Consider the following 144,179-nt stretch of genomic DNA (forward strand, 5'->3'; position numbering starts at 1 on the left):
AGATTTGAGAGGTGAAAGGTTAACTATTGTACAAATTGTATTTTTCTGGATAGTCTCCTATTGTCTAGCCAACACCTTTAGAAAAGTAGAGAATTCAATAAATTACAGTGAGATATGAGATATGAGATATGTTGACATGGTTTATAGTAGAATACAAGACTTCATTGTATGTCCGTCACCTTCACGTGATTGAAAGTGATGTGGTCCGTCACGGAAAAGGGACCATGTTTGGATAATTTCATAGATTCCTAGTGGTAGTTCATTTGCGTTTTCCTTAATCTGGACATTTCTGTAATACGCGGTTTCGCATCGTCTTGAACAAAACCTTTTCATGCCGTAAAGCAGCAGAACTTGTTTTTACTAAACAGCAAGAGAGCAGTAAAGCTGGAGTGGACCTTGTCTCCAGAGGAGCAATTACCGCTAATAGCTTTCCTGATCAGCTCGTTAATGGCCTGTTTCCGTCTGAAGGCAGCAGTGGACCAGGCAATGATTTGATAGCGGGGACTCCTGATTGGATTAGAGGCCCATTTGCTCCTGGTTGGCAGGGGATAATGTGCCTGTTGCCAGAGCAGTTTGATCCAGGATTGATGGAATAGCAAATCGTGCCTCGCTTGTTTTTTAGGGTATTTTTTTTATACACAGACCACTGAGGGCTTCCGTGCCTTACAAACTGTGATCCTTGATCATCGATGAGGAAGTCACTCAGTTCCCTTGGTCTACGAACATGGGGCGTTAGTAGTTCGAAGTGTTTGAAACGCATTAGAAGTTCACATAACGTATTTAAATAAATATATACTGTACTTTCCAGTTAATTGCCCAAATACAACCCAAAAGTCTGCGAACTTTGCAACCTACTGATTGCCGCAAAGAAAACATATTTCAATTATTATTCAAGACAGCTGTGCAAATTCTTCAATCTATTTAATATACAGTATGTAACCCACTTACTGCCTAAAGTAGTTTGACCAGTGTTGACCGTGCCGGTACTGTCGTTAAGCCCAGATATATGTGCAACTTGGAGTTTTACATTCTCAATGCACCACACACGAAGGACTTCATTGAATGATAACATTATTAACATCTTAAGCCGCTAGCACTTCCTTAGTTTTGATCATTATTAATCTTGGATTTCTATGCACAGACTGCCATTCGATTGTATGAAAGGAGCTTTTTGATAAATCGGCACTTGCAGCAAGGAGAAATTATAGAGCGGTTTAAACAAAATGTAAATGTTCACTCTGTATTGGGGTATTTTTGCTCGCTGCTTCTGAAGAACTCGAGTGTTTGTGACATGCAATCACTTTAACAGTCGTTCCCCGGCCACACCTATTCCACTGGCTTTGGACAAACAACGCGCTGAATGTATCATCACATGATGAGCAACGCCAGGTTTGTTTTCGGAGCAGCTCATCCTTACAGCTGATTTGTACCATTAAAAGTGGTGTTGGCGTAGAGTTGAAGCTTTACGTGTTGGGGGAGAAATTAAAACACGTATTTCCTCAAGGCAGACACTGAGAAAGGTAAGCACTTCTTAACACTTCGCATAGTGAATTCCTGGAATGATTTTCCAGGGAGGCAGAAACTCTTGACTCGTTGAAGAATCAGCTGGGTGCAGTGATTGTAGACTTATCTTTAATTTTCCAAGGATTTTAAAGGTTTTACAGAAACTATGAATGTGGTTGTATTTACGTGTACCGCATTCGACTTATTGGAAGTTTTTCAGTCAGAAGCTGTGGAACCCTCATCGAAATTGAGTCTCTGAAGCAGACATTTGTAATGAATAATTTTCGTACGGTCTACACCAGAGATAGGGAAGGCGACTATGTTAGGCATTTGACTGCGTGACTGCATTGCTGTCAGAATACATTTCAAAATAAAAATGAGCATATGATGAACAAAACGGGCTTTTCAATATAGTTAACATTAGAAAACGATGTAGTGGATAAGATCTAATATTGCCAAAGTAACCCCTGATATTATCAATGATGAAACTGTTTTGGGGACATGCTGTAAGTTGATACTGACTTGTCTAAATCTGCTTTATACGCACACCTAGTAATCGACCTGTTGCAAGTTTGCTTACTGAAAAAACAGCCCAGTTCTATCAAAATATGTTTAGTAAAGTGCCAAATACAGTTTTATTTTGTCAATTAAACTTTTTAAAGAAAATTGTAATAGTTACAGCGATTCACTGGACAATACGAGGATCAAGCAAAACAAGGTTCGATGTGTGTCTGCCCTTTCTAAATTGTTAATGATCATTGTAGATTTTATTTTCATTCCATTTTCTCGTATTTATCTCGTTCACTTTTTTGAGAATTGCAAGACAGCAAGTGTCGCCCCTTCTATCCACCACACCGTCGATATGACTACTATCTATCTGTACAAGGTATTGGCGAAAATCGATGTAAACAGGCGTTGCAATCTCCGAATTCCTACTGCTTTTACGGCACCGTTGCTCTGTATTGTCTTTTACACAGCTCGAAACTCAGACTAAAACATAAAGCTCAATTGAAAGCCAAGCAGTCTAATGTGAAGGAAGCATTTACAGTATTAAATATTTATGTTAAAACATCCCCGCACCAGTTACAGAACATTGACTGTTTATTAATGTGCGCCAATGGAAGAAATAAGATTGTACAGTAGTCGTCTTATCTAGTTTCGGTACTTAAATTAAAGCCGGTTTGAATGTGACTGTTATGATCTCACTAGTATAAGTCGCATGTTTTGTTACAGTTTCAAAAGAACTTGGTCCGGTCTGGGTTTTAATGTACTGGCACTATCCAATGACTTTGCCTTCAGTAATATGTAATCGTCAGGTTTATTCACCTCGCACTCCACCTAACCTGTTTCCATGCTTGTTTCTGTACAGAGTGGGCTTACCGATTGAACCTGCAAGAGTGGTGTGCTGGGGCCTGGTTTTCTCCAGCTAGCAATAACATCCATTTTCTCAAAGTCCAATTCCAACCATGGCTGGGCGGAAAGCGCTGGTGGAGCCGTTCGCTGTCCACTACCTGCGAGTGCTGAAAGAACTCCTCGCCTTCGTCCTCTTCAGTTACACGGTCTTGCTGGGAGCTTTGGTGATAGCTGGATGGACAACTTACTTACTGGTCGTTAAGTGAAAGGCTTCTGGTTTATAAGACGGAGGAAATACTTCGAATAAGACATATGCAACGCTTTTAACTAATGAGCTTAATGCCCAAGAAATAGAAGATGTTTTTTGCACTATCGCTAGATCGTAATATAATCAGGTACAAGCAGTGTATGTATTTAATTCTCCTTTTGGTAAGTTTATGGAAAAAAAGTGTTAATTTTGCTGTTATATCATGTAGACGCTATATTCACATGAGGTATACAAAAACGAATAAAAGCAAATAACCACAGCAAACACACGGCTATGTAATGTGTATTTGTGGCATAGAATGATGTCTATTTGCACCTATTGTTACACAGTTTAAAATACCCAAAGGCGAGCTGGCTTCAGTGATCTCCCCCTCGGCATTTTCTCAGATGGGTTTGATAAGGAACATGTGTCCAGGAAAAGAAAACTGTTTGCCGGGAAAATTAAAAAGGGAGCAAATAATAGATCAGTGCATAAAATAAGAGGAAAAATATTAAAATGTCAAAATCCAGACAAAAAGGTTTAATGCGAAAGTGACGTCAGCAGGAGGCTAATAATTTAACAATAACAAGAAACTCCAAGAAATGTTACACTTGATGGACAGACAAGAACAAAACATATTTAACAATTGTGTTAAAATTCGTATTTCATTCTCGTTAAACTTTAAAAATCACTTAACCAAACTCACTGCGGTCAGATTCATACCATCAGAATCCTGGGATTATTTATATCACATTTATCTTAAATATTACACCTTTTGAGGACCAAATATTTAAAAAAGCAGACTTATTGGCTTGCAATTGTCGGCCTTTAAACAATAAATCCAGCAAAAGAGAAGCTGGTTGAAAATTAATCTTTTGACGAAAAGTAGAATACCTTTGTTTTAATGTCCTGAATCAATGATTACAGAAAGGAAGAATGGGCATCCTCCAATTTTTCTTGAATAATTTTGCCTACACACGTTACAGATATCGTGTACGAAGCTTTCTATTCTTTGCGATCAGGTGTTCGTGTGGAGATTCATTTTAATAACCTTCCTCTGCTATAGAATGGAATCTGATTCTGTGATTCTTCTCCAACTATGCGGAGCCTGGAATTTTATTTTAAACGGTAGAGTTTTAAAAAAAGTATACAGATACTGTGTAATACAATTATTAATCGGTATTATACAGCATGCTAATGCAAATATTGTTTGTGTTATTGGTTGCCATATTTTTCCTTTTTCCGAAGTGTTTTCTCTGTAAAGTGAAATTCTTTGGAAAGCTGACTAACAAATCTACAGACTTTACAGGACGTCCCATTCCGCAACTGTAAACGGCCCACTTGCTTTCCAACTTTGTCTAGGCTGAAGGAAATATAACTGGCCAGGTTACAACGATCCTCACTGATTTTTAAATGGGTATTTGTTTTCTGCAATTGACTTATGATATTTTGCTGTTGAGCACACAACCGGATATGGAATTTTTCACTAAATTCGTGAAGCGTTTTATATTTTAGTGTCAGCTGTGGCACAGTGGGTAGCACTCTCCCTCTGAGTCACAAGGTTGTGGGTTCAAGTCCCACTCCAAGAACTTGAGCACATAAATCTAGGCTGACAATCCAGTGCAGTGCTGAGGGAGTGCTGCACTGTCGGAGGTGCCGTCTTTCTGATGAGACGTTAAACCTAAGCCTGTCTGCTTTCTCAGGTGGATGTAAAATATCCCATGGCACTATTTCGAAGAAATGCAGGGGAGTTATCCCCGGTGTGCTGGCCAATATTTATCCCTCAATCAACATAAAAAGAGATTATCTGGTCATTATCACATTGCTGTTTGTGGGAGCTTGCTGTGTGCAAAATTGGCTGGCACGTTTCCCACAGTGACTACACTCCATAATACTCCATTGGTTGCAAAGCGTTTTGAGACATCCAGTGGTCGTGAAAGGCGCTACATAAATGCAAATGTTTCGTTTATATAGTGCATGTATCAGCATGAAGAAGTTCGTATATAAAGATATTTTAAAATTTGTTCCGGGATGTGGTCATCGCTGGCAAAGGCCAGCAATTATTGCCCATCCCTAATTGCCCTTGTGAAGATGGTGGTGAGCCACTACCTTGAAATGCTGCAGTCCGTGTGGTGCAGGTACTCCCACAATGCTGTTGGGGAGGGAGTTCCAGGACTTTGACTCAGTGATGATGAAGGAAAAGCGATACACTTCCAAATCAGGATGGTGTGTAACTTGGAGGGGAACTTGCAGGTGATGGTGTTCCCATTACTGGCTGTCAGTGAGCCTCACCGTTTGCACTAGTCTCTGGTGTTTGCAGGTGTTTTGTTGTTTGCTATCCAGGTAGAGAGTAGATTGTTTGGTTAGTTCCTCTTTTGTATATATTTTATTCCTTCCTCTCTTTTTAGGTTTGTGTTTTAAAACCCGTGTGTTTTGTCTGCTCTGCTTTGTGGGTAAGAGTGAAGGGATGTGAATCTATAAAGTGCCAGTTGCTTGGCAATGATCCAGCAACAGTGGTCAGATTTTGAAAAAAGCTTCTGCTTGAGCCTTAGGGATGACATCATTTTGCCACATCATTGTTCCACAGCACTGCACCCGTTGTTTCGGCAGAGGAAGGCTCTGTCTCCAACTACTTCAGTGGGTTTTCAATAGGAAAGAATCCAAAAGTTTCCCCAGCATGTTAAGGGGGTCGCTATGGCAAACACCAGGAGCAAAAATACTAAATTGGTGTATTTCTGCATTTTGGAGTATGGGAGTAAAGATTGTGCAGCCCTAAAGTGTCCAAACAATGACGTGTGGGCCACATGCTGGCCCACAAAGGCCAGGCAAATTCAATTTACACACATTTCTTTCTTGATCGTTTATTCTGTTTGAATTTCTTGGGCCTAGCGTATTGGAAGAGGCTGTTCCCAGTGTAGTTGCCTAACTGAAATGCAAATTATTGGATGTTCTATGACATTCCATGATATACACCTAATTGGCCCACAAAGAAAAACATTTGGACAATGCTGGCGCAGTCCCCACATGGTAGTCAGATTAAAAGTGTAAAATGCGAGTGAAACTCCTACCTAGTGAGGGGCTCGTGGTTTATGTCCCAGTGGGACTGGGTAAGGGATTGGGTGAATGCAATCTTTCATTTGCAAGTAGTAGAAGAGATTGTGTTTCTTCAGCTGGTGGTTGGCTTTTAAACAATTTCAAATGGTTTGTCGATGAGCCGAGAGACTTCTTCGACCCTAAAATGCTATAAAATCAAGTTCTTGCTTGAGGATGTTAACATAGGAACATAGGAATTAGGAACAGGAGTAGGCCATCTAGCCCCTCAAGCCTGCTCCACCATTCAATAAGACCATGGCTGATCTGGTCGTGGACTCAGCTCCACTTACCCGCCCTCTCCCCATAACCCTTAATTCCCTTATTGCTTAAAAATCTATCTATCTTTGACTTGAAAACATTCAATGAGCCAGCCTCAACTGCTTCCTTGGGCAGAGAATTCCACAGATTCACAACCCTCTGGGAGAAGAAATTCTTTCTCAACTCGGTTTTAAATTGGCTCCTCCATATTTTGAGGCTGTGCCCCCTAGTTCTAGTCTGCCCCACCAATGGAAACAACCTCTCTGCCTCTATCTTGTCTATCCCTTTCATGATTTTAAATGTTTCTATAAGATCACCCCTCATCCTTCTGAACTCCAAGGAGTAAAGACCCAGTCTACTCAATCTATCATCATAAGGTAACCCCCTCATTTCTCGAATCAGCCTTGTGAATCGTCTCTGTACCCCAGATGTTAAACTAACCGGCCTATAGTTACCTGCCTTTTGCCTGCCCCCTTTTTTAAACAGAGGCGTTACATTAGCTGCTCTCCAATCTGCTGGTACCTCCCCAGAGTCCAGAGAATTTTGGTAGATTATAACAAATGCATCTGCTATAACTTCCGCCATCTCTTTTAATACCCTGGGATGCATTTCATCAGGACCAGGGGACTTGTCTACCTTCAATCCCATTAGTCTGTCCAGCACTACCTCCCTAGTGATAGTGATCATCTCAAGGACCTCCCTTCCCACATTGCTATGACCAGCAATTTTTGGCATGGTTTTTGTGTCTTCCACTGTGAAGACGGAAGCAAAATAATTGTTTAAGGTCTCAGCCATTTCCACATTTCCCATTATTAAATCCCCCTTTTCATCTTCTAAGGGACCAACATTTACTTTAGTCACTCTTTTCCGTTTTATATATCTGTAAAAGCTTTTACTATCTGTTTTTATGTTTTGCGCAAGTTTACCTTTGTAATCTATCTTCCCTTTCTTTATTGCTTTTTTAGTCATTCTTTGCTGTTGCTTTAAATCTTCCCAATCCTCTAGTTTCCCACTAACCTTGGCCACCTTATACGCATTGGTCTTTGATTTGATACTTTCCTTTATTTCCTTGGTTATCCACGGCTGGTTTTCTCTTCTCTTGCCGCCCTTCTTTTTCACTGGAATATATTTTTGTTGCGCATTTTGAAAGAGCTCCTTAAAAGTCCTCCACTATTCCTCAATTGTGCCACCATTTAGTCCTTGTTTCCAGTCTACTTTAGCCAACTCTGCCCTCATCCCACTGTAGTCCCCTTTGTTTAAGCATAGTACGCTCGTTTCTGACACAACTTCCTCATCCTCAATCTGTATTACAAATTGAACCATATTGTGATCACTCATTCCAAGAGGATCTTTTACGAGGAGATCGTTTATTTTTCCTGTCTCGTTACACAGGACCAGATCCAAAATGGCTTGCTCCCTTGTAGGCTCTGTTACATACTGTTCTAAGAAACAATCCCGTATGCATTCTATGAATTCCTCCTCCAGGCTACCCCCTGCGATTTGATTTGACCAATCGATATGTAGGTTAAAATCCCCCATAACTACTGCCGTTCCTTTTTCACATGCCTCCATTATTCCCTTGATTATTGCCCGCCCCACCATGAAGTTATTATTTGGGGGCCTATAAACTACGCCGACCAGTGACTTTTTCCCCTTACTATCTCTAATCTCCACCCACAATGATTCAACATTTTGTTCATTGGAGCCAATATCATCCCTCACAACTGCCCTGATATCATCCCTTATTAACAGAGCTACCCCACCTCCCTTCCCTTCCTGCCTATCTTTCCGAATCGTCAGATACCCCTGTATGTTTAATTCCCAGTCCTGGCCACCTTGCAGCCATGTCTCTGTAATGGCCACCAAATCATACCCATTTGTAATGATTTGTGCCGTCAACTCATTTACTTTATTTCTAATGCTGCGTGCATTTAGGTAGAGTGTTTTCATCCTACTTTTTAAACCATGATTTTTAGTTTTTACCCCTCCTGCAGCCCTTTTATATTCAGTGGCCCTTTTTGTTTCTTGCCTTTGGTTTCTTTGCCCTCTACTTTTACTCATCTCTTTTCTGTCTTTTGTTTTTGTCTCCTTTTTGTTTCCCTCTGTCTCCCTGTATTGGTTCCCATCCCCCTGCCATATTAGTTTAACTCCTCACCAACAGCACTATCAAACACTCCCCCTAGGACATTGGTTCCATTCCTGCCCAAGTGCAGACCGTCTGGTTTGTATTGGTCCCTCCTCCCCCAGAACCTGTTCCAATGCCCCACGAATTTGAATCCCTCCCTGCTGCACCACTGCTCAAGCCACGTATTCATCTGTGCTATCCTGCAATTCCTACTCTGACTAGCATGTGACACTGGTAGCAATCCCAAGATTACTACTTTTGAGGTCCTACTTTTTAATTTAACTCCTAGCTCCTTAAATTCGTCTCGTAGGACCTTATCCCTTTTTTTTTACCTATGCCGTTGGTACCAATGTGCACCACGACAACTGGCTGTTCTCCCTCCCATTTCAGAATGTCCTGCACTCGCTCGGAGACATCCTTGCCCTTACACCAAGGAGGCAACATACCATCCTGGAGTCTCGATTGCGGCTGCGGAAACGCCTATCTATTCCCCTTATGATTGAATCCCCTATCACTATCGCTCTCCCACTCTTTTTTTTTTTATGCCCTCCTGTACAACAGAGCCAGCCACGGTGCCATGAACTTGGCTGCTGTTGCTCTCCCCTAATGAGTCATCTCCCTCAACAGCACTCAAAACAGTGTATCTGTTTTGCAGGGGAATGACCAGATGGGACCCCTGCACTACCTTCTTTGTACTACTCTTCCTGCTGGTCTTCCATTCCCTAGCTGGCTGTGGATCCTTCTCATGCGGTAAGACCAACTCACTACACGTGCCACTTATGTCATTCTCAGCATCGTGGATGCTCCAGAGTGAATCCACCCTCAGCTCCAATTCCGCAACGCGGTCCATCAGGAGATGGAGGTGGATACACTTCTTACACACGTAGTCGTCAGGGACACCGGAAGCGTCCCTGAGTTCCCACATGGCACAGAAGGAGCATATCACGTGACCGATCTCTCCTGCCATGCCTTAATCCTTAGATACCCTTAAATTGGTAATAACAATGTTACAGTTTACTTACTGATATAGAAATAAAAAGAAAAGCTACTCACCAATCACTTACCGCATTGGCTGTGACATCACCTTTTGATTCCTCTCTACTTCTTTTTTGCTTTCTCTCCCGCTGTAGCTGCACAAGTACGCCTTTTATAGGCCGCTCCGACGCTGCTCCCACCAACTGCCGCTGACTCTCGAGCTCCCGCTGGGCCTTTTATAGGCCGCTCCGACACTGCTCCCACCTCTCGCCAACTGCCGCTCTAAGGGATATAAAAGTTTTCAACACATGAAGATATCACTTGTACCTTGCGTGGGATGTGAAATGAGATGGCACACAAGTGGACACATCGGAAGATTGCCTGTTTTAGGGAGGGTGGCAGGCTTGATCTATATGCACCAGTGCTACAGAAAAGCACTTGCCTAGATCAATATCAAATGTATTTGTATCTATTAGTAGTAGCAACAGTTGAAAAGGTGAAACCTGCCATGTTTGGGTAAGTACAACCTTTGAACTTTTCTATTCCAGAGTAATCTGGAAATATATTTGTGTATCGTATGGGGGATCATGATGGACTATTTGGGACCGGGCATGTGGCCTATTTCTCTTTAGTACACTGATGCTCATCAGCAAGAATGGGGGCTGGCCAGGTAACCTTGTATGTCTTTAATTGATGCTATGGATTTAGATTTTGGAACCATCTCTTACTCTTCATTATTCCCTTCTCTATTTTCTTGCTTCATTGTTTTAAGATTAACCAGATGGACTGTAGTGTCTTCTCCAGTTTTGTATTTTTCCACGTTCCTGATTTCTTTCGGCCTGTTATAGTTCTTCTCTGCTCATCAAATAATTACATTTACCAAAAATATATTCAATTCCTTTTTAGGATTATTTTTCTTTGAAATATTTTTCATAAATAAATAGGATCCCATTATAAATGAACTGCTTAACATCAGCACCTTACTCTGAATTGCATCCGTGGCTGTTGTGTGTTGCTGCTGCACTAAGCAGTTTGTAGGTTCAATTCAAATGAAGAGACATTCTTTGGCACAGGATTATACAAAGATAGCTGAAAGGAGTCCTACTTAGCAATGGAACAAAGAGTACTAGAGCAAACCTATGTCTGGATCTTCAGCTAAATGGTATTGATAGTGAGTCGTCAACATCCATTGTGCGTGATAGTTGAGGTTAAGAGTAACATGCTTACAGTAAATAGCAACTCAGCATAAAAATCTATAGTGCCTCTTAAGTACTGGCAGATGATTATTACCAGTTTGACCTCTAAATGTCAGAACAAGATCTGTCTGTCTTTGTTCAGCAGGTTCTTAATAATTCAGATTGTCCTGTATAAAGTGTTTTAGTGCTATAGTACTCAATTGAGGTGGCAACCTCATCAATAAATATCGTCAAACAACAACTTGCATTTATGGTGCACCTTTTGTAAGAATCCCCCTTTTTGGGACCTCTATTATTCCTTTCTCAGTTGACTAGGCAAGCGCTTAACCACATCAGCTAAGACCTTGAATGTACTGTACAATGCCAAGGAAAGAATTAAATCATCTGCCTGCCATGGTCACCAATTTGTAAGAATCCCCCTTTTTGGGACCTCTATTATTCCAAATGATTTGACGTTGACCCAAATTGATAGCAAAGATATGGGGCTAGACTTTCCACTTGGTGGCTAAGGCCGAACAAAAATGGGCCTTGTTCCAGTGATGCAGGATGTATCGCCCGTGCTGATCGCCGGCTCAAGGCCCATTTTTTTTGGGCGATTTTTCCACTCTGCCTTACCCCAGCAATGTCAAATGGGCGATATGATTTCTCGGCGATCTCATGATCGCCCAAAGAAAATGGAAGTGAATGGGGAAAAAAAAAGCTTCCCTACATTACTGTACATGTGCAGGTTGATTTTTTTTTCAGGTTGATGCTCTTTCCCATGTTTTGAGAGGTCGGGGGTCTTCACAAATGCTCAGAAGCTCTGTGGGTCTGGGGGAGAGAGAGAGATGAGAAAGGAAGCAGGGATTTGGCAAAGCCTTAATTCATATCAATTTAAACAATGGAGGGATCAGTAGAAAGGCCAAGCCCTTCAGCGAGGAGGTCAATGAGGCCCTAGTTAACAGTGTTAGCGCGAGGTGGGAGGATCTGACACGGGGTGGGCATGGGAAACCTCCACCCCGTGCATATCAGAGGATTTGGGCAGAGATTACCGACGTGGTCACGTTGGCATCTAATGAAGCCCCGACACCGGACTAGTGCCGGAAAAGATGGAACAGTCTACTGGCGGCTGCAAGAGTAAATTGAAATTTATATTTGAAATCATCCATATTTATTATTTAATGATGTATGGAAATTCTAAATTAGAATCTGCAATGTTACCTCAATCTTTAAGCATAACTAAATAACTAAATTAGGATTAAATTATGATTACATTTATGCACTGCAACATAAATTTGAATGTTACAGTATGAAATATCATTCCTATGCAATGTAGTGCAAACTTGTAATTGAACTTATAAATCTGTTAGTCTTAAATGTTTATTGCCAAATCCATTTGCTTATGCCGTACAATGATACCTTATCTATTACAGAAGAAGATATCTATCAACCAGCGCGAGCAACGGCGGGGGCTGTGCCATGCTGCAGTCTCTCACTGCCTACGAAGAGCTTGCAGTGGCCTTGGTGGGGCCAGAAAGCCGTTCGGTCACAACCCATGGTGTGGCCGAACCCACTCTTGAGTCACGTGAGTAATGAGAACTGTGCATTGTGCAATGTGTGAATCAATAGTAAATATTTGTTACGCAGGTAATCCTATGCAATGATACTTTAATTTGATATATAATTGAGTTATACTCTTGAGATGTATTATTCATCTTCAAATGAGGCCTGGTGAGCACTTGTGCATATGGGCTAATGGTAATGTTTTGAGTTCTTGAAAAATTGAGATGAATTGATTTGAATTGTTAAATGTTGTTTATAACTTCCATTTGTCTTTCAAAGGTCAACAAGTATTACTGGAGTCAGCGGACACGTCCACTGAACCTTCAGGAACCTCCCAGGAGAAAGAGCTAGAGGAGGAGCCAGTGCAGACTCCTGCTGCTGCTGTGTGTGAGCAGGAGGAAGAAGAAGAACAACAGGAGATTTTTTTTGTGGAGGGGAACAACCTGCGGCCATCTCTTTTGAGATAGATGAGGCACCGGGACCAAGCGGTGTGCAGGTGTTGACGCCAAGGTGCGTGACATTGCCGACGCTGACCCCACGGCAGTCCAGTCAGCGTGATATGCACTCGCCTGCCACGGAGATCCAGACGGAGAGCTTACTACCCCTGTACAGGGAGACTGTCACGATTGGTCGCGGCCTTATCCAGGGGTTTGCGGGTTTCTCAGCCAATTGGAGCCAGTTCTCCACAACCTGGAGCGACTTCTGCTCGCGCTTCTCCAGCTGGTCTTCTGAGCAGTCACAGACTGCTCGGGAGATGTTGGAGGCGATCAGGGAGCAGACAGCCGCAACAAATGTCCTGCGGCACGCGTTGCTGGCTGGACAGAGCGCTGCACCCCAAGGTGTCGTGTCCACTCGCAGCGAAACCCCAAGCACACAAGCGAGTATGGAGGACACAGTTCCTTCTGACTCAGAAGTAGAGCCTGAGGCTTCTGCTTCCACTCCATTACCTCCACCACGGCAGGAAGTCTTGCTGTCCCACTCTGCACGACGTCTTGGTGTCGGTTTGCTGGACCAAAACGGGCGGATGGGGTGCGAACACTGGGTGGGACAGGATCTGGAGGGAAATGTGGCCGCAGGTAGGGAGGGGGGAGTGCTTTTCAATAGTTCCGTTGTTGCATAAATGTTCACTTGTTATTATCACTTTGTTATTCTCTTGTTATTCTTACTAAATTGGGCACTTGTTATCAATACTTAACTGTTCACTTGTTATCGTTACTGAAATGGTCACCTGTTACTATTGCCTAAATGGTCACTTGTTATCATTACTGAAATGGTCACGTGTTATCATCAGTTAAATGGCCACTTGTTATTACTTAGAAATTCACTTGCTATTATTACTTAAATGGTCACTTGTTATCAACACTTAAATGCCCACTTGTTATTAATACTTAAATGTTAAATTTTTTCTTCTTCTAACGTTTTGGGGATTTTGAGGGAAGGGTGGGTTGGTGTGGGGGGTTAGAGGGAGGGTGTTGTTCATTAGTTCTTTTTAAAAAAAAAAAAAAAATGTTGTTTCTTAATAAAAAAAAAAGTTTTTCTACAACTTTTGTACCTTCTCTCTTAGTTACATAAGTTTTACAACGTACAGTTTTTCATGCATATTTGTTTGTTTATTCTGTTTCTCCACGGAAATGAAACTTTTGATTAACCGTAACTGTAATTGAAAGTTTGAATATCAACAATAATAGCTCATGTGAAGCGTTCATTAATGATCTGCTGACGCAAAAGCTTAGCGGCCGTGTAACTGCCACTGGTCTTCGGGAAAGGTGTGGTGGTACCGGTGCTAGATCACCCTGCTGATTAAGCTCCCCTATGTCCTCGCCCGCGTCCTCTCCCACCTGTTCCTCCTCTTCATCCTCGACAGCTGCCTCTTCTGTCTCATCTCCTTCTGGAGATCTGGCATTATTTGTCCTTTCTTTATAGCTAGGTTATGCAGCATGCAACACACCACAATAAACTCTGCTACCTGATCAGGGTGGTACTGGAGGCTGCCTCCACAATGATCCAGGCATCTGAAGCGCTGCTTTAGGACTCCAATTGTCTTTTCAACGATGTTGCGAGTTGCTATGTGACTTTCATTATACTGTTTCTGTGCTTCAGTGACAGGATTACAGAGGGGTCATGAGCCAACTGGAAAGGCCATATCCTTTATGCCCCAGCATCCAACCGTGACCTTCTGGCTGATTGGCAAACAGGTCAGGGATAGCACTTTCACATAGGACGTGCGCATCATGGGTGCTGCCAGGAAATGTAGCATTTACTGTCAGAATTGTTTGATTGTGGTCGACAACAAGCTGCATGTTTAGTGAGTGGAACCTCTTTCTGTTACGAAACACCTCCGCGTTCTTTAGGGGTGCTTTCAGGGCAATGTGCATGCAGTCTATTGCTCCCTGCACCTTGGGGAAGTCTGCTATTCTTGAGAAACCCAAAGCCCTCTCGGTCTGTGCCTCCCTGATCATTGGGAAGCTTATGAAGTCCATCCTGCGAGCGTAAAGGACTTCAGTCACCTGTTGAATGCAGCAGTGTGTAGCATGCTGAGAGATATGGCAGATGTCGCCAGCTGAAGCCTGAAAAGATCCCGTTGCGTAAAAGGCTAGGGCAGTAGTAATCTTCACCTCAACGGACAGTGTGGTTCTGATGGTGCTGGAAGGCTGCAGATCATCCTTGATGAGTTGACATATCTCATCGATGACCTCTTTCCGGAATCGCAGCTCCTGAGACAAGCATTTTCAGACAAGTTCAGGTAAGATTGCTTTTCCAATACCTTCGTTGTACGGTCTCCTCCTCTGTCTTCGTCTCCATCTACGCATTTTTCTGCCACCTCTTCGATTGATCCTTTCAGTAACCAGTGTGTGAGCAGTTGCAATCAAAGGCAGGGAAAGCATAGGCCCCATCACTATCGATAATTACTTTCACTAATTTTAATAATCTCTCTTCTCTATACTCTCCAATCACTGTACTCTGCACTCTCTGTACTCTCTAAGCTGTATACCAGTCAGTTTGATAGACCCCAACAATATCATTAAATAACTTCATTATATAAAAGCTATTTACAAAATAATTCCAATATGAGATCTATTTAGCATAAATAAATTGATAATACCTATTTATATTCCCTGTCCCAAATTTCTGAGTACAATTTTCTTCAAGTTTACTCTCTACCTCTCAACTAATTCTCCACCCTTCCTCCGAAGTTCAAAATGGCGCCCATAGTGCTCATTTCCTTCTCTTAGGCCCTGAAAAAGCAACTTTTTTTCAGTACTCTTTTGGGCCTTGCATCAGCCCAGCGAAGTGCATGCTAGGTGCCGAAATGTGGGATGGGCCTTGTGTGGGCAATCATCTCGGCGATCAACGTGGAAACTTACGCACCTGTTTTTCCGGCGATGTTTTGGGCCTAGTTTCCTGTTTTGCTCAAAATGGGTGATAGAGGTCTGTTTTGGGCGATAAATGGGCCATAGATGGGCGATGTAAAGTAGAAAGTCTAGCCCTAAAACTTTCATCCTTGATTTTATTCAGTACATGCAAAGATCAACATCCCTTACGGTGTCTTAAGCAGTGGTAACAAATCATAAAGCACAGTCATACTACCCAGTTATGTCTTGGAGTTGACAGCACCCTCTGGCATGGTCCTCTGAATCCGCTATTCTCGTCTCTAGGTGTCGGGCCCCAGTCTTTTACAATTAACCGTTCCTGAGATTCACTTTTTATACCTTTCCTTTCCATTTAAACCTATGGAGAATCAATTACTAACTTGCACTTAACTTTCTTTCTTTCCATTGGGTCTCCTGTGTCACCTGACCTTACCCAGGATAATTCTTGTGTGGTTCCCACAGTAGCTAAGCTGTTTTAAAAACAAAGCATAAAGCATTCATTTTTTAAGTTCTACACAGCCCCCTTATCTGTCTGGTTTCTGCTGCTGTACAGATAGCAGGCTATCTGTGCCTTGTTTTCAAATTTTCACAGCCGCATGATTTCCAAGGTCTCACTATACTGTTCAGTTTGAAAGCACTATTGTCTATGCAGATAAGATCTGTGTGTTCTTTATTAAAGTCAGTCAAGTTGGCTTAATTTTCCTATCTACCCTTGCAATCTAATTATGATTGCCTATGTGTGTTTATATAAAGTAAATATTAATAAGCAAATCAATTAATTAATAAGGAAATTAGCTATAATCTCACACTTTAACATAGAAAACTGTCTCCAGGCACTTTAGAGGAGAAATATCCTTTTAATTACAAACAATTGCAAAGTAGTTCATATCTTGCTGTTACTTTTTGAAATTTGGGGTTCTCAACCGAAGATGGAGTTTCTGCCAGCAGAAAAAATATTTTTGTTGAAATGGAAGATGTTATGTATGTAACCCTTGGCAACCTGTATCACACCACCACCAGAGGGCCTACCTGTTGGAGTCCCAAGGGATCCCAGCATCCCTTGGGAGCACTGTATATAAGCAGACCTCCCACGCTGTACCAGCACTCGAGTTCAATTAAAGGAGCTAAGATCACACTTGCTCATTGCATACAGTACTCAGTTTCATCCTTTATTATGAGCATAATAATTGGCGATGAGGTAACGAACAACCGCGTGAAAATGCAAAGAAATGACGAGGTATCGGTTCTACACGTGTTGACGGTCGGAGGGCCAGGAAGTGGCAAGCTACGTCGCTGAACTAAAGCACCTTGCAGGACATTGTGAATTGGATGGATTCCTTGGACAAATGCGAAGAGACTTTTTTGTGCTTGGTATTGGCCATGAGGTATCCTGGAGAAATTCTCAGAAGGGGACGATTGGGAGGTCTTCGTGGAGAGACTCGACCAATACTTCGTGGCCAACGAGCTGGAAAGGGACGAGAACACTGCCAAACGAAGGGCGATCCTCCTTACCGTCTGTGGGGCAACAACCTATGGCCTCACGAAGAATCTTCTAGCTCCGGTGAAACCAACAATCAAATCCTATGAAGAATTGTGTACGCTGGTCCGGGAGCACCAAAATCCAAAGGAAAGTGTTTTGATGACGAGGTATCGGTTCTACACATGTCAACGGTCGGAGGGCCAGGAAGTGGCGAGCTACATCGCCAAACTAAGGCGCCTTGCAGGACATTGTGAATTGGATGGATTCCTTGAACAAATGCTAAGAGACTTTTTTGTGCTTGGTATTGGCCATGAGGTTATCCTTCGCAAACTATTGACTGTTGAAACACCGAATTTGAGCAAAGCCATAATGACAGCCCAGGCATTTATGTCCACCAGCGATAACACCAAACAAATTTCGCAGCATAAAGAGGTTTCGGCTAGCACTGTGCACAAAGTAACGTCGTTTTCATGCAGGAATATACATGGCAGAATGTACACGCCAGCTGCTGCACGACTCAGATGACCCAGAGTCCACCATCAATCGTTAATGCAAGGCAGTTAACATCTTGTTGGCGTTGTGGAGGTGATCATCGGTCCCATCAATGCCGCTTCAAACACTGTGTGCAACGGCTGCAGAACAATGGGACACCTCCAGCGGATGTGCAGGCAAGCTGCAAACCCTACAAACCACCACGTTGCAGATCGATCCATGGTGGATCAGGCTGAACTAGAGACTCGAACCGTGGAGGCAGAAGTGTACGGGGTACACACCTTCACCACGAAATGTCCACCGATTATGCTAAAAGTTGAACTGAACAGAATTCCAATACCCATGGAACGGGACACGGGTGCGAGTCAGTCTATAATGAGCAAAAAGGCCTTCGACAGGCTGTGGTGCAACAAGGCTCACAGGCCCAAGCTCAGCCCCATGCTCAGCCCCATTCACACCAAGCTAAGAACTTACACCAAAGAGCTGATCCCTGTAATTGTCAGCGCAGAAGTAAAAGTCTCCTACGATGGATCAGTGCACGAACTCCCACTATGGATCGTGCCAGGGGATGGCCCCACATTGTTCGGCAGAAGCTGGCTGGGAAAAATCCGCTGGAACTGGGACGACATCCGAGCGCTTTCGTCCGTCAACGACGTCTCATGTGCCCAGGTTCTGAGCAGATTCCCATTGTTGTTCGAGCCAGGCATTGGAAACTTCTTGGGTGTGAAGGTGCAAATCCACTTGGTTCGCGGTACACGACCCATCCACCACAAGACACGGGCGGTACCGTATATGATGCGAGAGAAAGTGGAAATTGAGCTGGGCAAGCTGCAGCGAGAAGGCATCATTGCACCGGTGGAATTCAACGAGTGGGCCAGTCCGATTGTCCCGGTACTCAAAGGTGATGGCACGGTCAGAATTTGTGGGGACTATTAAATAACGATTAACCGTTTTTCGCTACAGGACCATTACCCCCTACCCAAGGCAGACGACCTATTTGTGACCCTGGCTGGAGGAAAGACGTTCACCAAGTTGGACCTGACCTCTGCCTACATGATGCAGGAGCTGGAGGAACCTTCGAAAGGCCTCACCTGCATCAACACGCACAAAGGTCTGTTCATCTATAACAGATGCCCGTTTGGGATTCGTTCGGCCGCGGCAAATATCCAATGGAACATGGAGAGCCTGCTAAAGTCGGTTCCACGCACCGTGGTTTTCCAGGACGACATACTGGTCACAGGTCAGGACACCATCGAACACTTGAAGAATCTGGAAGAGGTTCTAAGTCGGCTAGATTGCGTGGGACTCAAGTTGAAATGCTCAAGGTGTGTTTTCCTGGTGCCAGAGGTCGAGTTCTTAGGAAGAAGAATCGCAGCAGACAGCATCAGATCCACCGACGCCAAGACGAAGGCCATCAAGAATGCGCCGAGACCACAGAACAGAGCTGTGGTCGTTCCTGGGACAACTCAACTATTTCGGTAATTTCCTACCCAGGTTAAGCACCTTGCTAGAACCCCTACATGTGCTACTGCGCAAGGGAAATGACTGGGTGTGGGAGAATTCACAAGAGACTGCCTTTGAGAAAGCCAGAAATCTGTTATGTTCAAACAAACTGCTTGTTCTGTATAACCCATGTAAACGAATAGTGCTAGTTTGCGATGCATCGTCATACGGGGTCGGGTGTGAGTTACAACAGACTAACGAATCGGGGATTTTGCAACCGGTCACCTATGCATCCAGGAATCTGTCCAAAGCCGAAAAGACCTACAGCATGATTGAAAAAGAAGCTCTGGTGTGCGTTTTACGGGATGAAAAAAATGCACCAGTATTTGTTTGGTCTCAAGTTTGAGCTAGAAACTGACCATAAGCCGCTCATATCACTATTTCCAAAGAGCAAAGGGATTAACACCAATGCCTCTGCCCGCATCCAAAGATGGGCGCTCACGCTGTCAGCGTACAACTATGTAAACCGCCACAGACCGGGCACAGAGAACTGTGTTGATGCTCTCAGTCGGCTACCATTGCTTACCACCGGGCTGGAAATGGCACAGCCTGCAGACTTGCTCATGGTGATGGATGCATTCGAAACGAAAAGTCACCCGTTATGGCCCGTCAGGTCAGGACCTGGACCAGCCAGGATTCTTTACTGTCCCTGGTAAAAACTGTGTCCTCCATGGGAGCTGGTCCAACGTCTTAGCGGAGATACAAGAAGAGATTAAGTCGTTCCACAGGCGCAAAGACGAAATGTCCTTACAGGCGGACTGTCTTTTGTGGGGTAATCGCGTGGTCTTGCCCAAGAAAGGCAGAGAAACATTCATACGTGACCTGCACAGCACCCACTCAGGCAGAGTAATGATGAAAGCCATAGCTAGATCCCATGTATGGTGGCCTGGCATCGACTCAGATTTAGAGTCATACGTGCGCCAGTGCAACACTTGCTCTCAACTGAGCAATGCACCCAAAGAGGCACCGCTAAATTTGTGGTCGTGGCCCTTCAAACCGTGGTCTAGGATCCACGTTGACTTTGTGGGCCCATTTCTAGGCAAAGTGTTCTTGGTTGTTGTGGGTGCATATTCAAAATGGATTGAATGTGTAACAATGTCTGTAAGCACGTCCACCGTCACCATCGAAAACCTACGAGCCATGTTTACCACACACGGCCTACCTGATGTCCTTGTCAGTGACAATGGGCCATGTTTCACCAGCGCTGAATTCAAGGAATTCATGACCGGCAATGGGATCAAGCACGTCACATCTGCCCCTTTCAAGCCTGCATCCAACGGCCAGGCAGAACAGACAGTTCAAACCATCAAACAAAGCTTGAAACGCGTGTCGGAAGGCTCCCTCCAGACCCGACTGTCCCGAGTCCTGCTCAGCTACCGCACAAGACCCCACTCGCTCACCGGTGTTCCCCCAGCTGAGCTGCTCATGAAAAGGCGCTCAAAACAAGGCGCTCTCTTGTCCAAACTGATCTCCATGATCACGTCGAGGGCAGGCAGCATCAACAAAGTATGTACCAAACCTGTCACGCGATATTGAGGTCAATGACCCTGTGTTTGTATTCATTTATGGACATAGTCCCAAATGGCTTGCTGGCACGATCATAGCCAAAGAAGGGAGCAGGGTGTTTCAGGTCAAATTGGCCAATGGACGAATGTGCAGAAAGCATTTGGACCAAACCAAATTGCGGTTCACTAACAGCTGCGAGCAACCCGAAGAGGACACCACCAACTTCGACCCTCCAACACCCACCCAAGTGGCAACCGACATCACGGTTGACCACAAAACCAAACTCACCATCCCCAGCAGCCCAGTGAAGAACCAACCAACTCACCCACATCTGCATTTGTACCGAGACGATCGACAAGGGAGCGAAAAGCCCCAGATCGGCTCACCCTGTAAATAAGTGCACTATTGACTTTACGAGGGAGTGATGTTATGTATGCAACCCTTGGCAACCTGTATCACACCATCACCAGAGGGACTACCTGTTGGAGTCCCAAAGGATCCCAGCATCCCTGGGAGCACTGTATATAAGCAGGCCTCCCACGCTGTACCAGCACTCTGGAGTTTAATTAAAGGAGCTAAGGTCACACTTACTCATTGCATACAATACTCAGTTTCATCCTTTATTATGAGCATAATAGAAGACATGTGAAGAACGTTTCACTGTTATGTATGTTAAATAATAATGGAAGAAATACCAGTATCACTGTCATGAAAAAAATATACATATTATAAACACATCTGGGGGAAAAAAGCTACTCCAATTCCCTCGCCAGCTCCCCACTCTAATTCTGGCTCCCTGTTTACTGGCCCACAGCTGCAATTACTACTTTTTTTGCTGACATACTCAGCAAATGCTGTGCCTCCATTTCCAATGCCCTTGACTTAATCAGGCTGTCTCTAACCACAGCCATCTCCCAGGTACATTAGCTACCTGTGCATCCTCAAGTCTGAGGGCAGCAGGCTTGAGTACCTAATTATCTACCACCAAATGCAGCTTGATGACCTCAAACAGTATCACTTTACCAATCCAACAGTGAAATGCATCTATATTTAACAATCATTCTGGGAAGCATATACAACTCCAAATTCTTCTCCACTATAAACCGTCTCCTTTGATTTACCTCCTCCATTTCCCCCACCATCCCGCACCATGCCCAACCACCCTCCTCTCTGATACCAGCAGCTGAAAGATTTGTCTCCAAAATTGAGGTCATCCCCTAAGCTAGGTCTGCCTCCTCCAGCCATACTACTTTGCCTATCCTGTCCCTTCCAGTCTGCCTACCCCAATTTCCATTCTATAATGCTGTAGTTATCTCTCCTCCAGCTTGCTTGTGTTCCTGATCCAGCTCTTGACAACTCCATTATCTTCCATCAACCCAATGTTTGCCAATATCCACGACCATTCCCTTTCCTCCGGCATTGTTCCCACAATAGCTGCACACAAACTGCTATGATCACTCCCCTTTTTTTTAAAAAATCTCACCTTTTACTTTGTTGTATTTAACTACTGCTCTATCTCTAACTTTCCTCTCTTATTCCCTTCAATACCTCATTACACTCAACTTTGCATGACCACTAATCCCTATTCAACTCAACTTCGCTTTGGTTTCAGTCTGGCCACTACACTGAGACCACCCAATTCAGTCACCAGAGATGTTCTAAGTGCTTGCAACTGACGTGCAGTGCACTCTAGCGCATTCAAGTCTCCATGGCTTTGAACACTTGATCATTCCAATGTTAACTTTCAACTCCAGAACATTGCTCATTTAGATTCCTATTAAAGTTTCACATCCTTTAAAAATGAATCCATGTTTTTGTGACATCAAGGTTTGATATTGTCAATACTCTCCTCATGGAGCTCCCAAGCCCCACATTACATAAACTCCAATTTATCCAGAACTTTGCAACTTGTATGTTATCCTACAAAAATAACATCCGTGTCTTCACTGATTTCCCCAACTCCCAGTGGTATTGATTTCAAAATATCTATCTTTGTTTTCAAATCACTCCATAACCTGGCTCCCAGCTGCTGTTACACCCTATGTCCCAAATTGTACCCTCCACTCTTCCAACTCTAGCTTACTATGTATTTCTACCTCCTTTTGCTCCACCATTTGTGACAGCCACCTTAAACACCATTCTCCTGCATGCTGGAAATCTCTTTCTAAATCTCTCCACCTTTCTACCTCTCGCTGCCTTTGAAGTATTCTCAGATAATTTCTTCAACTTTGGCTTTGTTCACCTCCCCTAGTTTTTCTCCTGCTCAATGTCTTTCAATCCTCATTGGATGTTTCACTATGTGAATGGTGCTATAAATCAAAATTGTTGTTATCCAATAAATAGTGTTTTTGAGACTATATGTGTTAGTTATTTAAACTTCTTTAGAATTTTGTTTTATTTTATGAATTCTTCCTTTTGTATCATCTTGATTTGTGCTGCTTTGGTTTAAGCTGAGACTGTCGGAATGCCTGCAGCTTCAACCTATCTGACATCAGCTAGCACCGAAACCTAACAAATTCTTCTTCTCTCCCACTGATTGAGGACCAGCAGAAATGAGAAATTCACCGCTATTGGAAAGCGAAGTATGAAAGTCACCTGAAATTGAGGTTCTCGGCATTTATCCAGTCCAACTCAATGCAGTAACATCATTCATCTTCAGAAAGTTTCCCTCATAAGCTCTCATGGACATCATGTTGAAATATATATGTTTGTCTAAGACCAAATAGATTTCTCCAACAGGTCTTCATACTGGAGTAAGGTGGAAAATCTATGAGCAACAAAATTAAAGAACCCCTGCAGTGTGTACCTCGGGGAAAAGTCAGTAGGGGAAATGGGAAAGAACAAAAGTGAACACATCTATTCTGATCAAAATCCAGTGATCCCTCCTCCCAAAAGAGTGAGGAGAATGTCCATTACCCCAATGTGAAATGGGTATTGTGTGGTCCTCCATAGCTAGAAAAAATAAGCAGCCTTTGCTCTTTACAGATGTCACAGAGTAACTCCATTCTAGAATTATACCAAGGAATATGAAAGTCGCTAAGTGCAACAGCCTTCCCTCGCTCCCTCCCCTCAACAGTTTGCATAAGGTCAGTGGGGAGAAATGACAGTCTTGATTATTAGGCGAAATGCAGGAGAAAGAAAGGATTGTTCAGTGGAAAAGCCAAGTTTGACTGGCTGCATTATACGACAGCTGCCCTTCCATGACTCATTTGATTGGTATCTGATGTAAGTTTAGCAGTATTGCATTAATATGAAACTACTGTTCAGTAATACTGTGTTTCACAAGGATAATAGAATATTAAGAGAGATTACCGTTGTGTTCAAATAAATGTTCTGCTTTTGTTGATGTCTGTACTCTATCCCCCATCTATTATTTGAACCTCAGTCTAGCACAACCCACTCAGTGGCTACGCTGCCCAATTAACTCCACCAGGAAACTCTTCATTGAAATTTGTTTGTGAGTAAGAGTGGGAGGAAAATTAAAATAAAAATGGTCTCATGCAAAGGATAATCTATTTGTCATCCTGGCTAACTTTAGCATTTTTTAAGCCAATGTAGCAATGAAGATCTGAGAACTCCATCCTGTGCAACTGTTGTTAATTCAGGTTGTTAGAAAGAAAGAACTTGTATTGTTAGTTTTGTGGCTTCCTGCTGAGAAGTAGTGATGTCATTAAGAACAGGGAAATTCTTGTTGTAAGAACTAGACAGGAAGTCTACTGATAAGTTTGGCCATTTCTTTGTTACCTTTAGTAACAATGCATGGTTATTAAGATTTCTGTTTGAGAGAACAGAAATAGTGACTAAATACAATAAGTAAGTTTATTTTACTGCAAGCTGGCAGTGGGCTGTGAGGTTCCTGGGATCTTTTTAGTACTTCCAGATTTCAAAAGTTAAAAAAGATGTATGTCTAAAGATTCTGGCAGTCACACTTCTCCACTGGAAATGTGTTGGGGCAGGACTTCTGCCTGTCTGCCCTGGCCCTGATTCCGTCCCACATTCTGTGGATGGGGTAATTTGAATAATAGGGGCGGATTTGACACTACTAGAGCATCCACCCTGTAGGGGTTCCCAGAATTCCAGAGGGCCAGACTGGTCCAAGTGTTAAAAGGTCACAATTTTAACTGTTACTCCCTCATTGTTGAGATCGATTGCCATTTGAATAAGGTAATGAGGGGCCCTCATATTGCACTTGTGTGCTAACTATGCTTCAGTCTGCCATACTGCTTATCTCATAATAGTCCTGTGAAGCATCTTGGAACATTTCACTACGTTAAAGGCGCTATATAAATACACGTTGTTGTTGTTGGTTAAGCTGGGCGGGACTGGCAGGATCTTTAAGGGAGGTGGCATTCTGCCAGTCCTGCCTCCAAATTTGATGTCACAATGGGGGTGGGGGGCAGAGGATTCCCTCCCACCCCCACCCATGTCAGAATTTTTCAGTGAAATCAGTAAGAGGCAGAAATGGGGTCAGCCCAAATTTATGTCCCCCTTTTCCAGACAAAAACAAGCTAGAATTTCTAGGGCATGATCTCCAAAGGGTCCCAATGCTGATAATAAGGATCTTATTTCTGGCTGTTCATATCAATGCAGTTTTATATTCTGTCTCTGTGATAAGAGCTATGCTTTTACAGTTGTCTGTTTAAATTTTTTTAAATTGTGTATTGAATATTCTCAGTCCTTTTAGCCAAGATGTATAGTTTCAAACAAGCCTGTTCATGTTGTGCACAAGGGACTCGATCTCTTGGGTTTCCAGGGCTTACTCACAAGTACCTTCAGATAGTATTATATTGGTATCAATTATCACAAAACAAAAGGAGAGTCTCCACAGGTTAAGGGAGGATCAGCATCTCCTTTAAAAGAAATCAATTGGTTAAAGTAACAATGATTAACTTTTGTATTTATCTTCCCTCTCCCCTTTTCTTGATTTCTAATTGTTTTTTTTAATAAAACTTTGTGTCTTGTGTACGTTCATTCATCTATGTCACGACTGGAAAGTCATCACTTAATTTCCTTCTCTCTCATTGTTAAGTTTCTGTATTTCTCTCATCTCTGTGTTTCTCTCCTTTTTAATTCGTAAGTATAGATATGAAGGCACAAAATTCTAATCGGACCCAATGGTGAAAGGAGCAGATCTCCCGACCTGAAGAGGCCGGAATTTGTGGCCGAATTCGGTTCTACCAGGATTCTGTCCCAATTATGCTGGCCAGTAAAATTCCAGGGTGGGGCGGGGAGGTGGAAAATAGAAGGCCTTACGCCCATTCCCCATATCAATAGAGCATATCTGAGCGAGTTCCTGAGCTACCCTGCGAAATCTGCTCATTACACCCTCAGCAGTCCTCAATCCAACTTTCCTTGGCTGAGAGCTCTGTGGCGGCCCCAGGAAAAATTCCAGATCTTGCATAATCAAAAGTAATTGATCACATCTAAAAACTCAACCCCCGCCCCATCCATCCCCCATCATCCCCTCAGCTAAGCAACTTTGGACTACTACATTCTCTGTTGGCTTATCAGAGCAATTTTTCTCTTACATGTTAGGGGCACCCACCCCAAACATGCAAATTACCCTATCCCATCAATTTGCATTTATATAGCACCTTTAACACAAAAAGCACATGTCTTTATTCTCTGCCGGGTATGAGCTAGCAATTAACAAGTAACAGCAAATCGTGGTAAATAATTTCCTAGAGAACATGCGGGGGACCCACCCCAGAAGATTGAAACACACCACATCACTAGTCCAATTTGTGCAGGCTAAATCTACTTGTCCAAGTTTATTTATAGATGAAAGTATTTGCAGAAGCAAATGTTAGGCAAGATACAATTCAGCATGAAAAACAAGTTTATACTTATACTAATTTAAACAGAGTTGAATGCTTCAACAGATACAATAGTTCTTACCGCCACCCCCCCACCCCTCATCAAATCCATATAAACACAGTCTCTGACGGTAAAAACATAAGGTTAATTTCTTACAGATTTCCTACAGTTCCAGCACAGAAAATAGAATACTGAAGACCATGGGAGAGTCCTGGATTTTGAGGGTGTCTTTTCCTTCACGATCAAGTACAATTCTGGAGGATGACAGTAAGAGTCTATTTTGATTGAATTAGCTATCAATCAACAATGCTGCCTTACACTGTGACAAGAAAACCAATCCTAAATCACACTTTACAATGGATTTCTAATTGCTTAGCAATCATGGGACACTGAACCATCTGCATCCAGCAGTTAATTAACAATTGGCAAAGCAGCATAGAAATTACATCTGCCTGGCAAATTGTATGCATTAACACTTTTTGAAACTGTTTTAACAGGGATTCTTTTATCAGCTGCCTGCTTTTCATTTTTAACTTAGTGGAGAGGGAATAGCCTCCATTTTAGACCTAATCCCTTTAAAAAAAATACATAAAGACAATGATTCCCAATCTGTCACAATTATGTCTGTATCTGCTACAGTGATATTGTGTTGCACCTGATTCCTTCTCTGTATTTGTCCCTATTTCAACAAACGGACTGGTACTGATAAACATAACACTGTGAATACTAAAACCGTGAACACATATACACAGCACTGAGAGCCACCGTAGGAGTTCCGAGTAGAGTGCTTGCTTAGAGAGTCTCGTGTCGGGCATGCGGACGATGTGGCCCACTCAATGGAGCTGGTCGAGTGTGGTCAGTGCTTCAATGCTGGGGATATTGGCCTGAGCGAGAACACTGATGTTGGTGTGTCTATCCTCCCAGTGGATTTGCCTATCCTCTGTGGCTCCAACAGGGCAAGCGAGCCCCAGGTGGGCAGAAGAAACATTTCAAGGACACCCTCAAAGCCTCCTTGATAATGTGCAACATCTCCACTGACACCTGGGAATCCCTGGCCCGAGACCACCCAAAGTGGAGGAAGAGCATCCAGGAGGGCGCTGAGCACCTCGAGTCTCGTTGCCAAGAGCATGCAGAAACCAAGCACAGACAGCGGAAGGAGCGTGCGATAAACCAGGCTCCCCACCCACCCTTTCCTTCAACCACTGTCTGTCCCACCTGTATTGGACCGTACAGTCACCGGAGAACTCACTTTTAGAGTGGAAGCAAGTCTTCCTTAATTCCGAGGGACTGCCTATGATGATGACCGAGATCCAGTTAGGAACAGCAGATTTGTGTTTCATCAGTCTCTCTAGTCTAAGATACTATAATACAAGGATGATTTTCTATTCCTCTACTTATTCTTTATGATTATTACAATGACGTAACTACAGCTGTGTGAGTATCCTGCTATACATTGTGACAAACCTGCTATTTCTAATTAAATAACTGTGGTGTTCCAGAAACAACAGTAGCGATCCAGGTTTGTATTTAGTTTCTGAGACCCAGGTGTAAATAGACAGGCTGGTCATTGTACCCTACCTCCTATGAAATTCCATCTTATCTGCAGGTACCTTTCAAACTGTACATATGGGCCAGATAAAATGGTAACTACTCTCAGCTTTATCTGTAATCTCTACCTCCAACATTTAAGTTGGCATTACCATGCCGTCAGTGTCTGGGTTCTGCAGATTTATAACACAAACACTCTGCTCCAAAAAGGTTTTCATCACAATTAAATGATTTAATACATTTTATATACATTTAACCATAGTAAATTTTTAGGTTTCAGGGTCTCCATATATAAGAACATAATACTGTGCTCTGGTTTTACTCTACTGTTTAATTACTGTTATCAATGCAATGCAAATCAGTCTCGTATCTAGCTCTCTTTTACTGACTGTTAGGGTTATATATCCATCTGCATTTCATACTACTGATTATCCATACTACTGCGTTAATAATACCGTAGCTCTGTGGCAGAAAAAAAAAGCAAGTTATTATTTAAAAGGAGAAAAATGACAAAATGCTGCAGTACAGAGAGACCTGGGAGGTCCTTGTGCATGAAACACAAAAGTGAGTATGCAGGTACAGCAAGTAATCAGAAAGGCAAATGGAATGTTGGCCTTTATTGCAAGGGGGATGGAGTATAAAAGCAGAGAAGTCCTCCTACAACCATACAGGGTATTGGTGAGGCCACACCTAGAGTACTGCGTACAGTTTTGGTCTCCTTATTTAAGAAAGGATATACCTGCATTGGAGGCTGTTCAGAGAAGGTTCACTCGGTTGATTCCGGAGATGATGGGGTTGACTTATGAAGACAGGTTGAATAGCTTGGGCCTATACTCATTGGAGTTCAGAAGAATGAGAGGTGATCTTATTGGAACATATAAGATAATGAGGAGTCTCGACAAGGTAATTGCAGAGAGGATATTTCCATTCATAGGGGAATCTAGAACTAAGGGGCTGTGGAGGCTGGGTCATTGAATGTATTGAAGGTGGAGATAGACAGATTTTTGAGCGATAAGGTTATGGGGAGTGGGCAGGTAAGTGGAGATGATTCCATGATCAGATCAGCCATGATCTTATTAAATAGCGGAGCAGGCTCGACCTACTCCTACTTCTATTTCTTATGATCTTATCCTGCATTTTTACTCTATTTAAGTTAATCTTTAATAACATTCATACATCTTTTCTGAAAAATTGGCATCTATCTGTAAAAGGAGTGGTGACACTCCTATCACTGCCAGCTGTAATTATTGGGCTTTTGGGCTGACTGAATTTCTTTACTTGCTCATTTCTAGCACTCCAATAACAAACAAATATTTGCATTTGTACAGCACCTTATCACATCAACACATCTCAAAGTACCGCATACTTTTGGAGTTCAGTGACAGTCATGCAATAACCTCACAGGAAGCAATGAGATGCATGACCTGTTAATCTTTTTTTCTTGGTATTGGTTGAGAGAGGAATGTTCGCCAAGGCACTTGGAGAGCTCCTTGCTGTTCTTTAAACACTGCCCCATCTCCCTCACTGTCGCTGCTGTCAAACCTACTCAACAGCAGCCTTGCTTCTGCCTTCACCCCCACCAAGCTCCTCGGCCTCCCACCCCCAACATTCCAGGACAATTCTAACGCTCACGGCCTCAAATTTGATGACAGCAAGCTTGAGCTGGCGTTTATTCTTGACCAATCTGGCCATTCATCATCAGATTTGGCTCAACCACCTCAAGCAATATCATCTCTCCTTCTGAGCTGCCAGGTCCTCCTACTGTCTTAAAGGGCAAGGATAATTCCAAACTCCTGTGGCACCACACCCCACCCTTTCCATCCTCATGCCAAGTGTGAGCTTATGAATTTGTACATCTTCAAATCTGAGACGATCTCCTGAGCTGCCTCAGTTTCCTTCTGCCCCACTGAATATCTTGCTTCAAGCCAGCTGCTTTGAACTCTCATCACTCATCTTCTTCATAAGACCCACCACTTGTTTCCTTAACCCCTCTCCTGAATCAACACTTGATCATTGAACCTTTCCATGGCCCATTTTTTGCTAAAACCATTAATTTCTCGCTCTCCTCTGACATTATCTTTTCCCCTTTCAAAACTATTATAATCAAGACCCTCTTTACAATCTCCATCCTGAACTCCTTCATCCTCTCTACCTATTCCAAATTCCTTTTCTTCTCTAAAATCTTGAACATGTCATTCACAGTGAACCCACACCCTCCTCTCCGTGTTTGAATCTTTCAGTCTAGTTTTGATCCTGACCGTAGCAATGAGACGCAGTAGGACTTGCATGCCACCTGAACACTGCCCACTTTGCACCCCAACACTTTTTCCATTAGGCATATTCTTAGGGAAATCTAGGCTTCCTTTCTTTACCTCTCCTGAGAAATAAATCAAACATTGTTATTAATATCTCTATCGACGTTATGTCCTTCAACATATATCGATTTGAGTTCCATTGTAAAGGTGCCAATTGACCCCAGTGAACAACGTTTTCTGGGAATCCACATGTCTGCTAAGTTGATTATAGTTAACACAAGGGCTCATTCATAAAATGTGTTTTCCGTATAGAATCAGCAGATAACTATAAATATTTAACAGACTTTGTACTTTTGTGTCAAAAAGCCACATACAGGAAACAAATGAATCTTTCACTCCTATGCTCATTGCCCAAATTAAGGCAAAAAGATACAAACCGGTGTACATTAGAGGCTAGACATTTAAAAAATGCTGAAATGCGCATGATGCAAGAACAGTGCAACAGCAAGACACCGACAAATATGACTGGCAATGTTTATTGTGGGCAGAGTGCCATGTGTGTCCAAATAAGGACTTGACCTGGCGACTGGATATTTTGAAACTGCTGAAAGTGATTGTCATTCCATAAGTATACATAGCACCATCAATGATCAAGGCCCGATGAGATTTAATTTTTCGACAGACTAAAAGAATGACATTGCTCAGTGTGGAGTTACACCGCTGTGCGCCGGCGCAGCTTCACTGGGGGGGTGGGGGGTGACGCGTTCGCTCCTGAAGTCCAACGTCATGACGTTGCGTGTAACAGCTGGATGGAATGTTGCTACAATGGCCGCGGCGTTCTACAGGGCGATGTGTCGGGGCGGCCGGCTGTACAGGTAATTGACGGCAAATTGTGACTCCTTGCTTCCATATTGTAACATATCGCTCCCGCGTCAGAGCAGAGTGGCGCGCGGAGTCTGCGGCGGACTTGCGAAACTGAAAGAAGTGGCAGTGTAACAGTGTAGGCGAAGCGCTCTGCTCCACCGTCCCACTGCCGTGTTTAATGTATGGTGTTTTTTTTTGTCTTTTAAAAGGACCGTCTCCTCGGCTTTGTCCCACAGCAGGTGCCCCTATAGAAGGTGGCAGAGAGTTGCGCTGGGACTGGGAGCAACACTGGCCGCTATTCCCATTTCACAGGTACAATTTGTACAGTTGTTAAAATTGTGCGTTGAAAAATAATGCAGTTGAGAGAAGTAGTTCATGCGTGTGGTTAAGACCTGTGAATGCTGATGACTAATGTTGTGGAAGTTGAGTATTTGAGAGCAGTAATAGTTGGGCATCTAGCCTGATGATGGCAATCAATACTTTTGTATAATTTTATTGTTAGACCATTAAAATCAAAACCCTTAATACATTTTAGGCCAGATCTGTGACACCAGCAGATGATACAGTTCCATTCTGTTGGTGACTTACTTAGTCACTGAAGGATATTGCTGTGACATTAGGTAGTTAATACAATAGTGAAAATTAATAATCAAAGCCTGGGTAATCAGCAAGCCTGCCTCTCACAATGAAGCATCGTGATTAAACATTCCTACCCATCAGCAGCCATGCAATCATGTACTTCATTGGCTGTAAAATGCTTTGGGATGTCCTGAGGTTGTGAGAGGTGCTATATAATTCAAGTTCATTCTTTAATTTCCTGGGAGAGGCCAAAAAACAGATGAAGAAGGGTCACAGACCTGAAACATTAACTCTTTCTCTCCATAGATGCTGCCTGACCTGCTGAGATTTCCAGCATTTTCTGTGTTTATTTCAGATTCCAGCATCAGCAGTACCCTGTATTTTGGTTTTGTATTTAAAAACCCACGGTCATGTAGGGAGAAAAACATCTGGAAAATTCCTCTCTGATCCCTTTAGGTTATCAAAATTAGTACTTCAACTACCTTAAGTCACGATCTCCTCCCCTCCCAGGAACTGGGCCTGCTCTCTTTTTAAGGTATGGTGTCAACACTCAGCGAACGAGCTGACAACTTCTTCCATTGTTACGTAAGAACATAAGAAACAGGAGCAGGAGAAGGCCATACGGCCCCTCGAGCCTGCTCCGCCATTTAATACAATCATGGCTGATCCGATCATGGACTCAGGTCCACTGTATCATCGGCAAACTTGGCTACGGTACACTCAGTCCCTTCCTCCAAGTCGTTAATATAGATTGTAAATAGTTGGGGTCCCAGCACTGATCCCTGTGAAGTTCTTCTATCTCTGGGAAAAGTAGAACCACCGAACATCTAGCCTTTTGTAACTTATACACGTGACCCCAGTTTTTCAATAGGAACACAATCTAGCCCTTTATTTGTATACCTCTGTTAAATCACCCTGAAGTCTACATGTCTCTAAAGTGAAAAGACCCAGATTTTTAACCCTGTCTGAGTAACTATGGTTGTTTAAGCTGGGAATCATTCTTGTGATCATCTTCTGCACCTTCTCCAAAGACTCTATGTCCCACCATTTGAGGGGACCAAAACTGAACTTGGTATTCTAAATGTGGTCCAACCTAGGTCTTCTACAAGGACAAACTGATGTGCTTTATTTTATATTGAATAGACCTGTTAATACAACTTAATACCCTATTTGCTTTGGTTATGACTTCTTGGCATTAGAACATAAGAACATAAATAGGAGCAGGAGTAGGCCATATGGCCCTTTGAGCCTGCTCCGCTAATAAGATCATGGCTGATACTATCGTGGACTCTGATCCACTTCCCTGCCCGCTCCCCATAGCCCCTTATTCCCTTATCACCTGGCCTTTCCCAATCTTTTCACTTCAAAGCTTTCCACTGCATCCACTTCTCTATAGGTGGCTATTTGCTCTAGACATCCCCTCCTCTCTTTGCCACTGGAGGAGAGTGAGTGGAGAAATAATGGTGAGAAATTATCATTTAAGAAACTATCTATTTCTGTCTTAAATTTATGCAATATCCCAGCTTTCACAGCTCTCTGAGGCAGCGAATTCCACAGATTTACAACCCTCAGAGAAGAAATTTCTCCTCATCTCAGTTTTAAATGGGCGGCCCCTTATTCTAAGATCATGCCCTCTAGTTCTAGTCTCCCCCATCAGTGGAAACATCCTCTCTGTATCCTCCTTGTCAAGCCCCCTCATAATCTTATACGTTTCGATAAGATCACCTCTCATTCTTCTGAATTCCGATGAGTAGAGGCCCAACCTACTCAACCTTTCCTCATAAGTCAACCCCCTCATCTCCGGAATCAACCTACTGAACCTTCTCTGAACTGCCTCCAAAGCAAGTATATCCTTTCGTAAATAAGGAAACCAAAACTCCAGGTGTGGCCTCACCAGTATCCTGTATAACTGTAGCAAGACTTCCCTGCTTTTATACTCCATCCCCTTTGCAATAAAGGCCAAGATACCATTGGCCTTCCTGATCACTTGCTGTAGCTGCATGCTAACCTTTTGTGTTTCATGCACAAGTACCCCCAGGTCCCGCTGTACTGCAGCACTTTGCAATCTTTCTCCATTTAAATAATAACTTGCTCTTTGATTTTTTTAATCTCCTCCAGCTCCGCACCCCCACCCCCCCCCCCCCCCCCAAATGTCTGCGCTCCTCTAATTCTGCCCTCTTGAACATTCCTGATTATAATTGCTCAACCATTGGGGGCCATGTCTTCTGTTGCCTAGGCCCCAAGCCTCTGGAACTGCCTACCTAAAGCTCTCTGCCTCTCTACCGCTCTACCTCTCTTTCTTCCTTCAAGACGTTCCTTAAACCATACCTCTTTGACCAAACCTTTGGTCACCTGCGCTAATATCTATTTATGCGGCTCGGTGCCAATTTTTTGAATCTCGTATTACACCTGTGAAGCGCCTTGGGATGTTTCACTATGTTAAAGGCGTTATATAAATACAAGTTGTTTGTTTTTGAGCACCATAAAAAGAAAAATTGTGAGCTATCGTGATTTTTTCCCCCCTTTCCATTCACCGCAGCTTGTAGAATCGTTCCTTTGTAAAAATCCTACACGCCATCTTGTACGTTGACAGAGCACCATCCCTGACTGAGGTGCTAGCTACTCGGGTAGAAATTTATTATTAGACATGAGTCTACCCCTTGGGTAATGTCAGTACATTGTTAATAAGCAATATCTCACTGTGACTATTTTGTAAGGATTTTACTTAGTTAATCAATTTGGGAAAACTTTCCTACATAAATCCAATTTTGCTGTAAGGGATATTTACACTTGTTTGACTATTAAAGACACTTAGATTTTAAGAAAAATTGTACCTATCCATCTTCACATGTTATCCAGAGGCACATTATGTATAATTCAACCACAATGTAGCAACATGAATTTTACTGGCAGGATGCATTGGAATGCTAACATTGTTTGTAAGGATTGAACATTTATTGTCCTTTTGCTCTTTTTTTTTTTATAGTTGAATATTGATAAATGCATCATTGGTTTTCCAATAAATATAGCTGCAGCATTGACTTTTTTTCTTGCGGGCTTTTGAGCAGAGACTAATCACTAATCCGGTATCTGATCTAGCACGGTGCCCTCTACAAGATATCTCTGGCGTCTGAGCAAGATAAAAAAAACAGCAAGGCTCTTCAACCAATTCGATTGAAGAATCTTCACAGAGACATGCAGAATCTAAACCAGAAAGTATAAATTAGATTTAAATCCTGTACAAAAAGCGAAATAAAGATTGGGAGAGACGGATGTGATTAAGAGAGTGAGATAAAAGAGATGGACAAATTTATTTCTGAAGGAATGAGACTTCACACATCTAAAAATTAAATTTTCGGGGCCAGAGAGATTAGCAGTAATTATCACGCCGTTAAAAATTCACTTACTCCTAAATGCACCAACCCTAACTTTTACTGGCATGTTTAGTGGGCAAGTAGCCCAACTTCATACCATTGCATGTCTTCCAATGCTGCATCAACGAGGTACTGTTATAGCGCAGCCTGTGGAGCAACAGGGTAACTCAGACTCCAGGATTTCCACGTTTAATTGTGCATATACGGACTATGAAAGTTGCTGTCTGATTTACTCTATAATAATGATGAGCACTGATGGCTTCAACATTATTATTAACACAAAATCCGGACCAATCTCTGTGATTGAAGAAACTGCTGTTTATCTCTCTTTTTCCTAACCTTACTAAAATGCTTGCTTACATTTAAATTTTCAGTTCTGATGAAGCGTATACATCTGAATATTTTCTATGTTTCTATGAAACAGTAACTCGTTCAAACAATTTAATTGAATGGAAAAGGTATATTGAAATAATATGATTGGATATGGTGTGTTCATTTGGTCTAGATTATTAACTATAGGGCTGGATTTTTGAGAGGTTTACGACCGGGTTTGACCCTCCGCGGCGAAAGCCCGGTCGCAAAGCCCGGGCGGGATCCTCGGTTACCAGTTTGTGACAGCGATGGGACATACTGCTGGGGAGAGGTGCGCCGGACATGTTAAGACGCGGATTGCATTATTACCGTTCGAGTTTCAGCACTCTCCCGACCCGTACGCCGTGTCCAGACTGCAGCCCTGCTAGCAGCAGTAAGCTAGAAAACCTGCAAAAAAGGTAAGTTAGTTAAAGTTTTTTTTTTTCAGTGATTTGGTAGCTAGGGGTCTTGGTAATGTTATTTGAATGTTTTTTTTGATTTCCCCCCCCCCCCCCCCCCTCCCTAGGCCCCTCTCGCAGCACAAATGACCTCTCGCTACTGTTGGCAAGGATCGCATTTTGTGCCGCGAATGAATGTGCAATGCCTCCCTTAGCAACGTGCCCTTGGCACAGACCCCAAAGGCCAAAAGTTCGGCCTAAAATTGGTAGCGCAGTGAAAATGGTAATTTTCACGTATTGCTACCGTTTTCGTCCAAAACCCGAAAATCCAGCCCATACTGATTGTATTGTGTATCTATGGATGCTGCTTTTTCCAGTTCCAGGTAGAAATATCCATACCTAACATTTGCATTTATTTTCTGCCACAGTCTCAATCAACATCTCTTACTCATGAAGATTTAATCAAACGGGCTGTCTCATTGGTAACTGATGGTGCCAATACCTTTCTGTCACAAACAACACTGGCACTAATTGATTCTTTGACAGAATATATTAAGGTATGCTGAAGCAGAATTGCTTTTTGTTTGCTAAAGTTACAATTTATAAATTTTTGTTTCCTTTCCTGTGGGAGTTTTCATCACCAGTGCTTCCTTCAGCTGCAAGGCCAGCAGACCTGCATGTTACAGTAGTTTAAACTTTCTTTTGCTACTCTGATCCTCTGATAGGAGGTTTCTAGCAAACTGTGAGTTTTTGTTCCTGAATTGAGAATGTGGAACTTGCTACCACAAGGAGCGGTTGAAGCGAATAGTAGAAATGCATTTAAGGGGAGACTGGATAAGCAGATGAGGGGGAAGGGAATAGAGGGTTATGCTGATGAGAGATAGATGTGGAAAGACAGGAGAAGGTTTGACTGGAGCATAAACGCCAGCATGGGCGTTGGGCTGAATGGCTTGTTTCTGTGCCGTATATCCTATGTTTTGGCCCACATATGGTGTTCTATCTGGGCACCTTAGATTCCTAGTGATAAGCAAGCTGACCTCCCCGACCATGTCTACATATATAGAATAGTCCAACACAGAAGGAGGCCATTTGGCCCATCGAATCTGCAACGTAGTTCAAAAACAGATGCTGCGTGTTACTAGAATTTTGTTATTCAATTTATTTTGTTTTAAATGAGTAAAGTTGCTGTTCAGAGAATTATCAAAGACTGTACATGTGTAAATTTGTAGAAACTTAAAGAATGCAAAGTATGACAGCTAGATAGCTGTCCATTAGATTAAGGAAACTGACTTTGTCTTTTATTTAATGTTTGCTTTCTAAAATAAATGCTGTCTTCTCATAAATATCTTGGTCTACTCCAGGCAGTCCACACCCTGATCTCACTTCAGCGGCAGTATACTGGCCTAGCTGGCAAGATAAGCGATAAAGAGGAAGATGCTATTTGGCAGATCATAATTGAGGCTCGTGTAACGGTACGTTTCAGTGTTTGCTCTCAAATTATATGTACTTTAAAGCTATAATGGGCAGAGAACATTTTCCTATTTCAGGCTTCCAGTGTCAGTAACCGGAACTCCCAAATCACATATAACACCGATTGCTGCAAAGTAAAACCTTCTGCTATTCTGCCGCAACACTGTCCTTTATCCCCAACGTCAGAACAGCATTCCTTACTTTGCCAGTCAGTCCATTTCCCACACTAACCAGATTGAGTTTGCCAATCTAGTTTCAAATTAAAGTCATGTTTTGTGCTTGGAGTCCACATGTACAAGAAGCAAAATTGAGACTGCCCAAACTCATTTCATCTCGGGCCTGTATGCCAGAAATGAGGGGCCTTCATCCCATCGGGCAAGCTGGATTTAAATCCAGGTCCCAGAGGTGCAAAGAGTCCATTCCATGTGTTGTTCACTCCTTGTGTGAAGTAAAGCTTCCACATATTGAACCCACTGCAGCACTTCCTGTAAATAAAAAAAAGGTTGGGAACATGCTGTGAATAAGCACACAGATAAAATTGTAACAAAATACTGTTTATTATGAAACTACCTTTTCTAGTGCCAATTTACAGAAGTTATAAGAAAATTATGAATGAGGAAGCCATTCTGCCCGTCCATCCACAATGAATCCTAAAGTATCCCCACTGCAGCATCTAATTGGTTCTTGTATGATTCTAGGTTTTTCACTTCCACTACTCCATTGGAGAGTCCATTCCGTGTAGATCACTCCTTGTGTGAAGTAAAGATTCCACATATTGACCTTAAATTTGCCTTTGACTAGTTTGAACCTCTGATCCTTTGTCGACTCTTCCAGTTTAATTTAAAGTAATTATTTAAAAAAAACAAGCATTATTTTCCAAAGGGAGAGATGCATAGAATGATGCATATTTTAAACAAGAAACATAACTGTTTAAAAACCTTGTGTATTATTTCTAGGTAAGCTGCTAGTGATTTATAACTGTTACCTTTTGTAATATAATTGCAGATGAAAACAAAGCAGGAAACTTATTTCAGTTTTGAGTCCAAGTGGATGACTGCAGTCGGCCTGTCTGAAATGGCAGCAGAGGCCGCATATCAAACAGGTATTGTGTATATTGAAGCTACAAACTGGACCTGTGTATATTGAAGCTACAAACAGGTATTGTGTATATTGAAGCTACAAAGACATGGTTTGGTTGCATGCTATTTAGTTATGATGCAAAAAAAAAAATACTTTTCAAATGGAGATCCAAATGTCATGAAAAAGGTATGAGTGTGCTGTCAACTGGAAGAGTTGTTTGTGTTCAGTGCAATACAATTAATATCTACTGAGATCAACGAATGATGCATGCACCATTTAGCATCTGATAAATGGGAAAATAATTGCAATTTTACATGTTCTTGCTAATGTGACTTGCAGAAACCAAATGCCACTCTAAGATGCAATGTAAATACTTGGGCAGCATTATTTTAAATGTTTATATATAAAAAATAGTGTTGTGAACAATTAAGCTGAAGAATTTAAGTTTTGAAGTATATTGCCCAGATAGGTAGCCTATTGATGACTTGTGATCAGTAGAAATCTGCGGATGTACAGAGCAACAACAGATACTTACATTTATATAGTGCCTTGAACGTAGTAAAACATCATCTTGAGACATCCAATACAGTGCTGAATTCTGGATGGTGTACTGTGAACCCATGTCCATCAGAAAGTGAGTTGAGTGTGGACATCATTGTTTTTTGTAGGACCCTTGCAATCGCCAGAAAAGATGCATTTGATGTCTGCCTGGAATATTGGACCCCGGAAGTGAAAAGACCAAATGCTGCCATATTTGATCAGATAATTTTGTCTCCTTCCCTCCCTCATTGTTAATTTTATTATCATAGGAACAGGAGTGGCCATTCAGCCCCTCGAGAGTGTTTCACCATTCAATTTGACCATGGCTGATCTGTATCTCAACTCCATTTAGTGCTTCAGTACAGAGGGACCTGGGGGTTCTTGTGCATGAAATACAAAAAGTTAATATGCAGGTACAGCAAGGCAAATGGAATGTTGGCCTTTATTGCAAGGGGGCTAGAGTATAAAAGCAAAGAAGTCCTGCTACAACTGTACAGGGTATTGGTAAGGCCACACCTGGAGTACTGCGTACAAATTTGGTCTCTGTATTTAAGGAAGAATATACTTGCAGTGGAGGCTATTTAGAGAATGTTCACTAGGTTGATTCCGGAGATGAGTGGGTTGACTTATGAAGGTAGGTTGGGTCTATACTCATTGGACTCAGAAGCTTCAGGAGTTATGGAAACCTATAAAAGATGAGTGGGCTGAACAAGTTGGATGCAGAGAGTATATTTCCACTCATAGGGAAAACTAAAACTAGGGGGCATGGTCTCAGAATAAGGGGCCGCCCATTTAAAATTGAGACGAGGAGGAATTTCTTCTCTCTGAGGGTCGTACATCTGTGGAATTCTCTGCCCGAGAGCTGTAGAGGCTGGGTCATTGAATATATTTAAGGCGGAGATAGACAGATTTTTGAGAGATAATGGAGTAAAGGGTTATGGGGAGCGGGCAGGGAAGTGGAGCTGAGTCCATGATCTTATTAAATGGTGGAGCAGGCTTGAGGGGTCAAATGACCTAATCCTTCTCCTATTTCTTGTGTTTACCCGTCTCTGCTCCATATCCCTTGATACCCTTACCCACCAAAAATCTATTTATCTCAGTCTTGAAACGTTCAATTGGCCCAGCATCCACAGCCTTTTGGTTGAGAGCTTCCAGATTTTCACTATCCTTTGTGTGGACAAAGTGTTTCCTAACTGACCTAGTTCTAATTCTAAGATTCTTTTCCCCAGGTGCAGATCCAGCCTCAATAACTGCACACACCCATATACAGATGGCACAGAGTCAGGTGAGAGAGATGAAACAATTGGCCCTAAAAGCTGAGGCTAAATTGGCTGAAGTACAGGTCGAAGAAATTCATATAAAAAGAACAGAAGAGGCTGCAGTGACAGCCACTCAACAGGCTGCAAATCTGGCAGCAGCAGAAGAAATACCTGAACAGTATTTACGGGAAGACTAACCTGTATAAATAAATGATTCACTGCATTTTAGAATCAGGGAAATGTAGCTTGTGTGAACTCTTTGCAAATGTTTGTAAATTGTACCAATAACAATTTTGTAATAAACAGTCGATTCTTTTTGTTGAGACCTTTTAAGAATTCATCATTTTAGGCCCTATAAAAATATTCTCAATAGAATTGCTAACAGCAATGATTCTAGCTGTGTCAGCTCTTCGACTTTAACAAAATTGATATATTTTATTATGTTAATTGTGAGAGTGAGCTGGACCATCAATCTTGTATTAGGTCATCATCATAGGCAGTCCCTCAAAATTGAGGAAGACTTGCTTCCACTCTAAAAATGAGTTTCATGATGACTGTACAGTCCAATGCGGGAAATACAGTCTCTGTCATAGGTGGGGCAAACAGTGGTTGAAGGAAAGGGTGGGGAACCGGGTTTGCCGCATGTTCCTTCCACTGTCTGCATTTGATTTCTGCATGCTCTTGGCGACGAGTGTTATGTATGTGTAACCCACAGTGGGAATATGATCTTTAGCATCTGTCTTTAATGACCAAAAAGTACCCTTCGTTCCTTCAGCATAGCCCCAAAATAATGTTCAAACAGCTCTTAAGCATGTCTGTCATTGAGCTACACAGAAGGCTGATCAAGCTGGAAAGATGAGGAGCCACATGTTTGGGAGAGAACCACTTCTGATTTTCATTCCAGCTCTCCTTTCCTTACTTGCATTCCTATAATCTTCCCTTAAATATAAAAATAAACATACAACCAAATAAAGTGTCCCATCAAGCTTCCTCCCCAATGGACCGAGCATAATTTAATTTATAATATTTCCCCGAGGCAACCAGCAGCTGATTATTAAAAGCTCCACAACGATAAAACCATGGACTCCAAAAGGTAATGAAGTGAAATTTCAGGATATTATCCAAGCAGAACGCACTTTCAACTGTTGAGAAATTCCATCCACAGGAGACTGGTCTGAAGTCCCATCAGCATATGTGACAAATGCTCACAGAATATTTGTTTTTGCCTTGTCACCATAGATCAAGCTGCTTTTAAAGGAGCTTATTGGCATTAACTGCTTTTTAATGGCCCACATCTCCAGGAGGGTGGGTGTGAAATTCATCTACTCTCACCTGAAGCCTTCCTCCTCCCAATAAGTGTGTTCTGGTACTTTAGGTGATTTCTTTCTGTATTTTTCAAATTGTTTAAAGCTTGACTAAACAGACCAAAGGTTTTAAATTAGAGTGTAACTGGGTTACCACTTTGGTAGATACATACATACTCCAGTGTCTAATGAAAATAACTCAGTGGGAATTTGCATAGTGGTTTTGTTTCACTTGTTAACTTCAAAATGACTGTCATGAAATGGATTTTTCAAATTTATTTCCTTCTGTCTACGAATGCTTAAAAGCATTAAAAAGTACAAGTGGATGAATAGTTTATTCTGTTTAGTGTAACACAAATAAAACCATGTGAGTCATTGGGGTTGATTGAGATTTGGGAGGAATATGGGGCTATTAGCAGTCAATCATACTGCAATATGATTGTACTGCTTCTCAAACAGCCAATAGAAACTATGTGCAGGAGTAGGCCATTCAGCACTTCGAGCCTGCACCACCATTCAATAAGATCATGGCTCATCATTCACCTCAGTACCCCTTTCCTGCTTTCTCTCCATACCCCTTGATCTCTTTAGCCGTAAGGGCCATATCTAACTCCCTCTTGAATATATCCAATGAACTGGCATCAACAACTCTCTGTGGTAGGGAATTCCACAGGTTAACAACTCTGAGTGAAGAAGTTTCTCATCAGTCCTAAATGGCTTACCCCTTATCCTTAGACTATGTCCCCTGGTTCTGGACTTCCCCAACATCGGGAACATTCTTCCTACACCTAACCTGTCCAGTCCCGTCAGAATTTTATGTGTTTCTATGAGATCCCCTCTCATCCTTCTAAACTCCAGTGAATACAGGCCCAGTCGACCCAATCTCTCCTCATGTGTCAATCCTGCCATCCCGGGAATCAGTCTAGTGAACCTTCGCTGCACTCCTTCAATAGCAAAAATGTCATTCCTCAGATTAGGAGACCAAAACTGAACACAATATTCCAGATGAGGCCTCACTAAGGCCCTGTACAACTGCAAGCCTCCCTGCTCCTATACTCAACCCCCCCTAGCTATAAAGGCCAACATCGGTAGTGGGTAAAATGATGGAATCAATTATTAAGGATGTCATAGCAGCGCATTTGGAAAGAGGTGACATGATAGGTCCAAGTCAGCATGGATTTGTGAAAGAGAAATCATGCTTGACAAATCTTCTGGAATTTTTTGAGGATGTTTCCAGTAGAGTGGACAAGGGAGAACCAGTTGATGTAGTATATTTGGACTTTCAGAAGGCTTTCGACAAGGTCCCACACAAAAGAGATTAATGTGCAAAGTTAAAGCACATGGGATTAGAGGTAGTGCCCTGACGTGGATTGAGAACTGGTTGGCAGACAGGAAGCAAAGAGTAGGAGTAAATGGGTACTTTTCAGAATGGCAGGCAGTGACTAGTGGGGTACCGCAAGGTTCTGTGCTGGGGCCCCAGCTGTTTACATTGTACATTAATGATTTGGACGAGGGGATTAAATGTAGTATCTCCAAATTTGCGGATGACACTAAGTTGGGTTGCAGTGTGAGCTGCGAGGAGGATGCTATGAGGCTGCAGAATGACTTGGATAGGTTAGGTGAGTGGGCAAATGCATGGCAGATGAAGTATAATGTGGATAAATGTGAGGTTATCCACTTTGGTGGTAAAAACAGAGAGACAGACTATTATCTGAATGGTGACAGATTAGGAAAAGGGGAGGTGCAACGAGACCTGGGTGTCATGGTACATCAGTCATGGAAGGTTGGCATGCAGGTACAGCAGGCGGTTAACAAAGCAAATGGCATGTTGGCCTTCATAGCGAGGGGATTTGAGTACAGGGGCAGGGAGGTGTTGCTACAGTTGTACAGGGCCTTGGTGAGGCCACAACTGGAGTATTGTGTACAATTTTGGTCTCCTAACTTGAGGAATGACATTCTTGCTATTGAAGGAGTGCAGCGAAGGTTCACCAGACTGATTCCCGGGATGGCGGGACTGACCTATCAAGAAAGACTGGATCAACTGGGCTTGTATTCACTGGAGTTCAGAAGAATGAGAGGGGATCTCATAGAAACGTTTAAAATTCTGATGGGTTTAGACAGGTTAGATGCAGGAAGAATGTTCCCAATGTTGGGGAAGTCCAGAACCAGGGGTCACAGTCTAAGGATAAGGGGTAAGCCATTTAGGACCGAGATAAGGAGAAACTTCTTCACCCAGAGAGTGGTGAACCTGTGGAATTCTCTACCACAGAAAGTTGTTGAGGCCAATTCACTAAATATATTCAAAAAGGAGTTAGATGTAGTCCTTACTACTAGGGGGATCAAGGGGTATGGTGAGAAAGCAGGAATGGGGTACTGAAGTTGCATGTTCAGCCATGAACTCATTGAATGGCGGTGCAGGCTCGAAGGGCCGAATGGCCTACTCCTGCACCTATTTTCTATGTTTTTATACCATTTGCCGCCTTCACATCCTGCTGTAACTGCATGCCAACCTTCAATGACTGATGTACCATGACACCCAGGTCTTGTTGCACCTCCCCTTTTCCTAATCTGCCACCATTCAGATAATATTCTGCCTTTGTGTTTTTGTCATCAAAGTGGATAACCTCACATTGCAACTTAATTCTGCGACTGCTGAATGTTGCACATGCTCATCACCAATGCCCTTTAACATACAAAAAAATGACTATTTTTCACCAACAACAACTTACCGGTACATTTATCTTGTGCCTTTAACGTCGTTAAAAAATCCCAAGGTGCTTCGCAGGAGTATTATCAAATAAAATTTGACCCCGAGCCACAACATAAGATATTAGGACAGTTGAGGTAGGTCTTAAGGAGCATCTTAAAGGAGGAGCGAGCAGGAGTGGTTTAGGGAGGGAATTCCAGAGCTTAGGACCCAGGCAGCTGAAGGCACGGCTGCAAATGGTAGAATGATAAAAATCGGAGATGTCCAAAAGGTTGGAATTTGGAGGAACACAAAGATCTCGAGGGTTGTAGGGCTAATTATTCGTTCCTGGGATGTGGGCGTCACTGACAAGGCCAGCATTTATTGCCCATCCCTAATTGCACGAGAAGATTGTGGTGAGCCACCTTCTTGAACCGCTGTAGTCCGTGTGATGCAGGTACTCCCACAGTGGTGTTAGGGAGGGAGTTCCAGGACTTTGACCCAGTGATGATGAAGGAACGGCGATATATTTCCAAGTCAGAATGGTGTATAACTTGGAGGGGAACCTACAGGTGATGGTGTTCCAATGCGCCTGCTGCCCTTTTCCTTCTCGGTCTCCGCTTGCTTCCGGTGAAGAGACTCGAAGTGTTCGACGCCCTCACAGATTATTCTCTTCCACTTTGAGCGATCTTGCGCCATGAATTCCCAGGTGTCGGTGGGGATGTTGAACTTCTTCAAGGAGGCCTTGAGGGTGTCCTTGAAGCGTTTCGTCTGCCCACCTGGAGCTCGTTTCCCCTGTCGGAGCTCTGAGTAGAGCGCTTGCTTTGGGAGTCTGGTAACAGTCATACGGAAAATGTGGCCCGTCCATCGGAGCTGATCGAGTGTTGTCAATGCTTCGATGCTGAGGATGTTGGCCTGCGCAAGAGCATTGACGCGCCTATCCTGCCAATGGATTTGCAGGATCTTTCTGAGGCAGCGTTGATGGTACTTTTCCAGTGCTTTGATGTGCTGCTGTATATAGTCCATGTCTCAGAAGCATATATGCGGGCAGGTATCACTACTGCTCTCGAGACCATGAGCTTTGTGCTGGTTTTAAAGTTCTGGTCTTCAAACACTCTATTCCTCAGGTGACCAAAGGCTGCGCTGGCACACTGAAGGCGGTGTTGAACCTTGTCATCGATGTCAGCCCTTGTTGACAGTAGGCGCCCGAGGTATGGAAAATGGTCCACATTGTCCAAGGCCTCATCATTGATTTTGATAATCGGGGGAGAGGAGCTTATATAACTGCACCTTATTGGATGCAAAATATCAAGAACCGCCACAGTGGTCACACACAGCAGCGCGTTCTGCTTGGCTAAAAGAACAACCACCAGCATTATCACACAGTGGCAAATTCAAGGGAAGGAGAAGTTATCTTATATTTGGTAAATTAACTGAACCAAAGAACGGTAAAATGTAACCACTGAGAGATAAGAAAAGTACCACATAAATCGAGCGGCAGTCAACCAATTACTCCATTAGAAGACAGGCATTACATTATTTGGTTGGAAGCCTATCTTCTAAAGAAATGTGAATTATTACCTCAGGCACTGCATTAAAACAGGCTACACTGACATCTAGAGAATTAGCAAACACTCAGCACTTAAAACCAAGGCAAGCGGGAAGAGGTTTGTCTACTCAAATTTGATTGCAGAGAAAAATTACAGTTTGAATACTTTTTAGTTTTATTTCTTTAAACTACAAATCAGTAAAATAAACAATAGTAACATGCAACATATAAAGGCATTGTTCAACTACTGCCGAGACTGCTGCCACCAACATGAATTGTTTCATAAATAACTTCACTCGTCTCTTAAAATTTTGAAAACAAGTTTCAGATAAAGAGCTCGATGGATTGAGGACGGGAATTTTGCTTGAAGTAAGATGAATTGTGGGCGAGTAATATACTATTACGTACTTGGCAAGTAGAGGGCTTTGAGAACCAGGCTGCTCTGGATTAAACCTAAAGACAAGTGGCTCCTGTTATAGCCAATGGAGCAAGTGAAGGAAACAGGAAGGTCTGTCTCTGCGGAGAACACATGCCACCAGCACAGTTCTGGAGGGCAGTGGAGATGAGTTTTTTGTCAACACAATAGTATAACTAAAGATATTTTGTATCTTTCAGGTTATGGCAGGGGTGTTATACTGTTATGTGCAATTAATTTAGCCAAACTATTTGCAAATTCCATGTGGTTAATCAGATTTGAAAAGTTTTTCCACAAAAAGGTTAAATGGCTAATACCTAATTGACATGAAATGTGTGGTGACAACTTTAAGTAGGCAGTGCTAATAATCAATCCTGTTACCCATAGAAACCAGCAAAGCCAAGACAGCTAATGTAGTCATTGGGTGAATGATTTCATTTCCAATGAGAAGATCTTGGGAGATGTTCTTTTGCCTGTTACCTTAAGGCACATCAATAAACTTTAAAAAAAAAGATCTTTTAACCATTCCTTTGTTAAAATAGCCTTGGCAATTAAAAATATGGTTGGGTTCACAGTACTACCCTATTTTACAAATAGAAACACATTGTAATGGAATATGATATTGCTTATGAACAGTTATTAAATTGTTCCTCTATCATGTAACCATCTCTCTCCTCTTCAGCTTCTGTCTCTTGCTCTTTTTGTTTGTTGTCCACTGTTTCCTTCTTTCTCTTCGTGTGACTCATACACTTTTTCTCACTGTCTTTCTATCTTTCTCCAATTCTTTCTTATTCTTTCGCTCCCTTTTTGTAAGCCTGGCCTACTGTCTCCTGTGCTGAATGTCTCTTGACTGAATGATTTTGATACATGATTCTGTACTGCATTTTTGTCTTAATTTTTGTGGTAAATTCCCATATAAACTGCAAGATCACGGCCAGGTGAGAATAGGCTGTAAGGTGGTTGGAAGAAAAGGCAGAGGTAATAGAGAATCTAGGCATTCGGGTGAAAGTGGGGTGGTAATGAAATCTGGGTTGGTGATGAGATGAAATGGATGTAGTTGACCCCTACTGGAGATGTGATTATACAGTCACCAGATAAGGTCAGGATCAGACTCAGCTCTTATATCCTTCACAGTTGGACACTGCCATGACTCATTGGCAAGTCTCACACATGAAGAGTAGCCAAGCAAGGTACTGGAGGTTGACCACTGCCTGTGGAAGTAGAATCCTGTGAGGGGGTCAATGCCTTCAGAAGAAAATTGTCAGGAAACAATTTGAGGAGAAAGTTGCGGAGAGAAAAATAGTAGAAGCCTGCTAAGCCAGTGTCTGCTGGTGCTCTTCTGTTCTCTTCACCTGGGCAATACATAAGTAAAAAAGAATCCATCCCTGTGTTACACAATTACTTTAAAGCAAATAGCAAGTGCATTTATCATTGAAAATCTGTTGAATTTTTTGTTCCTGTGCTACTCCAATTTATGTTCTTCAGAATTTCCAATTATGTTTGACTGGAGAAGCAGCTAACAGATACAATAGAAAGTACAGTACTAAACTTTAGAATGACAGACTGAGTTAGAGCAATTCTATTACCACAAAATGCACAGAATATGGGAATCATGTCAATATTTACCATCATTTTTTTTCCCATAGTCTCCTCCTTGGCATAATGCTGCTCCATATATGTTACCATCAGCACTTTGTATAACAAATTTTATAAAAGCATTTTATCGGTCCTTACTTTCTCAGCACCCTGCTCATTCAGCACTGTTTACAGAGCTTCTCTCAAATGTGTTGGTGCTCTTCTCATCCTTTCTTAGCACATTTGAAGTTTGTGTCATTCACTAGGCTCCACATAATCCACATCTCTGCTGGGTTCAGTTTGTGCACTACTATTAGATCTTTATAGAAGCATGGATCGAACATGAATACATCATGTATACCAAATGTCTTGAAGCCAATGTGTGAAATTGGAATTATCCCCAATCGTAACAAACACATCCCAACAAACACATCATCTATTGGGAAGAGGTCCACATCTGTTGCAGTCTGATACAGTTGTAATACAGTTCTCCTGGACATTACATAACCACCACCTCCAGCATAAGGTGGATATGGTTTATTTTCATACATGATGTCAGGAATAAAGTATTTAACTTTCTTATTTCTTTTTGGACTAGCATTGTAAATGATATGCCCAGCCAAAAGGTCATGATCTGGAGAAAAATCTTTGACATATTCAATCACATTTATTGTGTTCACAAAGACATCATCATCTCCCTTTAAAATAAATTTTGCTGAGTAGCAATCTGCAGCAAACCATCTGAGGAAATGAATCTCCTTTAGCGTCAAGTTGAAAAAACTGTCCTGGAAATCCCATTGAATGATGTCACCAAACTGTGTGTTTTCAATTGTCAGCAACTGATGCAGTGGCTGACCACGGAACCTCTCTGTAACACCCAACAGAAACACTAGTTTGACTTCAACTCCATTAATAACTCCTTCTTTTCCCCACGTGTTTCGAATTGTGGTCCGTCTATCTATGTTGGGAGCTGTCGACTTAATAACTAATAATAGAAACAATTCTTCAGTGCAACCCTTTGGTTTCAGCAAAGCTCGGAAAGTCCTGCAGTGTTTATATTCCAAGAAGTTCTCATATATCTTGGGTAGGTTTGAAGACTGGTTGATGTATGCTTTGTTTGGTAAACACTGAGTTGTCTCAGTTATATTATTACTCACTCGAGGGACCAAAACAAGATGTTTTCTTTCATTATCCTTTTCAGTTGTTGTTATCCCAGTTTGCCATTTGAAAACGACCACAAAAACTGATGCGATCAAAGCATAGCAGAATGTTTTTCTTTTTCTCTTTGAAAACATTATGAAGAGAGATAATACAGCACTGTCTCTGTAAGGTATCAAAAGGACACAACACATGTATGCGAGTACTGTACTTTTTATATATCATCAATCTGAAAACTCTCTACATCTGCTTTCCCAGCCACCCTTAGTGGTTTAAAAGTTTTATACTAATAAATTGAATTGAAACAGTTTAAAGTCCCAACAATTCTTAAGTGCACCCCGATAAAGACCCTGCCTAATTTATGTATGTGTCACTGCAATGTCTCAAACATCTACAAGTTTCTTGTATTGGTTATATAAAAGCTTTGTCGCAGCAATTTTAAAACTTTAAATATTTAGTATTATGCAAATTGTTTTGACAAACACACTTATTGCAGCTCTCTTTAGCCATTGGAAAGTAAGTTAATTGATAGACCTGCTCTAGTTCTTGGATTGATTCCAGGTCCTGCATTTCCCAGCATGCATTGCACACTGTGCTAGAGTCCAAGCATCCCCTGCTGATATTGAGATTCTGAGGTACTTTGTTTTCATATAGAATACAGAAGTAGTTTTGCAAATAATTTAAATCTTGAAATGAATGCCTTTACTCTTGAATGGAAACTATTTCTGTGGTCAGTCATCTAAAAATTAAATGTTAATGCAATTACAGATGTAGTGTTTTGGCACAGGTGGGGGAGGGACTTGCAAAGAAGAACGCGAGTCTGGTCATGTACTTCTCCTACTGACCAACTCAGAGCAACATTGGTGGAGACACTGAGCAAGTCATCTCCCTGCCAACGGCTGCATGTCTCACGAAGGCAGCAGTAAAGAGGATCAACAAATATTGGCAATGAGAGACATTTAATAATCTCACAAAAATAAAATAATGTTACTGCTTCAATTTTCTTCTGCTCTAATGTGCTGCACAGATTAATTTAGCCTTTGCTCCTACTCATTGAAGTTGGGAATCAGAATTAGTTCAATTACCATAAACCTGTTCTGATTCAACAAAATGGCAGCAACATGACAGTGCTGGCCAATGGAGAATAAGCCTGACTCGTGTTATTGCTGCTAAGTTTAGATATGCTACTGAGCTAGCTAGCTGAGCTTGTTTTAACAATAGTCTTTACAAAATGTCTTTATTTTCTCTTTGAGCACTCCAGGCTCTACTGAGAAATACAACATCAGGGAGAGAGTTGCCAGCACTGTAACCAATTAGCCAAAAAAACATATACTGCAATTAATAATAAGAAGAATTCGATAAGGCATTACTTGATTCATTAAAAAGCTGAAAGGATTTGTTATGTTCCAATAGCCCATGCCAATAGTATGGAAACTATACAGGTATTTGTTTAATGATCTGCCAAAATGTTAATAATTGTTTAGTATTGAAGGTAATTTTTCCTCAACATATTTGTAGTTGAATTCATTTTCCGGTGTCATTATAAATAATGGGTTTGACAGTCACTCCTGAGTGCTTAGCAATTGTATGCAAAAAGGATGAGAGATCTTTTTCAACATGAAATGCTTTGATGGCACTTATTTTTTCTACCTGTGGCTGCATTAAAGCATTACTCTTCAATACATTTCTAAATAGGTGAACTTTGATGGCATAATAAACGTACACAATTTCATCTATTCTCCACGGGAATGATTTAAAGCTGCAATTGTATCTTCCTTACCGTTTTCCAATTTTAAAAATGTAATTTCTTCTCCCTTTCATCAATTTGAGTAAACAAGTGTTCTTGGTTTATTGAGCTGGTCGAGCACTTGACTCCAGGACAGGAGTTCCTGAGCTTGAATTCTGCCAATTCCCACTCAGCCTTTCATTGTTCCGAGATGAATAAAATCAATACCATGTCTAAGGATGTGGTGAAAGCAGGAAACTACTCACTGTGCTTGCCACACTATTACAGTATTCATCTCCGGACACACTTAGCTGTTCAGCAAGAAAATAGGGAACAGCAGTATGTGCAATGAAGTCTGACTTCTGAGGGCGTTTTCTCTTGTAATAGAGAAGTCTTTGGAAGGAGGACCCAGATTGGCCACTGATTATGCCTCAAGTAGAAATGAGCAGAAATAATATGCTTCCTACAGAGAGGAAGAGAAAAATGTCTTAATAACTGGAGGTGCGAAAGCGATAGAGCATAAAAACTGTAAGTGATAACTTTCATCGTTTTATAATTTTATAATTTATCAAGCATGTATAAGGGGACATTTTCTGATTGGGGGTTAGTTGGGCAGGCCACGACTAGAACCCACCTCACCATTAGTGTGCTGACCCTGTCTGATTTTGTGGATATAATGTGGCTGAGCTCTTTTCCCATATTGAGCCTGGTGTTGGAAGCTCGTCAAAGATGGGGGAAGTGGAGGCAGTGCATCAGATAACGGTCATCGTTACAGAACTTTGATCCACTTTCTTGACTGCTGGGACAATGCAACAACAGCTAGCTTTATATCCCTGCCACCACCCTCGACTCCATGACTGTTGATATGCTGTCTGACTGCCTGCCTGATAACTAGTGGTGGATGAACCACAACTCTGGCGAAACATTGGCTGCTTGCTCAAGCTGAATCTGACAATGCACAATTTTAGTGGACTACTCAACCTTGAGCTACATTTATCACCAAGACTGCCTAATTCTACCTTTGTGACATTATCCTGCTCAATGTCAAATCTGTGAAGTGTGTTGGGACATTTCACTACATTACAGGTGCTTTAAGTGTAAGTTGTTGTTGTTTTGACTGTGTGACCCTCCCTTCAATTGCATTACTTAGCAATACAAGCCAAGGCACATACTTTAAATATGCCTCTTCAATGAGTTTCCAGTAAGGCTTCCCTGCTGTCCAGTGTTTGGCCAGTAATGGTCCTCTCCTCACCCAACAACCTTCTTGGTACATCCAGCGAACAATTCCTCCCAAAATGTAGAATGCAGCACTGGTTGGTGTTGAGAGGGAAGGCATTAATGTATGGTTAAAATCCACATCCCAGGAGTGGGATCAGCTCCTGAACTTCAGTTATTTTTGTCTGCTCGGTATAATGAAAGCCCTGTGTGCTGAATTGCCAGTCCATGACTGTAACCATTGCACTACTATACCCTCTTTAACACTACCATATTCTTTATAAACCCATCATACCTGTTGTTTTGTTCCAGTCCTCTGACGCTGTGATAGTTAAATGGCGCACTCCTTCCTGACTTCAGTACTGATTCCCACTGTAGATTTAAACTGAATGTAGCTCTGCAGAACAAATGTTACTCACCTATAAGGTACTTCCCATGGTCCCCTCAAGTGTGCGCATGCATGCGTACACACATACTCTTAGTCCCACAGAGATATAAATTAATCATCTTATGCACAAAAGTATAGGGAAGGGCACAGAGGTGTTTTTGCGTCAGGAACTTAGATAGAAAACAGATTCAGAAGGCAGACTTGAGAAATTGGACCAGGTGTTTAATTTTTGGTGATATTTTCCTTCCTGTGGGGTAAAAATCTAATTTCACACTGGAATTAAATTTCTCCACAGGGTGACAAAACATCTCCCTTTCCCTCACACTGTGCTCGTGTAAGCACAGCTTAAGATCACTACTGAATAATACACTTCCTTGTACATTTATGTTGCTGTGTCTACTTTTCAGCATTAATATCAAGTCCAGTCCATGATATAAATACAGATTAGACAGTAAACATTGTTTTGTTTAAACACAAGTGATCGGAATTAACCTATTTTCAAAGATTAATATGATGTCTCAATACAACATTTTTCTAATGGTATATCGATGAATGATTACAATAACTAAAAGTAACGATTTTAAGTTTTGGACTGAAAAACTATTCTTATATTTTAATTGATCCAACAGCCACTAAAACAGAACAAAGGCTGCACATCTCAAAAACCACCCATACCTATATTTGCAATTAGGTGTTTAATTAAACGGTGAGTTAAATGAGTTAAATATTATCAAAGATGCGTTTAGACCTTACCTGGTTAATGATTCAGCTTAGCTAGGTTTCCAGAACTCTCACTGGAACATGGTAATTATAAATGAAAATCCTTGAGCTGGGAGGTTCTGGTAGGTTTCAGTGCTGCTTATTTGCATACTGCGTGTTAAAGGAGCTTTAACGTCAGTGCATTACAAGGACATGCACTAAGCACCCATTCCTCAGGGATCCGGAGAGTGTGTAACTATGGAGATCTGAGATAAAGATGCGTACACTGAACATGTCTTGGTGAATTAATGGAGAGGAACAAACACTAGGGAATGGAATGTTTTAATCTGGTTAATAATCCACACGTGATTGAATGATTAATACATCATCTGGTTTTGCATTTTCCATGAGCAACAATCTGTTGATTTCAATATATTTGCTGAAAATTTGCATTTTTGTGCATTTGTTCCTTTTTACTGATATATATTTCCAAAAAATAATTTTCTGAACATAATAAGGAGGTCGCATACTCCTTAGAAAATAAGAGGATCAGGGGATCTGGTGGTACAGATTCACAATTCATTAAAAGTAGCAACACAGGTTAACGAGGCCATAAAAAAGCAAACAAAGCACTGGGATTCGTTTCTAGAGAAATAGAATTGGAAAGCAGAGAAGTTATGTTAAACTTATATAGAACCTTGGTTAGACCACACTTAGAATAATGTGCACAGTTCTGGTCTCCATGTTACAAAAAGTATATAGAGGCACTGGAGGAAAGATTTACAAAAATGATACCAGAATTGAGAGGTTATACCTATCAGGAAAGATTCAACAGGCTGGGCTCTTTTCTAGAATAGAGAATTCTGAGGGGTGATCTAATAGAGGTCTTTAAAATTATAAAGGGGTAGATGTAGAGAAGATGTTTCCACTTGTGGGGGAGTCCAAAATGAAAGGCCATAAATCTAAAATAAATCCAATAGGGAATTCAGGAGGAACGTCTTTACCCACAGAGTGGTTAGAATGTGGAACTCACTAACACAAGGAGTAGTTGAGGTGAATAGCATAGATGCCTTTAAGGGGAAGTTAGATAAGCACATGAGAGAGAAAGCAATAGAAGGATATGCTGATAGGATTAGATGAAGAGGAGAGGGAGGAGGCTCGTGTGGAGCATAAACGCCGGCACAGACCAGTTGGGCCAAATGGCCTGTGCTGTAACTGCTATGTAATATAAATAATAACATGAGTTAAGGTAGAGAGGTATTGATTTGTATTTGGTGAAAGTATATCTAATACATAGTGTTATAAATATTATTGGCAGTGGTGTGGAATTGTTGATTTGAGTTATGCAACACAGCAATAGACAAGAGTTTGGATTGATGCAGGTTACATTGACCAGTTACTGCTGTTGAATTAAGTTGTCCCAATATTTTTTATGAATGTGAGGACATTCTCCCTGGTGTTTCATGATCCAGAACCTTGCCTGCAAATCTGTACATGGCACTCTTTTCATCAGAAGAATCTGCCCTCTTCCAGCTCCCTCCCCCTTTACCCTCTATTCTTTTCTCTCCTTTTATAAAACAGTGTCACTGTCATGTTTTGAGATATGTGGTCATTTGGCCACAGAAGGGGTTTGCTGTGATTTATATAAAGATACTGAATATTAAGTCATATTGTCAATGGGTTAACTTCACTGAACAGCAGTGCTTGGAGATGTGGATTAGAATGAAGACAATGCATCTAACCAGATTGCTTCAGACAATAAAGTTTCTTTATACATTCCATTGATCATCCACACCTATTATTGTTGGGATAGTCTCATTGATTTGGACACAGGAGATAGTTCATAGAAGGGTAGGGGCCTGCCCAGGGGAAAAGCAGCTGGTTAAATTGACAGCCCTGGGGGCCAAACTATTGTCTTCCTATCCGGCAAGAAGAACACATTCCATGTGGCCAGTTCAAGAATGTCCACTGAGAGAGACAGACAGGGGCCAAGACTTCCTTAAGGTAGAGCCAACCAGGTCCAGAGAAAACCTGGGAAGAAAAGTTAATTTAGCCTGCTAACTGAGACAATGTAGAATATGTTATTATTTTCTTTGTTACGAGGAGTAATACTGAAATAAAGTCAAACTATGGCAAGAGTTACAATAGATGTTATTTTGGTCATTTTTTGCAAAATCAACCAGTTTTATTGATTTACTTTTGGCGTTATCTCACTAAACTATTAATTTGCTTTTTGGTAGATTGAAGAATATTCAAGTTTACTGCATTCAGTTTTTGCAACATAGGACACAGTAAAGGTAAACTCCTGATTGTAAGCGACATGGGATTTTCTCATGGGAGAGACCAGTGATGTTGAATCCAAGAGAATATCGAGAGTAGACCTGAAATTTGTAACAGCCACTTTTTAGGAGAAAAATGGAGGCAGAAATACCATTACCTCAAACTAAAGGACCAGCACAGCTCTGATTAAATGTCAAGACAAGACTAAAACCCCAATTCTCTAAGGCTCCCCTGATGTCACAGAGCCTCATTGGTGGCAGGCATGGGTCAGAAAAGAGCAAAAACTCCGCACTACCAACAACTAAAACCCAGATTTCCACATGTAAATTATGTGAAGAAATTGGAACGAGGTCAGTAACCTTGCAGCAGAGCACATCATAATTGGAGAAGAATCTAATGTAAATGAAATGTGTGTAGATTAAAACAATTTAAACTAGCACTGTGTTTTAATACACTTTCTAATATAAATTGTTAGAAACCTTTTATTTTCAGAATATCTTGAAATATTTTGAAGTATTACATAATCTCTACATATATCACAATAAGTCCCTGTTTAAACTTCCAATTTCCTCTACAAATGTTTCACTTGAGTGAAGGGATCAAGTACAGGAAGCACACATTTAAAATGAGGAAGTTAGGTGTATGAAGGAATAGATTTTTCTTCAGTTAAACATTAATAGAATTGTTGAGCAAGTTACCGGGGCAGGCTATTAAATTGAGCAGTGATTGCGAGAAAATTAAATGTTTTTCTGGAGAGATGAGATTGAGAATACGAGGACAATCCAGATATGTGAGGTTCATCTCTGAAAGTAGTTTGGGCTTTTGAGGAACAATTGCCTTTTCCTAAAAAAAAAATCATATATTCTAAAATGTGAAAATGTTACAAGAAGTACACATTTCTGAGTTTTGATAAAAATGAGAAATTAAACAACAAATCAAGGGTGTTAGTGGAAACTTTTTGTGGCACATATTCAATGTTTTAGAAGAATCTCAGGTTAGAAATCAGAGTGTCCAAAATGTATATGATTATGCAAACAAAAATGTGATGTGAATAATACTGTGTTGTATGATTGTATGTTTTTGCTCGAAACAAGTAAAGGGTTAATGTATAAATTATATTTTACCCGGGACTGCTTAAGTTTCATTTTCCTAGCAAGACTTGCACTAGAATTGAGACAGTATTTTTAATGAGTTAGATTAGAGGATGCATAACATTCTATATGGGGGCCCACAGCATGATGTTTTTAACTTCTGTAAGTTTAGGATTTTGACTTGGTCTTTAATTTGACCATTGAAAGCCCAACCTATGATTCTTCCATTAATGCTAATAACCATATTATAATGCTACGGTAGAATTTGGAGTTTGTTTAACAGAATTACTTGTGAAGATAATTAAAAGTTAATCAGTATAAAAGACAGAATAGAAGGAATGGGAGTTAGGGTATCCATGACGACCGGCTGAAGTGACAGCTCTGGCCTGGGCCTCATGATTGAAAGGGTACAAGGCCAAGCCTTGGACCAATTGTATCAGCAAAGATAGGGGTGAGAGAGATGAGACAAATTCCAAAGGAAGAACTTTCAGTAAGTATAAACAGGAAAAGACATGTAAACAAGATCATGAGATATCTTTAGGGAGGGCTTTGACACAAGAATCAAGACAAAGAACTCGAAGCTCCATTACGTATTGAGTTTTTAAGGGGACCTCTTATAGGCCAAAAGTTCTTGTCAATATCCAATTTCAGGCCCATCCCTAAAAAGTGAATAAAAGTAACCTCCTCAGGGCTTGTCCCTGCAGACAGTGGGGGGCAGAACCAGAAGTTGAGCTGGTTGAGAGTGATCCTATGCTCACTGACAAAAGTGCTAGACAAGAGGAAGACTGTTTATCCTGTAGAAGCATACATTTTTTTGGTTTCTGCAAATTGCAAACAAAAATGTGATGTGAATAATACTGTGTTGTATGATTGTATGATTTTGGAAGAAGAGTTCAGACTTTTTTAGTTGTAGTAAAGAGAAGAAATTAAATGATAATCGGGAGAGATGTATAATGGATGGCTCAATCAATATCGTGCGTTTTATACTATCACCCGAAGTCAAAATTACCTCTCACCCACCAGCCCCCCAGCCCCGGCCCCCTTGTGTCCGGGTAGGTTTATCCCTGAGTGAACTTAAGTACTTACATTGTCTGTAGTTCGATATTTGACTGCCTGGACAAAACGGTTTACTCGGCTTGATGGTGGAGAGACTGCTGTCAACTGTGTTTTAATAGTGAAGCAAACTCAATTTTTTTAAACAAATAATGCATCCCCTGGGTACCGGGAGTCATCAACTGCACTTGTGCCAATTTGTGCATCTGTACAGAATGATCTTGCTTTCATAAACAAGAAGGCATATTACGGCAAATGCATCCACAGTATTTTTCTTTTGAAGAGGGATATTGCTCCCTCCATGTTCAAACAGTATGAAAGGACCAATAATGATGCATGCATGCATACATAATTTTATAGAAGGATTCAAGCAGGCACGATGCTTTAATTTTATGACAATCATTGTATCTTTCCCAGTATTTGACAGTGACAATGACAGTAGGCTTGGCTTGCCTTCTTGAGCTATGGTTGTTGGCACGACATAGAATCTCTTGTACCCTGGTGGAAACTGTATAACAAGGCACATGGGAACATTTTAGAGTAGACGTTTGTGATATTTAAACAACTGTTCTGATGTTTGGATCACTCTGACGGGCGGAGGTGGTTGCGCGAGGCCTTAAAAAGGCCTAGTGACAGTTGCAGGAAATATTAGGGCTCATTTTTCACTCCAAGCCCGAAGTTCAGGCTTAACTGCAGGCCCAAAGCTAGCTAACAGCACAGTGAGGTGACTGCCTGCAATTTTCTGTAGTCACTCAATTAATTATTTATGGCTGCTTGTGCAGGGAGCTAGCAGAAAGCGAATTCGCAAAATTTAGCCAGTAGGTCAGATATAAAAGGGATGTGCACATTTAAAGGCAAGAGGCTGGATATGGGGACAAATATTGTTTCAGCTTTTATAAAGCTTGAAAATCAGGAGGGGGGTGAGGGTGGAGTGAGGGGAAGGGTGGGTGGTGGGAGAAGGGGATGATGGTGGTGAGGGGGTGAGGGTATGCAGGGGGGGTGCAGGGTGGGGGAGGGGGGGCTTCTGGAGGAAGTGCTGAGAAAAAATGAAGTGCAAGGTAACCCTTTATGAATGCACAAAACAGATTCTTTGGGCAAGTGATAGAGTGGAACAGCAGCTCAAATACTACTTCCTGAGTGCCACTTGTCAGATTAGTTCCTCTTGTACCGATTGTGACTTCCTCTCATCACATATTCTTTCCTTTTCATAGGGATTTATAAAGCCTATTTTCCTTTTAGGACTTGTTTACATTTACATTTCTGGGTGTTGAGTCATCTGCAGCAAACTTCCTCTCCAACCTAACCACCTGCGAATTGAGCCCTTTTAAAATGTAATCTCGGTGTACTTTTATTCTTAAACTTGCTACTGCCCCATTTTTAAAAATGATGAATTCTCGGGATGTACGCACGCTGGCATGGCCGGCATTTATTGCCCAGCCCTAGTTTCTGAGAAGGTGGTGATGGACAATCTCCTGTTTGCTACAACTTGGTAGGCCACTTTAGAAGGCAGTTAAGAGTCAACCATGTTGGTGTGGGACTGGAGGCATATTTAGATCAGTTCCAGATAAGGATGGCAGATTTTTACTGTGACTAAAGGACATTAATAAACCAATTGGGTTTTTCATCATAGAATCATAGAAGCTTACAACACAGGAGGAGGCCATTTGGCCCATTGTACCAATGCTAGCTCTTTGAAAGAGCTGTCGTGCTTAGTCTCACATCCCAGCTTTTTGTCCGTAAATTTTATGACGGCTTTTTATTTCCAGATTTCAAACTGAATTTACATTTTCAAACTTTCCTGGTAGGATTTGAACTCGCGTACTTTGGACTATTAATCCGGCCCTCTGAATTACTAGGTAAGCAACATAATCATTGCCATGTTTAAATCTTATAATAGATTGTTCTGGACACCTCCAGATCACCCATCAGCACTGACTCATCACTAAGCAATACATCCATTATATTTACACGGTTCCTGGACTTCAGTAAAATGAAAAGATGGCACATGATCAGTAATTGATGGATGTGCATTAATATGTCGCTGTGTATATGTTAGCTCTGATTTGCTGAAAATGGCCAAAATCAGTTTGAATTGACCGATGGGGCAAACCCACCTGTGCCACCTCATGAGCCAACCCCCTAATTTGAATAGGCTACTGGAACATGATCAGCTTTCCCAGAGAGCAAGTGGCCGGCAAGGCAGCAGCAGCTCTTTAAGAGGAAATTGTGGTGGTGGCTGAAAGTAGATCAACATTTTCACAGTCGTACAGTGAGGATATGTAAACGTAGCATTTACTGTGTATTTCTTAGGTTCCTCATTTGTCATGTTTAAGCTGCTGAATATTACAATGTTTATCTTAATTGCACAATAGCAGTACAGTTGTACAAACCTGGAGTTGTCAGCATGCTCTTGACTTTCTATATCATCTTACTCATCTGCAGAATGCTAAGATCTACCTGTTTGAAGGTAATTCTGATCTGCTGTAGATCATAATGAATGCCAGAAAAAAATTGCATCTTGAATCCACAGCCAGCGGAGAGTGATGGAATTGGTGGAGATGGGCAGACTCAGGTTTTGGTGCGTGGTCTGCCAATGCCATACATTTGCTGGCAAACAGTACACAAGTTGCACAGAGATCACCTCAGCCAAAGGAATGCCCCTTAAGCACATTCAATCCTCATCATTGATACCAGCAGATTTGGATTTGTTCAGAGATTTGTAATCTCTTAAGAGTTGAAAGTACTATTTGCATACCTGTTGGACATATAGATTGGGCTAACCAAACTGGTAACAATACGGTGGGGTAGAATTTCCTGGAATCCCATTAGGGATGGTTTTTTGGACCAATATGTTGAGGAACCAACTAGAGGGCTGGCCATCCTAGACTGGGTGATGTGTAATGAGAAAGGACTAATTAGCAATCTTGTTGTGCGAGGCCCCTTGGGGAAGAGTGACCATAATATGGTAGAATTCTTTATTAAGATGGAGAGTGATGCAGTTAATTCAGAGACTAGGGTCCTGAACTTAAGGAAAGGTAACTTCGACGGTATGAGGCGTGAATTGGCTAGAATAGACTGGCAAATGATACTTAACGGGTTGACAGTGGATAGGCAATGGCAAACATTTAAAGATCACATGGATGAACTTCAACAATTCTACATCCCTGTCTGGAGTAATAATAAAAAGGGGAAGGTGGTTCAATCATGGCTAACAAGGGAAATTAAGGATAGTGTTAAATCCAAGGAAGAGGCATATAAATTGGCCAGAAAAAGCAGCAAACCTGAGGACTGGGAGAAATTTAGAATTCAGCAGAGGAGGACAAAAGGTTTAATTAGGAAGGGGAAAATAGAGTACGAGAGGAAGCTTGCCGGGAACATAAAAACTGACTGCAAAAGCTTCTATAAATATGTGAAGAGAAAAAGATTAGTGAAGACGAACGTAGGTCCCGTGCAGTCAGATTCAGGTGAATTTATAATGGGGAACAAAGAAATGGCAGACCAATTGAACAAATATTTTGGTCTGTCTTCATGAAGGAATTCACAAATAACCTTCCGGAAGTATTAGGGGACCGAGGGTCGAGTGAGAAGGAAGAACTGAAGGATATCCTTATTAGGCAGGAAATTGTGTTAGGGAAATTGATGGGATTGAAGGCCGATAAATCCCCAGGGCCTGATAGTCTACATCCCAGAGTACTTTAGGAAGTGGCCCTAGAAATAATGGATGCATTGGTGATCATTTTCCAACAGTCTATCGACTCTGGATCAGTTCCTATGGACTGGAGGGTAGCTAATGTTACACCACTTTTTAAGAAAGGAGGGAGAGAGAAAACAGGTAATTATAGACTGGTTAACCTGACATCAGTAGTGGGGAAAATGTTGGAATCAATTATTAAAGATGAAATAAAGCGCATTTGGAAAACAGTGACAGGATCGGTCCAAGTCAACATGGATTTATGAAAGGGAAATCATGTTTGACAAATCTTCTGGATTTTTTGAGGATGTAACTATTGGAGTGGACAAGGGAGGACCAGTGGATGTGGTGTGTTTGGACTTTCAAAAGGCTTTTGACAAGGTCCCGCACAAGAGATTTGTGTGCAAAATTAAAGTACATGGTATTGGGGGTAATGTACTAGAAACATAGAAACATAGAAAATAGGTGCAGGAGTAGGCCATTCAGCCCTTCGAGCCTGCACCGCCATTCAATGAGTTCATGGCTGAACATGCAACTTCAGTACCCCATTCCTGCTTTCTCGCCATACCCCTTGATCCCCCTAGTAGTAAGGACTACATCTAACTCCTTTTTGAATATATTTAGTGAATTGGCCTCAACAACTTTCTGTGCTAGAGAATTCCACAGGTTCACCACTCTCTGGGTGAAGAAGTTTCTCCTCATCTCGGTCCTAAATGGCTTACCCCTTATCCTTCGATTGTGACCCCTGGTTCTGGACTTCCTCAACATTGGGAACACTCTTCCTGCATCTAACCTGTCTAACCCCGTCAGAATTCTAAATGTTTCTATGAGATCCCCTCTCATTCTTCTGAACTCCAGTGAATACAAGCCCAGTTGATCCAGTCTTTCGTCATATGTCAGTCCCGCCATCCTGGAAATCAGTCTGGTGAACCTTCGCTGCACTCCCTCAATAGCAAGAATGTCCTTCCTCAAGTTAGGAGACCAAAACTGTACACAATACTCCAGTTGTGACCTCACCAAGGCCCTGTACAACTGTAGCAACACCTCCCTGCCCCTGTACTCAATTCCCCTCGCTATGAAGGCCAACATGCCATTTGCTTTGTTAACTGCCTGCTGTACCTGCATGCCAACCTTCCATGACTGATGTACCATGACACCCAGGTCTCGTTGCACCTCCCCTTTTCCTAATCTGTCACCATTCAGATAATAGTCTGTCTCTCTGTTTTTACCACCAAAGTGGATAACCTCACATTTATCCACATTACACTTCATCTGCCATGCATTTGCCCACTCACCTAACCTATCTAAGTCACTCTGCAGCCTCATAGCATCCTCATCGCAGCTCACACTGCAACCCAACTTAGTGTCATCCGCAAATTTGGAGATACTACATTTAATCCCCTCGTCTAAATCATTAATGTACAATGTAAACAGCTGGGGCCCCAGCACAGAACCCTGCGGTACCCCACTAGTCACTGCCTGCCATTCTGAAAAGTACCCATTTACTCCTACTCTTTGCTTCCTGTCTGCTAACCAGTTCTCAATCCACGTCAGGGCACTATCCCCAATCCCATGTGCTTTAACTTTGCACATTAATCTCTTGTGTAGGACCTTGTCGAAAGCCTTCTGAAAGTCCAAATATACCACATCAACTGGTTCTCCCTTGTCCACTCTACTGGAAACATCCTCAAAAAATTCCAGAAGATTTGTCAAGCATGATTTCTCTTTCACAAATCCATGCTGACTTGGACCTATCATGTCACCGCTTTCCAAATGCGCTGCTATGACATCTTTAATAATTGATTCCATCATTTTACCCACTACTGATGTCAGGCTGACCGGTCTACAATTCCCTGTTTTCTCTCTCCCTCCTTTTTTAAAAAGTGGGGTTACATTGGCTACCCTCCACTCCATAGGAACTGATCCAGAGTCTATGAAATGTTGGAAAATGACTGTCAATGCACCCGCTATTTCAAAGGCCACCTCCTTAAGTACTCTGGGATGCAGACCATCAGGCCCTGGGGATTTATCGGCCTTCAATCCCATGAATTTCCCCAACACAATTTCCCGACTAATATGGATTTTCCTCAGTTCCTCCTTCTTACAAGACCCTCTGACCCCTTTTATATCCAGAAGGTTGTTTGTGTCCTCCTTAGTGAATACCGAACCAAAGTACTTGTTCAATTGGTCTGCCATTTCTTTGTTCCCAGTTATGACTTCCCCTGATTCTGACTGCAGGGGACCTACGTTTGTCTTTACTAACCTTTTTCTCTTTACATATCTATCGAAGCTTTTGCAATCCATTTTAATGTTCCCTGCAAGCTTGCTCTCGTACTCTATTTTCCCTGCCCTAATCAAACCCTTTGTCCTCCTTTGCTGAGTTCTAAATTTCTCCCAGTCCCCGGGTTCGCTGCTATTTCTGGCCAATTTGTATGCCACTTCCTTGGCTTTAATACTATCCCTGATTTCCCTTGATAGCCACGGTTGAGCCGCCTTCCCTTTTTTATTTTTACGCCAGACAGGGATGTACAATTGTTGTAGTTCATCCATGCAGTCTCTAAATGTTTGCCATTGCCCATCCACTGTCAACCCCTTAAGTATCATTCGCCAATCTATCCTAGCCAATTCACGCTTCATACCTTCAAAGTTACCCTTCTTTAAGTTCTGGACCATGGTCTCTGAATTAACTCTTTCATTCTCCATCCTAATGTAGAATTCCACCATATTATGGTCACTCTTCCCCAAGGAGCCTCGTACAACGAGATTGCTAATTAATCCTCTCTCATTACACAACACCTAGTCTAAGATGGCCTCCCCCCTAGTTGGTTGCTCGACATATTTTTCTAGAAAACCATCCCTTATGCACTCCAGGAAATCCTCCTCCACCGTATTGTTCCAGTTTGGTTAGCCCAATCTATGTGCATATTAAAGTCATCCATGATAACTGCTGCATCTTTATTGCATGGACCCCTAATTTCCTGTTTGATGCCTTCCCCAACATCACTACTACTGTTTGGAGGTCTGTACACAACTCCCACTAACGTTTTCTGCCCCTTGGTATTCCGTAGCTCCACTCATACCGATTCCACATCATCCATGCTAATGTCTTTCCTTACAATTGCATTAATTTCCTCTTTAACCAGCAATGCCACCCCACCTCCTTTTCCTTTCTGTCTATCCTTCCTAAATGTTGAATACCCTTGGATGTTGAGTTCCCAGCCTTGGTCACCCTGGAGCCATGTCTCCGTGATGCCAACCACATCGTATCCGTTAACTGCTATCTGCACAGTTAATTCATCCACCTTATTCCGAATACTCCTCGCATTGAGGCACAGAGCCTTCAGGCTTGCCTTTTTAACGCACTTAGACCCTTTAGAATTTTGCTGCAAAGTGGCCCTTTTTGTTTTTTGCCTTGGGTTTCTCTGCCCTCCACTTTTACTCATCTCCTTTCTGTCTTTTACTTCTGTCTCCATTTTGTTTCCCTCTGTCTCCCTGCATTGGTTCCCACCCCCCTGCCATATTAGTTTAACTCCTCCCCAACAGCACTAGCAAACACTCCCCCTTGGACATTGGTTCCAGTCCTGCCTAGGTGCAGACCGTCCGGTTTGTACTGGTCCCACCTCCCCCAGAACCGGTTCCAATGCCCCAGGAATTTGAATCCCTCCCTGCTGCACCACTGCTCAAACCACGTATTCATCTGCGCTATCCTGCGATTCCTACTCTGACTAGCACGTGGCACTGGTCGCAATCCCAAGATTACTACTTTTGAGGTCCTACTTTTTAATTTAGCTCCTAGCTCCCTTAATTCGTCTCGTAGGACCTCATCCTGTGTTTGACCTATATCGTCGGTACCAATGTGCACCATGACAACTGGCTGTTCACCGTCCCTTTTCAGAATGTCCTGCACCCGCTCCGAGACAACCTTGACCCTTGCACCAGGGAGGCAACAAACCATCCTGGAGTCTCGGTTACGGCTGCAGAAACGCCTATCTATTCCCCTTACAATTGAATCCCCTATCACTATTGCTCTCCCACTCTTTTTCCTGCCCTCCTGTGCAGCAGAGCCAGCCACGGTGCCCTGAACTTGGCTGCTGCTGCTCCCCCCTGATGATACATCTCCCTCAACAGTACCCAAAGCGGTGTATCTGTTTTGCAGGGGGATGATCGCAGGGGACTCCTGCACTACCTTCCTTGTACTGCTCTTCCTGTTGGCCTTCCATTCCCTATCTGGCTGTGGACCCTTTACCTGGGCTAAGACCAACTCACTAAACATGCTATTTACGTCATTCTCAGCATCGTGGATGCTCCAGAGTGAATCCACCTTCAGCTCCAATTCCGCAACGCGGTCCGTCAGGAGCTGGAGGCGGATACACTTCCCGCACACGTAGTCGTCAGGGACACCGGAGGCGTCCCTGATTTCCCACATGGTACAGGAGGAGCATAACACGTGTCCGAGCTCTCCTGCCATGACTTAACCTTTAGATTAACTTAAATTGACAATAACAATGCTAAAGGTTACTCACTGAAGAGAAAAAGAAAAACTACTTACCAATCACCAGCCAATCACTTACCCCCTTGGCTGTGACGTCACCTTTCTACTTCTTTTTTGCCTTCTCCCTGTAGCTGTACAAGCATGCCTCTCACCGACTCTGCCCGACTCCTGATCTCGCAGCCTTTTTATAGGCCTCCTCGAATCCGGACTGTCGCCTCTTGCGTGGATAGAGAACTGATTGGCAGACAGGAAGCAGAGAGTCGGGATAAACGGGTCCTTTTCAGAATGGCAGGCAGTGACTAGTGGGGTGCCACAGGGCTCAGTGCTGGAAACCCCAGCTCTTTACAATATACATTAATGATTGGATGAAGGAATTGAGTGCAATATCTCCAAGTTTGCAGATGACACTAAACTGGGTGGCAGTGTGAGCTGTGAGGAGGACGCTAAGAGGCTGCAGGGTGACTTGGACAGGTTAGGTGAGTGGCAAATGCATGGCAGATGCAGTATAATGTGGATAAATGTGAGGTTATCCACTTTGGTGGCAAAAACACGAAGGCAGAATATTATCTGAATGGCGGCAGATTAGGAAAAGGAGAGGTGCAACGAGACCTGAGTGTCATGGTTCATCAATCATTGAAAGTTAGCATGCAGGTACAGCAGGCGGTGAAGAAGGCAAATGATATGTTGGCCTTCATAGCTAGGGGTTTTGAATATAGGAGCAGGGAGGTCTTACTGCAGTTGTACAGGGCCTTGGTGAGGCCTCACCTGGAATATTGTGTTTAGTTTTGGTCTCCTAATCTGAGGAAGGGCATTCTTGATATTGAGGGAGTGCAGCGAAGGTTCACCAGACTGACTCCCGGGATGGCTGGACTGACATATGAGGAGAAACTGGATCGACTGGGCCTTTATTCACTGGAATTTAGATGGATGAAAGGGGATTTCATAGAAACATATAAAATTCTGACGGGACTGGACAGGTTAGATGCAGGAAGAATGTTCCCGATGTTGGGGAAGTCCAAAACCAAGTCTAAGGATAAGGGGATAGCCATTTAGGACTGAGATGAGGAGAAACTTCTTCACTCAGAGAGTTGTTAACCTGTGAAATTCTCTACCGCAGAGAGTCGTTGATGCCAGTTCATTGGATATATTCAGGAGGGAGTTAGATATGGCCCTTATGGCTAAAGGGATCAAGGGATATGGAGAGAAAGCAGGAAAGGGGTACTGAGGTGAATGATTAGCCCTGATCTTATTGAATGGTGGTGGAGGCTCGAAGGACCGAATGGCCTACTCCTGCACCTATTTTCTATGTTTCTATCCTGGAGAGATATATGTTCGACATCTTAAGGATTAACAGTCAAACATCTTTGTATCTTGGAACAACAGGCTTTCCAATATAAACAGGATAACTTTGAAGTGCCGTGAAAGGAATGCATAGCTTGTCTTCTGATGCGGAAAAGTGCTTGTGTAAGGAAATACATGACAGTAATGACGTCAGCCATGAGTGAATAAGATGTAACTTTAGGTTAATAAGCATAGCTTGGGTAGCAGGAATCCATTAGCTATAGTATGGAAAGTTAACAGTTGATAAAGCCTATTCTTCAAAGATATTAGTAACTATTATGTCAGGATATTCAGGGGAAGTAGCATTGGTGTAAACAACTACAAATATTTACATGAATGGTCTGTTTTCAAAGAATTTTGGAATAAATACGTCATGATCTATGACATTTTCCTTTATAGTCAAAGTATGGTTTATAAAGAAGCATGGTTTTCAGCATTTTTTTGGAGGGCTTGAAGGATACAGAAACCGAAAACCCACTCTCTCTATGCAGTTAAGCTGATCACCTGTACTGAGTATCAATAAAGTCTGTTCCATACACTACACTATGAAATGTCTTGTGCTCACTCGAAACATGTTGTTGTGAAAGACAGAAGGAGCTTGAATGTTAAAAATACCTTGAAATTATTTTCATGCCTGATAGTGCACTGCAAGTATAAGTTTTCCAGATTCCAAAGGTAACTGGGCGAAGGCAAGCAAACGCGCCCCACCCCGCCTTCCCCCAATACAATTATTGGGCATGACTGGCGTAGGAACAGGTTTCTGCAGAGCCCAGCCTTTGAGAATCGTCCTCCCCAGGACGCTCGATGATGTCTTGTGTTTTTAACTATGGACCACATGACACAAATGAAAACGTCCACTCACTGATGTTGAAGTGGCTGAAAACACAAACCTTGAACCTTATAGAATAACTATGAATCTCAAAAGAATAAAGCAATGCAAAGTCAGATTTAAAGTAATAGCCATTATTTTTATTGTTGAATTTCACAATGTAAATAAATTCCAACAGCCACCTATTTAATATCGTACCAACTGACTACGGACCTAGTTGAGTTTATTTCTTTCTGTGCATCTGCTGTTGTCAACCACTGCTGTATCTGTAACTTAAATTCGACAAAGAGATGCGTAGGCTCGACTTCCGCTGAAACCCCTGAACTAATGTTTTCTTTTCCTTTTCGTTTCTCTGGAAAAAAAAAACAAGATACAAACTGCACATCATGGATTTACCAGACAACATAAGAACATAAGAACATAAGAATTAGGAACAGGAGTAGGCCATCTAGCCCCTCGAGCCTGCTCCGTCATTCAATAAGATCATGGCTGATCTGGCCGTGGACTCAGCTCCACTTACCCGCCCGCTCCCCATAACCCTTAATTCCCTTATTGGTTAAAAATCTATCTATCTGTGACTTGAATACATTCAATGAGCTAGCCTCAGCTGCTTCCTTGGGCAGAGAATTCCACAGATTCACAACCCTCTGGGAGAAGAAATTCCTTCTCAACTCGGTTTTAAATTGGCTCCCCCGTATTTTGAGGCTGTGCCCCATAGTTCTAGTCTCCCCGACCAGTGGAAACAACCTCTCCGCCTCTATCTTGTCTATCCCTTTGATTATTTTCAATGTTTCCATTAGATCACCCCTCATCCTTCTGAACTCCAACGAGTAAAGACCCAGTCTACTCAATCTATCATCATAAGGTAACCCCCTCATCTCCGGAATCAGCCTAGTGAATCGTCTCTGTACCCCCTCCAAAGCCAGTATATCCTTCCTTAAGTAAGGTGACAAAAACTGCACGCAGTACTCCAGGTGCGGCCTTACCAATACCCTATACAGTTGCAGCAGGACCTCCCTGCTTTTGTACTCCATCCCTCTCGCAATGAAGGCCAACATTCCATTCGCCTTCCTGATTACCTGCTGCACCTGCAAACTAACTTTTGGGGATTCATACACAAGGACCCCCAGGTCCCTCTGCACCTCAGCATGTTGTAATTTCTCCCCATTCAAATAATATTCCCTTTTACTGTTTTTTTTCCCCAAGGTGGATGACCTCACACTTTCCGACATTGTATTCCATCTGCCAAACCTTAGCCCATTCGCTTAACCTATCCAAATATCTTTGCAGCCTCTCTGTGTCCTCTACACAACCCGCTTTCCCACTAATCTTTGTGTCATCTGCAAATTTTGTTACACTACACTCTGTCTCCTCTTCCAGGTCATCTATGTATATTGTAAACAGTTGTGGTCCCAGCACCGATCCCTGTGGCACACCACTAACCACTGATTTCCAACCGGAAAAGGACCCATTTATCCCGACTCTCTGCTTTCTGTTCGCCAGCCAATTCTCTATCCATGCTAATACATTTCCTCTGACTCCGCGTACCTTTATCTTCTGCACTAACCTTTTGTGTGGCACCTTATCGAATGCCTTTTGGAAATCTAAATATACCACATCCATCGGTACACCTCTATCCACCATGCTCGTTATATCCTCAAAGAATTCCAGTAAATTTGTTAAACATGATTTCCCCTTCATGAATCCATGTTGCGTCTGCTTGATTGCACTATTCCTATCTAGATGTCCCGCTATTTCTTCCTTAACAGTTTCAAGCATTTTCCCCACTACAGATGTTAAACTAACCGGCCTATAGTTACCTGCCTTTTGTCTGCCCCCTTTTTTAAACAGAGGCATTACATTAGCTGCTTTCCAATCCGCTGGTACCTCCCCAGAGTCCAGAGAATTTTGGTAGATTATAACAAATGCATCTGCTATAACTTCCGCCATCTCTTTTAATACCCTGGGATGCATTTCATCAGGACCAGGGGACTTTTCTACCTTGAGTCCCATTAGCCCATCCAGCACTATCCCCCTAGTGATCGTGATTGTCTCAAGGTCCTCCCTTCCCACATTCCCATGACCAGCAATTTTTGGCATGGTTTTTGTGTCTTCCACTGTGAAGACCGAAGCAAAATAATTGTTTAAAGTCTCAGCCATTTCCACATTTCCCATTATTAAATCCCCCTTCTCATCTTCTAAGGGACCAACATTTACTTTAGTCACTCTTTTCCGTTTTATATATCTGTAAAAGCTTTTACTATCTGTTTTTATGTTTTGCGCAAGTTTACCTTCGTAATCTATCTTTCCTTTCTTTATTGCTTTAGTACCAGACTCTGCAATGCATGAGTGCTACCAGCAGACAATCGTTAGTTGTTCGTTTTCTGCAATCATATCTCAATCATGTAAATCCCACTAGTTTCGGCATAATATTCCATTGTTAAAGGAATAGTTGTTATCCTACATAAGGATGCAGTTTTCAGTTCATGGGACTCTCAGTTGTGAGCACAAGTCAGGTATTGGAAAAGAGTCTGAACTGTGACTGGGGACTATTGACTTTGCTGGAAAATAACACTTTGAAACTCAAATACACATTAACTTGTGGCAGATTAATAATTTGTACTTCCTGTTGTAATGGATCAACTTCTCATGGCAAGAAATACAAGTATTGCAATTTTATTTTTTCATTGCAACATTAGACTTTGATGTTGTTAGCTGTGAGTTATTGAAGTTTATTTCTGTCAATCTGTGCTCCCCACTTTTGTTCGTTTGAAGTTTTGACACTTTAATTATTCTCTTGCCAATATTTTGCCTCTTTTTGTTTTTAAATGTAATGAATGATAATCATGTTATGAGATAAGATGGATATGTATTTTCAATAAGTTAATACCTTCTTTAAAATGGGGAAAAATGTTGGATGGAAAAATGAAGAGAGACAATATAAATGAAAATGTTACAGTATTAAAGAAGGTGCAGGAACATAGAGACCTGGGAATTCACATACACAAATCTTTGAAGGCAGCATAACAAGATGGTAGCACCATCACCTGCAAGTTCCCCTCCCAGTTACGCTCGATCCTGACTTGGAAGTATATCGCCGTACCTTCATTGTCGTTGGGTCAAAATTCTGGAGCTCCCTCCCAAACAGCACTGTGGAAGTACCTTCACCACAAGGACTGCAGCGGTTCAAGGTGGCGGCTCACCACCATTTTCTCAAGGGCAATTAGGGATGGGCAATAAATGCTGGCCTTGCCAGTGACGCCCACATCCCATGAACGAATAAAAAGATGATAAGGCTGTTAAAAAAAGCTTACATTTCTATGGTTTTTACCACCGTGATGATTGAGGTGGCATCGGAAGGAGCAGCGTGCGGTGGCCCAGCCCGGAAATCGGCGCGGTCCCGGCCTGCAAGACCATCAGCAGGCCAGGGCCATTGGAGGGAACAGTGTGTGCTGTTGCAGGAGGGCAACGGCAGCGAAGCCAGGTGACTGATTGCAGTACGGGCAGGCACAGCAGGAGGAGCGGCAAGAGTTTGTCGAGGGAAGTGACCGGGGTCCAGGAGAGACGTGAGTTTGGGGCTCAGCAGAGGCGAGGGCCCAGGGGCAACACGGGCCCAGCCCACACTGCGATATGTGTGCGCGCTAGGTCCGTGCAGCAGAGCTAGTCTCCAGTCGTCTTGGTTAATCCTTGCCACTGGACCAAGACCTACTAGCTCTGTCGAGCCCCTGTGGTGGCTGGTGTGCAACGGCCACCACACGTTAAAAAAATCCACGCACAGGCATCTTCCACCCTTCAAGATGTAGTTCGGGATCTGGAATATTAGGTCCTTCATTGAAACACCTGTGAACTTTTTGGTGTGGAAGCAAGTCATCCTCACTTCGAGGGACTGTCTATGATGATGATGGTTGAGGTGGCCTCTTGAGCGAAATTCTACTCTTTTTTTAGGCCGACCGGAAATCGCTCATAATGGGGGCGGAAGTTGGGGGGGCGTGTAGTGACCGCTGTGATGACATCATCACGCGCCGCATCACCATGGCTCTCCCCTTCACTTAAAGGGGAGAGCCTCTGCGATGTTTCAACTTCGGTCCACTGGTCCACCAGGGAGGGTTTCGGCTGGGCCAGCGGCCTGGCACCCAAGAGGTGGGGGGGAACCAGGCTGCCTGTTGGTGGCATGGCCAAATCCAGGGGCATAATTGTCAGCCGACATGGCAGTGAGCCGACAAAAAAAACATGCGGCAGTGGCAGTAGGTCTTCCCCTTTAAATGTTCTCCGAAGAGCAAAGAAGGTAAAGTGGAGATTTAATTTACTTGTTCAAAATTGCGAAGAGTGTGGTAGAGTAAACAAGGACGGTTGGTAACCAGAGGGCACAAATTTAAGGTAATTGGCAATAGAATCAGAAGGGAGATGAGGAGAAATGCTTTTATGCAGCAAGTTCTTTGGAATGCACTGCCTGAAAAGGTGGTGGAAGCAGATTCAGTTGTAATTTTCAAAAGGGAATTGGATATATACTTAAAAAGGAGACATTTACAGGACTATAGAAAAAGAGCTGGGGAGTGGGACTAATTGGATTGTTTTTTTTAAAGAGGCGGCACAGACACTATGGGACGAATGACCTCCTTCTGTGCTGTATATAATTCGCCTGCCATATTGGATGCTTAAAATCCCGCTTTACGCCTGTAAAATGAGTGCAAAGTGATCCGATTTCTAGGCCTAGAATTTTAAAAACTGTTTCTACAAAAATAGAACATTTTACAGCATACTGGTAGACCTCCCATGCAATTGCTCATTGCAACACAGTCTCTGATGCTTTCTGTAGTCCAACTAGCAACAGTTAACCCATCGCTATGGCACAGAAGTTTTACTGAAGCTGTATGTCATGTGATTAACATGAGGTCATAATATTACATGCATTACTATTACTGAAAGTTACGGGCATCACAGATGGATAGACTGGAGAAGCTGGGGTTGTTCTCCTTAGAGCAGAGAAGATTGAGAGGAAATTTGATAGAGGTGTTCAAAATCATGAGGGGTCTGGACAGAGTAGATAGAGAGAAACTGTTCCCATTGGCAGAAGGGTCGAGAACCAGAGGACAAAGATTTAAGGTGATCGGCAAAAGAACCAAAGGCGACATGAGGAAAAACATTTTTACACAGCGAGTGATTAGGATCTGGAATGTACTGCCTGAAAGGGTGGTGGAAGCAGACTCAACCATGGATTTCAAAAAGGAGTTGGATAAGTATCTGAAGATAAGAATTTGCAGGGCTTCGGGGAAAGGGCGGGGGAGTGGGACTAGCTGAGATGCTTTTACAGAGAGAGTCTGCACAGGCTCGACAGGCCAAATGGCCATCTTCCGTGCTGTAACTATTCTATGATTTCAAGATGTAATATTTGTAATATTTACTTTGGACTTTAGAAAAATTGTTGAAGATTTGTGTAATAAATAATATACATTTTTTGCCCTTTTTCCATGGTAGTTAAGCAGCATTTGCTTACAATGCAAGTAATTTGTTTAATAACATGATTATTGCAAAGTTATTGAACAGGCAATATTCCTAGGAAATAATATGGTCAATATTCATTGTACCTGATTAACATCTGGATAGAAAATATCAGACCAAGTGAAGCATAGTATTTTGGTACACGAGTTTCTAAGGGCTCAATTTTCCCCAGTTATCTGCGCCATTTTTTCAGCGCGCGCCGCTTTTTTGGGCATAAATTAAAATATCCAAGTTTCCCCAAAGTTTGTGCACCAGCGTAACTCAGTTAGTTATGATTTTTTTTAGCTTAGTTTTTTTTTGTTTCATGGGGGCGTAACCTGATGTCTGCCCCAGTTTTTCACATTAGTGCAAGTTTAGCCAACTTACATTTCTCCTGGGATGGTGTATATGATCACTCCCAAAAAACCTTCTGGGCACTTAAGAAAAACTAACACACATTAAAAAAATCGGTGCAGAGAGACGCCATTGTTTTTGATACGTCCTTACTATACAGTATAAATGCACACGAGGCCCATGTTTGAGAGAAGGTCAGTCTGTGACCTGTCCTTTATTGCTTAGCACTCAAGTGATGAAGGTGGTTGGAGCTTCCCCTTTTATACCTGAAGGTCCAGGTTAGGAGTGTCTCCCACCTAGTGGTCATTGTTCTCACAGTGTACAACTTAGGTCAGATTATACATGGGTTACAATGCTGGTTGAATACATGAAATCACCTCCCCCCCAAAGTCTTATTGGGATCACAGGTTGAGTCTCTCTGGTGGTTTACGCTCTCTTGTAGAGCGCCTGAGTTGGGGCTCCGGTTGTTGGGCGCTGGCCTGAGTGTCTGCTGTTTGCGGTGCCTCCGGCCTATCCAGACTGCCACAGTGATTGGGCTCTCCTCCCTTTGGTTCCGGTGTTCGGTCACCTGTGGTGGAGTGAACTCTACATCGTGTTCTTCTTCTGCTTCTTCTATGGGGTTGCTGAACCTCCATTTTGTTTGATCCACGTGTTTGCGGCAGATTGTCCATTGGTAAGTTTAACTACCAGAATCCTATTTCCCCCTTTGGCAATCACAGTGCCTGCGAGCCATTTGGGCCCTGCAGCGTAGTTGAGGACAAAAACAGGATCATTTACATCAATACATCGCGCCCTCGCATTCCTGTCATGGTAGTCATATTGTGGCTGGCGCCTGCTCTCGACAATTTCTTTCATGGTGGGGTGTATAAGGGATAGCTGGGTTTTGAGCGTCCTTTTCATTAGCCGCTCTGCGGGTGGAACCCCTGTGAGCGAGTGTGGTCGGGATCTATAGGCCAACAGGAGGCGTGATAAGCGGGTTTGTACGGAACCCCCTTGGATTCTGAGCATCCCCTGTTTGATTACCTGCACTGCTCGTTCTGCCTGGCTGTTTGAGGCCGGCTTGAACGGTGCCATTCTGACATGGTTAATTCCATTGCCTGCCATGAAGTCCTGGAATTCAGTGCTTGTGAAGCACGGGCCATTGTCGCTAACCAAGACGTCCGGTAGACCGTGGGTGGCGAATATTGTCCGTAGACTTTCTACCGTGGCAGAGGCTGTGCTTGAATTTAAAATGTCACACTCAATCCATTTGGAGTAGGCGTCTAATACAACCAAAAACATTTTTCCCATGAAAGGACCTGCGTAATCCACATGAATGTGTGACCAAGGCTTGGCGGGCCATGGCCAGGGGCTAAGGGGGGCTTCCCTGGGCGCATTGCCCAGCTGGGCACACGTGTTGCACCTGCAAACACAAAGTTCCACTTCTGCGTCTATCCCTGGCCACCAAACATGTGACCTGGCAATTGCCTTCATCATGACAATGCCCGGGTGCTCATTGTGTTCTCTGATAAACACCTCTCTGCCCATCTGGGACATGACTACGCAATTTCCCCACAGTAGGCAATCGGCCTGAATCGAGAGTTCATCCCTGCGCCTGTGAAATGGTTTAAATTCCTCAGGGCATGCCCTGTACGTGGCTGCCCAGTCCCCATTCAGGACACATTTCTTGACTAGAGACAATAGCGGGTCTCTATTTGTCCAGAATTTAATCTGACGGGCTGTCACGGGTGAGCCTTCGCTTCCGAAAGCTTCAACAGCCATGACCATCTCAGCAGCATGCTCGGTAGCCCCCTCAGTGGTGGCTAGTGGGAGCCTGCTGAGTGCATCGGCATAGTTTTTGGTGCCCGGTCTGTGCTGAATTGTGTAGTCATAGGCGGCTAACGTGAGTGCCCACCTCTGTATGCGTTTGCATTTATGGCCTTGTTGTCGGCCAAAAGGGACAATCGGGGTTTGTGATCTGTCTCCAGCTCAAATTTCCTGCCAAACAGGTACTGGTGCATTTTCTTTACAGCATATACACATGCGAGCGCCTCCTTTTCTACCATCCCGTAACCCCTTCCTGCCTGGGACAGACTTCTGGAGGCATAAGCTACCTGACCCTTGACATTGACATGCTGCAACACACACCCGACACCATAGGACGACGCATCGCACGTTAACACAAGTTTCTTACATGGGTCGTATAGTGTTCACGGAGTGTTGGAACATAACAAATTGCGTGCTCTATTAAAAGCCCTTTCCTGGCTGTCCCCCTAGACCCATTCGCGACCTTTGCGTAGGAGCACGTGTAGCGGCTCTAGCAGCGTGCTCAATTTGGGAAGAAAGTTACCAAAATAGTTCAGGAGCCCCAGGAACGAACGCAGCTCTGTCGTGTTACGGGGTCTGGGTGCTCTCTGGATCGCTTCCGTCTTGGACGCAGTAGGGCTGATCCCATCTGCTGCTACCCTCATCCCCAGGAATTCTACCTCTGGAGCTAGGAAGACGCACTTCGCCTTTTTCAGTCGCAGCCCTACCCGGTCCAGTCTGCATAGCACCTCCTCCAGGTTGTGGAGGTGTTCTTCAGTATCGTAACCATTAATGAGGATGTCGTCCTGAAAAACTACCGTCCCTGGAATCGACTTGAGGAGACTTTCCATATTTTGTTGGAAGATCGCGGCGGGCAAGCGAATCCCGAACGGACATCTGTTGTACTCAAACAACCCTTTGTGTGTCGTGATGGTGGTCAGCTTCTTCGACTCACTCGCCAGCTCCTGGGTCATGTAAGCTGAGGTCAGGTCCAATTTTGAAAAAGGTTTGCCACCAGATAGCGTCGCAAAGAGGTCCTCCACTCTTGGTAGTGGGTACTGGCCTTGGAGTGACACCCGATTGATGGTGGCCTTGTAATCACCACATATCCTGACCGACCCATCCGCCTTGAGCACTGGCACGATCGGGCTCGCCCAGTCACTGAATTCGACTGGCGAGATGATGCCTTCCCTCAGCAGGCGGTCCAATTCGCCTTCTATCTTTTCCCGCATCACGTACGGCACCACTCTGGCCTTGTGGTGTACTGGCCTGGCGTCCGGGTTTATGTGAATCACTACCTTGGCCCCCATAAAAGTGCCAATGCTGGGTTGAAATAATGAGTCAAATTTGTCCATGATCTGTGAGCATGATACTCGCTCCACAGAGGAAATTGCATTGACATCGCCCCATTTCCAGTTCATGACAGCAAGCCAACTCCTGCCCAGTAGTGCGGGACCGTCCCCTGGGACAATCCAGAGTGGCAACCTGTTCTCCGAATCTTTGTGGGTCACGACTACCGTGGCGCTGCCTAGCACCGGAATAGAAACATAGAAACTAGGTGCAGGAGCAGACCATTCAGCCCTTCTAGCCTGCACCGCCATTCAATGAGTTCATGGCTGAACATGAAACTTCAGTACCCCCTTCCTGCTTTCTCGCCATACCCCTTGATCCCCCGAGTAGTAAGGACTTCATCTAACTCACTTTTTTGAATATATTTAGTGAATTGGCCTCAACTACTTTCTGTGGTAGAGAATGATCTGCTTTGTGTAAGTTCATAGCTGTGCGTCAATCGGCGATAATTTTGGCCTCCTGGCCTTGGACGCCCACAACTTTTCGAACTGTTTGATACCCATCAGGGACTGGCTGGCCCCCATGTCTAGCTCCATTGATACTGGGATGCCATTGAGGAGCACTTTCATCATTATTGGTGGAGTCCTGGTGTATGAACTGTATACGTGCTCCACATGAACTCGCTGAACTTCAGCTTCCAGCGATTTCCCCCAGTGTTCACTTCTGCAATTTCTGCAGGTATTTTGCTCATCTCTGCAAACTCCGGCTGAGTGTGTGCCTCCACGCCTCCAACATAAGCTGTTGTTTGCAACAAAAGGTCCCTTGCCAGTTGATCATCCCTGACTGCCCCTGTGACTGTCCTTGAATGCGCCATTAACAGGTGTTGATGGCCCCATTACTGGCTGCATTGTCCCTTGCAATGGCGTGAATCACCGTTCAGCTTGCCATTGTCTCTGTCGAACTCCCCCTCTGGGTTTGAGTACATGTTGGGGCATGCCCAATTGCCCTTGTCTGCCTGGAGAACCGTGTGCTGCTTTAACAATGTTGAATCTCTGTCCCAACCATTCCTTAACACAGTACCTCTCGTCTGTTCTGCTCGTGGCCATGCTCGCGTAGTTTAAATCCCAGTTTCTTGTCGCCATTGATACGTCCTTACTATACAGTATAAATGCACGCGAGGCCCATGCTTGAGAGAAGGTCAGTCTGTGACCTGTCCTTTATTCCTTAGCACTCAAGTGATAAAGGTGGGTGGAGCTTCCCCTTTTATACCTGAAGGTCCAGGTTAGGAGTGTCTCCCACCTAGTGGTCAGTGTTCTCACAGTGTACAACTTAGGCCAGATGATACATGGGTTACAATGCTGGTTGAATACATGACAGTTTTTATGCAAAGTTTTGGAGGGAATCAAGAAGACATTAAATATGCATCATGAAGCTTAATTTTTTCAAACTTAAAAGGGAGAAAATGGAAGTTTAATGCAATTCATTAATTTTGGATTTTTTTCAAAGTGCCAGCCACCACCGAACGTCTCCTCACCGGGCTCGAGGGTCGGTGCATCGGCTGGCAGAATCGGTTCCTCGCCCGGACACGGGCTCGGGGCTTGGCTTCAAAAGAAGCCTGGTGGGGGGTGGAAGCCGAACTGAAGGCAGGAGAAGCCTTACACTGTGCAGCAGCATCAAATGAAGCCTGGGGGAAAGGGGGGTGGGGGGTGGAGGGGAAGGGTGGTGGTTGTTTGCTGTGTCCGTGTCCGTGTCCGAGCCTTGCACCAGCAGCTCATCCATGAATGCTTTGCTGCCTGAAGGCTCAGCAGCAACTATTCCATATGGACCTTTTCCATAATGTTGTGTTAATGGACCAAATAATGGAAATGATTCTTCGTTACTTCAAAAAGTTGTGTTAATAATGGAACAAATAATGGAAATGATTCAGTTATAATTTAAAATATATTTTATTCTTGTTTGTACTTAACTTTAATAAAAATATTATTGTATCAAACTTTAAAGTTTTCAGTTAAGATCACTTACAAACTCTAAGATCACTTTTAAACTTGTAAATTTACATAACTTACAAAAAACTTTTAATTTGAGAACAGTTACAACAGTAACAACAATAATAAGAACAACAACAGCAGCAGCAAAGAAAGGCTGCTCCCATCTCTCCTCCACCTTATTCTAAGACCGCCTGCTGCGCTTGGTCTTGTTGACTCCTCCCCTGCCCGCAGGCGATGGCGCAGTGTTTCTCGGGTTGGTGCTAAGCTTATTCTTTCGAACATCTCGGGCAATGCGCACTTCTTGATGGAGGCCGGGGGCGGGGATGGGGGGCGGTGGCAAGTGGTAATGTGGAAGGCCCGACTTGGGCCTCTTCAGAGGCTGGTCTGGGGATTGGAGTGGGAGTGACAGTTTATTCTGTCAATGGGCGCGGGGTCTGGGCGTGTTCCCTTATTTCAGCAGCTAACTCTGACATTCCCTCCCTCATGTTCACCAACAGTGTATCAGCTGCCTGTGACATTCTCTCCCTCGTGCCCGGACAGTGTTCCCATTTCTCGTGAGAGTGTTGTTATTCCTTAGGACAGTCCCGATACCTGATCACCCACCCCACTGATGGTGTCCAGGAGCGATTGTGTAAGGTCAATGCTCTTCGCACTCATTACCATCATCTGAACCAAATCTGTTACATCCTGCTCCTCAGGAGAGCGCTGTCGAACTCTCCTTCCCTTCCTCACCCTGGGTATGGCTCGCTGCATCCCACTGGAATCCCCAGCCTTGGACAGTGGGAAACCATGGAATGTCCCAACACTCGTACCGCTCAGGAAAGGGCCTGGCATCTCAATAGGCGGCACCTGCACCGCCTCCAGAGTGAGTACAATAGTGGGGGCTTAGTCCATCACCTCCCCCTGTCCCTCCCCCCCGTGCTCTTGGTCTGGAAACTGGGATTGGAAGATGTTCTCCTCTTCAGGCTCGTCCGCGTCTGAATCATCTTCTGCATTGGTTTCAGCCTCGTCAGAGTTGGCCTCAAGTTCTGCAAAATATAACAGAACAGACAAATGGTTAGCAGCAGAGGAGGGGGCCGGGTGGGTGGCATGAGTAGGCTCACACAGCGCAGGCAGCAGGCTCATTTGAAGGACCACGGTGAATGATAGCACATTAAATCAATCGAAGCATAGCTGACGGAGACATCCCCATGAACCAAAGCATGGCTAGCCCGTGCAATACTTAACGTTTAGCAAAGCCAGACTGTAGATTTTGCAGGACTTACCCTCTTCCCTTGTGTGTAGGCCCAGCTTGTACAGTGGTGGTTGCTTTTCTCCAGGTAGGACCCATCAAAGCAGCGACCCTCTCTTCCAAGGGTGTCAGTGGCTGCAGATTTGCCGGGTCTCCGCCTGTTTGAGTTTTTTCCTTTTTGTTGTGTGCCACTTTCCTCTGCAAAGATGAAAATATAGCTTTTTAGAAGGATCTCTTTCTGTTGGGTGGGACATATACAGCTGGTCCAAGAATTGAATAAATGAAAATATTACTTACACTAACTACTTGACCAAGGTCCTACCACTTCCTTTTGCACTTCCCTCCAGACCTCGGGGTGGTCACCATTGCAAGTTTGTTCCAGCGTTTCGTCATTTCTTTTGTTGGAACTTTTATGTGACCTCTGCTGATGCCCAGCTCGTGACATCTGGCCTCAATCACAGTAACTAGTGCCTCCACTACATCCTGTAAGAGATTTTTGGTCCTTGAGCCGCGTTGCATATTGTATTGCAGCTCCGATTTTTCCAATGAGAATTAAAGTTCTCACACACAACTGCTTCTTTAAAAATGGCCGCATGCAGGCCGGGAGCTGTACTGGGCACATGTACCCATAGCAGTCACATCAAAAACTTCATTTTTTTTTTGCGCATGCGCAGAAGGCGGCGGAGACATCGTTTTTTAGCACAGACATTAGGCTCCACCTCCCCAAAGCTAAAGGACAGGCTGCACGGCGCCAATTTCAAAAAATGGAACAGGGAAACTTGCTAGTTATTTTTTTGGAGTAATCGGGGCCAAAAAAAAACGGGTGTAACTCTTGCAATACGCCAAAAAACGGCATTGGGGAAAATTGAGCCCTTTGACTATTACTACACTTACTCTGGTCCTGTTTGTCTTTTGGTTTATTTTTCAGACTTGCCTCAGCGCCTTTTGAATTGTCATATTTTTTCTTTGCATTTTTTCCTTTTTTAGATTCCTAAGAAGAAATTATGGACACATGCAACTTTTTAAAACCAAATTAGAACATTAATTTTAAGCCATTATAATTGCTACAGTGATTTTCTATTTGTTGCCTATGGTGATCAACCGAAACAATTTGTTGTTAAAGCTGATTAAAAGCAACATTGGTACTTCACACCAAAGTCATGTTTCTGCCAAAGGTTTCTAGTTATGATGGCAAAAAATAAAGCACAAGGAATTAGAGGTAACCTTGTGACATGAGTTGGCAATTAGTTGGGAGGTAGGGGGATAGAGAATAGGGATAAAGGGAATGTTCACTGATTGATTGGCGGGATGTGACAAGTAGTATTCCCCAGGGATTGGTACTGGGGCCTCAGCTTTTCGCCATCTATATGAATGACGGATGAAGGAAGAGAATGCTGTGCAGCCAAATTTGCCGATGACACTAAGTTAGGAGGCACAGTAAGTTAGATCATGGCTGATTGGAACCTAAACTCCATTTACCCCATCTTTGCTCTGCATCTTTTGATACCCTTACCTAATAAGAATCTGTCAGTCGTGTAGATGGGAGCAGGAAGTTACAAAGAGACGTAGACTGATTAAGTAAATGAGCAAAATGGTGGCAGATGGAGTTCAATGTGGGGAAGTGTAAGGGCATCCACTTCAGAGCCAAGAAAGTCAAATTGGAATATTTTCTAAATGCCTTGAGACTAGGAACTGTGGAGCTGCAGAGGGATTTGGGTGTCCAAGTACACAAATCAATAAAAGCTAGTGCACAGGTACAAAACATTTTCAACAGGGCTAATGTAATATTGACTTTTATCTCACAGTGGCTAGAATATAAAGGGGAAGATTTATTCTTCAGTTGTACAGACCCCATCTGGAGGACTGCGTTCAGTTTTGGGCCCTAAACCTCAGGAGATATATTGACTGTGGAAGGGGTACAGCCCAGATTCACCAGAATTATACCAGGACTTAAAGGGTTAAATTTGGAGGAAGGGTTGCATAAACTTGGTTTGTATTCCCTTGAGTTTAGAAGGCTGAGGAGTGATCTATTTGATGCACTTAAAATGATAACGGGTAGATACAGAGGAACTATTTTCTCTGGTGGAGGAATCCAGAACATGGGGCACAACCTTAAAATTAGAGCGAAAAGCCACGCAGGATTGGAAGCAGGAGGCACCTTTCCATGCAAAGGGTAGTGGAAATCTGAAACCCTATCCAACAAAAGGTTGTGGATGCTCAGTCAATTGACATTTTCCAGACTGAGATTGACATTTTTATTAGGTCTAACTTTTCAACTTTTGAAAACTTAGCCCCCCCTAACGAGCGATAGTGAATTCTCCCCCTATGTGTTGTATTTCTAATATCTCTGAAACAGCGGACTGAATGACAAAACCATATCTTGTAGTGATTCTCTAATCTATAGGACAATAAATTGACTTAATCATGCCGCATCAGTTATCTAAAGGCCAGTTGTTTAGCACGGTTCATTTATGAAACCACCCCCCCCCTACCTCTACAGTTAAGCAAATGATCACAATTAAAACACACTTAAAATAATTCAGTACATTTAACAAAATAATGTTATTCTCTTGCATTTTTATTCTTTTCTGTTAAAAGATTCATGTTAACGAATTAGTCTAATATTGGCTCACAGTTTTCAATGTGTATACATGGTTACAAGATTAATAAGCAATTTAGCTCTTATTTTAAATGTTCATTTTTACATATTACCTTGATCTCTAGTGATTCCACATTTGGCTCAATTTTGGGAACTCCTAAATCACAAACCATCTCGAAGAAGTGATCTCCTCTTACAATGGAGCGCAGATCTACATGGCAACTTCCTAGTACGTTCTGAATGGGTAGATCACTTCGAAGTACAACAGGTATCTTCTTTTTATCCTTGGCGCTGCCTTTGCCCTTTTTATCCTTGGCGCTGCCTTTGCCCTTTTTATCCTTGGCGCTGCCTTTGCCCTTTTTATCCTTGGCGCTGTCTTTGCCTCCCTAATTCCTCTTCAAAAAATATACATTTTAGCCAAATCAACATCTGCAAACACCAAAAAAGCAACAGACATTTTTAGATTATTAGTTAATGACTGGCCACTTTAAACTGGCAACTGGGCACGAAAACTGATGAACTAATACCAGTGAGTCTACGGTTGATATCCAAGGGGCTTCACCCAACTTGAAATAATTATGCAGTATGGTATTAAGGAGCAATATTTCCCTAACATTTGGAGAATTTTTAATTGAGAAATATTAGCAAAGTGCGTAATACTTTGCAACATAAACATTTTACCCAGATTAACATTCCCCATTGAGCTACTTTCTTCCCTTTCTGTTTCTTGAGTCTCCCTGGGTCAACCTCATCTGGTTAAAGGTACGGATGACCTGCTCCAAAGTCAGTAACAGACATGATGAGCCCTCTAATTTTCTCTGCAGTGTATAGTTGGCATAGTTTGCAAGTGCATTGTTACCACCTTTGCAGATGCCTGATCTTTCATGGAAGCTTCTGAAATGTTGTTATCCTCAGTCTCGATTGGCCATGAAAGGATCTATTGAAACAAATAAGAGTTTAGTCTCAAAATAAAATGATCGCTTAACAAATGTACAAACTGAGGAGTTAGAACATGCCAACAAGTAAACAATTTCTCATTTCCCTTTCTGTTCCTTCAGTACTATCTGCAACTGTGCAGATTTCCCCACCCCCAATCCACATCAGTAAACAAAGTGTCTGCGATTCTTGTTGTTTCCATATACAGAGCTCCTGGCCTCCCACTTTGTTCCACAGGCTTCTGGATGTTTGTCAGACACTAGCATTGTCAGATATTAGCATGGATAGAGGATTAGCTAACTAACAGAGAACAGAGAGTCGGGATAAATGGTTCATTCTCTGGTTGGCAACCAGTAACTAGTGGGGTGCCGCAGGGATCAGTGCTGGGACCCCAACTATTTACAATCTATATTAACGACTTGGATGAAGGGACCGAGTGTAAGGTAGCCAAGTTTGCTGACGATACAAAGATGGGCGGAAAAGCAATGTGTGAGGAGGACACACAAAATCTGCAAAAAGACATAGACAGACAAAATGAGTGGGCAAAAATTTGGCAGATGGAGTATAATGTTGGAAAGTGTGAGGTCATGTACTTTGTCAGAAAAAAATCAAAGAGCAAGTTATTATTTAAATGGAGAAAGATTGCACAGTGCCGCAGTACAGCGGGACCTGGAGGTACTTGTGCATGAAACACAAAAGGTTAGTATGCAGGTACAGCAAGTGATCAGGAAGGCCAATGGAATCTTGGCCTTTATTGCAAAGGGGATGGAGTATAAAAGCAGGGAAATCTTGCTACAGGTATACAAGGTATTGATGAGGCCACACCTGGAATACTGCGTGCAGTTTTGGTTTCCATATTTACGAAAGGATATACTTGCTGTGGAGGCAGTTCAGAGAAGGTTCACTAGATTGATTCCGGGGATGAGGGCGTTGACTTATGAGGAAAGGTTGAGTAGGTTGGGCCTCTACTCATTGGAATTCAGAAGAATGAGAGGTGATCTTATCGAAACGTATAAGATTATGAGGGGGCTTGACAAGGTGGATGCAGATAGGATGTTTTCACTAATGGGGGAAACTAGAACTAGAGGGCATGATCTTAGAATAAGGGGCCGGCCATTTAAAACAGAGATGAGGAGGAATTTCTTCTCTGAGGGTTGTAAATCTGTGGAATTCGCTGCCTCAGAGAGCTGTGGATGCTGGGACATTGAATAAATTTAAGACAGAAATAGACAGTTTCTTGAACAATAAGGGGATAAGGGGTTATGGGGAGTGGGCGGGGAAGTGGAGCTGAGTCCATGATCAGATCAGCCATGATCTTATTGAATGGTGGAGCAGACTCAAGGGGCCGTATGGCCTACTCTTGTTCCTATTTCTTATGTTCTTATGTTCTTATTTCAAGAGAATAAAACTGAAAAGTTACAAAATCCTCATGATAACATTTTAAATCTTTACATTTTATTTTAATAACTGCTCAGATTTTAAGATCTATCGCAGTATATTGTGTTCATAAGTATAGTTAATGCCTGAACTAGAGAATGCATCTCAGCCCCATTCAGAAGAAAGAAAATATAAATTTTAAATGCTCTTTACTGTGAGTGGAAATGTGATATTCTTCTATACTCTTTCTACATTTAAGCTTTCTACCTACAGTATTTTTAATAAGACATAAGGGGCTGAACATCCTCAACCACAATGGTGGATTCTGAGTGCAAGACTCCAGATCTGGGAAATCAGATAGTCATCAGAACAAGAATTGCGTTTTTAATTCTGGTTCATTAAAAGATTCATAATATCCATGGCAACTTCAATTAACAATGAAACCCGTGGAAAGTTCAGGCCACTGATCGTTTGCAGAAATCGAAACAAACTGTTAAACAGGTAAAACAACGCTTCAAAAAAACAATCAGATAGTGAGCGTAACAGAATTAGCAGCCGATAACCATAAACAAAGTCTACCTTTTCTTCGACTACAGTTAATGTCAGACCATCTTCTAGAAATTTCTTTAGTTTGTACACATCTTTCACCGTGTGCATCTTGGAATTGTTATATATTATGGGATCTGCCCATGGTTTTCCAGGTGTCTTGTGAGTAACCACTGAAGGGCAAAATCAAATGTAAAAACCGTTCAAATTTATTTTGTAGCTTATTTTCCTTTCCATGCAAACCTGTTTCCCAACCCCTTGCAGGAAAGAAGTGAAAGTCTGCAAGTATGTCGCTCTGGCTGGATTTAGACACCTCTTGACTAAAAATCAGGATTGACAAAAACCCAAGAGATCATTTAGCTCCCATCCTAATCAGATAGTTCCTGTTATAGAGGGAACAAAAAGAGAGGGAAACAGCGAAGAAAATGATCAAAAGGGAACAAAAGAACAGCAGAAAGCTGCCTAAAGTTCAAGGAGGGGTTTACTTAAAGACAAAGCAACAGGTAGCAAGGCCGGAGCACCACAAAAGCTTTCGTGAAGGCTCTGTTTCTTCTTCTTAGATGGTCCCTCGTATCGAGGATGACTTGCTTCCACACCAAAAAGAGATGAATTCACAGCTGTTTCAATGAAGGACCTGATATTCCTGGTCCCGAACTACATGTTGAAGGGTGGAAAATGCCTGTGCGTGGATTTTTTTTAACGTGAGGTGACTGTTGCACACCAGCCACCACACGGGCTTGACAGAGCTAGGTCTTGATCCAGTGACAAGGGTTGACCAAGACGACTGGAGACCAGCTCTGCTGCATGGACCAAGCGCGCACACATATCGCAGTGTGGGCTGGCCTGTGCTGTCCCAGGGCCTCTGCTGGGCCCGAACTCGCACCTCTCCTGGGCCCCGATCATGTCGCTCCACGATCGCTCGCCGATCCTTCGCCCCGACCTCACTGCTCCTGCTGTACCTGCCCACGCTCCAATCACCGACCTGGACCTTGGTGATGTCCAAGACGGCTTCTTGCACCAGCTCGTGCTGCTCCCTGGTGTTTCCTCGCAGGCTGGGGCCGCCATACTGTTCCCAGGCCACTCGCCTTTTATGGCCCCGACCTGCCGCTGGTGTTTCCTCACAGGTTGGGGCCGCAAGGGGTCTTCCAAATATCTACCAACTTCATTTGGCACAAAGGTTAAATCTAAGTAACTGCATCTGGGAGGCCTGACTGATATAGAATCTCAAATACCAGAGATTAGATAAAAACAAACCCAATCGATGTAGTATACTTAGATTTTCAAAATGATTTGATAAGGTGCCACACAATGGGCTAATTTATAAGGTAGGGACCTATGGGATTAAAGGGCAGATCTTGGATGGATAAGCAATTGGGTACATTCTCAGAGACAGAGTATTGTCATTATGGTAGTGAGTCTGTGGGAGACTGGTGTTAGGACCGTTCTCTTCGCCATATATATTAATGATCTGGATGATGGCGTTGGAGGAACTGTTAGGAAGTTTTAGGATGATACTAAGATTTGTACTGGTGTTAGAACATTGGATGAGAAAAAATACCACAATGAGATCTTGATGCGAAGGTGGAATGAGCCCACATCCAACAAATGTCATTTAATGTAGATAAATGTACTGTTCTGCATGTGGGTAGGGCTAACGCCAAGCTTTGAAGAAGCACTGAGAGTAGCAAGGGCACAGAATGTACTCTGGGTGGGGGTCTTCAATGTCCATCACCAAGAGTAGCTCGGTAGCACCGCTACTGACCGAGCTGGCAGAGTGAGCTGCCAGACTGGGCCTGCAGCAGGTGGTGAGAGAACCAACACGAAGGGAAAATCTATTTGACCTCATCATCACCATGCATCTATCTATGACAGCATTGGTAGCAGCGATCACTGCACAGTCATTGTGGAGACGAAGTCCAGTATTCACAATGAAGACACCCGTCATCATAGGCAGTCCCTTGGAATCGAGGAAGACTTGCTTCCACTCTAAAAATGAGTACTTAGGTGGCTGAACAGTCCAATACGAGAACGACAGTCCCTGTCACAGGTGGGACAGATAGTCGTTGAGGGAAAGGGTGGGTGGGACTGGTTTGCTGCACACACTTTCTGCTGCCTGCGCTTAATTTCTGCATGCTCTTGGCAATGAGACTCGAGGTGCTCAGCGCCCTCCCAGGCGCACTTCCCCCACTTAGGGCGATCTTTAGCCAGGGACTCCCAGGTGTCGGTGGGGATGTTATTAGGGAGACTTTGAGGGTGTCCTTGTAACGTTTCCTCTGCTCACCTTTGGCTCGCTTGCCATGAAGGAGTTCCGAGTAGAGCGCTTGCTTTTTTATGAGCCTTGTGTCTGGCATGCGAACGATGTGGTCTGCTCAGCAGAGCTGATCAAGTGTGGTCAGTGCTTCAATGCTGGGGATGTTGGCCTGGTCGAGGACGCTAACATTATTGGTGCGTCTGTCCTCCCAGGGGATTTGTAGGATCTTGCGGAGACATCATTGGTGGTATTTCTCCAGCGACTTGCAGTGTCTACTGTACATGGTCCATGTCTCTGAGCGTTACAGGAGGGCGGCTAGTTCTACAGCCCTGTAGACCATGAGCTTGGTAGTGGATTTGAGGGCCCAGTCTTCAAACACTCTTTTCCTCAGGCGGCCAAAGGCTATGCTGGTGCACTGGAGATGGTGTTGAATCTCGACGTCAATGTCTGCTCTTGTTGATAAGAGGCTCCCGAGGTATGGGAAATGGTCCACGTTGTTCAGGGCACTACTGCCATGCTAAATGGAATAGATTCAGAACACATCTAGCAGCTCAAAACTGGGCATCCATGAGGTGCTGTGGGCCATCAGCAGCAGCAGAATTTTATTCCACCACAATCTGTAACCTCATAGCCCAGCATATCCCTCACTCTACCATTACCATCAAGCAAGTGGACTAACCCTTGTTCAACAAGGAGTGTAGAGGAGCATGCCAGGAACAGCACTAGGCATAACTAAAAATGAGGTACCAGCCTGGGGAAGCTGCAACACAGGACAACATGCATGCTAAAGAGCGGAAGCAACATGCTATAGACAGGGCTAAGCGGATTCCACAATCAACAGATCAGAACAAAGCTCTACAGTCTTGCCACATCCAGTCATGAATGGTGGTGGACAATTAAACAACTAATGGGAGGATGTGACTCCATGAATATCCCCATCCTCAATGATAGCGGAGCCTAGCACGCAAGTGCAAAAGGCAAGACGTTTGCAACCATCTTCAGCCAGAAGTGCCGAGTGGATGATCCATATCGGCCTCCTCCTGACATCCCCACCATCACAGAAGCCAGTCTTCAGCCAAATTAATTCACTCCAAGTGATATCAAGAAATCTAGCCAAGCTGTTCCAGTATAGCTACAACATTGACATCTACCTGACAATGTGGAAAACTGCCCAGATATATCCTGTTCACAAAAAGCAGGACAAATCCAATCCAACAAATTACCGCTCCATCAGTCTACTCTCAGAAATCAGCAAAGTGATGGAAAGTGTCATCCACAGTGTTATCATAGCATTTACTCACCGTTAACCTGCTCACCGATGCTCAGTTTGGGTTCCATCAGGACCACGTGGCTCCAGACCTCAGTACAGGCATGGTCCAAACATGGACTAAAGAACTGGATTCCAGAGGTGAGGTCAGAGTGACTGTCCTTGACATTAAGGCAGCATTTGACCGAGTGTGGACTCAAGGAGCCTTAGTAACATTGAAGTCCGAGTGTGGACTCAAGGAGCCCTGGTAACATTGAAGTCAATGGGAATCAGTGGGAAAACTCTACACTGGCTAGCACAAAGGAAGATGGTTGTGGTTGTTGGTGGCCAATCATCCAAGTCCAAGGACATCGTTGCAGGAGTTCCTCAGAGCAGTGTCCTAGGCCCAACCATCTTCAGCTACTTCTTCAATGACCTTCCCTCATCATAAAGTCAGCAATGGGGATGTTTGCTGATGACTGCACAGTGTTCAGTGCCATTCGCAACTCCTCAGAAATGAAGCAGTCCATGCCCACATGCATCAAGACCTGGACGACATTCAGGTTTGGGCTGATAAGTGGCAAGTAACATTCATGCCACATAAGTGCCAGACAATGACTATCTCCATCAAGCACGAATCTAACACCTCCCCCTGATATTCAACGGCATTACCATCGCCAAATCCCCCACCATCAACATCCTGGGGATTACCATTGACCAGAAGCCCAACTACATAAATACTGTGACAACAAGAGTGGGTCAAAAGCTGGATATTCTGCAGTGTATGTCTCACCTCCTGACTCCCCAAAGCCTTTTCACCATCTACAAGGCATAGGTCAGTAGGGTGATGGAATACTCTCCACTAGCCTGGATGAGTGCAGCTCCAACAACACTCAAGGACAAAGCCCAGGACAAAGCAGCCCGCTTAATTGACACTCCAGCCACCTTCAACATTCACTCCCTCCACCACCGGCGCACTGTGGCTTCAGTGTGTACCATGTATAAGATGCACTGTAGCAACTCGCCATGGCTTCTTCGGCAGCATCTCCAAAACCCGCGACCTTTACCACCTAGAAGGACAAAGGCAGCAGGCGATGGGAGCACCATCACCTGCAAGTTCTCCTCCAAGTCACACACCATCCCGACTTGGAAATATATCGCTGTTCCTTCATCGTTGTTGGGTCAAATTCCTGGAACTCTCTCCCTAACAGTACTGTGGGAGTACATTCACCACAAAGATTGCAACGGTTCAAGAAGGCAGCTCACCATCACCTTCTCAAGGGCAGTTAGTGATGGGCAATAAATGCTGGCCTTGCCAGCGATGCCCACATCCCAGGAACAAATTTTTAAAAATGTACCAAGCCGGGCTCTGAATTAAAGCAGGAAGGAGACATTGGTGTAATAGTGTACGAGTCTCTAAAGGTTCATAATCAGTCCCGCAAGGCTATAGTAAAGGCTGATAAAGTATTGGTATGTATTAACAAAAAGCAAAATACTGCAAATGCTGGAAGTCTGGGTGTTGACCTGGTTTTGTCCTTCTGCCAGACTCTTGGGCCACTGCAACCTGCTCCGCCTTGTTGGCTTTTCATGCTTCCCATTCTACCTCACCCCTTTAGCTATTTTCACACTCACTGTGTCTTCTACATGGTTTTTATTCTCTCATTTTGTCTCCTTTCAGGTCCTGCTAATATCATTCTGCCATTTAACCATCAGCTATTCTCCATCCAAGCACTTTGCAGTCATTCCATTTCTTTTCTTGTGTATGTTTTTTTTTCCCTTTTCCCTTCTTCCTTTCCTTTATTTTGTTCCTTTTTAATTCTTTTGTTCCTCTGTAATATCTTCCAGTCCTGAGTAAGGGTCTTAGACCTGAAACATGACTTCTGTTTCTCCAGGGATGTTGTCTAATCCGATGTGTATTTCTAGCTTTTTCTGTTTTTGTACTGTACATGTTGCTGGGACATTCCCATATAAAATAAAAAGAACCATCATTTCCTGGTACAAAACTTTGGTTAGGCCTCATTTACAAATCTGCATCCAGTTTTGGTCCCCTCACATGGTGATAATAAGACTCTGGAAAAAGTTCCGAGGTGGGCCATTAGAATGGTATCAAGCTTATAAACCCTGAGTTTCGTACACTACAACAGTGATTACACTTTGAAGTATTTCATTGGCTGTAAGGTATTTTGGAATGTCCTGGGCTGTGAAAGCCGCTACATTAATGTGATAGTCTTAGAAAGTCTAGAGTCTAGAATGTGTTTGTGTGGATAGACTAGTTGAATTAGATCGAGTAGGATGACCGGAAGACATGTGTATATATTACGTAAGCATAGAGCTAGGTCTGACTGAAGTCAGGAGGTTCTTCTTTTCGTAGTCCATGTCCTCTGGAGCAAGGTGCTGGCTCATGCAATGATTGCAGATGCACTTCAAATGTTCAAAAGAAAGCTGACGAGTTCCTGGCTGAAGCGGATATCGCTGTGTACAAAAGGTGGGTGAGATGCCTCATGGACACTGTGCTCTTCTGGATATTACTTTAATTACCTTCAGGGTTTGGGGATGAACTTCCCAGAATTCTTTTTTCCCTAAAAATGTGTTTTTATTGGAGCTGGTAGGTAGGTGCCTTGGTGGTCATGATGCTTAATTGCAGAACCACATAAGAAGAACATAAGAAATAGGAGCAGGAGTAGGCCATTCGGCCCCTTGAGCCAGCTCTGCCATTCAATATCATGGCTGATCTTCTACCTCAGCTCCACTTGCCTGCACTATCCCAATATCTCTTGATTCCCTTAAATCTATCGATCTCGGTCTTGAATATTCTCAACAACTGAGCCTCCACAGCCCTCTGGAGTAGAGAATTCCAAAGATTCACCACCATCTGAGTGAAGAAATTTCTCCTCATCTCAGTCCTAAATGGCTGAGCCCTTATTCTGAGACTGTGACTCTTGGTTCTAGACTTCCCAGCCAGAGGAAACATCCTCCCGGCATCTACCCTGTCAAACCCTGTTTCAATGAGATCATCTCTCATTCTTCTAAACTCTAGAGAATATAGGCCTAGTCTACTCAATCTCTCCTCATAGGGCAATCCACAGTATAGGACCAGCTCAATGGACCAGCTGGTCTCGTCCACCATTTTCATATGTTTGTATTTCAGTGAAAGAAGACCACCATCAACTCTTCTGGATTGGATTCTAGCCCAATGACACCTGTACCCTGGTGCAAGAAATGTGTTCAATGGTAGCATTCTTGCCTCCGAGCCAAAAGGTAAGCTCCACTTCAAAGTCTTGAGCATATAATCTGGGCTGACTTCAGTGCAGTAATAAGGGAATGTTGCATTGTCGGAGTTGCAGTCTTTCAGTTGAGACATTGAACCGAAGCTGTCTGCCCTCTCAGGTAGATGTAAAATGTTCCCATGGCACTATTTGAAGAAGAGCAGGCGAGCTCTCCTGGTATCTTGGACTATATTTATTTCTCAAGCAACACTTCCAGAAGGAGACTAACGGGTCACATCTCATTGCTGATTGTGAGGCTTTTGCTGTGTGCAAATTGGCAGCTGTGTTTCTCGATATTACAAGTGACTACAATTCAGAAGTTGGCTGTGAAGCACTTTGGGACATCCCGAGATTGTGAAAAGTGCTATATGAATCCAAGATTTTGCTTTACTTTCTTACACAAAATAAACAAATCTTTTAAAAATTGTTTGGTAAAACTTTTTTATTGCTTGCAGCATATGATGAAATTACGTAAATCACATCCAAGTGCCTCATTTCACCATTTGCATGTGATGCAACTAAACACTTCTTTTATATTTAAGTTGTGATCTGGAAGAAGGCACTTAAACAGAAACTTGTGCTCTGTTGGCTCTTATTTAATTTCATTTCCACAATCCTAATCAAGATCTGTGCATTTGCAGATAAGTGGAGATTCAACAGCAGCTTGTGAGAGCCTCAAACATTTATAACATTGAGTCAAAAAAGTTCCGCAGCCTTGCAGCGGAGAGTGGCAGCAATGAAAATGTAATTAAAATGATGCACAACTCTACCGTCTTTTCAAAGACAGTAAGCCCTAAATAACTTTAAGACATCATTAAATAGGATGACTGCAAAACTTATATTCAATGTTCCAGAAACTTGTACAATACTTAGTAATTTGAATAGATTCATTTTACCGTGGCAAATTTGCTCATTTTCAGTGAATACAATGTCAGCAGCAGAGTCAAAAATGACAACCGAGGTTGTTTGTGGCAAAGATATCCGATTTGTACTCAGCATGACAGTAGAGTTAGCTTCACTATCGGACTGTACCTATGGAAAATGTTTTTAAAAAATGTTAATGTTAGTTAAAACATTAAAGGGCGAGGCCGACCATCAAGACCCATTTTAAAAATCAATGACAAAAAAATTACAATTATCATTACATTTTTTTTGTTTGGATCATAATTCTTTTGGGCTGCCTTTTAAAAGGGATACATATTCATGTGGAGACACCCTCTTTAAAATTAATTAATACTTTAGCCTGGCTTAATAGCAAAACAGAAAGCTGTTGCCTATTAAAGCATTTTTAAACCATCATTTAGTCACAGTTTTAAAGACTATTTAATTTTGTTTCCACAATTTTAATTAACATCTCTTTATTTTGCAGATAAGTGGAGATTCAATGGCAACTTGTTGGGAGCCTCAATGGTTCCTCATACCCTGCATTCTAAAATGTTCCTGTCTCCATCAACAAGTGTTTCGCAAACCTCCTTTTGTTTGAGGAGGAAGAGCTCTGCATCATTTCCATTATAATTGCATCATGATGATGCGAATCAATAATATTAGTGGAATTTTGTCATATGTGTCGAAAGGTTTGACAAACACTTTTAATGAAGGAAGCGCCTCTTTCTATATATCAGTTTTGGCACATTTTCCCCTTTTTAACAAGCCCCTCTATAGGTTTGGACAGTATGAAGAGACTGTTACTTGAAAGATAGCACTTCTAACCATGCGAGACATTAAACCATGGCCCCTTCGACCTGTTCAGATTTGTGTAAAAATATTCTATGGCACTATTCAAAGAAGAGCAGCAAATTCTCCTGGTGCCTTAGCCAACATTCCTCCTCCAACCAAGACTCCCTGATCATTCACCTATTCACATTTGCTGTTCATGGGACCTGCTGTGTTCAAAATGGCTGCTAACATAACAACAGTGACTACACTTCAGAGGGTAAACCTGTTATATATGCAGACTATAGATATACTCTCTGTGTTGTCACTGTATAGTTGCATAAGATGGATACTTGTTGTCTGATGTACTATCAATAAGGTTTACACTGTGTATATACTATGCTAGCACCACTAGAGGGTGCAACTGGTGGAGACCAGGGGTTCCTGCCCCTGTGGCAGAGACTGTCCACCAGAGGGCACTGCGGTGGGAGACCTGAGGGTCACTTGCATAGGTGTGCAGGGCCCAGTGTAAAAGGCTGCCCACCATGCTTGCATCCCACTCTGGAGTTACGAATAAAGGACCAAGATCACTACAGTTTGAGGACAACACATTGCCTCATGGAGTCATTCATAAGTGCATAACAAAACTATTGATTGTAAAGTTCTTTGGAATGTCATGAGGATGTGATAAGGCACTTTATAAATGCTAATTCTTTCTTTTAATCTCTCTGCTGTAAATCTTCCTCTTGCCGAGATGACATGCTTATCATTGTTGTGAGCTAAGCTGCTTTACAGAGTGAGATAAATTAACTCCCCTCCTGACTTTACAATTAATATGTATTAATTGTACTACATGGATACTGAGTTATGCAAGTCTCAGGTTCAAACCATGATCTTTGTTGAGTTAGTAATCCCAGCTGGGCCAGGAGTGAAGGTACTACAATTGGCCTCCATATCCCTAGAGTAGGAAGGAGAGAAATTAGTGAGAGTCCCAAATTCTGATCACCATCCCATAACCGCAACTGGAAAATGCAGGTACATGGTGCTTGGGTGAGGAAAGTGTCAGGTATTGCTGTGATTCCTCAAAGTCAACTACCCTGCCAACATTCACCTTCCAAGCTCACATTAGTGCGAGAGGGCTACTATTGTCTGTGGATCTGTAGCCTGGCATGAGTCACCATCTTCAAATGAGTATGGAATAACATTTAGGAGGGGAAAATTAGGGTTTGTCAGGGTTAGAGGGATGATTTTTCAGCTTTGCTTTATAAGCAATGGATATTTCCATATATATATAGCTCCACTCTGGCTCTGAATCCATCCCAAGTGTCAGCTTGGCTCAGAGCTAGCTCTCTGCTCTGAGTCAGAAAGTCATGAGTTCAACCCCTACTCCAGAGACTTGAGCACACAATCTAGGCTTACACTTCAGTACAGTACTGAGGGAGCGCTGCATTGTCCGAGGTGCCATCTTTCAGATGAAATGTTAAACTGAGGCCTTACCTGCCTGTTCATGTGGACATAAATCAATAGATTTTTGAATATTAAGGGAATTAAAGGATATGGGGATAGTGCAGGAAAGTGGAGTTGAGGTAGAAGATCAGCCATAATCTTACTGAATGGCGGAGCAGGCTCAAGGGGCCGAATGGCCTATTCCTGCTCTTATTTCTTATGTTCTTAAAAGATTCCATGGCATTATTTGAAGAAGAGATGGGGAGCTCTCCCGGCCAACATTTATACATTAACCTATCATTTATCTCATTGCTACTTGTGGATACTTTGCTTGTTTGTGGATACTTGTGTGAAAATTGGTTACCAGTCAGCCTAAACTTCAAAAGTAATTCATTGACTGTGAAGCGCTTGGGACATCCCGAAAATCTGAAAGCTGCTACGAATATGCACATTGTTTCCTCCTTTCTTTCCACCCTTGTGATTGTACAGGAAAGTAAACAACAACTGTGAATAGAGTCGACTCATTTGCACCATTTTGCTTGTGTTTTAAGTGAACCTTTCTCATACATTCTTGAAAAAAACAATTTTGGGGTGTAAGTATAGCTTTAGTAAGAGGTCTGCTCGTTACAATCCTTATTAACATAGCCAATGTGAAGAAAATAATAATCTCTCACTGCAACCAGTCATGTAGTCAAACTATTTCCAGTTTTTATACATACAATGTAGATTTGCACAAATTGGCTGCCACATTTCCCAACATTACAACAGTGACTACACCTCAAAAGCATTTAATTGGCTGTGAAGTGCTTTGGGATGTCCTAACGTTGTGAAAGGCATTATATAATCGCCGTGCAATTTGATGTGCGAGGATTCTTTAACGCAGTCAAGACCACCAAGGCCCAAGCACCCAAGGCACTACCCCATTGCTGGCCAAGAACGGAGAGGTACTCATCAAGGACAGAGAGGCAGTCAGTGCCTGCTGGAAGGAACAGTTCGAGGACTTCTTTAACCAAGACTCTGTCTTCGACGTGAGTGTCCTCGACTCCATCCCGCGGCATGCCATCCGCCACCATCTCGGTACAAACCCAGCCTGGCACGAGGTTGAAAAGGCCATCCGACCTCAGGAGCAGATGGAATCCCCGCCAAAGCACTAAAACATGGCGGAGAAGCACTATTGGCGCAAATACATGATTTCATTTATTTTGTCTGGAAGGAGGAGTGCATGCCAGGGGATCTCAGAGACGCCGTAATCGTGACCATCTTCAAGAAAGGTGACAAGTCTGATTGCGGTAATTACAGAGGAGTTTCCCTGCTATCTGCCTCAAGGAAAGTCATCTCAAGAATCTTCCTCAATCCCTGTTACTGAAGAACTCCTCCCAGAATCGCAATGCAGATTCCGCCCACTAAGGGGCACAATGGACATGATCTTCACCGTGCGGCAAATCCAAGAGAAATGCAGGGAACAGCACCAACCCCTGTACATGGCCTTCTTTGACCTCACAAAGGCCTTCGACATTGCCAACCATGAAGGATTATGGAGCGTCCTCCACAAATTCGGTTGTCCTCAAAAGTTTATCACCAGCCTGTTCCACGATGACATGCAAGTTGTGACCCTGACCAATGGATCCACCACAGACCCAATTCACGTTTGGACTGGGGTCAAGCAAGGCTACGTCATCGCACCAATGCTTTTCTCAATCTTCCTCACTGCAATGCTCCCTCTCACTCTCAGTAAGCTCCCCGCTGGAGTTGAGTGAATTTACAGAACAAACAGAATCTGTTCAACTTCTGCTGCCTCCAGGCCAGATCCAAGATCGTCCCATCCTCCGTCATTGAATTACAGTACGCAGATGACGCATCTGCGCACACTTGGAGGCCAAATTCCAAGCCATCGTCAACACCTTCACTGAAGCGTACGAGAGCATGGGCCTTACACTAAACATCCGTAGGGCAAAGGTCTTCTACCAACCTGCCCCCGCCACACAGCACTGCCCCCTGATTATCAAAATCCACAACGAGGCCTTGGACAATGTGGACCATTTTCCATACCTCACGAGCCTACTGTCAACAAGGGCAGACATCGACGATGAGGTCCAACATTGCCTTCATTGTGCCAGTGCAGCCTTCAGTCGCCTGAGGAAGAGAGTATTTGAAGACCAGGACCTCAAACCCAGCACCAAGCTCATGGTCTACAGAGCAGTCGTGATACCCGCCCTCCTATATGGCTCAAAGACATGGACTATGTACAGCAGGCACCTCAAAACACTGGAGAAGTACCACCAATGTTGCCTCCGCAAGATCCTGCAAATCCATTGGCAGGATAGGCGCACCAACATCAGTGTTCTTAATCAGGCTAGCATCGAAGCATTGACCATGCTCGATCAGCTCCGTTGGACGGGCCACATCGTCCGCATGCCCGACATGAGACTTCCAAAACAAGCGCTCTACTCGGAGCTCCGACAAGGCAAGCGAGCCCCAGGTGGGCAGAGGAAACGCTTCAAGGACACCCTCAAAGACTTCTTGAAGAAGTGCAACATCCCCACCGGCTCCTGGGAATCCCTGGCCCGAAACCGTTCAAAGTGGAGGAAAAGCAAGCGGTAGAGCGCTGAACACCTCGAGTCTCTTCGCTGGGCGCACGCGGAAGCCAAGCGTAGAGAGTGGAAAGAGCGCACGGCAACCTAAACACCCCACCCACCCGTTCCTTCAACCACCGTCTGCCCCACCTGTGGCAGAGACTTTAGATCCCGCATCGAACTCCTCAGTCACCTGAGAACTCATTTTTAGTACGGACGCAAGTCATCCTCGACTTCTAGGGACTGCCTAAGAGAGAAGACAATTGCAAATTCTTTCTTTTTTTCTATTTGTGATTCCTAGAACAACTGTATTCCAAATTCATGGGAGTGTATGTGCCATCGATTGTTGTGTGAACCTTGCCAAGTACAACAACTGATCGCATCCTAAATCTGACCAAGGTAACATTGGAACAAGTCTTACTGCAGTGTGTTCAACCCTTGTTCTCATTGTTTTGTATGAGACCTTTACACCCACAGTTAATAATTAATAACAACAACACTGAAGATTGAAAGAGATATTTGATTCCCCAGAAACAGCACACTGCTACTCACCGTGTTAGCATCTTTGGGTGTTTTAATCGACATCTTGGAGTTATGGGAATCTTCAAAGAACTCATAGGTCACAGAGTAATTGCTCTTGATAATTGGAAATTCTGGTCGCTCCACCAGAGGGTTGATGGGGTTGGGAATACCCGTAACATTTCCTATATCTATTGATACACGAATGGCATCAACAAAAAACTCTAGAGCAACACATACAATGGGTGATTTAAAAAAAGAGAAGTGTAAAACAGATCCAGTTTAGAGACTGAACTCACTTTGTCCTGCTTTATTACATGAACAATAAACAAAAACAAACTGTTGAATGAATTAGGAAAAATGACATACTTAATTAACATTTAACTAAAATAAAAATAGTAAATGCCAGAAATATTAGGGAAAAAAGGTAGATTGATATTTTGAATGTATTAGAATTTGATCCAAACGTTACACTGAAAATGTTAAGTTGTCTTTCTTTTTCAAACGCTAATTGAGCACCTGTGCATTTCAACTACTTACATTTACGTAGTGCCTTTTAACGCAGGAAAATGTCTCCCGATGTTTTTTAGCAGTTCCTGTGTTTTATCTTTTTCTTTTAACCGTCACATTTATTTAATTTGTGTCACCCTGACGTGCCAATAGTCCACGTGACCAACCCGGTTATGAATGCAGTGCTTAGATACTGATTTGACAGATTTGTTACTTACTATAAGTTTCTTCTTTTTCAGTCTCTCCAGAGGACAGCTGCTGAAAAAGTCTTTTAGGCCACTGAATGCTCTCATTGTGGAACTAATGTTAGTGTGAGTCCTGTCACATTTATACACATAACTTGTCTGTCTCTGTATCTGACGTTTGTATAATAAACTTTATTATACAATCGTGGCCCCCCCGACCTGCGAGAGAACAGCTCCGCAGGTCGGGCTATAAAAGAGCTGGAGCGGCATACCACTTCAACCTCCAGCGCGAGCTGCTCCAAGTGTGTGACAATTTTGAGATGGGCGACTGGGTGACATTATCAAAACCCTGGTTGCCGTTTTGGAGTGTGGTCAGGAACATCGGCGGGGCCCAGGTACAGAGGAGTGGGAAGGTCGGGGCGGATGAGCGGCGAGTGTTTGTGGCGAGATGAGGTGAATGTTTATGGCGGAGGAGCGGTGAGAGATCGTGGCGGAGGTGCGACAGATGAGGGTACGGGGCCCAGAAGAGCCGAGGGCCCAGGGGCAGCACGGGCCAGCCCACACTGCGATATGTGTGCGCACTGGATCCATGCAGCAGAGCAGGTCTCCAGTCGTCCTGGTCAATCCTTGCCACTGGATCAAGACCTAGCTCTGTCAAGCCCATGTGGTGGCTGGTGTGCAACGGTCACCACACGTTAAAAAAAAATCACGCACAGGCATCTTCCACCCCTTCAATTGGAGTTCAGGACTGGAACATCGGGTCCTTCATTGAAACATCTGTGAACTCTTGTGGAAGCAAGTCATCCTCGTTCGAGGGACCACCTATGAAGATGATGATGAATAAACCTTACTCTGCATACGACATTCTGTTACTTTCTAACTTTGTTTTGCTTGTCAATTAACACCTTAAAAGTAAGTGTCAACAAAGAATACATCTCAGTCTTTGCACTTGGCTGAGATGTGTCACCTCTGCCAGCAGTGGAGTCTATAGCGCCAATTTTAATCTAACGCACCCAGCGAAAATGACTATCATGCCTTCAAGGTGGTAAAACATCACAAGGCACTTCACAGGAGTGTTATCAAACAAAATTTCACAGGGCCAGTTTGAGTCAGAATCCTGTTTTACACTCCGCCCGATTTTACACCCCATTGACTGTTTCCGCCGGGCTGTTGATTCCGATTCCTGCAGGCTATAAATTTAAATATTTAAATCAACCGTGCTGTGAAAGTGATCCCAGTAAAAAGCAATATTCATTTTTCTGGGCTGTAATACTTTGTGCATATTAATTTTAAATGTGGATCATAATGTAAATTCAAAAAATATACTCAATTAAAAGGTTAAGCAGCAGAAACTTGGTTTCAAGTCAATTGGTGGAATACAGTGTTTGTTGAGCTAAGAAGGCTGTTAGATATGTAAGGAGTTCACACAGGTTTGCTACAAGGAGTAATAATTAAACAAACTTGAAAAAGAGAGCAACAAGGGATTGAAGACTGACCCATTCCCCTTAAATCGGCTCTGACTGACCACATTCTGGGAAGGGGTGGAATATGAGCGGGTCTGAGAGCTCACACAGGATCGGGGGCAGCAATTAAATAGGGATACAAAGATTGTGTCGGGCAATGAAACTGCATTCCCGAGAATCTGCTGACCAGATTAAAACAGAAATCAGAGGAAATCAGAAAGATACTTAGTATTAAGATCAATTACATAAGTCGATTCCACAGAGAGATGATGATGCAGCTTTTTCAGAGAGGTTGTGGGTGGCTGTTAAGAGCCGTTGTGCTTTGTCTTGCCAGCACATTGTGGAGTTTTACTTGGTCACCGCCTTTGTCCCTTCTGGCACGGCATGCTTGGCCAGCTCCCCAGGCCACAGGTGCTTGTTGTAATGGGCCATAAGATGACACAAAGCCGCTCCAGATTGGGATTAAACAGGCAACCCCACAACTCTTTTAAAGTAAACAAAACAAACATTAGATCAAGTGCCCCCCGATCCGGGGGACACTACAAACATTTCCCAAGGCCCTTTTTTTTGTTTTTTTAAATGTTTTTGTAGTTTTTTTTTGTTTTTTTGGGGGGCTCTAAAACCATAACAGGCAACCCCACATCCCTATGCTAATGAGGGATGGGTGAAGGCAATGATTGGGAGAGAGATCACAATGCTTTTTACTATTTCATTCTCTTTAGATAGCCAATCAGATTTAGCGCCTGCCACCATTCACAAACCAGCTCACTGCAATCCGGAAATCCATTTCGCAGAGACGCTCTCCTGCCCCAGTTTACATTGAAAGAGCCGCTCGCTGTGTAAAGATATACCTGGAAATGTCACCTGTCTGTTGGTTTGAAAGGGCCCTACTTCTCAAGGGATCCCCACACACACATGATTACCCTAATTTGTGATTCTGTTCCTCTAGATTGATAATTATTATTCACCGTGATCTCTACATTGGAGACAGAGGGATATTATTTCCTAAGCACAAATCGGTATAATTTATAACGGTAAGTTCTCCAGGACTGGAGAATTTTGGGTTGTGAGGAAAGATTGGATAGGCTGGGCTTTGTTTTCTTTGGAACAGAGGTGGCTGAGGGGAGACTTAATTGAGGTGTATAAAATTATGAGGGGCCTAGATAGAGAGGATAGGAAAGACCTATTTCTCTTGGCAGAGAGATTAATAACCAGGGGTTTAGATTGCAAGTAATTAGTAGAAGGATTAGAGTGGAGTGGAGGATTTTTTTTTCACTCAGAGGATGGTGGGGGTCTGGAACACACTGCCTGAAAGGGTGGTAGAGGCAGAAACCTTCATCACTTTTAAAATATACTTGGATATGCACTTGTAGTGCCGTAACCTCCAGGGCTACGGACCAAAAGCAATGAAAGTGGGATTAGGCTGGATAGCTCTTTTTCGGCCAGCACAGACACAATGGGCCGAATGGCCTCCTTCTGCGCCATTAATGTGTATGATTCTATGATTTTATGATTAAGAGCTGATAAGGTCCTGCTTACTTAAACACTTACCAGTGTGTTTAGAGAAGTCCTTAAAATAGTGCCTTTCAGCTGGGGATATGAACACATCATCCAGCGAAGAAAGAGTCTGCAGAGCATCGATTACAAAACCACGGTAACTGGGAAGGAGGGCCAATGGATTGCCCAGGAGAGTAAGGTTCTTCAGTTTTGGCATTGCAAAAAGATGCTTCACCATGTCCCACAAATTCACAAAGTCATTAAAACTCAAATCAAGGGATATTAGATTGGGCCTAATTTACAAAGATAAAGAAGAAAAAAATATTTTATTATTGAAACATGCTGAAAACACACTGAATTTGATTTCTGCTTTACAAATGTTGTAGCTCATGAATACTAGGGTGCACATTAAACAATCCAAACACAAATTCTAACAGACAAAACCTTGAACTTTATCAGTGAGCTTTCAAATTATTTCCCACAGTTCAGATTCAAATAGATTAATGGCAATATTTCTGTCCATTCTAAGAGAGTGCAGTCATTTGTATTGTGATAGGAAATTCTAGAAGTTTCCCCGTAAAACTAATTGCACCATTAAGAAATCATCAGGTACAGAGGTTTTATAAACTAGTTGTACTGTAAAGTTTGGGTTAATATAAAGGTTTTCAGCTTCATATTACTGATAACTGCCTAGTGTAACTCAATGTGGAGTCACCCAACTCAGTTATTGTTTCAGGGCCAATTGACGCCTTTAAAAAGGAAGCTTGTTGGATATCTGTTGAGAAAGGAGACTGAGGGTTATAGAAATATTAGTAGTAGTCTTTTTCCCCTAAAATTCCTAGAGCTCCCTCCCTAAGAGCACTGTGGGAGTACCTTCACCCCATGGACTGCAGCGGTTCAAGAAGGTGGCTCACCTTCTCGAAGGCAATTAGGAATGGGCAATAAATGCTTGCCAGCGATGCCCACATCCCAGGAATGAACAAAAAACAAAAGTGCTAATCAAGAGTAACAAGAAAGTAGCAGTATAAATCAAGACTGTTTGCCTCACATCACTCTAGATTAATACCAGGTTGTTATTGATATCAATAAGATAACAACAACCAAGAAAACTGGATGGTGCAGTGACCTTTCACCTTTGGGATCTCTTCAAATGCAGCCCAGATTGATGGGGTGAAAATCTCCTTTGTGTGCTGTCTGTAAGGGTCTATGTGAAATGTGTTTGTGGCATCTCAATCCAGTTCCTAGCAGGCATCAGCCTAAAGCACAAAACTGTCAATTTGGTATTAATTGGTAATCTCACTTGGAAATGGCCGATACAGAAAATGGGGGGAAAAGGGTTACAGGAGTGAGGGTGGGGGGCGGGGGGCTGAGACCCAAAGTTGGGGCAGAGTGGAAGATAATGACAACCTAAAACACAGCTTTCCAGGCATCCTATCAAATGATTGGACATTTTAGAAGCTTTCGTTTCTGAATAAAGAGATCCACGTGAACACAAAATGTTCTTGATTAATTCATTCACAATTAAACATGACGCATTCCCACCAAAGTTGCTGATTCCATGAAAATGTAGCAGCTGAGGTCACAATAGTAGTATGCATTAAATTATAACATGCAGAATAACTTAAAATTAACTAGTTAATTGAGTGCATATTCTCAATTTTGTTTCATATTTAACGGTTAATATGTTTCTTTCATAAGTAGTAATAAATGTTCAGATAGTAGAAAAAAAACATTTGCAAGATGTTAGGTTAAAGTATATTTCAATCAACTGTAGTTTCAGTTAGAAAAAATCTTTTGGTGTTAATGGTTGGACATTATTGAGTACAGTCGCTCAGGCAGGAGCATGACACAATTACTCCTGCTGCTAACTGAGTAATCATTCATGTGTAATCCATTGAAAACAGCCAACATATTAAACAGGAGTAGTTGGTTTACCCAGGAGACCGACAATATATAAAATGCTATGTTTAACAACAACTTTCCTCAGGTTGACTAAGTGTTTCCTGAACCATAGAGCTCCACTCATCAGCTGAGAACTGTTGTGGTTACGGTTTAAATGCAATAGGTGAAGCCAGAAGGTACAAATAACACATAACAAAGACATTCAGATTATATTAAGTACTCAGCACCCATCCCAATTTAAGGGAGAGTGCCAGCACATAATAAATGTATTCTGTTTGAAATGAGTACATTGGCAGCATTACAGCAACATCCTCGTTAATCATTGAGCTCGTTAGGTTTTACATTTATGGACTATCCAGGGGCAGTTGCTGGTCCTATGCTTTGCATAAATCATTTACATATTTTTGTTGGATGAGGTATATTTAGTGTTCAATCATATTCAATATATTTATCATAAGTCAAACAGTAGCACAGTTAGTATATTTACCAAAACTCTGCTGAGAGGTAGTTGTAATCAGATTTCAGGGATAGCTTGTTGTATGCCAGCCCCAGGTGCTGCAACTGAGGGGGTGGACTGAAGCACAGGTCTTTCAAAGAGCAAATCTCGTTGGAGCAGAGCTCAAGAACCTGCAACACAGCCACCAAAAAAAAAAAATCGCTATTTCAAACTTTGATCTTACTGCATGTTGAACTCCACTCTCCACAGGTGATGCAATACAATATTTCACAAAATTATTGTTGGAAATAGAAAAAGAAAACACACATACAAAATACATGTTAATAGAGATTTGAGAATATTCCCACACTCCTCTTTTACCTTTAGCTTTCTCGGAAGGTTGGATGAGTTTAATGTAGTGATTCTATTGGCACTTAAAGTAAGCTCCTCCAGATTCTGAAATTTCAACAAGTCCTCATCAACCTCGGAGACCTACAGAAGAGAAATATAAACTAAAAGTATAATTGAATATTGATTCATGATTATTAGGGTTGGGTTGGGGAGGCTAATTTTTAAAATTATTATTTGCATTCTTACATTTAACAGCCTGGCAGCTTCTGCATCTACAACTAAGCTTGCTATAAACAACCTAACCCAACCTGCTTTGGCCAGTATTCAGGCTGAGTTAACACTATTCCACAGGGGTGGGTTATACAAGGCAGGCTCTACCTGGCTCATCCTGTTTGGGCATGTGGGATATGCAACCATTATATCCAATCCAATCCCATTGGGAGAAGTCAAAATAGACCATTTACATCACGTTATGATGCAACAGCTTGTCACCCACAGCAAGCAGCTCTGCAGGACCAGACTGAAAGAAGTTGTGGAGAGCCTACAGATGATTGGCATAAGGTTTTAGAGGGCGAGGGGTGTGCCAGCAGGGGTGTGTAGGCAGCAAATGATCAATCAGATTGGCAGAATTGGTCAGACTTTCCAAAGTGGTTAGACATTTTTTCCTTGGGAGTGCTGCGGGCAACTGCATCCTGTAACAGCTAATGCCATGGCAGGCTCCTCCAACACAGGCAGAAATATTGCTGGCAGCTTGCTGAAAAACTGTAAGTTAGGCTGATCCTTGGAAATTCACTACGTTCAATGGCACGATTGTCAGGTAAGTGGAATTCTCATCCCATCACACACAATGGTGGCATAGTCACTGAAGAGGAAATTATATGCATGAGTGGATGAACTGGTAATGTTTAGTATGATAAACCTTTGTTAATAAACCAACTAGTTCTTAATAGCAATGTGTTCCTATGAATTCTAAAGCAAAGAACCCGTGAAGCAAATACATTACAGCGTGTAATCCATAAAACAAATTATTTCTTGAAAACTTTGTTGCATGCATAATGAGGGGATGGAGTATAAAAGCAGGGAAGTCTTGCTACAGTTATACAAGATATTGGTGAAGGCCACACCTGGAATAATGCGTGCAGTTTTGGTTTCCATATTTAAGAAAGGATATACTTGCTTTGGAAGCAGTTCAGAGAAGGTTCACTAGGTTGATTCCGGGGATGAGGGGGTTGACTTATGAGGAAATGTTGAGTAGGTTGGACCTCTACTCATTGGAATTCAGAAGAATGAGAGGTGATCTTATCGAAATGTATAAGATTCTGAGGGGGCTTGACAAGGTGGTTGCAGAGTGGATGTTTCCACTGATAGGGGAGACTAGAACTAGGGGGCATAATCTTAGAATAATGGGCCGTCCATTTAAAACAGAGACGGGGAGAAATTTCTTCTCTCAGAGGATTGTAAATCTGTGGAATTCGCTGCCTCAGAGAGCTGTGGAAGCTGGGTCATTGAATAAATTTAGGACAGAGATAGACAGTTTCTTAACCAATAAGGGAATAAAGGGTTATGGGGAACGGGCAGGTTAGTGGACCTGAGTCTATGATCGGATCAGCCATGATCGTATTAGGCTCGAGGGGCCAAATAGTCTACTCCTGCTCCTATTTCTTATGTTCTTATTATGATTAATCTCTTCAGTTTGAGCTTTTCCTGAATTCCCTGATAAATTTTTTTTTTTTAATTCCTGAAACTGGTCAGATTTCCAGACTCTAAGGGGGCGAAATTCAATACCACCCTGCCCCACGACCTACATGCAGGTTACCTTCATTAAAGGGGAGGGCCAAGCTGCTGCTGACTCTGCGGGCAGGAAACGGGGGCCATCATTAGACCACCAGGGAGCGGGGTGCCAGGCTGCAAGATCACAGCACAGACTCCACGATCTACCAACAAGATGGCCGCGACCGGGAAGTTGGCCATTTTTTTTCCTGCGACACCCACTTTCATTTTCGCCCTACGAGTGACCTGCAGCCCGGTACGCGCCCCGTGACGATATCGCAGACATTGCCTGCAGCAGTTTCAGGGGAAGCTACCGAATTTTCACTGCAGACCGAAAATGGGTCGCTGTGCACAAGTCATCCCCGGCACAGCGGAGAGGGGCACTACTGGTTACCACCGCTAAACTCTCACGGAATTTCGCGGGAGTCAGTAGTGACGACAAATTTTTCCCCCTAAGTCTAATGGGACCTGGTTGAAGATGTCTCAGCTATACATTGAGGCAGTGCCTGGTCTGATTGTTATTTTTTCTTTTTCCTCCTCTCCAATAAACCATCAAAAAAGTTACACAAGTGATCATTTTAATAATTTTGGTTGTAATTAGCACCTTTGCTAATTATATGATGCTTGACCGTCAAATTCTCAGTTCTCCGACTGCAATTCCTGTGCTGTCTTTGGTCTGTCCACTTTTGAATCCAAGCTGTATTGTGCTCATTCTCAGGTTCACATCATCTCCAGCGCTAGCTCAGTCTAATTCAGAGCTCTTGCTTTCAGACCACAAGGATTCAAAGCACCCACATGCTAGTGCAGGATTTTGTTTAAAATAAAGTGCCATGTTTAAAACAAAGTTAAGTTGGTGAGAAGATGAATGTCTCTCTGGGGGAAAGTGTGAGAAAAATGCCATATGTCACTGTGACAACTGTAAAAATGATTTCACAATCACTTTAGAGATTATCAATGCACATCAACAGTAGCCACACCTTTCTGCATCAAAACCCCACATTTGTTGCCTTAATCCTTTATTGTAAAAATGATAGAATTCTGGATATACCATGTATAGGGAATCTCCAGCTATGATGTAATCAAGCAGGGTAAACAGCTTGATTACATTGATTCTCACAGACAGCAAATCAGGATGTAAAAAGCACTGATTATTTATCCTTCACTTTGTAAACATTTTAGAGAGCGAAATAAAGATTGGGATATACACATGGGATTAAAGTAAAAACTGAAATATCAAACAAACTTAAAAATGTTTAATTGGTATTTAAAAAATCTATGGGAATTTGTATCAATAGAGAAATTTGACATTCCACAAATATAAAATTCATTTTTCAGGGCCGGAGAGATTGTTCAACAGTAATTATGACATAGTAGACCATTAAAAATCCAGTTATACCTCATTTAACAAGGTTTCACCTTTTTGAGGGCTTTTACAGTGAGATTAGAGCGTTAAAAGTAGAAGTTCATAAGAACACAAGAAATAGGAGCAGGAGTAGGCCATCTGGCCCATCAAGCCTGCTCCGCCATTCAATAAGATCATCGCTGATCTGATCATGGATTTAACTCCACTTCCCTGCATGTTCCCCATAATCCTTTATTCCTGTGTCGCTCAAAAATCTATCCATCTCTGCCTTAACTATATTGAATGACTCAACCTCCACAGCTCACTAGGGCAGAGAATTCCATAGATTTAGAACCCTCAGAGAAGACATTCCTCCTCATCTCAGTTTTAAATGGGCGGCCCCTTATTCTGAGACTAGGCCCCCTAGTTTTAGTTTCCACTATGAGTGGAAATGTCCTCTCTGCATCCACCTTGCCGAGCCCCCCTCATTATCTTATATGTTTTGGTAAGATCACCTCTCATTCTTCTGAACTCCAATGTATAAGCTCAACCTACTCAGCCTACCTTCATAAGTTAACCCCCTCATCTCCGAAATCAACCTAGTGAACCTTCTCTGAACAGCCTCCAATGCAAGTATATCCTTCCTTAAATACAGAGACCAAAACTGTATGCAGTACTCTAGGTGTATCCTTACCAATACCCTGTACAGTTGTAGCAGGACTTCTCTGCTTTTATATTCTATCCCCCTTGCAATAAAGGCCAACATTCCATTTGCCTTCCTGATTACTTGCTGTGCCTGCATACTCACTTTTTGTGTTTTATGCACAAGGACCCCCAGGTCCCTCTGTACTGCAACACTTTGCAATTTTTCTCCATTTAAATTATAATTTGCTTTTCTATTTTTTCTGCCGAAGTGGATAACCTCACATTTTCCCACATAATACTCCATCTGCCCACACACTTAGCCTGCCGATATCCCTTTGCAGATTTTTTCTGTCCTCCTCACAATTTGTTTTCCCACCCATCTTTGTATCATCAGCATACTTGGCTACATTACACTCGGTCCCTTCATCCAAGTCATTAATATAGATTGTAAATAGTTAAGGACCCAGCACCGATCCCTGTGGCACCCCACTAGTCACTGTTTGCCAACCAAAAAATGACCCATTCATCCCGATCCTCTATCCATGCTAATATATTACCCCCAACCCCATGAGCTTTTATCTTGTGCAGTAACCTTTTATGTGGCAACTTACAGGGCCCAAGTTTCCACATGATTTGCGCCTGATTTTTAGGAGCAACTGGTGGAGAACGGACTATCTTAGAATTCGCAATTCTCCACATTTTTTTTTCTGCAGTTCTAGTCAGGTAGAACAGTTCTACTTTGGAACAGAATTTTTTTTTCAAAAGGGGGCGTGTCCGGCCACTGACGCCTGATTTCAAAGTTCCACAGTGAAAACGTACTCCAAACTAAAGTAGAATGGAGCAAGTGAAGATTTTTGTAGAACTGAAAAAACCTGTTCTACACATTAAAAAATCAGGCGCAGGTTACAAATCAGGCGTCCAGAACGAGGTGGGGGGGGGGGGGGAGGGGGGTGAAGGGAACTCATTAAATTCTATAATCAATCCTTATTTATACTTCTACAAATATTATACAAATAAATCCAACCTGAATAAACATTTATAAGCAAAGAAAAGATTAAATAAACCATCTTCCTACCTGTGTGAAAGTGCTTCAGCCAGGGAGAATGGTGCAGCAAGCCTCACAAAACGAGGGAGCCGACCGAACGCGGGCGGGGGGAGTGGGGGGGTGGGGGAGGAGGGAGCCGACCGAACGCGGGCGGGGGGAGTGGGGGGAGGGGGGGAGGAGGGAGCTGACCGAACGCGGGCGGGGGGAGTGGGGGGAGGGAGCCGACCGAACGCGGGCGGGGGGAGTGAGGGGGGGGGGGAGGAGGGAGCTGACCGAACGCGGGCGGGGGGAGTGGGGGGAGGGGGGGAGGAGGGAGCCGACCGAACGCGGGGGAGGGAGCCGACCAAACGCGGGCAGGTGGGCGGGAGGGAGGGAGCCAGGGAGGGAGCCTACCGAACGCGGGGAGGCGGGAGGGAGGGAGCCAGGGAGGGAGCCTACCGAACGCGGGGGGGCGGGAGGGAGGGAGCCAGGGAGGGAGCCTACCGAACGCGGGGGGGCGGGAGGGAGGGAGCCAGGGAGGGAGCCTACCGAACGCGGGGGGGGGGGGGTGTGGGGAGGGAAGGGAGCCGACCGAACGCGGGAGGGGGGGAGGGAAGGGAGCCGACCGAACGCGGGAGGGAGGGAGCCGACCGAACACAGGAGGGAAGGAGCCTACCGAACGCGGGGGGGGGGAGGGAGCCGACCGAACGCGGGGGGGGTGGGGGAGGGAGAGAGCCAACCGAACGCGGAGGGGGGTGGGCAGGGAATGGAGCCGTTCCAGACGGCTGGCGGGAAAGAGAGAAGACTGCAGGAAGCCTCAGAAATTGAGGAGCCATTTCCCGATGGCAAAAGGGGGAGGTCGTTGGGAAACGGCTGCCTCAACTTTCTGAGGCTTCCTGCACCCTTCTCACTGCTACAAGAAGCCTCTGTGCTGATGGCAATGTACTTTTATTAAAAAATGTTCAAAAACTAAACAGCTACAAAGAACTACAAAAATGGCCGAGTGCCAATGTTTATTTCACACTGCGCGTGCGCGAACGCTCCAACACGCACGTGCAGCGTTGCCGGCAGGAAAAAAACTAATTTAAATAGTACCCGCCCCCTCCCACTTACAAAATCGGCGTGAATGTAGGCTCCGCCCCCCTGGGTGCCGCGCCAAGCAGACAAGGAGCTGCAAAGCGCTCCAGAATCGCTCGTTTTTTTTCCGGCGCCGTTTTAGGCGCGAAAAACGGGCGCCCAGCTCGGAGGGGCGCCCTTTTCTTATCATGTGGAAACTTGGGTCCACAGAATGCCTTCTGGAAATCCAAATACACCACATCCACTGGTTCCCCCTTATCCACCCTGCTCGTTACATCCTCAAAGAATTCCAGCAAATTGATCAAACTTGATTTCTCTTTCATAAAACCATGCTGACTCTGCTTGATTGAATTATGCTTTTCCAAATGTCCCACTACTGCTTCCTTAATAATGGACTCCAGCATTTTCCCAATGACAGATGTTAGGCTAACCGGTCTATAGTTTTATGCTTTTTGTCTGCCTCCTTTTTTAAATAGAGGCATTACATTTGCGGTTTTCCAGTCTGCTGGGACCGCCCCAGAAGCCAGGGAATTTTGGTAGATTACAACCAATGCATCCACTATCTCTGCAGCCACTTCTTTTAAGACCCTAGGATGTAAGCCATCAGGTCCAGGGGACTTGTTCACTTTTAATCCCATCATTTTACCGAGTACTACTTCATTAGTGATAGTGATTGTATTAAGTTCCATGATTATTGCCATTCCTTTATTACAAACCTCCATTATTTCTTGATTTATTCTCTGTCCAACAGTGTAGCTAATGTTAGGGGGCCTATAGACTGCGCCCACCAATGACTTTTTCCCCTTGTTATTCCTTATCTCCACCCAAACTGATTCAACATCTTGATCTTCTGATATCGTTTCTCACTAATGCAACTGATCTCATCCTTTATTAACAGTGCTACCCACCTTCTTTTCCTTTCTGTCTGTTCTTCCGAATTGTCAAATACCCCTGAATATTTAGTTCCCAGTCCTGGTCACCTGTAATGGTGCTGTAATGGCTGCCAGATCAGAGCCACTTGTATCTATTTGTGCCGTCAACTCATCTATTTTGTTATGAATGCTACGTGCATTCAGATAAAAAGTTTTTAAATTTGTTTTTTTTCCATTTTTTTCCTACTTTGACCCCACTTTCTGATTCACCTTGATGCTTATACATTCTGTCCCTTTGTGGTTTTCATTTCCCCCAGTGCAACCCTGAACTATTGCCTTCTACTTGTTCTTTGACTTTTAAAATTTTCACTCACCTGAATCCTCCCCCGAACTAATTAGTTTAAAGCCCTCTCTACAGCCCTAGTTATTCGATTCGCCAGGACCCTAGTCCCAGCACGGTCTAAGTGGAGCCTGTCCTAACGGAACAGCTCCCTCTTACCCCAGTACTGGTGCCAGTGTCCCACGAACCAAAACCCACTTCTACTGCACCAGTCTTTGAGCCACCTGTTTAACTCTCTGATGTTATTTACCCTCGGCAAATTTACTCGTGGCTCAGGTAGTAATCCAGAGATTATTACCTTTGTGGTTCTGCTTTTTAATTTGGCTCCCAGCTGCTCATAATCCCTCAGCAGAACCTCTTTCTTTGTCCTGTCTATGTTGTTGGTACCTACATGGACCATGACAACTGGATCTTCCCCCTCCCATTCCAAGTTCGTCTCCAGCCCTGAGGAGATGTCCTTAACCCTGGCACCTGGCAGGCATCACAGCCTTCGGGATTCATGCTCTCGGCTGCAGAGAACCTTATCTATCCCCCTAACGATACTGTCCCCTACCGCTACAATGTTTCTTTTTACCCCCCCCATTGGAATGGCCCCCTGTACCATGATGCTGTGGTCAGTTCTCTCATCCTCCCTGCAGTCCCTGCTCTCAGCCACACAGGGCGTAAGAGCCTTGACCGGGGCTCCTCCATCAGTCCATCCTGAGTCCCCATACCTTCCTCACTCATAGTCACACCCTCCTGTCCCTGACCACGGATCGAATTTGAATTAATTACTCTAATTGGTGTGATTAGCTCCTGGATCATGGCATCCAGGTAACTCTTCCCCTCCCTGATATGTCGTAGTGTCTGCAGCTCGGATTCCAGCTCATCAACATGGAGCCGAAGTTCCTCGAACTGCAGACACTTGCTGCACATGTGGTCGCGATGGACCTCAATGGGGTCAACCAGCTCCCACATGCAACAGCAGAAACACATCACCTGTCCTGCCACCTCTAATGTATTTAATTAATTAGATTTAGTTTTTAGTTATTAATCCCGGCCCCTAATCTAAGGCCCTTAATTTAAAGCAAGAAAAGAGAGAGAAAAACGCACCAACTAATCACTTCCCTGCTTTCCTGTGACATTCAATGTAGTCACCCTGTTCTCCTTTGTCGCCCTCTCTTACCTGCTCGCGCTGCTCCCTGTACTGGGCTGGGCTGGCCTGTGCTTGGGCTGGCCTGTGCTTGGACTGGCCTGTGCTGGGCTGGCCTGACCTGTGCTTGGGCTTGCCTGTGCTTGGGCTGGGCTGGCCTGTGCTGGGCTGGGCTGGCCTGTGCTTGGGCTGGGCTGGCCTGTGCTGGCCTGTGCTGGGCTGAGCTGGCCTGTGCTTGGGCTGGGCTGTGCTTGGGCTTGCCTGTGCTTGGGCTTGCCTGTGCTTGGGCTGGGCTGGCCTGTGCTGGGCTGGGCTGGCCTGTGCTTGGGCTGGCCTGTGCTTGGGCTGGGCTGGCCTGTGCTTGGGCTTGCCTGTGCTTGGGCTGGGCTGGCCTGTGCTGGGCTGGGCTGGCCTGTGCTTGGGCTGGCCTGTGCTTGGGCTGGGCTGGCCTGTGCTGGGCTGGGCTGGCCTGTGCTTGGGCTGGCCTGTGCTTGGGCTGGCCTGTGCTTGAGCTGGCCTGTGCTGTGCTGGGCTGGGCTGTGCTGTGCTGGGCTGCTTGCACTTTTAGGCTCCGCTCCTCCTCCTCCGGTGTTCCCTCCTAGGTCGAAGGTGTCGGCGCTGTTCACAGTAATTCAAGTGATTTGTATGATTCGCATCTGTGAGGACTTCAACAGCGCGCCCTGTGGAGGAGCGGGAATCACTGACAGCAACTTCTTTCTTTCCGCGTTTAGCTGCACATGTGCGGGTGCCAGAAGTTGCTGTCAGTTTCACAGAGTAATGAGGGTGAGCGCTGACAGTTTCGCCGTCATTGCAACCGCAAATTCTGGGCCAATAATTTGGTGCCCAACAGCAGTATTAGCCTATTTTTAGAGCTGCTTTTTCATTGTCAGGTTTTTTGAAGTTGTTGGTCTGGTAGGTTTCCAGGTTAGCCTGCATGTTAAAGAAAATCTGGAATAAAAACATGCTCTTCCATTGAAAATAGGAATACACGTCGATCGACCTTGAAAACTACGGATTCTTCACCCATCAATTCACATTGGCACTCTTCTCCCTCTCCCCACTCATTTCACAATAACTCCTACTTCCATCTCCCAGTTCATGCTGACATTATTCTGATGCCTAGTTCATACTGTCCCATTTCAAACACCCACCCTCAGTTTATCTGTCACTCAACTCCCCTTTTCTCCTCTTCCCCGCCCCCTTCCCCCTCAGATCCTGCTGGTGCTCTCCTCTCCCTTAAGTTCATACTGGCACTAGTTCTCTCCTTTCCCCTTACCTCTCAGTTCATGCTTCCCTTTGTTCCCCTCATCCTCACCTTTCACCCCACCAGCCTCCTCATGCAATGAATCATCCTCTGCCATTTCTGCCACTTTAAGCATGATCCCATCACCAAACACATCTTACCTCTCCCCCCCCCCTCCCCTTTCAGCATTCCAAAGGAACCACTCCCTCTGCAAAACCTCAGTCCACTCCTCAATCACCCCCAACACCCCCTCCCCTTCCTACAACACCTTCCCGTTCAAGCGCAGGAGATGCAACCCCTGCCCTATTACCTCCTCCTGCCCCACCGTCCTTCCGGGTGAAACAGCAATTTACTTGTAGTTCTTGCAATTTAGTTTACTGTATTCACTGCTCACAATGCGATCTCCTCTACATTGAGGAGACCAAACATAGATCGGGTGACCGCTTTTATGGAACACCTCCATTCAGTCCGTAAGCATGATCCCGAGCTTCTTGTTGCCTGTCATTTTAATTCTCTGTTCCACTCCCACTCTGACCTCTTTGTCTCGGCCTCTTACACCATTCCAATGAAGCTCATTGTAAGCTCGAGGAATAGCACCTCATCTTTTGATTAGGCACTTTACAGCCTTCTGGATTCAACATCGAGTTCAACAATTTCAGATCATGACCTCTGCCCCTATTTTTTCCACATGGTGGCTGTTGATGATTCTGCCACTTACATCTCTTCTAGACGCTTCTTTTGTTTCTTTACTTGGATTATTACCATCTCCTTTTGCTTTATACTATCATACCTTTTGCCATTTAATCACTTCTGCCTTCCACCCTATCATAGACCTTCCCTTTTGTTCTTTCCTCTCATCCCCCCTTTCCTTGCCCCTGCACTTGCTTAAAATCTGTTATATTTCTAACTTTTTCTAGTTTTGACAAAAGGTCATCAACCTGAAAGATTTCTCCCTCCACAGATGCTGCCTGACCTCCTGAGTATTTCCAACATTTTCTGTCGTTATTTCAGATTTCCAGCATCCTCAGTATTTTGCTTTTGTATTGGTGAATTTCAGGATTTGATCCACAAGACAATAAAGGAATGACCATTTATGTCTAAGTCAGGATGTCTGTGAGTTGGAGGAGAACTTGGAGGTGATGGTGTTACCACAATATTCAAGTAAATAGTGTTATAGATGGAAAAGGAAATTACTATAGAAAACAAATCTACAGAAACATTAAAACATTTAAATAAGCAAAGCAGCTATCTTATAGAATGTTCAAATGTTGAACTTTGCTGGAGTTCTTTGAGGATGTAATGAGCAGGGTGGATAAAGGGGAACCAGTAGATGTCATGTATTTGGATTTCCAGAAGGCATTCGACAAGGTGTCAAGTAAAAGGTTACTGTACAAGATGAGAGCTCACGGGGTTGAGGGTAATATATTGGCATGGATAGAGGATTGGCTGATTAATAGAAGACAGAGAATCAGGATAAATGGGTCATTTTCAGGTTGGCAAACTGTAACTAGTGGAGTGCCACAGGGATCAGTGCTGGGGCCTCAACTATTTACAATCTATATTAATGACTTGGATGAAGGGACGAGTGTAATGTAGCCAAATTTGCTGATGATACAAAGATAGGTAGGAAAGCAAGTTGTGAGGAGAACACAAAGAATCTGCAAAGCGATATAGACAGGCTAGGTGAGTGGGCAAAAATTTGGCAGGTGGCGTATAATGTGGGAAAATGTGAGGTTATGTACTTTGGTAGGAAAAATAAAAAAGCAAATTATTATTTAAATGGGGAGAGATTAGAAAATACTGTGGTACAGAGGGATCTGGGGGGTCCTTGTACATAAAACTCAAGAAGTTAGTATGCAGGTACAGCAAGTAATTAGGAAAGCACATGGAATGTTGGCCTTTATTGCAAAGGGGATGGAGTATAAAAGTAAGGAAGTCCTGCTACAATTGTTCAGGGTGTTGATGAGACCACACCTGGAGTACTGCGCACAGTTTTGGTCTCCTTATTTAAGGTGGGATATACTTGCATTGGAGGCAGTTCAGAGGAGGTTCACAAGGTTGATTCCTCAGATAAAGGGGTTGTCATATGAAGAAAAGTTGAGCAGGTTGGGCCTATACTCATTGGAGTTTAGAAGACTGAAAGGTGATCTTATTGAAACGTGTAAGTTTCTGAGGAGGTTTGACAGGGTAGATGCAGAGAGAATGTTTCCTCTCGTGGGGGAGTCTAGAACTAAGGGGCATAGTCTCAGAATAAAGGGTCGTCCATTTAAAACGGAAATGAGGAGGAATTTCTTCTCTGAGGGTCGTGAATCTTTGGAATTCTCTACCCCAGAGAGCAGTTGAGGCTGGGTCATTAAATATATTTAAGTTGGAAATAGACAGATTTTTGAATGATAAGGGAGTCAAGGGTTATGGGGAGAGGGCAGGGAAGTGGAGTTGAGGCCAGGATCAGATCAGCCATGACCTTATTGAATGGCGGAGCAGGCTCAAGGGGCCAGATGGCCTACGCGTGCTCCTATTTCTTACATTCTTAGCGTTCTGGTGTTATATCTGAATGTGCAAATCATTCGCAACAAAATAGATAGAAATTAATAGGTTTGATCTAATAGCCATTGTGAAGACATGGTTGCAAAGTGACCAAGGTTGGGAACTAAATATTTCAGCATACTTAACTTTTAGAAGAGATAGGCAAAATGAAAAAGGAGGAGGGGTAGCCATAATAATAAAGGATTGGATAAAGAGAGAAAGGATCTTGGCTCTGAAAATCAAGAAGTAGAATCAGTTGGAGTGGAGCTAAGAAACAGCAAGGGGCAGAAAACATTGGTGGGAGTTGTTTACAGGCCCCCAAACAGTAGTTGTAATGTAGGGCAGAGTATAAAACAGGGAATTAGTGGCGCATGTAACAGGGATAATATAGTAATCATGGGAGACTTTAACCTACATCTAAGGCAAACCAAATATGCAGTAATAGTGTGGAGGATGAATTCATGGAACGTACACAAGATAGTTTTCTAAATCAGCATGTTGAGGAACAGGCTATTTTAGATCTAGTATTGTGCGATGAGAAATGGTTCATTAATATCCTTGTAAGACAGGGGGCACCGTGTGAAAAGTGACCATAATACGATAGAATTTTATATTAAGTTTGAAAGTGATTTAGTTAAATCTGAAACTAGCATTTAAAGAATTAATACATAATTTACAACAAAGATACATTCCTTTAGGCACAAAAACCCCACAGGAGAAGTGGTCCCACCGTGGCTAACAACAGAAGTTAAAGATCGTATTAGATCAAAGGAAGAGGCTTATAATGTTAAGAAAAAAGAAAGACTTACATTTATATAGTGCTTTTCACAACTACCGGACATCTCAAAGTGCTTTTCGGGTGTAGTCACAATGTGGGAAATGCGGCCAATTTGTGCACAGCAACTCCCACAAACAGAAGTGTGATGATGACCAGATAAACTGTTTTTGTTATGTTGATTGAGGGATTAATATTGGCCAGGACACCAGGGATAACTCCATTGCTATTGTTTGAATTGTGCCATGGGATCTTTTATGTCCACCTGAGGGGGCAGACGGGGCCTCGGTTTAATGTCTCATCCGAAAGACGGCATCTCCGACAGTGCAGCACTCCCTCAGCACTGCACTAGAGCAATTATATAGGGCCCTGGTGAGACCACACCTGGAGTATTGTGTACAATTTTGGTCTCCTTACCTAAGGATGGATATACTTGCCATAGAGGGAGTGCAACAAAGGTTCACCAGACTGATTCCTGGGATAGGGAGATTGTCCTATGAGGAGAGATTGAGTAGACTAGGCCTATAATCTCTAGAATTTAGAAGAATGAGAGGTGATCTCATTGAAACATACAACATTTTTACAGGGCTTTGACAGGGTAGATGCAGGGAGGATGTTTCCCCTGGCTGGGGAGTCTAGAACCAGGGGTCACAGTTTCAGAATAAGGGGTCAGTCATTTAGGACTGAGATGAGGAGAAATTTCTTCACTCAGAGGGTGGTGAATCTTTGGAATTCTCTACCCCAGAGGGCTCTGGAGACTCAGTCGTTAAGTATATTCAAGACAGAGATTGATAGCTTTTTGGCTATTAAGGGAATCAAGGGATATGGGGATAGTGCAGGAAAGTAGAGTTGAAGTAGAAGATTAGCCAGGATCTTATTGAATGGCAGGGCAGGCTTGAGGGGCCGAATGGCCTACTCCTGCTACTATTTCTTATGTTCTTATGTTTGTGCAAATTGAAGAGTGCCACCAGCAGTTAAGGCTAGTATCAATACAAAAGCAAAATATTGCAGATGTTGGAAATCTGAAATAGTTTCAAGCCTGATAATTTAACAGTACAGAATTCTAATAATTCTCACTAGTTTTGATTCTCTCACAGAAAGGTAATCCCATATTGGTTCGAAGTCAACGTAGACCCAAAAAAGCCCAAGCTGAAAGGAAAGCATAGAAGTCAAAAGCTGTGGAAGTTATGAGGAATTACCATGCTGTTCCACATACATTAGGCAGCCTGAACTAACAGCGATGTCTCATACATGGTGGCTTTGATCATGATAATTGGATATTCTCATTCACTGTCGTAGAAAATCCTTCAACATTCTATAGCTGCAGTGATTGACATGATCTCGTGTCTTCTCTGGAATAGCGACTGCAGTGGAATATTAATTACATCTTGAACTATTTATTAAGGTAAAGCAAGCAAACATTCCCAGTCCTCTTTTCCTACAAAAGCAGCAAAATAACTTGCTCACCTGTTTACCAACAAGTCTTAAGGATTTTAAATGGGAACAAAGAAAGCGTTCCTTCACAAGAGATGGGGAAGTGATTGCCAATTCCCTCAGGTGCTGGGTCTCTGGGCTCAAGTCTTTTGTTTTCCAAGGTGAGTGCTCATCGGTTAGGCATTCTTTCAAGGCCTCAAGCTCATCCTCATTTACATCTTTATCCTTTTCCTTTTCATTCTCGCCATGATATTTCAGCAATTTGAGATCTTTGGCCCCTTTTGCTGAATTCTCTGATCTGTTCTATAAATGAAAAACAAGCAAAGATCTGTAACATGGTGTTTCCTATGTTGACTTTTATGTCATTGTTACAATGTATGTTTATAATGTTATACATTTGTAAGGGCCTGGAACCAAGTTGGTATGTATTAAAAAGTAGATTGACCTTTCAGACAATTAATTAATAAATTTGTGGGGAGAAATTCAGGCCGTTTGCCCCTCCCGTTAGCCCCGGGCGCGGCACCACTACTGCAGTGGCGGTAACTACTAGCATTCCACTCCGCTGCGCTGGCGATAACAGCGTCATCACTGTGCGCAGCGACACCTTTTCACCCCGGAACGAAAATTCGGTAGCATCCCCTGAAGCTGTGCCGGGCATTACCAGCGACAGCTTCAGGCAGCGCTTCCCAAGCTGTAGGCTGCTCGCTATGTTTTAAAGTTTAATTTGTTTTAATTGCCGGATTTTTAGTGTCCCCCTCCCCTTTTATAGGGGGCACTTGTAAAATATATGGTTTTAATGCCCCCCCAAAAAAAACTCACAAAAATAAACACACAAAAAAAACAAAAAAAAAACATTTATTAAATAAAAAGGGGCAGGTAAGTGTCTGGAGTGTCCCCCAGATCAGGGGGCACTTGATCTAACGTTTATTTTGTTCCCCCCCCCAAAAGAGTTGTAGGCTGCTCGCGGGTGAAATTTAAAGGGGAGGTGGCGATTTGTAAAAAAAAAAGGCCGACTTACCGGTCACGGCCTTCTTCATGTTGGATCGCGGGGTCCATGCCGCGATCTTGCAGCCTGGCATTCCGCTTGTGTGCCAGGCTGATGCCACGGCACCCCCCCTCCCCAACAGAGTTGGCAGCTTGGCCCTCCCCTTTAATGAAGGGGAGGGCCGTCTATGCGACAGCGCTATGTGCCACCGCATAGCGCTATGCCCTTCATTGATCCCTTCCGCACTGCTCGCGCCCCACAGAGCAAGTGGAGCGTGATATTTTGCACTCCATTTGCTCTCGGGGGTGGTAACACGAATATAGGTTGTGGGGCGGGACTTCCATGCCGAGTGCAAGAACTCCCGCCTCGCCCCAAACGAGACGCTACGCAATTTCCCCCCTTTAATCTTTATCGGCAGTATGAGTTAAATCTCTTGACACTTTCCCTTCACTGCTACATCCTAATGTGGATATAACGTGCATTTTTCTAGCTCAGCGCCATTAATAAAATGAAAATAATTTATGATAAAGCGCACAACAAAATACAAATACTACAGTCTCATGAAATCTTCATAAGATATCAATTGACTTGTGCAGGGTCTTTTTTATTTAATGCACAGTCTACTGATTTGTGTCAACAAGACTAAAGTACTTTGCACTAAATAGTTGGGAAACTGGAGTTACCAGAAATTATTCTTCATGACATAAGGGTAGACTTTCTAGTCCTGAAACAGAGCTGGTAGGACAGATCAAGACAAGTGAAATGCACACTGATTTCCCATCAAACTGACCTTGTAAAAACGGCAGGCCAGTGCCGGCCATTACTTGCTCCCGATGACCACCCCCCGGACTCTCCTGAAGCCCTCAACGGGCGTCCGAGCCGGTCGATCTTGCTGCCATCCTGTGACCTGTGGCTGTCTCTGGGGCCACAAATAGTGCCAGTACTATCCTAATGAGGCCAGTGAACTAATTTGTTGTGATCCTGTCATGTGCCACAGGATTGCGTCCCAATTCCAATACAATCCATTTTCTCGGCCAATGTATTTTCTTCCTTGAAACATCGAAACATAGAAAATAGGTGCAGGAGCAGGCCATTCGGCCCTTCAAGCCTGCACCACCATTCAATAAGATCATGGCTGATCATGCAACTTTAGTACCCCATTCCTGCTTTCTCTCCATATCCCTTGATCCCTTTAGCCGTAAGGGCCACATCTAACTCCCTCTTGAATATATCTAACGAACTGGCCTCAACAACTTTCAATGGTAGAGAATTCCACAGGTTCACAATTCTCTGAGTGAAGAAGTTTCTCCTCATCTCAGTCCTTAATGGCTTACCCCTTATCCTTAGACTGTGACCCAGCATCGAGAACATTCTTCCTGCATCTAACCTGTCAGAATTTTATATGCTTCTATGAGTTTCCCTCTCATTCTTCTAAATTCTAGTGAATAGAAGCCTAGTCGATCCAGTCTTTCTTCATATGTCAGTCCTGCCATCCCGGGAATCAGTCTGGTGAACCTTCGCTGCACTCCCTCAATAGCAAGAATGTGCTTCCTCAGATTAGGAGACCAAAACTGTACACAATATTCAAGGTGTGGCCTCACCAAGGCCCTGTACAACTGCAGTAAGACCTCCCTACTCCTATACTCAAATCCTCTCGCTATGAAGGCCAACATGTAATTTCCCTTCTTCACCGCCTGCTGTACCTGCATGCCAACTTTCAATGACTGATGTACCATGACACCCAGGTCTCGTTGTACCTCCCCTTTTCCTAATCTGTCACCATTCAGATAATATTCTGCCTTCGTGTTTTTGCCAACCAAAGTGGATAACCTCACATTTATCCACATTATTCTGCATCTGCCATGCATTTTCCCACTCACCTAACCTGTCCAAGTCACCCTGCAGCCTCTTAGCATCCTCCTCACAGCTCACACTGCCACCCAGCTTAGTGTCGTCTGCAAACTTGGAGATATTACATTCAATTCTTTCGTCTAAATCATTAATGTATATTGTAAATAGCTGGGGTCCCAGCACTGAACCTTGCGGCACCCCACTAGTCACTGGCTGCCATTCTGAAAAGGACCCATTTATTCCTACTCTTTGCTTCCTGTCTACCAACCAGTTCTCTATCCACGTCAATACATTACCCCCAATACCATTTTGCACACTAATCTCTTGTGTGAGACCTTGTCAAAAGTGTTTTGACATGCATAACATGCACGTACATTTGTCACAAAAATGAAGCTCTCTCAGGATGGGGATTGAGTGGTATATAGAGGGTTAGCACAATGGTCTTTGACTTCAAGTTCAAATGCAGGCCAGATTGATGGAATGAAAGGCTCTCGTGTCTATTAGTTATCAAGGCCCTACATGAAATTGAGTTTGGGTAGTCTCTGACAGCATGAAATTACCCCTAATTTAGCATTAAATCTCACGCAAGATAGTCTATTGAAATGCTGGCATGGATTATTATCAATACAAAAGCAAAATACTGCGGATGCTGGAAATCTGAAATAAAAAAAATGAGAAAATGCCGGTGGTAATGGGACAAGAAACAACAGATGGGTCGAGAAGAGCTGCAAATGGCAACAGCAGAATCATCACCAGTGCCTGCTGTCCGAAAACAGTTCAATCACTGCTTACAATGTGTTCTGCTCCACACCGGGTAGACCAAACACAGATTGGGTGATCCCTTTGCTGAACACTCCGTTCAGTCCACAAGCGTGACCCTGAGCTACCGGTCGCTTGTCATTTTAACTCTCCATTCCACTTTCACTCTGACCACTCTGTCCTCAGCCACTCTCATAAAGTTCAAGAGAAGCTCGCGGAACAACACCTCATCTTTCGATTTGGCACTGTGATATATAGCTCCACCTAGTGGACTACTGCTCCATCTAGTGGAATACTGTGGTAATGCAAAACAAAATACAATAAAAGTATCATGTCACTAGGTCACCTGACAAGTTCCTTTAGAGCCATCTTGTAAGTGTGTGTTTGTGATGTCGTAAAGAATATATCACATTGGTGATGAGGATGGGATAATCGGATTCCCTAGCTGAAATTTTTGTTGGTGGCTGATCCAGCTAAACAACAGAGAGACTTGGAGAGGTCCATTGTTTTGCAGCACAGCTAACAATCCAAGGTAAATTGCAAGCACACTTGGCTGAACTGAAGAGTCCAGGTGGCTACACCTATGGGAATAATAGGGCGCTTGGGTGAGTTCCATCGCGACTGAGAGACTTTCGGAGAATACTTGGAGTGGCTAGAAATGTTTTTCACTGCAAATAGTATCATCAAAGAACCCAATGATGAAAACCTTAACTGGGTGGTGTTAGAAAGAAATCGGGCTATTTTCCTGACTGAAGCAGGCCCCGAGGTGTATGGAACTCTGAAAAAATGTGCTTGCTCCTGTCAAGCCGAAGGACATACCACCGATGGAGATTTTAACCAAATGTGAACAGCACTACAATCCTGAGCCTATGGAAATTGCTGAAAGTTATGTTTTGGAAAACAAAATCAATTAACCAACGAGAGTATCAGTAAGTATATTGTTGCATTAAAAAAGCTATCCATTCACTGTCATTTCGGAAACTTTCAAGACCGAGCATTGCGTGACCACTTTGTATGTGGGATTAAAAATGAAGTGATCAGAAGAAAGTTGTTGACAACCCCTAACTTGACCTTTGATTTTAGCTTGTCAGACAGCTATGTCGATTGATATGGCCAACCAATACTCCCGAGAATTGCGCGCCATTTCCAGTCATCAGACAACTGAGGTGAATCAATTGCGGTTAAAATAAATGGCAGTTGGGCCCCAAGGCCGCAGCAACTGACCAAGGTAACAGAGCATTGAAGTTGTGCTATCGGTGTCTGGGACAATACATTGCTCAAAGTTGTCCATATGTGAAGGCAGTGTTTCTTCTGCAAGAAAATTCGGCACCTTGCAGAGGCATGCTAACTGAAGAGTAAACCAACTTCCAGAGACTACATAGCATGAAAGAAAAGCAACAGGATGAGGAGATACACGTCATCAGGAGCACAAGGGTACCTAACAATGATTTGTGAAGCATCGTCCTCCAAGTAGACGTTGCAGGAACCAGGATATCCATGGAAATCAACATTGGTGCATCCATGAGCATAGTACCTGAAGCGCTATATCTCAACAAGTTGAGTGATTTTCCACTGGAGAAGTCAAAGATAGAGTTGCGAGGCTACTCAGAAGAGCAAATCCCTGTGGTAGGACGTATCACCGTACCGGTGAAATACAAGGATCAGTTTCAGAGCTTATCTCTTTTAGTAGTCTCAGGAGACAAGCCTGCTTTAATATTTTGAAACTGGTTGGGATCACTGAAGCTGGATTGGAATGAGATTTTTCATGTTGAAATGAGATTTGCATCGAAGGATGATGTCATCAAACAGTATCCAAAGGTGTTCTGCGAAACAGGCAGTCTGATCCAATGCTTCAAGGCGAGTGTCAGAGTACAGAAGGACGCTTGACCAGTTTACTGCAAGCCACGTCCTGTACCATACGCACTCAAGGAGAAAGTTGAGCAAGACTAGAGACTGAGAACATTATCTCGAAGATAGATCTATGTAATTGGGCTACACCCATTGTTGTACCTAAGTCAGATTATAAGATAAGATTGTGTGGTGATTATAAAACAGGTTCTAGAGGGTAATTTACCCAATACATTGCCAAATGTAGAAGATTTGTTCACAACGCTGACAGGTGGTCAGATCTTCTTAAAGTTAGATCTCACAAATGCCTACTTACAACTTGAACTAGACGAGGAGTCTAAGTCATGCTTGACTATAAATACTCATATCTAGGCCTATATCAATTTAATAGGCTACCATTTGGAGTGTCTTCCACCCCCGCCATATTCCATGGGGTGATGAACCAGATTCTGCAAGGCATTGAAGGGATAGTATGTTATTTAGTTGACATACTCATTTCAGCACCAAACAGGAAAATCCTTAATAGCGTGTTGAATGAAGTGCTCAAACGGCTAGAGAAGCACAGAGTATGAGTGACTGCTTGCAAGTATGAGTTATTTCAAGGCTCAGTAGAGTACTTAGGGCACAGAGTAGACAAAGATGGTTTACATCCAAATCCAAAGGAACAGCAGTTGTCATTGGACCACAAATTGGCAAATTTTCTAATTAATTATCGTAATACTCCTCGTACAACTACTTAATGGAATACCAGCAGAATTGTTTCTCAAACGACAGCCATGAACCAGGTTCCCGTTGTTAAAGCCAAACTTGGCACAGTCAGTAAAAGAGAAACAATTAAGACAGAAAGAGAATCATGATAGAGGTAGAGTAAGAGAGAGAAGTATGAAATTGAATCAGAAAGTCAGAGTGAAGAACCATCACCATAAATGGTAAAAGTAGTTACCAGGAAGAGTGGTGAAGATATGTGGCCCTCGCACATGTTTGGTCAAGATGTTTGATCATGGACAGGTTAGGTTTGTTCACATTGATCATATTTTACCTACAGATGTGGAAGGAGTTGAAAGTTTGAGTGATTCGACTATTTCTGAGTCAGATAGTCTTGTTATAAGTAGAGTACCAGTAGTAAATCCTACGTCAGATGTACTAGAAACAAGTCCAAGAGAAAGTCAGAATTTAAATCTGAGTCCGATTCAGGCAGACAAACAGCCTGAAGTTGTAGAGAGTTCAAATGTAGATCAAGGGCTGCCCTTGGAGGAAAACTCTCCTCAGGCTCAGCCTAGAATGAGTCCAAGTTCGACACCAAGTTTGGAAAGTTCTGTTCGAGAGCGAAGGTATCCTCTTCGAAACAGAAAACAAGTGGTTAAGTTTGATTTGTAAATATGGCAAAATAAGTCCATATCTTTTGTTATGTACAACGTTTGAAACCCGAGTCCTCGGGACCGAATCTGTGCCGGTTTTTATGTTTTTTCCGATTTCAGACAAGAAAATCAATAGTCTGAAATCTGGAATCCTTAGGATCGAATCCATGCCAGGTTTCGGGTTTTGCCGGATTTCGGACTTCGCCGCCCGCCAATCCTCCGCTCCTCGCCCTCGCCGAAAAGAGCATTTTTCGGAATTCCGGATTCAGGACGATGCACCTGTATAACCATGCAAGTTAAGTATGATGATTCTTTAGTTATAATTACTTCTTCAAAACGGAGGGAGAAGTGTCATATATAGCTCCACCTAGTGGACTACTGTGGTAATGCAGCCATTGATGTAAATACAATAAAATAGGCCACCTGACAAGTTCCTGTAGGGCCATCTTGTAAGTGTGTTCTTTAGTGATATCATAAAGAATGTATTACAGGTACTGTCAGATCATAACCACTTTTCCCATTGTTTTGGACAGCAGGTGATGGTAATGATTCTGCTGTTGCCATTTACAGCTCCGCTAGACCCATCTTTTGTTTCTTTACTTGTCCCATTCCCGCCCCCTTTCATAGACCTTCCCTTTTGTTCTATCCTCCCCTCCCTACCCCACTTTCCCTGCCTCTGTACTTGCCTAAAGACTATTACATCAATTCAATTCTGATGAAAGGTCACCGACCTGAAATGTTAACTTTGTATCTTTCGCCACAAATGCTGCCTGATCTGCTGAGTATTTCCAGCATTTTCTGGATTATTAAATCTTGTGAGATTACCTTTTTTTAAAGTTGATTACTGCAGATGTTGCTTGTCTGAGTTGGGAGAATTCACATTATTGGAGTTTAAGGACAATTTCAAATGTCTCATTAGTTATTGTGAAAGTTGTCAGGTGTGCAACCATCTCTCTAGCCATGTGGTCATCATGCTCCTCTTAATTCGAAATGCTATTTCTTTCCCACAAATCTCTTGTGTTACCTTGTCAAAATGCTTCGTGAAAATCCATATAAACCACCACCTCTGCATGTCATTTATCTATCCTCTGTTATTTCACATCTGTCAATATCACAAACTGTTTAAAAAAATGCTTTATATATCCACTGAGGATAAAACAAACAAGACCAGTTACTTTAAGTGACACATTCATACAGTGCTGAGAATATTCTAATCGTACTTTAGCTGTATTCAAAACCTGTGACGAAATTACTGTATGTAAGAAAATTTGTTAGGAATTTTCATTTCTTTAGTTAAGTTTCAGACCAGTTTTTCCAGAGGCCCAGTCGTAGTTTCCTCATTTGTTATTCTGCCTGAGAACATTCAGCTGAGTTTCCAAACCTTTTGACTGGAATAGGCTGTTCATTCCTTACCCAGCTCCCAATAACACAAGGAAAGTCATTCAGGCACATAGTCTTCAGCTGTTGCTGGAAAGCTGTGCAAGCAGAAACACCGCCCATCTCGAAACATTCAAGAAGTTTAACAACATATGTAGTTTAATCTTCTAGGTACTACTGATATCATGCAATGATCATTTGATCTCAAGTATATGGCTCCAGGTATGGTGGATATACATACATGTAAATATATGTAATTACAAGATGTTTGAAAAAAAGTCCCTAATTAAGGTTTTGTTTTCCCAATGTACAGTTTGCCACATTATTTACAAGTGGTGTTTAGTAACTGTCCATTTACCAAACTTCGTATCGGAGTTGCTACGAGGTTGCCAAGCAACAACAAAAGCTAAGCGCTACGATAGAAGCGTATGGATGTAATTTAAAGGGACAATGCTCCTTTTCCCTGTCCTAACTCTGCTATCGTATATTTGTTAGTTTTCCCATCAATGTGAATAACTTTAATTATAACGGCTGTAGTAAAAATAAAAAGGAACTTTTAGGGATAATACCAGGCAGGAGGTTGAATTGTTCATGAAAATTCCAACTATATTTAAGTGTTGTAGTGATCTGGACTTTATATCATCATAGGCAGTCCCTCGAAATCGAGGAAGACTTGCTTCCACTCTAAAAGTGAGTTCTTAGGTGATTGAACAGTCCAATACGGGAATTACAGTCTCTGTCACAGGTGGGACAGACAGTCGCCGAAGGAACGGGTGGGTGGGGAATCTGATTTGCCGCATGCTCCTTCTGCTGCCTGCGTTTGCTTTCTGCATGCCATTTAATCTACCGTGGGCATCGTAAATGCTAATTCATATCTAACACCATCAGTTAGTCACAAATGAATTACTATAGAAAAATAAATAATCAGCAATTAAATCAAATAATTAAGAAGCAGCACAAAAAAGTTGTTACTATATTGCATCATTTTCTAAGCACTAATCATCGTGTCATTGAAGAGCATTTGAAATAGGATCTAACACTGCTCCCTCTGGAACATTGGGAACCATAGAAGTTTACATAGCACAGAGGAGGCCATTTGACCTATCGTGGATTTATGAAAGGGAAATCATGCTTGACAAATCTTCTAGAATTTTTTGAGGATGTAATTAGTAGAGTGGACAAGGGAGAACCAGTGGATGTGGTGTATTTGGACTTTCAAAAGGCTTTTGACAAAGTCCCACACAAGAGATTAGTGTACAAAGTTAAAGCACATGGTATTGGGGGTAATGCATTGGCGTGGATAGAGAACTGGTTGGCAGACAGGAAGCAGAGAGTTGGAATAAATGGGTCCTTTTCAGAATGGCAGGCAGTGACCAGTGGGGTGCCGCAGGGTTCAGTGCTGGGACCCCAGCTCTTTACAATATACATCAATGATTTAGATGAAGAAATTGAATGTAATATCTCCAAGTTTGCAGATGACACTAAGATGGGTAACGGTATGAGCTGTGAGGAGGATGCTAAGAGTCTGCAGGGTGACTTGGACAGGTTAGGTGATTGGGCAAATGCATGGCAGATGCAGTATAATGTGGATAAATGTGAGGTTATCCACTTTGGTGGCAAAAACAGGAAGACAGAATATTATCTGAATCGTGACAGATTAGGGAAAGGGGAGGTACAATGAGACCTGGGTGTCATGGTACATCAGTCATTGAAGTTTGGCATGCAGCTACAGCAGGCGGTGAAAAAGGCAAATGGCATGTTGGCCTTCATAGCTAGAGGATTTGAGTATAGGAGCAGGGAGGTCTTACTGCAGTTGTACAGAGCCTTGGTAAGGCCATACCTGGAATATTGTGTTCAGTTTTGGTCTCCTAATCTGAGGAAGGATTTTCTTGCTATTGAAAGAGTACAGCGAAGGTTCACCAGGTTGATTCCCGGGATGGCAAGACTGACATATGAGGAGAGATTGGATCAACTGGGCTTGTATCCACAGGAGTTTAGAAGAATGAGAGGGGATCTCATAGAAACATATAAAATTCTGACATGATTGGACAGGTTAGAGGCAGGAAGAATGTTTCCGTTGCTGGAGAGTTCCAGAACCAGGGGTCACAGTCTAAGAATAAGGGGTAAGCCATTTAGGACCGAGATGAGGAGAAACTTCTTCACTCAGAGAGTGGTTAACCTGTGGAATTCTCTAATGCAGAAAGTTGTTGAGGCCAGTTCGTTAGATATATTCAAAAGGGAGTTAGATATGGCCCTTACGGCTAAAGGGATCAAGGGGTATGGAGAGAAAGTTCGAAAGGGGTACTGAGGTTGAATGATCAGCCATGATCTTACTGAATGGCGGTGCAGGCTCGAAAGGCCGAATGGCCTGGTCCTGCACCTAATTTCTATGTTTCTATGTCTATGCCAACTTTTTGCGAGAGTTTTTCTTGATCTAAAGTTAATACCACAGGCTTGCTCTTCCTATAGTCCTGTATCTTCTTCGGCTTCAAATATTTATCCAACCTACCCTTAAATATTTCTGCCAACCTTGCTCCTTACTCTGACAATTTTAATTGATGGCCCCTCGTAACTGATTCTCCAGGTAGAGGGAATAGTTTTTCCTTATTCACCATCAAAACCCTTCATAATTTTAAATACCTCTAACATCTGCTCTTAGCCTTCTCTGCACCAGTGGAGGTAGTTCCGTACCTCGGGTTTCTTCTCATTACTCAAGTATCTCACCCACCATCATCCTGCTGAATCTGTGTTACACACTCTCTGTGGCTTTAATGTTCTTTCCATACTGGGCCGCCGAAAACTGTGGCCTAACCAATGCTTTGTGTAATTCATCATTACTTCTTTATTGTTCTACTTGTATCACTATTTATAAAACACAAACCTCTATTTGCCTTTTTTATGGCTTTATCTACCTGCATGCGCACTTTTAGGGAATTTTACGTATTTGAACCCCGACGTCTTTTTGTTCATTCAATGTTAAATCGAGGCTCCATCTGCTCTCTCAACTGGATATAAAAGATTCCATGGCACCACTTCGAAGAAGAACAGGGGAGTTGTCTCGCCGGTGTCCTGGCCAATATTTAACCCTCAATCAACATAACCAAAAAAAGATTGTCTGGTCATTACCACATTGCTGTTTGTGGGAGCTTGCTTGTGTGCAAATCGGCTGCCGTGTTTCCTACATTACAACAATGATTATACTCCAAAAGTACTTCATTGGCTGTAAAGCGCATTGACACGTCAGGTGGTCGTGAAAGGCGCTATATAAATCCAAGTCTTTCTTTCTTTCCATTGAGTGTATACACCCAGTTCTTGTTTTTTCTCCCAAGGTTTATTACCTCACACTTATCCACATTAAATTGTACCTCATTCCACTGACCTGCCTGTATCTTCATGAAGTTTTTTTTACAGCCCTCCTCATGTTTGTTAAACCTCCTACTTTTGTGTCATTGGCAAACTTTGAGATTGTGTTTCCTATAACCATGTCCAATTCTTCCATATATTTACCGAGAGCAAAAGTGGACCTAGCACAGACTTCCAGGGTACATCGCTTCCAATCTTTTCCCAGTCGGACCTATACCTATTTACCCTAACTCTTTGGCCCCGATTTTAACATGGAGCGGGATTTGGGCGGGCGGTGGGGCGAACACCAAACCTCCCGGTCTTCGCAGTGTTTGGCCTGAATGATTTTAATGCCTAATTTGCATGCCACCGGCCAGGAAGGAGCAGAAGTTCGGGTGGCAGGAAGTTGCCGGCTGGCAGCAAAGTGAGTCTTGATGGCAAAACTGCTCCTCCTGGCCCCACAATGAAAGGAGAAAAGCATACTGGTTTGTGTAAAGTCCTTACTCAATGGCACAAAACCCACACGAGGCACACTCTATGGACAAGGTCACTCTATGACCTGAACCTTTATTCACAGGACCAAGAAGTGATGACCCTGCGTGGGACCTTCCTTTATATACCTGGATGACCAGGTAAGGAGTGTCTCCCACAAGTTCACCCCCTGTGGTCAAGGTGTGCATTGCTTAAGTATATACAGTATTGCAGTGGTGTTACATAGAGGTTACATACATGACAGTTTGGTTCTCTTCTGGTCCTGGATCCTCTTCCTACGGTCTTCATCTGGCAGGAAAGTCGCAATGGTTTGGCCGCTCAGGCCACAGTTATTGTAAACGATGATGTAAATGGACCAAAAAACATGACACGAGAAGCTTAAACGTTAATAACTGAAGCGAGGGTGAGATACTTCAGGCCACCTGACACCTATTGTACCCCCGCAAATCAATAGTCCCAATTTTAACCTAGGCAAGCAGGGGCCGGGGCGGGAGGGAATCGCCCATGAAAATGCCAGTCTGAGGTTGGGGCCATTTTAACCCCTGGGCCTCACCTTAATGACAGAAATAGGATTCCTGCTCAAGTCGGTGGAATTGATGGGGAGGACGGCAAGTAGGAATGGGATGTTGGGTGGCTGGAGGCCGATGCTGGGGTCCTGGAGAAATGGTCCCCAAATTAAGTTCTCGGGGGAGGGGGTGCCTAATGAGAATTGCAGCTGGTGGATGGGGGCAAGCCCAGGCAGGGAAGGCCCAAGGCATGCTTGTAAGGCTAGGAAGAGCACTCTTGCCTCTCTTGACCCATAAAGCAACCTTAAAAAAAAATGTAAAATCACTTTCCTCAGCCAGCTCAGTTTGGGTTCCACCAGAACCACTGGGCTCCAGATCGCATTACAGCCTTCGTCCAAACATGGAAAAAAGAGCTGAATTCCAGAGGTGAGTTGAGAGTGACTGCCCTTGACATCAAGGCAGCATTTGACTGAGTGTAGCATCAAGGATCCCAGAAAACAGAGAGTCGGGATAAATGGTTCATTCTCGGGTTGGCAATCAGTAGCGAGTGGGGTGCCACAGGGATCAGTGCTGGCACCCCAACTATTTATAATCTATATTAACGACTTGGAAGAGGGGACTGAGTGTAACATAGCCAAGTTTGCTGACGATACAAAGATGGGAGGAAGGATAATGTGTGAGGAGGGCATAAAGAGGCTGCAGGAGGACATAGACAGGCTAAGTGAGTGGACAAGAATTTGGCAGATGGAGTATAATGTTGGAAAATGTGAGGTCATGCACTTTGGCAGAAAAAATCAAAGAGCAAGTTATTATTTAAATGGAGAAAGATTGGAAAATGCTGCAGTACAGGGGGACCTGGGGGTACTTGTGCATGAAACACAAAAGGATAGTATGCAGGTACAGCAAGTGATCTGGAAGGCCAATGGAATCTTGGCCTTTATTGTAAAGGGGATTGGAGTATAAAAGCAGGGAAGTCTTGTTACAACTGTACAGAGTATTGGTGAGGCCACACCTGGAATACTGCGTGCAGTTTTGGTTTCCATATTTACGAAAGGATATACTTGCTGTGGAGAAGGTTCACTGGGTTGATTCCAGAGATGAGGGAGTTGACTTATGAGGAAAGGTTGAGTAGGTTGGGCCTCTACTCATTGGAATTCAGAAGAATGAGAGGTGATCTTATAGAAACATATAAGATTATGAGGGGGCCTGACAAGGTGGATGCAGAGAGGATGTTTCCACTGGTGGAGGAGACTAGAACTAGAGGGCATGATCTTAGGATAAGGGGCCGCCCATTTAGAACTGAGATGAGGAGAAATTTCTTCTCTCAGAGGGTTGTAAATCTGTGGAATTCGCTGCCACAGAGAGCTGTGGAAGCCAGGACATTAAATAAATTTAAGACAGAAATAGACAGTTTCTTAAATGATAAGGGGGTAAGGGGTTATGGGGAGCGGGAGGGAAGTGGATCTGAGTCCATGATCAGATCAGCCACGATCTTATTGAATGGCAGAGCAGGCTCGAGGGGCCATATGGCCTACTCCTGTTCCTATTTCTTATGTTCTTATGTTAAAATTAAAGTCAATGGGAATCAGGGGGAAAAGACTCTCCACTGGCTGGAATCACACTTAGCACAAAGTACGATGGTTGTGCTTGCTGGAGGTCAATCATTCCAGCCGTAGGACATTGTTGCAGGAGTTCCTCAGGGCAGTGTCCTAGGCCCAACCATCTTCAGGTACTTCGTCAATGACCTTCCCTCATCATAAGGTTAGAAGTGGGGATGTTCGCTGATGATTGCACAGTGTTCAGTTCCATTCGCAACTGCTCAGGAAATGAAGCAGTCCGTGCCCGCAGGCAACAAGACCTGGATGACATTCTTGGACGATAAGCTTGGGCTTATAAGTGTCAAACAACATTCACACTACACAAGTGCCAGGCAATGACTATCTCCAACAAACGAAAGGCTAACCATCTCCCTTTGATATTCAACGGCATTACTATCGCCAAATCACCCACCATCCACATCCTGGGGTTACGATTGACCAGAAACTTAACTGGACCAACCACATAAATACTGTGGCAATAAGAGTAGGTCAGAGGCTGGGTATTCTGCAGCGAGTGTCTCACTTCCTGACTCCCCAAAGCCTTTCCACCATCTACAAGACACAAGTCAGGAGAGTGATGGAATACTCTCCACTTGCCTGGATGAGTGCAGCTCCAAAAACACTCAAGAAGCTCGACACCATCTAGGACAAAGCGGCCCGCTTGATTGGTACCCCATCCACCATCTGCAACATTCACTCCCTCCACCACCAGCGCACCATGGCTGCAGTGTGTACCATCTATAAGTGGCACTGCAGCAACTCACAGTGGCTTCTTTGGCAGCATCTCCCAAACCCATCACCTCTACCACCTAGAAGGAGCATGGGAACATGGTAACACCATCACCTGCAAGTTCCCCTCCCAGTTATGCTCAATCCTCATTTGGAAATATATCGCCGTTCCTTCATCGTCGCTGGGTCAAAATCCTGGAACTCGCTCCCTAACAGCACTGTGGGAGTACCTTCACCACAAGGACTGCAGTAGTTCAAGAAGGCGGCTCACCACCACCTTCTCAAGGGCATTTAGAGATGGGCAATAAATGCTGGCCTTGCCAATGATGCCCACATCCCGGAACGAATAATAAAAAAAAGCCTTCTGGTCTTGGATCCTTTCTGCTACCCGCTTTTCCTAGCAGCTCCAACATTGGGTGTCGCAGCCGCGATCCCCAGCTAACATCGTGCGGGTTCTGAATAAAGTCAATGAACTCCATCATTTCAATATTCTCAAGGCCCCGGCTGTCTGCAGTGGGCGGCCTCGACACTCCAGAAAACCCAGGACTTAAAATGGCGGCAAGCACAAACATGGCGGGTACGCAGTGGGCAATGTCGGATTGTCATTTTAACCCCCGCGGTGCTTGCACTGATCCCACCAGCAGGGCAGGGTTAAAATCATGGCTAATACCTAAAGAAAAGGAGGAGAAAATTAGTGACTTCCCAAGACTCTACTTTACCCAATTGCCCAATTGGATGATGCTTAACTGTCTGTCAAACAGCCTTTTTCCCATCTCCAATATTTTTATAACTAATAAACAGAAAAAGCACAATCTTTTTTAATGCCGTTATGATTTTCTCCAGGGTTGCCCGCAGCGGTGTCCCGGAGATTAATCTTCAATTCCTGAAGGCTCCAGGCCAATCCTGGAGCATTGGCAACACTAGGCCATATCCAATGTTTTATAAAGATTCAGCACAATAAGTTGCCCAGTTTCTTGGATGATAGGATGAAGAAAAGACTGCTCAGCCGATGCAGGTCACTCTGTCATTCAGATCCATGTTACACCTAAACTCACAGGCGTTGTAACATAATTCTTTAGTTCTCATGTTGAACAGCAGAGGGCGAAGTTGTTACTACTGGTGTCTTTCAAATCACAAGGTCAGGATTTACTCTTCACTCTTAATTTTAGTCTTGTAATTTTATATTAGCGCCCCCTTCAAATGTACAACTTTGAAGATGGTACCAACATTAAAAACAATTTTGCTCTTGAAAATAATTACAGAAAGAACTTGAATTGACATAGGCAAACACACCAGCAAATCTTCACACATCAAGGTCCCACAAACAATTAAATGACCAGATAATCTATTGTGGTGGTGCTGTTGCTTAAGGGATAAATACTGACCAAGAAACTGGGAGAACTCCCCAATCATCTTCAATTACTACCATGGAACTTTTACATTCACCCGAGAAGTCATAGGGAGCCTTAGTTTAACACCTCATCTGAAAGTCTGCACCTCTGACAGTGCAGCACTCCCTTAGTACTTTGGCGGGACGGAAGCATGGGATCAGCTGCTGTTATACATCCTATAAGATTTTCCTTCCCATTGTGTGTACAACAGGCGGCCAATCGCATACCGCCGTGTCCCATCCTTCTCGAAGCGAAAATTATCCCAGTCTTCTTTATTCCAATATTCTGCCTTGAAACTCCCAACCAAGTTCCTATCCGTGCTTTGAGGTTGCCCCTAATTATATGCACCTCAGTTTTAGCTAACGATCTCTTATGCTGAAGCTTGTCAAATGTATACGGTTCTGCCAAATCAGAAACCTGTCCTGTTTAATATCACAGGAATGTCTGTGCTATGTATTTTTGGCCGATATAAGCGACCATCCATTTTAAACATGGACATTTTAAATGGTGGGCACTGTATATAATTTCTTTCAGTGACAACTAAATGGCACAACTGAATAAAATAATTTCTCACAGATCATGTGGATACATCCTGATAAGTCCACATCCGTATCAATATCACAAATAATTTTGTATCACAATTGGAAAGATTCTCAGCCATTGAAGATAAAACCTACAAGTCCAGTTACTTTAGATCACACATTCATAATGTGCTGTGAATAATCTAATTATGGTTTACTTGAAGAAATTACAGTAGATACGAAAATGTGGTCGGAATTTTAAATTTCAGACCAGTTTTTCCAGAGGCCCAGTAATAGATTCCTCATCTGTTCTTCTGTCTGAGAACATTCAGCTGAGTTTCCAAACCCTTTGACTGGAATAGGCTGTTCATTCCTTACCCAGCTCCCAGTACCACAAGGAAAGTCATTCAGGCACATAGTCTTCAGCTGTTGTTGGAAAGCTGTGAAAGCAGAAACACCGCCCATCTCGAAACATTCAAGAAGTCTAACAACATATGTAGTTTGATTCCCCAAGTGCTGATATCATACAATGTCCATTTGATCTCAAGTATATGGATCCAGGTACTGTGTATATTAGGTAGATAGCTTGGGAAATTTCATAACAGAAATAAAGGCAATCCCTAAAGCCAGGTTTAGTTCCTCCACCGTACTGGGAGCCACAGAATTCACAAATAATGTTTACTAAAACTCAAGTGTTTGTTTTTTGACATCACTGTTGCTAGGAGCTATTACTTCCCGTTGCTGAGCAACAGCAGTTCTAAAACCGAGGGATATGGATGTAATTTAAAGAGACATTGCTCCTTTTCTGTCCTCGCTTTACTATCATTCTTATTTATTGTAACATCTTTTTCCCCAGATACAACCAAGGCAATCTTTTTGTGAGCTCAACCTGTGGTGAATCTTGTACCTGAGAATATCATTTTCCAGCTTTTGCTATTGTTTCTGTTATGCCGCTGGGATTGTGTCAGTGCACATCCTCCACCCCGCCTCCCCCACCCCCGCCACAGTTGTTCTACTTCTTCATCCTGCTTCTCAGTCATACGTCATTTTTTAGAAAGATACCAGACATGACGAGGATTTTAAATGCAGTGATTCATCTGATTAGATATGAGAGCTTGACGTAGGACATTGAAGTCAGCACCACAACCTGTACTGAAATGTGTATCCTGCATCCTGTCATAAATGACGTGGTCAATATTTAAAGTGAGGATGGTTGTGATAATGTGAATCTTAACAAAATGTCCACTTGCCAAAATCGGAGTGGTTGTGTTGACCCCACTCATCCTGTGGAACACAACGCTCTCTTTTCTGTAACTGAAGGTAATTCAACATAAGAACATAAGAACATAAGAATTAGGAACAGGAGTAGGCCATCTAGCCCCTCGAGCCTGCTCAGCCATTCAACAAGATCATGGCTGATCTGGCCGTGGACTCAGCTCCACTTACCTGCCCGCTCCCCATAACCCTTAATTCCCTTATTGGTTAAAAATCTATCTATCTGTGACTTGAATACATTCAATGAGCCAGCCTCAACTGCTTCCTTGGGCAGAGAATTCCACAGATTCACAACCCTCTGGGAGAAGAAATTCCTTCTCAACTCGGTTTTAAATTGGCTCCCCCGTATTTTGAGGCTGTGCCCCCTAGTTCTAGTCTCCCCGACCAGTGGAAACAACCTCTCTGCCTCTATCTTGTCTATCCCTTTCATTATTTTAAATGTTTCTATAAGATCATCCCTCATCCTTCTGAACTCCAACGAGTAAAGACCCAGTCTACTCAATCTATCATCATAAGGTAACCCCCTCATCTCCGGAATCAGCCTAGTGAATCGTCTCTGTACCCCCTCCAAGGCTAGTATATCCTTCCTTAAGTAAGGTGACCAAAACTGCATGCAGTACTCCAGGTGCGGCCTCACCAATACCCTATACAGTTGCAGAAGGACCTCCCTGCTTTTGTACTCCATGCCTCTCGCAATGAAGGCCAACATTCCATTCGCCTTTCTGATTACCTGCTGCACCTGCAAACTAACTTTTTGGGATTCATGCACAAGGACCCCCAGGTCCCTCTGCACCACAGCATGTTGTAATTTCTCCCCATTCAAATAATATTCCCTTTTACTGTTTTTTTTCCCAAGGTGGATGACCTCACACTTTCCGACATTGTATTCCATCTGCCAAACCTTAGCCCATTCGCTTAACCTATCTAAATCTCTTTGCAGCCTCTCTGTGCCCTCTACACAACCCGCTTTCCCACTAATCTTTGTGTCATCTGCAAATTTTGTTACACTACACTCTGTCCCCTCTTCCAGGTCATCTATGTATATTGTAAACAGTTGTGGTCCCAGCACCGATCCCTGTGGCACACCACTAACCACCAATTTCCAACCCGAAAAGGACCCATTTATCCCGACTCTCTGCTTTCTGTTAGCCAGCCAATTCTCTATCCATGCTAATACATTTCCTCTGACTCCGCGTACCTTTATCTTCTGCAGTAACCTTTTGTGTGGCACCTTATCGAATGCCTTTTGAAAATCTAAATACACCACATCCATCGGTACACCTCTATCCACCATGCTCGTTATATCCTCAAAGAATTCCAGTAAATTAGTTAAACATGATTTCCTCTTCATGAATCCATGCTGCGTCTGCTTGTTTGCACTATTCCTATCTAGATGTCCCGTTATTTCTTCCTTAATGATAGTTTCAAGCATTTTTCCCACTACAGATGTTAAACTAACCGGCCTATAGTTACCTGCCTTTTGTCTGCCCCCTTTTTTAAACAGAGGCGTTACATTAGCTGCTTTCCAATCCATTGGTACCTTCCCAGAGTCCAGAGAATTTTGGTAGATTATAATGAATGCATCTGCTATAACTTCCGCCATCTCTTTTAATACCCTGGGATGCATTTCATCAGGACCATGGGACTTGTCTACCTTGAGTCCCATTAGCCTGTCCAGCACTACCCCCCTAGTGATCGTGATTGTCTCAAGGTCCTCCCTTCCCACATTCCTGTGACCAGCAATTTTTGGCATGGTTTTTGTGTCTTCCACTGTGAAGACCGAAGCAAAATAATTGTTTGAGGTCTCAGCCATTTCCACATTTCCCATTATTAAATCCCCCTTCTCATCTTCTAAGGGACCACCATTTACTTTAGTCACTCTTTTCCGTTTTATATATCGGTAAAAGCTTTTACTATCCGTTTTTATGTTTTGCGCAAGTTTACCTTCGTAATCTATCTTTCCTTTCTTTATTGCTTTGTTAGTCATTCTTTGCTGTCGTTTAAAATTTTCCAATCTTCTATTTTCCCACTAACCTTGGCCACCTTATACGCATTGGTTTTTAATTTGATACTCTCCTTTATTTCCTTGGTTATCCACGGCTGGTTATCCCTTCTCTTACCGCCCTTCTTTTTCACTGGAATATATTTTTGTTGAGCACGGTGAAAGAGCCCCTTAAAAGTCCTCCACTGTTCCTCAATTGTGCCACCATTTAGTCTGAGTTTCCAGTCTACTTTAGCCAACTCTGCCCTCATCCCACTGTAGTCCCCTTTGTTTCCCTCTTAACTCTTGCTTCTAGATTTCAGTTGTAACCGACCTTCTCCCATTCCACCCTCGCTGCAGTTCTCGGGGTCCATTCTGATTTATTTTCTCATGGGAGAGGTCATTTGGATCAGGCAGCTCAACATGTAATTATTGTAGACACATGGCTTTTCAAATTCACAATGGCCCCATCTCATCTCACCCCGACAATCTATCTCATTAAAAACATAAGCCTCACATGCCCCAACAAGTAGGTCACATCTCCGCCTTACGAGTCATTATTCCTGTATTACTATCAAAGTGAAATCTGACTCATGGACAAAGGTGAAGCAATGTTTCTGTGCTACTAACTGCTAAATTTCCATGATTGCATTTATCGAATTTTTTACATTCATTCTTAGGATGTGGGCAGCTCTTCCGAAACTACATGTCTTTGTATATTGTCCAATTCTAGGTGCCGGGCCACCTGCTTAGTGACTATTGTGCTCGGCCGCTTCAGAGAGCATTAAGGTTTAACCATGTAATGTTGGTCTGGAGTCTCATGTAGGCCAGATCAAGTGGGGATGGGAGGTTCCCTTCCCTGAAGGACAGTGGTGAATTAATTGGACGTGTAGAACAATCGGCAGGTTTCATGGTCATTTGTTTCTGGTGCCAGCCCACAAATGATCATAAGAACGAACATAAGAAATAGGAGCAGGAGTAGGCCATACAGTCCTTCGAGCCTGCTCCGCTAGTCAATAAGATCATGGCCGATCTGATCTTGGCCTCAACTCCACTTTCCTGCCTGTTCCCCATAACCCTTGACTCCCCTATAGTTCAAGAATCTGTCTATCTCAGCCTTGAATATATTCAATGACTCAGCCTCTACAGCTGTCTTTATTGTAACATCTTTTTCCCAGATACAACCAAGACAATCTTTTTGTGAGCTCAACCTGTGGTGAATCTTGTACCTGAGAATATCATTTTCCAACTTTTGCTATTGTTTCTGTTATGCCGCTGGGATTGTGTCAGTGCGCATCCCCCCGCCCCTCCCCCCCCCCACCCCCGCCACAGTTGTTCTACTTCTTCATCCTGCTTCTCAGACATACATCCTTTTTTAGAGAGATACCAGACCTGACGAGGGTTTTAAATGCAGTGATTCATCTGACTAAATGTGAGAGCTTGACGTAGGACATTGAACTCAGCACCACAACCTGTACTGAAATGTATTTCCTGCATCCTGTCATAAATGACGTGGTCAATATTTAAAGTGAGAATGGGTGTGATAATGTGAATCTTAACAAAATGTCCACTTGCCAAAATCGGAGTGGTTGTGTTGACCCCACTCATCCTGTGGAATACAACAACGCTCTCCTTTCTGTAACTGAAGGTAGTTCTTGGGTAACACAGCTCCCTCTTAACTCTTGCTTCTAGATTTCAGTTGTAACCGACCTTCTCCCATTCCACCCTCGCTGTAGTTCTCGGGGTCCATTCTGATTTATTTTCTCATGGGAGAGTCATTTGGATCAGGCAGCTCAACATATAATTATTGTAGACACAGGGCTTTTCAAATTCACAATGGCCCCATCCCATCCCATCCCAACAAACTATCTCATTAAAAATATAAGCCTCATATGCCCCAACAAGTAAGTCACATCTCCGCTTTATGAGTCATTATTCCTGTATTACCATCAAAAGTGAAATCTGACTCATGGACAAAGGTGAAGCAATTTTTTGTGCTACTTAACTGCTAAATTTCCAAAGAGTCACAACCCTCAGAGAAGAAATTCCTCCTCAGCTCCATCTTAAATGGGCGACCTCTTATTCTGAAACTATGCCCCCTAGTTCTAGATTCCCCCACGAGGGGAAACACCCTCTCTGCATCTACCCTGTCAAGTCCCCTCAGAATCTTGTATGTCTCAATAAGATCACCTCTCATTCTTCTAAATTCCAATGAGAACAGGCCCAACCTGCTCATAAGACAACCCATTCTTCTGAGGAAACAACCTAGTGATCAGATTTATTGAATTCAATTCCACAACTTGCCATGTTGAAATGCGATCCTCTGGCTAACTAGTCTAATACCATTACCCATCATACGCTTATTATGTCTGATCACGAGACTTAAACACAATGTCAACAGTAAATCAGGAGAAAAGGGAGAAAAAAGAGTTTCAGAGAAATTACTGGAATATTTAAAATATAGAACCTTGGTTAGACCACACTTGGACTACTGTGCCCAGTTCTGGTGTCCATACTACAAAAAGGATGTTGAAGCAATGGAGAAAACACAGAAAATATTTACAAGGAGTTTACCAGAACTGAGCTGTGCAACTATCAGGAAAGATTGAGCAGGCCAGGGCTTTTTGCTCTGAAAAGAGAAGGCCCGAGGTCGTTAACATTATGAAGACATTTGATAGGGTTGATGTTTCCTGTTTCCACTTATGGGTGACTCCAGAACAAGGGGGTGTAAATATAAGATAGCCACGAACAGATCAAATAAAGAATTTAGGAGGAGTTTCTTTACACCGACAGTGGTGAAAATGTGGGAGTCAGTGTCACATGGAGTGGTTACAGCAGATAGCATTGATACAATGAAGGAGATGCTTGTTGCATACGTGAGGGAAAATTGTATAGAGGATAGAGGGGCGGGTGGGAAGAAGTGATTGGAGTAGGAAGAGTCTCGAGTGGAATATAAATATCAGCATAGGCCAGATGGGTTGAATAGCCTGTTTCTGTGCTGTAGATTCTATAATTTTTTAAAATCACATGTTTTACTGGGTTTCCTCCTTTAAGACACTCCTTAAAACCTATCTCTCTCACCATGCATTTGGTCATCTGCCCTAATACCTCCTATGTTGCTTGGTGTCAAATTTTGTTTGATAATGCTCCTCTGAAGCACTTTGGAACTTTTTACTTCGTTAAAGGCGCTTTATAAATGCAAGTGGCTGTTGTTGGGGAAAATTAATGAAATAAAGGAGCTGCTGTGTAGGACCAACAGGAGAGGTGGAGAGTAACACACAGCATATATAACAAACCTGCGCAAAACCACCAGCGGCAGGTCAGGCCATAAAAGGAGCGGAGGTGTGGCGGCCCGGGAACAGCATGGAGGCGTGCCACTTCAAGGAACAACCCGAGCTGTTGCAGGAGGGCAACGACTTGGAAAGGGCGACTGGATTGTACGTCACCAAAATCAAGGTCGCTGATTGGAGCTTGGGCAGGTACAGCAGGAGAGGCGGCAAGCAGCAGAGGAGCAGCGAGGCCGGGGCGAAGAAGCGGCAAGAGATTGCAGAGTGACGTGATCGGGGCCCACGAGAGGCATGAGATCGGGGCCCAGAAGAGACGAGGAGCAGGGCCCAGAAGGGCAGCACGGGCCAGCCCACACTGCGGTATGTGTGCACACTAGTTCCATGCAGCAGAGCTGGTCTCCAGTCATCTTGGTTAATCCTTGCCACTGGAACAAGACCTAGCTTTATCAAGCCCGTGTGATGGCTGGTGTGCAACGGCCACCACACGTTAAAAAAATCCATGCACAGGCATCTTCCACGCTTTAGTATGTAGTTCGGGACCTGGAATGTCAGGTCCCTCATTGAAACACCTGTGAACTCAGCCCTTTTTGGTGTGGAAGTGGGTCATCCTCGATACGAGGGACCGCCTAAGAGAAGATATAACAGATCAGCCAATCACCCAAATACTGAGTAGAAGGCAACGGGAGCAGTAGCAGTGGCGGCTGTTCAGAACCATCAGTGCTTTAAGGACCTGAAGGATAGAGAGGGTCAGGGGAGAAGGAGAGTGTGCAGCAGTCAATCAGCCGGTGGAGTTAGGTAAGAGGCCCAACTGGGTGGCCAGCTGTAGACACAGCTGGCCAGAGAGTATGAGAGCCAGTCCACAATGGGTTGAAGCAGACCATGCCCTGACCTGAAGCTTCTGCAGTCAGTACAGACAGCTGTGGTTGTGTGATTATTTTCAGCAGGGGATGAAGGGACGAGTCAGCTTCGGGCAGGTGAGGCCTTTAAGTACGCAACGTCGTTGCACTGCATTAGTGCATAGACCAATGAACGGCAACAGAGAACTTTAATATATGTAAAAATGTTACTAAGGAACAATTTTCCTTTTAGGATGATTTTTAGGTTCTGGAGATCATAAGGCTCAGATACATTCAATTAAGTTGACGCACTGAAGGTTGCCGGTTCAACTAATAGATGAGAAAGTATCTCAGGTGCACTCCCGTAGCTGGTGTCTGGAGCTGGAGAGCACTTTACAAATTATTTCATTTTCTGAGATTAGCTCTACTGACTAGAGACAGAATTAAGATTTGGAAACCTACCAATACAATCACTTCTTCTATGTGGGATGCCAGCATGGGCAAGTGTGTGATAAGCAAGTTTTAACACCTTCAACATTGAAAACTCTCATCACAGTTCCATCTACAGGCGTAACTGCTACTATAAGTGATATCATGGTTTGTCCATGGGGCAAGGTGACCATTAAAGCCTTCAAAGAAACACGCACCCCAAGTATTGAATTTAATGTAAAATAATTAGTCTTTCAGTGCAAACTTGGGTCCTACCATTCGTTTCAGTACCACTTCAAAATAGCAGAGGTATTGGTCAGAACAGACAAAAAAAACATGGTTTCCACTAGTACAAGAACATAAGAATTAGGAGCAGACATAGTCCATTTGGCCCCTCGAGCTTGCTCCGCCAGTGAGAATTTTCGGTTTGATTTCTGAGCATTGGGAGTGAAGGAGTGCTAAAAATGGAGTGCCAGACTATAGTAGGAAATTACATAAGCTCATAAGAAATAGGAGGAGTAGGCTATTCGGCCCCTTGAGCCTGCTCCGCCATTCAATAAGATCATGGTTGATCTTCAACCTCAACTCCACTTTCCTACACTATCCCCATATCCCTTGATTCCCTTAATATCCAAAAATCTATCGATGTCTGTCTTGAATACACTCAAAGACTGAGCCTTCACAACCCTCTGGGGTAGAGAATTCCAAAAATTCACCACCCTCTGAGTGAAGAAATTTCTCCTCATCTCAGTCCTAAATGGTAGATCCCTTATTCTGAAACTATGACCCCTGGTTCTAGACTTCCTAGCCAGAGGAAATATCCTCCCTGCATCTACCCTGTCAAGCCCTGTAAGAATTTTGTATGTTTCAATGAGATCACC

At 43.3% G+C, this 144,179-nt stretch overlaps 2 protein-coding genes and 1 long non-coding RNA gene across 4 annotated transcripts; 2 read left to right on the forward strand and 1 right to left on the reverse strand.

Annotated features, from left to right (window-relative positions):
* The first annotated feature begins 31,054 nt into the window (after positions 1–31,054).
* On the forward strand, positions 31,055–40,502 carry LOC139268938 (diablo IAP-binding mitochondrial protein-like). 2 transcript variants are annotated; one of them, XM_070887805.1, is made up of 7 exons: positions 31,055–31,139; positions 31,338–31,440; positions 34,807–34,923; positions 36,259–36,387; positions 37,192–37,302; positions 38,306–38,402; positions 40,150–40,502. In XM_070887805.1, the coding sequence occupies exons 1-7, from the start codon at positions 31,090–31,092 to the stop codon at positions 40,374–40,376; spliced, it is 834 nt and encodes a 277-aa protein (XP_070743906.1). In that variant the 5' UTR covers positions 31,055–31,089; the 3' UTR covers positions 40,377–40,502. The 2 variants fall into 2 exon arrangements, with proteins under 2 accessions (XP_070743906.1, XP_070743907.1); XM_070887806.1 differs by lacking the exon at positions 34,807–34,923.
* A 7,430-nt stretch (positions 40,503–47,932) lies between these two features.
* Positions 47,933–49,003, reverse strand: LOC139268284 (N-acetyllactosaminide beta-1,3-N-acetylglucosaminyltransferase 4-like). The gene has a single exon (XM_070886337.1). It carries the CDS (start codon positions 49,001–49,003, stop codon positions 47,933–47,935), a length of 1,071 nt encoding a protein of 356 aa, XP_070742438.1.
* Positions 49,004–50,964: 1,961 nt separating this feature from the next.
* Positions 50,965–92,146, forward strand: LOC139268285 (uncharacterized). The gene is made up of 3 exons (XR_011594006.1): positions 50,965–51,120; positions 82,522–82,664; positions 91,901–92,146. It is a non-coding gene; the product is annotated as an uncharacterized lncRNA (long non-coding RNA).
* Positions 92,147–144,179: the final 52,033 nt, after the last annotated feature.

Source organism: Pristiophorus japonicus, chromosome 8 (assembly GCF_044704955.1).
Source record: "Pristiophorus japonicus isolate sPriJap1 chromosome 8, sPriJap1.hap1, whole genome shotgun sequence".
Classification (NCBI taxonomy): domain Eukaryota; kingdom Metazoa; phylum Chordata; class Chondrichthyes; family Pristiophoridae; genus Pristiophorus; species Pristiophorus japonicus.

Bases quoted from the DNA above. Each gene is read 5' to 3' on its own strand.
- LOC139268938 (XM_070887805.1), top strand. From the start codon at position 31,090: ATGGCCGCGGCGTTCTACAGGGCGATGTGTCGGGGCGGCCGGCTGTAC. The intron at 31,441-34,806 runs GTACAATTTGTA...TATCTGATCTAG, and splicing joins CCGCTATTCCCATTTCACAG to CACGGTGCCCTCTACAAGAT. The intron at 36,388-37,191 runs GTATGCTGAAGC...GGTCTACTCCAG, and splicing joins CTTTGACAGAATATATTAAG to GCAGTCCACACCCTGATCTC.
- LOC139268284 (XM_070886337.1), bottom strand. From the start codon at position 49,003: ATGTTTTCAAAGAGAAAAAGAAAAACATTCTGCTATGCTTTGATCGCA.